The sequence below is a fragment of the Argiope bruennichi genome, chromosome 3 (genome assembly GCF_947563725.1).
Source record: "Argiope bruennichi chromosome 3, qqArgBrue1.1, whole genome shotgun sequence".
NCBI classification, from domain to species: domain Eukaryota; kingdom Metazoa; phylum Arthropoda; class Arachnida; order Araneae; family Araneidae; genus Argiope; species Argiope bruennichi.
Genome location: NC_079153.1, coordinates 111,963,086 through 112,072,193, shown reverse-complemented (window position 1 = coordinate 112,072,193; position 109,108 = coordinate 111,963,086). Strand labels below are relative to the sequence as shown.

The following is a 109,108-nucleotide window of genomic DNA, read 5'->3' as shown; positions in this document are numbered from 1 at the left end:
ACGACTTATCTTTGAAAAAGGATAACAATCTATTTGACCATGATTATTTTTTTCTGTTCCTCTGAATTTGGTATTCTTTAGAAAAATTGTGATTAAATGTGATTACTGGTCATATATCGAAATTAATATCGTATCACTTCTCACTGCATTCTTCGAAATGATAGACACATATTTGACCCTTTCAATACTTTTTAATTAATTGCTGACTTGAAAAGTGAGTCGTTATGTGATCAAAAAGTAATATTTGTCATCGAAATGGGCGAAAATGAAGGAGAATATTTAATTTTGGACAAAAAAAAAACAATAAAAAAACAGCATCCAGAATTGAATTCTTTCTCATGGTCAAAGTTAATTTTTTTTTATGTACACAAAATGCGATAATCCCTTTGAGTTACACTTTTCACTTGATCCAATAAATGCACAAGTGAACCTTCACCTTAGAAATGGCAATTAATTACTTTGTAATTTATAAGTTTACATTTGCAATGAAAAATCGGAACATTATGAACCATTAAGGCGACGAAATTATGAGTTTCTATTCAGGTTATTAATCCAATCTAAAACAAATGTTTCTCATGTCACATTTACCAATCCTTTATGTACCCTTAGGTAAGTTTGGTTGTAAGCTCATTATATAACGTAACTTTTGTGATATCTCATGTGGGATGTTCGGATATCTTTAATCGTGCGTTGAATCGGAAATCTTATTAACGATGGCCTTAGAGAATGTGTTGTTTATCGAAAAACATTCGATTAGATTGGGGAGATACGAAGCAGATTAAAAGTTCAACGGCTGAAAAGGGCAGAGCCTTATTTCCCAATGCCTTTTAAATATCGATCTTGGAAATCTTTTAATAAAAGTTATTTTCCAGCCACATTTTTGTATCAAATACAGAATGAGCAGATTTTGTCACTTTTGGGGGCCAACTTATTCTTCCGTAGAGCTGATATTTATTTTCTTAATTTCATTTTTAGTCTGCCATGCATAACTTGATTTCAAAGTTTTCTTAACAAAGTAAATTTAAACTTATAAAGTAACTTTAATTTACGAGTTTATTAGATATATTACCTAAATATCATTAGTATCCTGGAGGTCTTTGTTTACAGATTTCACTGAAAAAATTGATGGAACAAAAAAAAAAGAAAAAAGAAAAAAGAAAGAAAGTAAAATCCATTAGCTTCAGTTCCCAATGCGGGAGAGAAGCACACCCTTAATTATTTGTAATTTCAGAAACTCATATCGAAGTGCATATTCCCACCATCCAAAATATGTATGTCTTAGATATGATAGGTTTAACGCCTATATGTATCAGATGCAATAGTTCTAAATCTAACGCCTAAGTCTAATATTTTAGATCTACCCTACACAACATAAACGCATGTATTTGCTTTTATTTTTAATAGAGATTACTGATAAGAATTCAAAATAAATTTTTTAGAAAAGAAAGAGATTGTGACGTAAGGATGAATAACTTCATAATACAAAATTAAAAAGATTGATCTAATTTAAATGATATATAACTATTAAAAGCATAAAGAACTCATTTTTAAATGCAGTATACAACAAACCAAAAATCCATATATTTTATAAGGATGTGAGAAACTATTTTAAAAGCAAAAATTTCTTCATGTGTGTGTGAAATTTTTCATTTTACTTTCATTGATTGTATCTAAATTTAAGCACGAATGGAGAAAAGGAATTTATCTTATATTACACTTAATACCTCGATATTTGCTAAGATATACCTTGCAAAACCGCATTACACATACGTTCGCGTGCTTAGGTACATTCTATTAGAGTTTTACTATGGGTCTTTATGATTTAAAGAAAGTTAATTACTGCTAGTTTGAAAGATGTAGAGTATTTCTATTTTGAGTTCATAATTTTAAGTCACTCTTATTTTCTGGTGCTAAGTCTACGAATACTGTTTCCATTAGCCTTGCTTTGGAAAGATTAGGAATTATTCCAAAAGAGGTTTTACACACTTTTCTCACTTGCGTCGTATTAAGAATTTGTTTCATAATGTCTAATATAAACTGGTGGAAGTAAAAATGTTTTAAATTAATTAAACTATATAAAAAGCATAACATATTTTGTTGAGGCCTAAGTTTTTCTTGTTTCCACATATTCTTGCCAAAACAACAAATATAAATCCAAAATCTTTTTTTAAATTTTTTGTTACCATAAATATTTCAGAAACAATCAATGTTTTTAGTTAATCCTCTGCAAACAATTTTTTAACAAAACAAATTTTAATTAAAAAACACTTTTACTGAAAGCTCGGAAAATTTTACATTTATACAGCATTGCATTAAGAAAGATATTGTTGTGAGTAAAAAGTGCAGAAAAGGAAGAAGAATGACGGAAAGATGTCAGCAGGACAGATTTACAAGAACAAGCAAGCAAGCAGTTTTTTAAAACTTGGTTTCACTTGCTTTACTATTATACTTATTAGACAGTTTACGACTTAGTAGGAAATTCTAAATAAATATTAATTCAATCTTTCTCGATTGGAATTTACATAAAACAAATTATAATTTAAAATCTCTAAAGATATTTAATAAATATTACATTGCTCTTAAATATGCAAAATTTATACACAGTATAGCTGCAATATTTGATAAAAATGCACATGATAGAATTTTTTAAATACTTTTCCTGTAATTACAATCGGAATAATTATAAAAAACGTTAACTGTTTTCACGACAATCAAATACGCTAATTAAGTAAATTTAAGACCATTTCAATCTTTGTAATTTTTTTCTGAATAACCATTAAGTAACAATAATTATACTTTCATAATGATAAATCAAAATCAATCGTTTTTACTTTAGTAATTTAATTTCATTTAAACAGATGCAAAGTGCTGCACATAGTTAAGAGCATTAAGAGATTTCACCTTCTTCGATTACCGATCATAGTATTAAATTTGAGTGAATGGTATGCAACTTTAAGCAGTACTTACCGAAGCTAAGCTCGTCCGCAGGACCAAGCAAAATAATTAAGTATAATGATAGAGAAAATTACTCTGACCGCTTATGTTAATGAATGAGTAATGGAGAAAAAGCAAATGGTACCTTATGTAATGCAGAATGAAAACGCCGGTAATGTTGCTATGATTATGTTTCTAACAAATTGATAGCAAGTTCAACAGAAAAATTATTTCCCTGTCCTTCCTTATATGATCAACGAATGTATTTCATATTTCTGGAATTATTTTTAATAATTTCAAATATTTTTAAATATATATATAAATATATAATTATATAATATATATTTATCTAAATATATACGCTATAAATTTGTTACCCAATATAAAGTATATAATAAAGACGTTATAAAAAAATAGAAATTTTGATAAATCGTAATCTGAATTTTAATAAATCATTCATTTTTAAGATTATATCAGTGTCTCTATCAATACAATACGAAAGGAGTGAGACAGGCAGAGTATATTTGATAAATAGTCGTTACACAAAACTGGACACCTGTATCATATTCTGAACGTAATCGGTTTAAGGAAAGTTTGTATACATGTTGGTCCTATGCTTGGGATAAAAATAATAAAAAATGCAAAGAATAAAATGTGTGAAATTTGATACGTGATTAAATCCGAATTTCACACTGCGTCAAAGTTTGGACGAAATCCGTCAAAGGAATATTGTTTGTTAGTGGTACCTTCTGGACAAATTTTAGAGTCCTGGGCTAGACTAACTTGGCGTCCATTAGGATCTTAGCTAGAAATGTGAGTCCTATTTCTCATCAGAAATCCCAAATAAATAAAAAAAACAAGAAGTAAAAAAAGTATTTCTTCTATTGTATTAAATTTATTTACTATATACATACAATAATATACTTACATTTGAACTCGACACTTTATATTACATTTACCATTTTTTATTTTTTATTTAATTAATACAAAAATAACCATTTTAATTTATAGAATAAAAATATAATTTAAATTAATTAATTAAATATGTATATTATACAAATATTAAATTAAAAATAAATACTGTGCACTTTATGAAACACTTTTACAATTATTTATTTAATGGATGTTAATGCGCTCATTGTAATTTATAAATTTGTGATGTAAATTCATCAAAATTTTGCTTTAGTTTGTAACATGTCATATTCTAAGTTCAAATTATTTAAAACATTTTACTTGGAATGTCTTAAAGGGGACAAAATTTTTTTAGTTAAAAATTTTAATAAAAGTAGAACACATTTTTAGACCCTTTGGGTTCAATAATGTCCCTTTTATTGCATTTCTTTGGAGGAAATGGCCTGTTCGAGATCAACGTACAAAATTAGAAGAATGAGTTTTTTAATATGATCTTTAACAGACCAATCATAAATTTTATTAAATTTTCAACAAAATTGATCATTTATGAGTGTTTTTCAAAATATACACTCGTTTCAATTCATTGAAACGAAATAAACCATATCGGGGGAAATAAACCATAACCATATCGAAAAATGTGAAATGATGAAAATAAACCATATCGGGGGAATTATAATAAAGTAAGGTAATAATTTAATGTTCGTGATTATCTTAACAAATTTTTAAATACAAATTTGGGATAGACAATAAAGTCACATTATTTTATTAGTTTTACAACTTACGTTTGCGTTTTGTGTTTCAGTAAATGGTTGATGTTTCATTGCAGCAGTAGAACTTATTGTTGAGAATTTTGCAGAAGTATTTTGAAAAAAAAATTCGAAAATTTAGAAAAACAACTAAATTGGTGTTATTAAAATAACAATTTTTAAAAAGTTTAAAATGGTGAAAAGTCAATTTTTGCAACAATATTTTCCATATAATATATTATATATTATTATATGGAGTTACCACGGAAAAATGCGAAAATCTTGTTTAATTTTAAATTAATTAAAATTTCGAAGTCTTTTACAGCTGTACATTCCTTCTCTAAAAAGAATAAAGCAACAAAATTTGATCTCTCTCTCTCTTTCTTACATACATATGCACGCACACTCACCACTTACCCTTATTAATACAGATAGAGATACGGGCAAAAAATTGTCAAAACAAGAGACATATTTATATGTGCATACTTATTACTCCATATATCTTTTCTATTAACATACAAAAAATAACAGATACAACTTTTCATGTGAACAACTAAATCAAATAATAGAGCGTATTGGAAAGGCATAAATATTAATTAAAAATTATTAACTTTTTAACTTCATGATAATCATCTAAGTTTGGCATCGGCTAATTAGATTAATGCTTTCGAAAAATTACTTTTTTATTCTCGACGTTTATCGCATTTAGATAAAAATTCGACAATATATAGACTAAATTTTACATTTTTTTTTGTTAAATAGTTTTCAAATTTCAACATTTTTATCTAAATGTTAAAATAAAGAGAAAACAAAATCTCAAAGATATATCTTAAAAATAGAAATTTGGCGGATGAAGAAAAATATTATTATTTTTTTCTTTATTTGTTGGAATATGAGTTCTAGATAGTCATTTTTAATGCCCGCAATTAGCTTATTTGCATATTTTCTTCATTAGCAGTTAATTTAGAAACTACACACGTAGCGATAATGATAGGTGAATAAAATATTTTATAGAAAGATAAAAGATTTCCATAATGTTAAAAAAATGTTTGATTTCACCACAGATTAATTCCTTGGGAATAAGATATTTTTTTGTATTACTGGTACAATTTGTCAACAATTATTATTTCATACAAAGGAAAAATATTTGCTGTTACAACGCACGTACTTCCACCTTAAAGAAAAAAGTATGCAGATTTTTTTTTTATTCTTTCATTCCTTTTATGGCTTGATTTGAAATATATATTTAACAGTAATTGAAATAGGAAACATTTTTATGCGAAATAAACAGTTTCTAACCCAAGTGGGTTCTTCTGTGCACCAACCCGTTTCATTCCCATCAGGACAATCTATTGATGATGTAGCTGTTTCTTCCATGTTCTAACAAATAGGTTTGTTAAATTTTATTCAAATCAATCAAAGATAGGATCTATTGCATGAAAACAAAAAAGATCAGAAGTCCGGATTTGAAGAAACACTCTCGAAATTCCGAATTCAAATTAAAAGACATTGATGGTCCAAATATTTAAACCATAAATAAATGACACATTATAGAAAATAATCAAATGTAATTAAATATTTAAAAATTTAGTTTTTGAAGAATTCTCCTTCCCAAATTTTATTATACATAGAATAGAATAGGATCGATCTAATACGAATTGCTTAAAAATTGCAAAATAATTAAAAATGATTAATGTTTTAAATCTCTTTATGCTTAAAAATACTTTATTGCTATAATTAATGTTTCATTTTTTATTTTACATTTTGAAAATGTAAGGTATTTAAGAATTTTGTAAGAAATTTAAAACATTTCTATTTTCTTGAACATATATGCTAGAGAAAGAATCCTGAAAAAAGATTAAAAAATTAGATCTAGTTTTCTAATCGTTTTTTTTTTTTTTGCTTCTACTTTATGCTTGTCTTTAGAAGTTTTATTTTTAGAAATTTAGTTTAAGAATGACTTATTTTTCTACCTTATTTTCATTAGAAGAGGAAATAATTTGTGGTCACCGATAGTTTGAAACAGAATTTACGCCTACTGCCCAAATAAATTTTAAAACATAATATAAGAGAGACACCCACTCAGGAATTTCATACTCAAATTAATGAAAAAATATTAAGGACTCGACCAAAGACATCTTTCTTTCTTTTTTAATAAAATTGATTAATATTCAATTTTGTAAAAAAGTAATTATTTAGTTAATTTTTTTAGAATTTCTAAAGACAAAATATACTCGAGTCATCTAGTTTTCTAATCTTTTTGTAAATTCTTTCTGCTGCATAAGTTAATAAATTTAAACTGAACACAAACTTCGCTGGCTTGTCATATTTAAATGTTTTCCAGATAAGGACTGATATTTTTTTTAAATAGAGACAAAGCCAATTCAATTTACTGTCATAACAATAAGTAACAACTGTGATAGTCATTTGCATTAGTTTTGTAGAGGATTCATGTGTGAGGTCATGATTTTTTTCTTGTACCCAAATTTCACCGATTGATAGCGTTCGAGGAACAAAAATTTCCAATCACTGAAAAATATTGGAAATAACCAGACAATGGTTTCGAAATGTTCACCCTCTACAACAATATGCCAGCATACTGTGGCGAAATTCATAAAGAATTTAAAGAACTGTTTCTCATGTGGATAATTGAATTGCTGATTATTTGAGGATTTGCACCAACTCCACTCGTCGTAGAAATTTCTTTGATGTATTGTATTTTTTACGTGGCCACATAAGAAGAAATCGCTTAGATTAATACCCAGTGAATACGTTGGCCTATTGATTCTCTTACTGATGAAGGACGGGCAGTACTATGCAATAATGTAATAATCAAAATATTTCTTCAGGGCAGTGCAAACGTGTCCATCCTATAAAGCTACGTAGTACCTTGTTCTTACAAAATATTCGAAGGAAATAATTGAAGGAATGGTTGATGGCCACTAATTCATCCTAGATTTTAACATGCCGATTTGACATAACAATGCTAGATACAGCTGCTCATACTGGAATTTTTTTATAAAGAAATATTCTATGAGCATTATGTTCTCTAACAATCTTCTAATGACTTATGATTTTTACAGATGAAGCGCCATTCTAATAATCATTTTTGGAAACCTAATCTTTGAAAATAGATTACTATTATAACTATTGAGTAGTTAGTAGTCTTCAGGACAGTGCAAACATGTCCAACTTATAAGGTTACGCAGCACCTTCTGCTTACAAAATATTCGAAGGAAATAATTAAAGAAATGGTTAATGACCACTAATTCATACTAGATTTTAAATACCGATTTGATTTAACAATCATAGATACAACTGCTCATATTGGAATTTTTTACATAAAGAGTGATGCAATATTATTTTATGTACATTATGTCTTCCAACAATCTTGTTCTCCATTAGCTAATGGTTTTTACAGCTGAAGTGCCATTCCAAAAATCGTTTTTAGAAATCCAAACTTCAGAAGTAGATTACAATTACAACTAATGAATAGTTAAATAAAAGAAAATTAACTCAGGACAAATTATCATAAATAATTGAAGAGTATTTCATCTTTAATGAAGGAAAGAGAAAGAATGTATTTTGTTGGTATGAAATGTAATTCCTTTATTCAAATGGAAAAAATTACTTTTCGGATTATTTTAATGTGAAAAACATGAGTCATATTTTCCCTTTTCATCACCTAATTTAAACACAATGAATTTTTATTGTGATATATAATAGCAATATTAAACCATTTAGTAGGTCAGTTATTACTCTTTTGTAAAAACACATAGTTAAAGGCGTAGACAAATTAAAGAAATCTAGCGCGAAAATTTCGGTTGAATTTCCTGATACGAGTTTACCGTTTTGTGTGAGCTACAAGAAGAAGCAACAGAAATTTTATACAATTTCTTATTTTTAATTTCTTTTCCTGAATGAAATATGGCCGTCTTCATTAAATATTAAATATATTTTGAATAGGTAAGAAAATCGAAACATTTAAGGAAAATGAAGAAGGAAATGGATCATTATAAAAATGAAGCACAAGTTTTGATTAACTAGAGGCTTAACTAGAGATCCTGATTTTGAAATAATTTAGTAATTTTAATCCAGTTACTTTTTGACATTTTATTTTAAGAATCTAAACAGGAAATAAGACTCATTTCTTGTTTATATTCCCATAGTAGAGAATTTGTTTTAATTATACTACTTTTGGTTGTTAAGTTTAGAAGAAAGGATCTATTAGTATAATTAGGTTTAGCAAAATATGTTATATGCAATATTAATGAAATATGATTAAGGTCCGACTTTCAATCTAAGCATGACTTTCAGGAAATTATTATATTTAGTATAAAACAAGTATCCTATCCCAACTTTACGACAAAAAAATAATAAGCGATGAAATAAGGACTTTAAAAAAAATTATATTTACTAATTCACTGGGTATTAAGTTCATCAATCAGTATAATTACAATTTTTTTTTTTTTTTTTGCATTCTTAATGGAACATGCTATGAATTTTAAATTCCAATGAAGCTATTTTAATCTCTATGAATTACTTAATTTTACTTCAGAATAATTCTAAGAATCTTTTCGGAATTATAGTAAGTAGCTGTATATGAAAAAGTGAATATATTTTAAATGTCAGTACGGCGATTTTAATATAAATAAATTTTTAATACATTTCATTACAAAATATATTCCAATAATCCTTTCAAATTAATATAAATTTATTTTTAAAAAGCATTTAATGTGTAATGTTTAAGAAACATGCCTTAATTGAAGAGAAAATTCTATCTATATATCAAAATAAAAATTTCATACATATAACTTTATATTTTTTACACTTTAACTTTTATATCATTTGAAAGGATACGGCATATTAAATGAAATAAATTTATAGATAGATTTCAATATAATATTCAAAAGGACCAATATTAGCTTAAAAATGTTAAAAATTTCAAGCAGTTTCAGATATTTTCCATACCTCTCTTTCTGATAAAATATAGATAGAAATTTTGATAGAAAATAATAATTTTCATAGCAACTTTCGAAGATTAAATGCTTAATTTCAGAACTAAAAAAACCTCATTAGATCTAAATCTAAAATATTTTATAATATCTTAAAATAAAGGATAAACCCTTCATATTCCAATCACAGTGTACGATTAATTAAAACCGTATCAGCATCATCGTGGATTCACCTATTTAATATATCTTTAGGAATAAGTTTTATAGAAAAATAGCTCGCATTTAAACGAAATCATAAGCTAATTTGGGAACATATTTTTTGGAAATTTGATGTAAATACATATTCAAGATCGTAGAAAGATTATTATTTCACCAGTCTTAATTGATTTCAAGATGATAAATCTTTTACTCGATAATAGAAGGTTATCACGTTCGCATTTCCTGAGTGAATAATTAAAAGAGATGTAGGAAGAATGTTAATTAACTTGGTCGTCGATAGCCAACCAATATTACTAAGGCAATAGTCACATGACTGAGATATAGGCATTTTCCAGCCGCTAATTTTCCTAATTTATTTCCGGAAGAGTTTATGGAGTCTCAATAATTACCACCTGATGGTTTTGGCATAATATTTTTAACCAGTGAATCCATCTACATATTTAATATGAAAAATGAAAATAATAATTGGGTTATTGAAGTCTTGGAGCATGAGATAAATGAAAAAAAAATTTGGTTCATTGCTTCATGCGTTTTAGAAACTAAAAAATTTTGATATTAAATGATTCAGCCCTGATTAAGGGATATATTATGAAACGAATTAAATAGTATCTCATAAAGAATTATCTCTTTTTATAATTTTTAATTCATAAAATGAATTCAGAATTACAAAATATCTTACGTGAACTAAGAAATATCTAAAAAACTGAATGAGAAATATCTAATAAAGTGATAAAAAAAGATTAATATCTAATAAAACGAATAAGAAGCTATAAAACATCTCATAAAGGGAAGAAAGAGATATAAAATATCTCATAAAATGAATTATGAGCTGTCTTAGAAAGTGAAGTAAAAAAATGTCTCTGAAGGGGAATAAAAAGATATAAAATATCTCACAAGATGAAGTAAGAAAGTACAAAAATAAAAAAGATATAAAATATCCCACAAGGGGAAGTAGGAACTATTTATGAAAGGAAATAAAATCAAACAGCAATAGATTAATTCCGAAAAACAGAATTTCACAATTCGAAAATGGAATTCTTTTTTTTTTTCATGATATTTTTGTAGAATTTGAAGTTGAATGAGTAAAAAAAAAAATGTATAATTTGAAGTGGGTGCTTAATTGCATAATTTCGTTAAAAAAAGAATTTCATCTAAATTATAAACAAAACATTAGAACAATATCTCAATATAAAATATACAGACAATATTCGATACTATGTTCATATCATAACCACACTCATTTCCAAAAATCATTTCTGTTATTTTTAAAATTTATATAACAAATTAATCCGAAACTCTAATTAAATTTATTATGTTTGATAAATAAGAAAAAAAAATTATGATTGTAAAAATTATGAAAAAAAAATACATTCTTAAAAATATGAGCCTGAAAGTTTTTAAAAATTTTATCTCTAAGCGCATAAAACAAATTCTATATCTAATGTTTCATACATTGAATATATGAATGGTATTGCACTTTTTTCATTTCCTTCATAGATTTATCAAAGCAATCATACGGTTGAATCGAAAAACGGTTGAGCTGAACATCTTTCCAATTCATATATTTAACTTTTTCCGCAATTAATTTCATGTTAAGATTAAATCCACATTGAGATTGCATTTTCCCACTCATGCCATTCTATTACTTTGAAACTCAAACTACCACAGAATCTGAATTGAGAATTCGAGGAAATTAATAATGTTTGACAAAAAACTGTAATTTAAATTCAAATTTGAGTTTTTTGAAAAAATACATTTCGTTTATTGTATATATATAACATATAATGTATCTAGTTTTTTTTATTATTTTAATGAATAAGTACTAGATTTTAATAATTTTTGTATGTTTTTTTCTAATTTTACTAGAGCAATAAACATCATAATCAAAAATTGCTCATTTGAAAGTCTTTTAAGTTCTTACTTTTCCTCTTTTAAACAATTCATTTCACTTTCCGCTGAAAACTCTCATTGTGACCACACTTTTCCGCCCGATTCCTTTAATTTCATCAATTTTTGAGCTTAAAACCACAGTGGTTATCCCGCATTTAAAGTTACTTCCAAAACTGACAGGTGTGTGATGGAAAGAGAAGGGATGGGGAACAACGGTCCATCCTGGTTGTTCCGTATTTCTGGGAAGAAACCACCTTGCGGGCTGGGTGCGGCCGAGCGGAACAATTATTGATAACCCATTGATTAAGAGCGCACGAGGCGGTGGCTGACCCGTCCACAAAAATAAGAGCTTGAAGGTGGATAAAAAAAAGCAAAAGAAAAATGCTTGTGGAAACTGTATACCACTGACTTGGCTTTGATTTTTTAATTTTTATTTGGTTAGTTAGGGTGGTGGTTTGTCGAATGGATTCATTTAAATAAATACGTTGTTGATTTGTTGTTTATTGTGTTATTTGGAGCAGTGGGTATATAAAGACTTACCGTTGCCGTCACTTTCACACTCAGTTTTCGAGCACTGTTTGCATTGTGATATCAAGCGTAGTTCGGGAATTATTCCAGCCATGATCGCTAAGGTACGTTTGGGATTTTCGAACGGATATCTCTGATATATGCAGCTTCGATGCAAGATATTCTAAGCAGAAACTTTTCTAAGAAATTTTAGTTATTTTTTGATTTTATCGTCTACAGAAATTTCAATTTTCATTAGCAGAGATTTTGAGATTTTATCTCTGCTCGCTAAGTTACTCAAAAGGATTTAAGCTTAAAACGATTAGTTTTTGAATAATTTTTTTCACCTAGCCTTTTTTGTTAATGTTTGCAATAATTAATCTGATTTCATTGATATCTCCGCAAATTTAAAGAATTAATCAAAAGATATTTTTATTAAGTCAAATCTCAAGTCAAGAGAAGTTAAATCCAATCCTGAGTTTCAAGAAATTAAGAATAACTATTGTATCAAAATTTGAGACAAAAGCTTCGCACATAAATATTTTAAATGGATTTTTATGATAATTTGCGGAAACTTAATAAAAATATAAAATTTGAATTTTCTTAAGATATTAAATCTTTTCTCACAAAATCTCCTTAAAATCTTGTTCCAAACTAAAATTTAACGATTTTCAGGTAAATAATTGTAATAAATGTAGTAAATAAAAAAAAATACAGTGAACATAGAATTTTTCTCATCTAAATATTAAAATCAAAATTGTTTAATTTAATTTAATTTATTAAGTGTTAATCATTTGTTGGCGCCTTTATAGTTAGATAAGCAAAATTTACAGAAATTAGATAAACGCGAAAAATATTTCGATATAATTAACTGTATATATATTTATTAAAAGTAAAATCATATCAAATTTTGGCAACCAGCTCTATTTAGACATAATAACTAGACAATAAATCGGTAATATTTTTCTGAATATTAAGCAAATTTACAAAGGGATTATACTAAATCTAATAAAAACGTTTTTCAACTGTAGATAAAGTATGTAATGTTATAATTTTTGCTTACAATAATAATTTTTTGATCTTGGATGTACAGGTTCTTCTCGTCGCAGCTCTTGCTGCTGTATCCCTCGCCCAACATTATGGAGCCCCAGCTCCTTCCTATGGTGGACCAGCTTATGAAGAGCATTACCCAGTGAGTGAACTTCTCTTTATTCTTTATTACTTGCCTGGATTTTAACTGAGGAATAATTAGAAGCCAATATGATATATTTGGAAAATTATATAGAAATCATTGAACATTCTCACAGAGAAGAAAAATATTTAATAAAATTTGATTAAATACATTACGTAAATAATAAAATTTGATTAAATATCACATGGTTTGCTTTCTTAATATTGATTACTGCAAATTTGTAAATAGCAGTATGAATAATTAGTTAAATTTCTGTCCATAAAGTTCATACCTTAAACAAAAGTTAATAGCTTCTGAAAACAAAAGAAAAAAACTCTGTAGGAGTTCTCTCTTAATACTCAAGGAAACTTTTCATATGTAAAATATCCATTAGTATAATTTACAAAAAAGAATTTTTAATATTGTATTTTATTAGTCTTGAATAGTTTATTGGCCGAATTCGAACACCAAAAATGCAAAGCTTGTAGAAGATTCACAGAAATTAAGCATTTGCGCTTTTTTTTGGAAATATTTGAAAAAAAATTTTTAATTTATAAATTTGCCTTTTTTTGATTTATTGTAAAAATATATAATCCTTTATTTTAAAAAAATAGAATATGATATAAAATAATGTTGATTTTAAGTTAATAAGATCTAAATGAAGTATCCTAAAATTAAAGTATACTTTCTTTAAAAATGATGATAAATCATTTTTTGGATGAATACAACTCTTTTATAATCTCTTTCAGCCCCAGCCTTATGAATTCGGATATGAGACCAACGATGACTACGGAACCACCACCTTCCGAAAGGAATCTGGAGATGGTCACGGACGAGTTCAAGGCAGCTACGGATACAAGGTAAGGTGACCCTTTTCCTCGAAGAGTCAAACATCGGTTGTCTTAAAGCATGGTATTCTATTTTTTGATTTGCAGTCTCGTAACTTTTAATTTTCTTTCGCCAGGATGACAAAGGTATCGAACGAGTTGTAGAATACGTCGCTGACGAACACGGATACCGAGCTGAAATCAAGACCAACGAGCCAGGAACCGAAAGCCAGAACCCCGCTGATGTCATCCTCCACGCCAACCCCATCGTCGTCGATGAGCCCCGACACTATGCCGCCCCTGCACCCGCCTACTCTGCTCCCCGACCCCACTACCAGGCTCCCAGCTACGCCGCCCCTGCACCTGCCTACCCCAGATACTAAACAAATATAATTCTACTCTCACTCTCACTCTAAACTTTCTCTGTAAGTTCATTTCATTTTGCGATAAATTATTTAATTGAACTGTTTCCCAGACAGAGTTTTACTAAGACACAATTTGTTAGAATTGTATTCAGTAAAAATTATATCAGACAACATACAGTTATCTTCGAAATATCTTTATAAAAATCATCAAACATATTGGAATTGCGTCTTGTAAGAATTTTCTTAAGACCTCTCACTGACATGAATCTAACGTAAGATGAATTTAAAGCAGCTACCACTAAGAATTATTATAGAACTTTAAATTTTCTGTTCTTTATGCATTTTTTGTCTTATTTTTTCAATTATTTAATCAACAATTTTTTGAGTAGAATTTTATTTCCTCGTCTTTGAAGTCAAAATTTCCCTACCTAACCAAAATTGTTCGAAAACTTGAAAAATTGCTTCTTAAAAGTTCATAATAATCAAAATACCAAAATTAATGAAAAATAGGAATCGGAATTATCAAATTTGTAACAACTGTGTAAATTCTATTCTCATAGAATTCTATTCTTTTTATTACTTATAATCTCTGCGAAACTTCTGTTCATTGGAACTTTCACACTCTCTTCAGTAAAATCTGATCTAGCTTTTGTTGAAATTGAATCATATTTTTCATTAGTTGCGTTAAATTGGCCGAAGTTATATTAAATTACATACCTTGTGCAGATTAGAACTAGAAATGAGACTATGTAAAATTGAAAAAAAAAAAGCATTCTCTTGTAATATTTATGAAATTTTTCTTTTCCTTTCAAATCAAATTTTAAATAAACAAAATATTTATATTAAAATATAATGCAATTAAACAATTGTAACAGTCTATTACTATCAAAAATACTGAAATAATCAAAATTTCGAAATTCTAACCTAACAAAAAAATTAATGAAAAATCGGTTACGAAATTCCAATTTGATAGGTACAGAACAAATAAAGCTAAATAAAAGGGTATAAAAAGAATGGAAGAATACAATTTTCTCCTGATTATAGCTGTATAATTTATAAGTGGGAATTCAATGAAAAATTTAGTATAGAAAAAATCAGAAGTGAACCTTAAGACATAGTAATAAAGAAGGAAAAAAATTGAAAATGTTAAAAAGAAACTACAGTAATTAAATAAAATTTACATAAAATATCATTGCCTTTTGATTTAAAACTAGAATCAGAAGTGTTAAATCGGCAAGGTGTTCAATTTTTGCATTCTAAATAATAAATTAATAAAAATTTAAGCTTTGATTTCTGAAAAAGAAAGTGTTAGAGCTCTTAAACTTAAAATTATATGAAAAATATGATAGTAATTAATTTTCAAATGTTCTTTTAATGCTTATATTGGATATTTATATATTTTTCTTGCTTACAATTTTCACGGCTAAAAGAGTTTTGATACTACAAAACTAAATTAATTTTTTTAAAATTTTACAGAAATAAATTATTTTTGAAAGAGTTGAATGAATCTTGAATATATTTTCGAATATTCAAATATATTTTTATTTGAAAGGTTCTTAATAAGCAATTAGTTGAGTAATTAATAACAAATAAATTTAAATCAAGCATAAAAATATAGAAAAATGGAGTCAAATAAGAAAAGAGGGTTCAATAAAATTTGTTGAATAATATTTAATTTATTTGTCCATGTGAATTCTCAAATTCGAAGCTTATTTACTGGATATTGCAAGAAATTATAAATCGAATACAGCAATACGTCTGTTAGCTTATTTAAATATCATTCATTGCAAAATAATATTAACTTATATTTACTCATCAATTTTATGCATTTAGCTGAAGAAAACAAAGCTATCTAATATGGTTTAAAATATCATATTTACTCATGAGTATTCCTTTCTCTTACAGATTTCTTCAGTGACATGGTCTCTTCCGATTTCTGATATTTCCACTGCCTGACTGTAGTCTCCAAAGAAGCAATAGCAAAGCTTGCAGTCTCTTTTCAAACATATGTACCTGTGTCTCTTTCACGAGACCCTTCTCCCTTACCTGTTGTGTATAGAGCTTCCTCCAACAAGCTGTCTGTTCATATTCAAATCCTCTGTTTGCTTGTTATTTAATTTGTTATATTTATTGAGTGTTTGTTGTAGATTTAGCATTTGTTATGTTTGAGCAGGAATAAATTTTTTTTTCACTGAGAATTTATTTGTTCATTTTGAGTTTAAATTGAGTTAAAGGATCGAAAGTTTGAAATGCTTGTCGTAACAAAATTTGAATTAGTTACCGAATTAAAACTACATTTTGTTATGTCTAAACTATTAATGAAATGATTTAATTCTACCGCTTCTGCTAATTAATTGAATGTAGTGTTAGATTTTGTTTCTTTAGCAGCTCAGCTTATTTAAAACACTGAATAGATAAAAATAAATTTCCATTTTGTTAGCCTAAAATGGAGGAATTTTAACACTTACCTTGTGCAGTTCATCTCCACTATCGCATCTATAAGCTTTGACATTTTATTTACTTATAGATCCGGATTATCAATATGTTGGCCCTTTTTTTTAAGGATTGTCATAGATGCAACTTAATTTAACTTGCCAAATGAAAATTCAGATTCTTAAGTTGAAGTCCCATTTATTTTAAAAGTTGCTGCACAACGAAGAGTCATCAAGAACTCAAGCAAGAATATAATTCGTTTGTTAGAGTTCTTTTTTTATTTAAAAATGTTGCCAACAAACTTAACCTAAAAATATATAAAATGTAAGAAAAATAAATATTTTAATAATTATGTGAAATATAGCACGTGCTGCAATTCAAAAATTACAAATTTATATTTTATTTCTGATTAAAGACATTCAACGCAAACCGTCAATGGTGGATTGATTAAAAGTTAAGCTAAGTTATTTGAAACATTTGGAAAAAATCATTTAGAAAACGAAAAAGAAGTTATTCCTTTTTTATTTGCATAGTCATCTTTCTTTGAAAATAATATTTTGCTGCCAAAATGAGCAAAAAAAAAAAAAAAAAAAAAAAAAAAAAGAGATAAAATTGTTATAGATAATTGATTTTAAGAAAAACGATCTGAATTAATTCCACTAGGAACAAGACAAATATAAATTGATTCTCAAAGAACTGTAACAGATGCTAAATATATTATTGTCATTAATTAAAAAAATATTTTAAATATTATATTTATGTATTTTCAAGATTTGTTGCTTTTGAAAATGTACTTTCATTATTTCTGGGATGACCTTCCAGACATGTATAGTTACATTTATAAACAACTTGCATAGCTATTATTTTTAAGATTCTCTATTTATAAAATGCTGCTTCAAATTATTTCATTCGTATTTTGATGTTCCTAATGATTTCAGAGGAATGTATTTCAGATCAATGCGGATTTTAAAAAATTCCTAATCAAACGGAATGATGATTTAAAAAAGATGGTCTCTGGAATTAAAAAAAAGTGAGAAAAAAAACATATTTTCTTTAATTGATACAACTTAATTATTAAAATGCTTTATGATACGGGCTATATATTTTTTAACAAATATATTTTTTAATAGTTTGAAATTGAGGTATTAGCCCTTATGAGGAAATGCGGATAAGTATTTAAGGATTTAAATTTGGATGCACTTATATAATTAAGAACCAATTACAAAATTATCTTAAAACCAAAAAAAAAAAAAAAAATCAAACACAACATTTCTCCAAAATAAGTCATAGTGTTAGGAAGCCTTTCATAGAATTAAATTGAACTGGGCGAACTTAACACAATAAACTACAACTACCCACACTTCAATACAATTTTTAATAGTGAATCCGAAATTCATAAAACTGTGATCCATTCCTATGATGAGACTTTGAATTGTTCTACATCTATTTTTTTTTGTATCTCTTTTATTTTTTTAAATATTTTTTGCAACGTTTTTTATTGGTACAAAAGGAATTCTAAAGTTTATTTAATTAGATTAAAAATTATTGCCTTTAAATTCCCTTGTCATGTTAAAAATTTCAATTAATAAAAAAATTAAATAAGATTTTCTGTGATAAAATCCTAAAATAATATAGCACAAAAAATATTTCTTACACCACAAAAAAATTTCAAAAAATTAGCTTTTTAGCTGTCTAAATTTTATTTCTACACAATTCGTCACTCTAATTTTAATAGATTTTTTTTCAAAATTACTCTTATACACAATATAACAACGGCAACATTGTAATGTTTCGAAGTTCCATGGCACAAACACATTATAACAAGCGCATCCGCATCATAATTTGTAATAGGAATTTGTAATTTGTAGATTTGAGGAAAGAATTAAATTAAATTGAGATAGTTTAGACGAACGCATAAAGCTATAACGTCGGGATTCATAGACTTTTTTCATCAAATTTAATATTAAAATAATATAAAAACTATTTATGGTGAAAGAATGGATTTAATGGAATAATGTTGAAGGATGGGTTTACCGGAATTATGTTCCTTACTATTAAAGACTGAATTCACCAATTTTAAATATTTTTAAGATTGAAAAATATTCAGAAATTTCTCGCGTTTAGCAAATTATAGCTGTCTAGATTCGAAGCAGGAATAATTTTGAATGAATTTCAATACTCCAGATTGGAAATGTAACAAAATGTTTTTTTTTTTGAAAAATAGCAATAAACAAGAATATCTGTTACTGAAACGCATTAGAATTCTTTAAAATATTAAAATAAAAGTTTAAAATCATTTGAGTGACATTTATATCAAGAACATCTATTGATTTAATTTATTTTCATGTTTTAAATTAATGAAAAATTAATTTTTATAATGTTTTATTCATTAAAACTTTTTTTATATATTTCTGTATTTGTGAACAAAATTTGAAGAACTGCTATAACGAATATTAATAAATTATAGAAGTAATCAACTGACAATCGTTTTTAAAAATCTCTTGATTCAAATCTTTTTCTAATTTTAATTAAAAACATTTCAGACTATAAAAACCTTTTGCATATTATATATTCACATAGAAATATTTTTTTCATTTAAAATATTAAACATGTATCTATTTTACACCAGAACAAAGTCAGCTATATCAGCTAGTGTTTACATATCTTTTATCATGAATCTTATTCGCAAGAATATCAATAACTTCAATACTGTTCAGCTGCAATGGTGTTCGGTTTGTGGTTTATTCTTAATAAATGCTTTTTGCGCCTGTTATTATCATGCTGCATTAGTAAGTAAGCCACAAATAAGATATATTTTTCTTGACGTTTTTATATTCAATATTGATAATACTTTTAAATGTACAAATATTTCCGTATTTAACTCGAATAATTTTAAACTTAACATTGCAGAAATAGTCGGCAGGTGGCGTTGTAAGCTCATTGTCCTAGAGCTACTAAAGCCGGCAAGTATATACTTTGGAGAATGAGAATATGAACCTAGGAGCGATTTCTTTGTAATTTTAATTATATAAAAATTAAGTGAAATTTGGCCATTTTATATGATAGTTACAAAAATATTACAAAATAAAAATAATTTTTAAGCGGTCCTAAAATTACAAAAAAAAAAAAAAATCATTTTTTTTCAGTGATATTTGTTTTTTGCCACTTAAATATTTCCTATATTAAATTAATTAAAAATATTTTCTAAAGAATGTATTCTATTAGAAGGAATTCTGAAAGAATATTAAATCTAACACAAATTATAAAACACAAGAATTCTAAGAGAATATCTAAGCTATTGATAAAAGTCACTATTAAAACTGCAAATGTTTTTTTATTTTTATTTTACGTCCCAAATTACTATCGATATTAATACGAAAATAATTAAACTTTCAAAACAGTGAAATTGAATTCCTGAGCGTAACATAGATCATGATTATCAAAGCAGATTTAGAGAAAGTAAGAAATATACTTACTTAATTCTGAGAAAAAGTAAAAGTTTAAAATTTATATTTAAAATATACTATTAAAATGAAGAAAAATGCCTCATTTTATAATATTTTAGGTTAAAAATTAGGTAAAATTTTAGAAATAGCAGAGTTATCCACTTTATACGAATTTTAAAAGAGGTAACAGAAAATAAGGATAATTAATAGTGAAATGAGAAGAACTGCGCAAGGCTTATGATTTATATATCTATCAAAATTTGGAACTTAAAAATATTTTGTTGAAAAAGCTATTAAGACCAAGATACATAAAATATTTAATTGAAAGTTTTAGTGACTATTAATTCAGGCGAACTCATAAAAGCACATTTTAAAGTACATAATTTTTACAAAACCTCCCAAAATATTTAACTTTCTAAAATTTTAGCGTTTAATAAATCGTTTTCATTCCTTTATAAAATGTGTAAAGAAAATCACAGAAATAAGTTTACAAAGGATTTTTTAAATAACGATCCGTTACAATAAGCAGAAATCAAGGTGAATAATTTTTAAAAAAATAAATATATAAGCATTGGTTTCAATATTTTTTTAATATTTAATAAAGCATGTCATAAAAATATAAAACATAATGATGTAAAAAAATTAAAAAATATAAGGAAATAAAACATATAAGGATTAAAAACTTTTTTTTTGTCTTGGGACTAATTAAGCCAAATTTTTGCGCAGTAGCATCTGAGGGTAAAGAGCCCTGAGCACCAAAGAGCAGAAGTCTGACTTCTAGCTCAAATGAAGATAGCACACACACACTCGCTTGTACAACCCCTTTTTACAGGGGGGCTCATTCACGCACCTCACAAAGGAAGAGAACAATCATGCCCGAACTGAGACTCGAACCCAGAGCGCCCAGATCACGGGGAGGATGCGCTACCCCTATGCCCGGACGCCTGCCGATTAAATACTATAAAACATATGATAATTAAAAAAATATAAAACGTATAATAATTAAAATCACTAAAACTTATTTTTAAGCTGTTTTTAAATTTGTTTTTATATTTTGTTTAAAATGGTTTTATAATTGCAAAAAAGCATTTTGTGACGTTTTCTTTCATTTGAAAATTTCATTGAAATTTTATGCATCGTGTATTTCCATTGGAATGCGTTATTTTATTATTTTCAGAACTTAATTATCAGTTAATAGAATAATTTTGCTAAGTTTTGATTTCATGCAAGAGTCACTATTTCAAAAAGTGCATTTTTAAAAAAATGTTTTTATTAAATTTATTTACTTTTTCAGATGCGATAAATATTAAAAATGAATAACAATAATAGTAAATTTGCTTCAAATGTAAAACTTGAAAACTTCGCAGTAATATTTACCTTCTCACAACGCCAAAGTTTTCTAATAAAAATTAACTGTTCTTAAAATCCTACAAAAATTTTGTACACAATTTGCGAATGCCAAATTTTACATTTTTAAAATTAGGTGTAATTTTATATTTCTACAGCAATATTTTTCAGAAGACAGAAATATAAATTATTTAATGGCCTTACTAGTTTAAAGAAAACAAAGAGAAAATATCTAGAAAGTGGAATTTAAAATTCCTGTAATAACTGATTACAGCTAATAAATGAATAATATTCTGTGTAGTTAAAAATCTTACAAAATCTTAATTGATAGAAAGGAAACTCTTTTAAAACTTAGAAGTAACAATAACTGCATAACGCTTGAGTAATAAAGCAGCAAAAAAAGAAGAAAAAAACAGTTTTGGGTATCGACTTTATTTATAAATCTAATTTAAATTTTCTTTCATCTTTATTTTAAAGCAAAATCGAAGTAAAAATCTAAATTCGATTCTTTTGAATGGTGGGATATGAAAAATTAAGATGTATCGTAGCATGAAGCTATCAGGTTAAGAATTTTAATTACATTATTAAATTAATTTCTAAACTAGTTTAAATTATTTATAAATAATTTTTTGTCAACCAAGATACAGTTTTTTCTTATTATGTAAAATTGATAAATGTTATGCTATGGTCCTCCTGTTTACTTTATTTATTTTCAAATTCGGAATAAATAGTAGAAAAAAGATGAATAATTCGAATTAAGGTCAAAGTAAATTACAACATATACACGCATATAAAATCCCCGAATAGTAAAGCGTTTAGTATTTCGAGTTAATCTTACTTAATCTAACTATCCCGAGATCTAAAAATAGATGTTTTCTAACTAGACTTATCTAAGCTTATTTATAAGGTCAAACTGAAAAAAGTTCTTTTAACATAAAAGACGAGAATACTGATGAGATGGGTCTCATAAGAATAACTTAGAAGAACAAATGCACTGAAATTGAATAAACAAAAGAGAAGCATAACTTTAGATTGTTACTTAACATTTTGAAATGGGTGATGTATAAAGATACTTATAGTTCTTTTTCTCTGTAGAATTCTATTTTTGTTTCAAATTAGGATACTGAATGCAAAATAAAAACATTAAAAATAACAGTAATGGATGAGAAAGAACAATGTACAGCGTATTAGGAAATAAACCTTAAACATAGGTATTTATCGATTGTCAAGTAATCCGCAAAAAAATGTTATGATTTTATCCGATATATTTATAGCTTTACTCGATGAAATGTGCTGTAGGTTTTAGGCAAATTTTAACAAATTCATTTAAGAAATGTTATGAAATATAATGTTAAGGAAATGAATGAATATATAATGTTAATTAATGTTACCATATTTATCAACATTTCAAAAAAAAAAAAAATAAAAATAAAAAAAAAAAAATACTAGATTTGATTTATTTAAAATTTCAGGACTCGGAAAGGTTAAAATTTTATCAGCATTAGAAGTTTTAAGTCTGAAAAACTGAAAGTAGGAGAGAATCATATAAATTAATAAAGCAACTAAATATCGATGAATTTTTATTATACAAATTATAGAAACATGTAAAAAAAACTGTTCAATATTTCACAGAAATATATACAAAAGACAGGAAATAAATCTGCGCAAATGTTATAGAGTAAATTCTAATTGTTAATCAGAAAAACAATATCGTGAACAATAGAATACAATTAAAAATAAAAATTGAAATTTTAACTTGTAAGTTTACAGAAAAATAATATGAAATATGAAATATCTACGGCAAGTAATTTATCAAATGAATTAACTGATTATGAAGGACTCTAGAGAAGGAATAAGCTTTTAATCACATGCATTTTCCAAAACGAGAAATTTGCAAAAAATATACAAAAAAAAAAAAAACCCATCGGTTTTTTATATTCTGGAAGAACATTCGTTTCAGCTTTAAATAAAAAAAACGTAATGAATGTCTAAATAATTGAATAAAATAGTAAATTAAAAAAATATGCGTAATTGCTAAATATGAAACAAAGATCATGATGTGATTATCTGTAAATTAATCTGGAGTTAGAGAAAGTGTGCATTTGGGTATGCTATAATGTTCATCACAGCATACACATAATGTCCCCGGGATTATCTTTTGCTCTTCAGAATACATTAACTTCAAACAAGCATCATGGATGTTCAAATTATTATTGTTTTATGAAGGCCTCAACAATTATACAAGTACTTTTACTTCTTTTCAAAACTCGATTATACAATATTTAATGCTGAAAATTAGAGATTAGAAAAAAAAATTATGAACAACCAAGAAAAGTAACAAAATATTGTACCATATACCCAGAAATAAACTCCACTTTAAAAGTTACAAAATGTTGATTACTTTTACTTCACATTGCTTGAATGAACTTATAAAAACTTCATGTTTGATCAAATAAAGAGCTCACTTAAATTAATAAGAAATTAACATGGTAATGTTTATAAATTGGAGTCATAGGACTTAGATTCCAAATTTAGAATAGTTATTTATTGGATAATAAGTGTTCAAAAAGAAAGACTTTTTAAAATTTTAATGATATTTTAAATTAAATATTAATTGGAATGCTGACATTTGTTTATAATAGCTCTGAAATTATTTTTATATTAATTTAAAATTAAAAAATTAGCGACGTAATGCTACCGATTTTATGTTTATGTATTTTTTTTTGTAATTATAATAATTTTTTTGAAAATTTACTATGCAACGACTGATGCAATAAATTTTTACCATTCATTCGGTGTTATTAGAATAATAAAAAAGTCAATAAAAATTCTCAGAAATCTATTTTATTCAGGAGTTTGCTTATGTATTGCACCCTTTAATTAGACGAATTAAAATTAAAGTGGTCTAAAATAGTTTAATGTTAAGTTTAAAATAGTAACAAATGCAAAAATTATGTAAAATTTCTATATTTAATTTGAATTTAACAGGTCCTAAAATGCTCCAATAGATCCCATTACAGCATCCTTTTTCTTGAATAATAAATTAATATTCGCAATTTATCATTTTCTATTGAATACAGAAAATGTAAATCTCTCAATTTCAACATGTTGTTAAAAAAATTAGTAAATTTATATTTTAAAAATATTTACTTTTCAAGATTTACTTACTCTCTTTTGTTCAAATTTCATCGAAACATCTGCCATTTGCATTCTTTTTATAAAATTAATCTTTGAATTTTACAATTTTAATCTTTGAACAAACAATGGCGAAAAATACGTTAAATACGCAGACGATAAAATGAGTCGATATAATTCCATGCCACGAACTAGAATTTCAAACTTTTTTTTTTTTTTGGTTTTTCTGAACCGAGAAATTGTGAATTAGAATTTTTTTAAAATTATAAATAACGCCTACGGATTATTATAAAAATTCTAACTTGTTATGGAAATCCACCAATTGTTCCTCAAATTTCAATAATTTTAATAAATTATTAATTTATTAAATATTATTATTAATTTATTAAATATTTTTAATAAATTATTAAAAATTTTTAAAAATATTTTTTTCATTGTTTAATTACAGCGTTTAAACACATGTATGGTGCGACGGTTTTTCATCTTTTTTCTGGTTTGTTTTGTTTTTGTGGCTATATATCATTTGTGTGTATGTTATCATTGCTATAATTCAGATTAAAGTTTTTAAAAATAAAATTAATACAGATAAATCAAGCTTTAAATATTATCGTGCTATGATTTTTTGGAAATAAGACAGAATTATTTTTTAAAAATGTTCTCGCTTTAAACGAATAAATAACTCAGAAATAAATTTAAATACTGAGAAAATAACACTTTTTCTTTTCAATAATTTTATTTAAATAAAGATGCATTAATAATCTCTCATTTTTTACATCGAATTTTAATCTGTTGTCTTTCCATTTGTGAGACTCCTAATGTGTAAAAAGTTTATTTACCTTTCGTTCTGTTCAGAGGCAATTGTTGAAATTTAAGAATTGCGCAATTTAAATTCAAACTTTAGAATATTAGCATTTTTTCAGTGTATCAATTTGTTTTCTAATATACATTTTTGAATTTAAGACTTAAACTCTTCAATAATCTAATACGATTTTCAATTAAATGTTTTTAATCTTCATCATAAATTTTCATCATCTGTGTACGCTTCATAAAGAATGGGGAAAAGGGGACTGTCGTAAAGAGTGAGATGACAGTTAGGGATTTTTCCGCTGCGAAAAAATTTTGAGATGATGAAGAACAATTTGAGACAAACAAAAGTAATTTAAAGTTATACTTATTATATTTAAATTTGAAGAATTTTTAACAGCCTAATAGAATTTGTTTCGATAGTTTTTAATTGCGGGTTATACCAGAAAGAAATTTTAAAATTTGATATTATTTTGTATGCACCAATTTTGGATTGTAAGTTATAGTTTAAGAACATTTCATATCGAATATTGTGTTCCTATTTAAATGTATAACGGCATACCTACAGCTAAAAGTAAGAGAATAAATTTATAATTTTTTTCATCTTGGATATTCTAGTTGCGTGAATTTTTATAAATTTATTACGCAATATAGAAAATGTATCTGAAAAGTTAATTTATAGCTTACATTTTTAATTAAATATAGCTATTAAAATAATTATATATTTCTTGCAAAAAAAGTTTAATTATCGAATTTAAAACTTCCATTTGAAAAAACAAAAATGAACAATATAATGAAGAATCAAATGTTACAGCACAATCACAATTAGTACATTATATGAACAATCACCACCACATATATAATTATGACGTACGTATTGAATGACATCACTGATTGATTATTTTTTTTAAATTTACTATATAGATTTTAGAAAAATAGTTAAATAAAAATTGCACATGATATGTAATAAAACTTATCACTTTTTAATTTTATCAAAACTATCATTTTAATTTTTTTATTTGTGAAAAGAAATTTTTATGTATTATTTTCAATAAAAAAAGCGTGTATTTAAGTGAGAACAATTAACACTGCACAAGATAAAAATACTTATTACACTATTTATGATTTTGATTTAAAAAAAATATAATATTGAATAAAAGAATTTATAAAAATTATTAACTTATTACATTTCCGATTTCAGGTTAATAAGATTTTAAAAAGAACATTTTAATTAAACAAGTGCAATGATAAAAAATTATAAAAAGTTATAAAAAAATTATATTTTATTAATTTTATAACTTTAATTCATATATAATGTTAATGTTTAATTCATATATAATGTTATATAATGTCATATTGAAAATGTAAATAAATTCTTGCGACATAGATTTAATGTGGAATTTATTAAAATCGTTCTTTCAAAAAATGTCATAGAGTAAAATTCGCGCAAATTTCGAAAGCTGAAACAATGTCTGAAAGATGGCCGGACTATCTAAGTAATTTTAAAGACAGCTGTGACCTCTTTTTCCCCCTGCAGAATCAAGTAGGGTCATAATTGAGGCCCTTCCTGTCAAATAGTGCCATTTTCTTTTAGAAGCGGAAAGCAAGGTCTCTCATAAGTAGGTCACTTTCACATTCTTCCATACGAACATCAAAGAAATAAGGGTGGACTATCCGATGACAAAAAAAGTAAACTTCACTTTCAAAACTTTGCTACTAATTTTAAATAAAAAAGCTCTGTATAAACAAAATTAGAATATTACATTATCTTTGACATGTAAGATGAGTTACACCCATTTTTGTTATCAGTCTAACACTAGCAGAATATGAAGAATAAAATTCATAACTAGTTCATTCCAAATAAAGAATAATAATAATAAAAAGTTGCCATCCATTACTTACACAAATATGAGAAACAGTTCCTTGTTCCGTAAAAACTCAGTAGACTTTACTCACTAACCATTTTGCTATTTTTCGACATCACTTATTGAGTTCAACTATTCTACAAAAATCTGCATCGCTTGACATCCATTATATTGTTGCTATAATCAGATTCGAATGAAAAGAGTTTAAAACTATTTTTGCCAAACGATTCTTTTTGTTTGACGTCATAAAGAATTATTTTCTTCTCCATCGTGAAAAGGTTTTCATGACTTAAGAATCCTATTCATAAAATTCGTGCTGTGAAAAACTTAAACCATTTTCTTATTATTTTATAATGTTAATGCTTCTTTAATAGGATAAAGATCGGTTATCTAATCTGATTGTCTGCGAGGCGAAAAAACTTTAATTAGACAATGCATCTGGAAATTAAATGGGATGTTTTGTATAATAAAATATTGAAAAGGAAATATGTTAGTGGAATTAAGTTCTTAGATGTCATATATGAGTTTAAATTAGCTTAAATGGCTTATATTTTTTCATTTCTATATCAAAAAAGAACTTGGCCATCGAATTTAAATTAATTAATTGATTTTAACTAATATAATTTAATTATTAATTCATTTATTAAATGGTAATGATAGTTGTTTTAAAATCTTTAAATATTATTTTGTTACACAAATTACTCAAGTGTCCGAAATTTCAAAACTCTAACTATGTTAGAAAAAAATTCCAAAAAAAATCCACTTTTTTAAGCATTCAATAAGTAGAGTTAAATATGGATATTTATAGATATTACATAAAAGGACTTTTAAAACGATTTTATCTCTTTTATTTCCTTATATTCTTGCACATTAAGATATTTTTAGTTTAAGTTTAGGTAAAAAGAACCGAGAAATATAATTTTCCTTCGACCAGTTGAGTTCAAATTTCTAGAATTTTTACGTAAAGATAATAGCTAAAATTCACCTATCTTCCTCGGTTCATTTTTAGTTATATTGTTCAGATGCGCATGAAAAGGCACATCAACAGGTAATCAACCTACAAACGGATTCGATCCAAAATTTGATACATAATTACTCCCCCATCACCGAGGGCAGATTTGAGCAGGAGAAATTTCCGGTGCGGTGGTTGGTATGGAAATGGTGTCTCACCGGGTATAGAAATGGTGTATGTGGTGAGAGGGTGTCGTGTATCTCCTATTGAGATGTGCCTCCTACTGGAAGGGATGTACAGTTGCCGGTAATAGCCTTTCGGATAAAATCATAATTCCCGCCTGTGATGTGACGGCTTTCTGATGATTCAAAATTTCCGTGTGCCTTTTGGTGGGTAATTTGTAATAAATAATTACAAATAAACTAGTAATAATGCCAAATTTTATTAATCTAGCTTGCCACGTTTCAAAATTATCAAGTTCAAATGCACCCGACTTAGTTCCTTTTGACGGATTGTCTCAAAAATTTGAATAGAAATTTACAATTATGGTGTAAAAACACGCCTAACCCATTTCATCCACCTAGATTGATGCATCTTCAAGATATTATTATGTACAGATGTTCAGTATAGTATGTCGTCAGATGTAGTCATTTCCAAAAATGGTTCTTTCGGTTTCTCTAAGACAACCGAAGCTTGGAGATTAATCAAAATCTCATCAAATTTTTTTCTCTGTGTATTTCATATTCGTGGGAAAGAAATCCCTGTTGAGCTTCGAAATTTTTTAGGTTAACGAAACATCTGTGTTTCTCCATTAATTTTTGTCAAACAGGATTGCCTTAAAAGGAGTCCGGAAGAAATTTCGGTTTGCACGTTACAAAATATGTCTCTTGTTTTCTTAGAGGGCAAAAATTCACGCTTTGTTAATTTCGAGCGAGTAGGATGAGAAAGTCACGAGCCTTCTTTTCTTGAAGTTTTCACAATAGCAGGAGGTGCAATTATTGTTTCCTCTGTAGCGCATATTCAAAGCAAAAAGAGCTGATTCCATATTTTGTTTTTTCTTCAAAGATTGTGAATACAATGTTGATTAGTAAACTCAGAATTTAGTGAAAGTATTAAATGAAATATCGTTTAGATTTTTGGACTTTAGAATAAAAATCTTCTGTGCATGTGTCAAAAGGATAAATATAAAGAAATGTTTCTTTTTAAGTTTTATTGATTTTACAGACCAAAATCAAGTCAAAAGATTATGCTAATCTTTAAAACATTTTATGTATTTATTGAACTTCTTATAATGCAAAATTTAAAAAAAAATGATGGTTGTGGATTTATGAATTCAGATGAAGTGCTTTACTACTTATAAATATAGTTAAATGATGTTTAGGTTACATGAGAGGCTGTTATATTTTTCTAATCAAAATTCTCTTTGAGTTTCAATTTGGAATTTTAGATTCCGATACTTTCCGTTATGTAGGTGTTATACGTTTTCTTCAAGTAAGTGTCAATATTACTGTTTTTATACGAATGCGTTGTACGTCTAATAAAAAGATTTATATCGAAGCTTTTTGAATCCTACAATTTGGTCTCCGAGTACTTTAGTAGATTCGGATTTAGCACGTTTTAAAACATAACTTTGAACCTGTACCAAACGATACAGTTTTAAAGCCATAGAAAATCCTTTTTAAAACAATTTTTCACATTTTTTTTTGTTTCTTCATTATGCACAAAGTTTTAAAGTTATGAGTTTTATGTTTCTTCATTTGTGTACAAAAAGTTCATTTTGAAAAAAAAAAATCTTTTAAAATAACTTGTAAAAATAATGCACATAGAATATCGACATAATGAACTTCTTAATTGCTTAAAATTATTGCAAGTTATAAGCATGAAAAATACAAAAGTCTACGCAAATTCAGTTTATAAATATACTAATCTTAATTTTATGAATTAATTTATCTGTTACTGATATATTCTAACTTGTCATGGGACAATGCTTAAGAAAAATGAACGGACCTGCGTTTACTAGTGTATTCATCAAATATACATACTCCAAAATTGCATTGAAATTCGAACAAAAATCAAACTTTAAAATAGCGCTTCTGAACCTTTGACCTTTAGAAAGTAAACTCACAATATCGGTTAAAATATTTTTTTTTAATTTTCTCTTACACGAAGGATATACAAATAAAAAATATTGAAATCGTCAGAACATTCGAATATTATTTACACGTTTCAGACCTTTCTGAGTAAAAGAAAGAACACGCATTTTTGAATTATGCCTTGTCTTTTGGTGAACAATAAAATCGCTTCAAACTCGATAGATGATATCTAGTACATGGTTTGAAAATCTCCTAATTTGATTACACCAAAATTATAAATTCCATCAAATTTTAAACAAAATAAATTAAGAGAAGTCTGGCCTTAGGGCTGTCCAAATGTACGTTAACATGATAACTACAAATTGACGAGAGCTAGATGGATAAATGTTGGTATACAGTTTAACATCTAGAATGTAGATATCCAGCAAATTTTGAGTGAAACCTGTCAAAGGGTAGACTTTTTGTGGATTCTTATTTTCTCATGCTTGTAAACACGATAACTCAAAAACGTAATGACTTACATATATGAAATTCGGTATATGATTTTATGTCGATAATTGTAGTTTTGGGTCAAATTTTGGTGTCAGATGGTCGGAAAAAGACATCCAAAATACGCATTCGATATTATCTTCCTTATGTATTAATTGCATCTCATTCTTTAATGGTCAAACATCGCATACTAAAATCGGCGCCCTTGCATAAGGGTAGCGCATCTTCCCTACTATCCGCGGGTCCCAGATTCGAATCCCGTTTCGGGCATGGTTGTTATTTATCTGTGTTCTATTTGTGAATGTGCTCCCCTGTAAAAAGGGATTGTGCAAGCGAATGTGTGAGTTTCATCTTCATATGAGCTAGAAGTCAGATCTCTGCCCTCGGGTGCTCAGGGGTCTTTACTTTCAGAAGCTACTGCACTCCATTTCCGTGGTAACGAGGACACTACATCGTCGCATTCTACTAAGATCTTTTGTATCCATTGTTCATCATACAGTCAAAAATACAAAAGTACATTCATTACAGAGTCTGCCAGAAAGTCCCCCTCCTGCTATTTTTTAACCCCCTCTGATTTTTTTTAAACTTAGGAATTTTAAATAATTAACCTTTTAAATATCATATATTTCGCTTAAATGAAAGGAATGGAAAAAAAATGTGAAAGGCCTTTTTACTGAAAATTTTAGTATTTAAATATGGAAAAAAATACCGAGCTTCAAAATTAGAAATCTTACTGATATCAGAATGTTTTTAGGTTGGCATCTTTTTAAAATTTGTGTGATGCAATCGAACCCGTTGCGTATAAAATGTAATGCCCTATGGGGCAGATTTTTAGATCTGCATTTAAAACATTTGACGGTCTCTTACTTCCTGGATAACAACTGCTCTCTAAGACAGGTATCTTGAAAATTTTAATTAGTTAAAACTGATGAAAATTTTAGACGTAAAAAATTAGAATAAAAGGAGGAAATGGAATTGTGTGTGTTTATGTGTTTGATGAATGAGTGTTAATTTAAAACCAAACAATCTACATGAATGAATTTTTTTATTATAGTGTTGACGTCTAAATACTTGACGCGTATCAAATTGTGGATGAAATCTGTCGTAAAGAAGTCTATTTTTTTCTGATCTATATGGATACGATAAATAAAAAATTCAACAAGATAGATGTATGATCTGGCTCACGGTTTTATCACCAGAATCTGTTACAGATTTTTGATCAAAATTACATTGACTTTCTTTTCGTGTATCTATTTCTATGTATGTGAAGGCTAGAATTTTAATTTGTGATCTTTACCCCAGTATGCAAATCACCTTGCAGTTTCAGACCCCTGAATCAGCAGGAAATAGTGCTATTTCGAAATGCATACTCCATTCACAACACTATAGGTCAAAGCTAAACATAAAAAATGTTAGATTGGAGCAGAACATGAAAAAATTCCAAATGAGATTCCTCCTGCTAGTTTATTAAGGAAACACACACACACGTGTGTAACATTATTTTGTTTGCAGCAGAAGGCAGGTTTGAAGACATAGACGAGACGTTGTATTTTTAATTCTCTTTAATATCCATCTCGGGAAAGCGATTTTTTACAAGCGGACTCAGCGCAGCACAAAAGCAGAAGTAAGAAAAAAGCGCGAAACAAATGATCATTAGTCTTATATAACATAGGATTTCTGGCCACGTGCCAATGGAATACATGTTTTGACCTCTGATAAGGGCAAATAAAGTATCACTTTCATTTGATACGTAATACTGATGGCGCATTAGTTTTTCAAAAGACTGAATTAAACCGAAAGTGGAATTGGATCACGAAATAAGAGAATATTTTTAGGATGAAGTTACTATGGTCTTCAAAATAAAAATAAAATCTTGGAAATTAATTAAATTGAAATTAGAATTAAAATATCGTTACACACACACACACATATATAAATATGTTTTCTTTCTTGTTATTTAGTTCAAAAATCATTATTTTTATATTTTCAGTAAAGACGAAGTTTTAAGCTACACAATTAATAATAAATAGTTAACATGAATATCATAATATTCCTTTGAAGATAGCATAAACTAATCCGGAATCATTTAATGCTTTTATTACGATATATTTCTGGTAATCTTCTTCTAAAGTGAGTTGTTACTTGTGCTTCGTACAAAACATTTGGAGAATTTTCTTATCTTATAAAAACCCGAAGAAAGTGCGAGTGTTGTAATAAATTCGAAGCTCTATCTCAAGAAGAGGAAGTAATCCGGAAGATTTAAGACTTGCGGAAGATCGCTGAGTTCAAAGATCTTAAATTTCGAAACTCAGCCACTGTGTTACGGAAAACCTTCTTGTTAAAGCCCATTGACCTGAACAGAAATCCATTTATCTTTCATTTTGAAACATTTGATAGCAATATTTTTATTTTAAAATATTAATTAATTTTTTGTGCCTATTTATTGAAAATTTTTCAAAATTATAGTATTCTGTGGACTTTACACTCAATTATATGATTATATATTTTTTATTAACTTATGTGGAGAAACCAAAAACATATTTTCGAATCAAAAATTAAAATAATTAATTTACTAAATTTTCTAAACATAGTTAAAACATAAGTCATATGTTTTGGCATTTGGGTATTGTGTGTTATTATGTTAAAAAAATAATGCAAGTGAATATATATCTATAGAATATCATATATTTACGTTTAAATGTAAAATTTATTCTATAGATACAAAGTAATTAAAAACAATTGCATCGATTAGAAATGTTTATAACTTCCTAGAAAACAATGATAGGAAGAGAAAAAATTCACCATAATATAGGTGGAATCTTGATGTACCGAGGAATAACTGGCCTATCTCAAAGAATGTAAGATTATAGAAAGTCAGAAAATAGGATATTTTAAGAATATTTAAATAGGATATTTAATAGGATAGAAAGATATTTTTATTTGTGTGTGTAGTAAGTGCTATATGTATTTTTTTGTGGCCACAAGGACAGAACTCCAACGGCAGTTTATTTCGTCTGAAACTGAGAAGCATACTCCCAGTTACTGATAAGCGTTTGGTGTATTGCCTCCTTTCCAAGCATTTATGTGCAGCTGGAAAGGAATTAAAGACACTCTTAAAGGTTTGTAATTCTGTTTCTCTGTGTAATTAGTCTCAAAGTAAGAATGAGAGATTTACTTATACTTTTAATGCATGCTGAACGAAAGTCAAGTTAATGATCTCAACCTTGGCGACAAAAATGGAGGTTCTGGAAACTGCAAGAATTATAGCGATGCAATTATTAACAGTCGAGATTCGATGATTCTTCTAGAAAATTCCATATCTTGTTGAGAGACTTTAAAAGGACGAAATGCTTATAAGAAAATTGAATTATCTCTTTGGAATATTTGTCACAGATTCTCTATTTGTTGAAGCCGAACACTATTGTTCTTTTCTTTTCTTTTATTCAATTAAAAAAAATGTTTTTTGAGTGTATGTTATTGATTCTTGCAAATTGTTATTGCTGTATTTGTGCAGGGTTCGATTGTATTTTGATATCTTTATTAGGTGTGTTCGAAACAAGCTATAATAATTTGTAATCTGATTTTCTGCTTTGAATGACCCTGTAGAAGATTAAAAATCGGAGGAGCAAGATACGATGAGATAACATCATCCGGTCATCCAAAACTGAAAACAATCAGTATCGTAATGAAGAAAACCTTTGCTATTTATTAATAGTGTAAAATCTTGACATTACAACCCTGATCAACCGAATTAAAGGAGAGAAAAGACATTTCGGAAAAGGATTTTTAGATAAACTATGAATAACTATTACTATTTTGTATCTACTATAGTAAGTAATTTGAAAAGTGTTGCATATAAAGCAAATTCAAAACTCTTTGTAGCCATACTCATTGTTATTAAAATGAAAATTACATTTTTAGAATGATGATAAGAATATCAATATTTATTGAAAATAATTGATAGCATATGAATTATTCTTTTGAAAAACGAACTATTCATATATTCATTTTAGTTATTTTGTAATTTTAAGAGACTAATTGCGCAGTACAGTGAGTTTTTAAACTTACAATGCCAGAAGCATTTCGAATAATCTAGATTTCAGTTAACCCAAGTTTGACTAATCAGGATTTCACAACCAATTCAACCAGTTATGTTGTTTCTTATGGCATTTGCCACGAACAAGCCCGCTGTTTCGAAGACAGCCGATTTAAGCCTAAGTGGGAGCGCCTCTTGTTTTTATCGTAGAGCCAACTTGGGCCAAGAGTACGACTTGACTACTCACGCATCACTCCTTCGCTTGCACAACCCCTTTTTACAGGAGGGCACATTCACCCATCTCACAAATAGAACAGGAAGAACAACCATGCCCAAATCGGGACTCGAACCCGGGGCGTCCAGATCACGGGGAAGATGCGCTACCCCTATGCCACGACGCCGGCCATCCAGTTCTAACTATAGCATATTGCTTAATTTCTTCGTGTCTTAAGAATTTGATCAAAAATTTTACAAAAATGCAGTCACCTGCATCTTTTGCAGAAAAAAAAAAAAAAAAAAAAAAAAAAAACCGAGTAGTCCATATAATGCAAAGTTTCCATAAATTTTAATAACAAAACAAAATCCTCGTTTAGTTAAAAAAAAAGGATATTTATGTAACGAAACTATTATAGTTATTATTATTAGAAGCATAATGAAGGAACAGTGGTAACAATTATGAGATATACCAGAGACAAACAAGATATAAAAAGATGAAAGAAAAGGTCATTGATTATTACCTTCTACCATAGGCGATTTCTAGGCGAAAATGAATATGTAAATATGCATCCACTCAAAGGATATGTCGAGCATAGGCGAAAAATATATAAGCATATCTTTTTATAATCATTGAATATCAAATTCGATACTGCTGTATCTAACGAATTGTTACAATTCGAAAAAATTCATACACATTAATAGAAAATTCGAATACAGTATTGCAGCAGCATTTCCTCATAGTAGTGATTGAGCAATTTCATAGTACTATCGATAGCCATTCCTGCTTGAAGTGGTAAGATATTTACAGATATGACCTTACTTAGCTTGCATATTTCTATCTAGTAATGCAATTTAATTGTTGTATTTAAGTATATTCAATTAAACAGGATGCATTATTTATCCACCAGGAACTGAAAATTATGCTCAAGATGCTTCGAACTGCATTTTAGGTTCTTTGGGTGGAATTTAATTTGTTTGAAATAAACGTATCATCTAATCCGAAGAAGAACCTGTGCCAAAGGCGCTTTTTTTTAAACAAAGGTAGTTTCTACACGTTGAGGATGGCTGGAAGATGTTTGACAGCACAATAATTTCTGGGAATATGATCAGTGTCATTAAAGTGACAACTTAAATGAATGAGTGAATTAATTAAAGAAATCAGCATCATTAATGAGCAATAATAACAATTTTCCAAATATTGTTACAACTAATTCTCTCCCCCCCCCCCCTCCAATTTCTTTAAATAAATTTAAAGACTAGCGAAAAATATTTTGTCAAGTTTTTAATAAAAAAATTTTTTTTATATACTTTGAACCAATGAAATGATTTTCCGGAAACTTCCTAGTAAAAGTCTTTTTTCCTCTCCCTCCCTGATTCATCATAAAAATTGTAGATCTTTTGCAAGACCGCGAATTTCACGTTTTTTATTTTCGTTATGCCGTACACGAGTCTTTTATGCTTCATAGTGTACTGATGAATTTGCCGATTTGAGGGATGTCTCACGGAATTCTTGAACTCAAAGGTTCTTAACCTCCGAACTGAACAAGTGATATGGGTATTAACATGGCATTGAGATTACTTATTAAGTCCTGATGAAGACCGAATATATATTTTGGACATGATTTTTTTTTCTATCTTTTGAATTATAATTTGAAAAAGAAATGCAATTTTAACAATAAGATAACATATCAAATTTTTTTATTATCTAAACAATTGCATTCTTGAGCTATTGTATTTACATGTATGTGAAACTACAGACCAACTGAGTTTCAATTTTTAGATGCATATAATTGAAAATATGATAAGGATCTACATTTTAAATCAAAAACTGCTTCCCAAACTTTAGCTCTCCAAGCCGTCGCACTTTTTAACTACCCCTTTTAAATGCTTACGATATTACATATCAATAAACGAATCCATTTCTTTTGAAATTTTAATCTTAAATGTGGCACTGATTTGAATCTTAGTTGTAAAATTTAATTAAAAAAATGACTTAATAAAATATTTCATGTTATCTAGACTGATAATACAAAATGTTTTGTTGTTATCATATTCCCCTATACTCAAACAGCCAGACAGACAGATTCATTGCTAAACAATTTTGTTCAAAATTTGACAGATATTTAGAAATTTGGTGTAAAGGATACTGTGGCGAATTGTTATGAGCGAGGATAGAACCTAGGACCTTCTGGTTCGCAGCCGAGTAACATGACCACACTACAAAAGCAATTGCTCCTGCAGCGTCGCTATTAACTGGCTTATAAGCTTTCACCACACTGCTATAAAATGTCATTCATCGTTGTTGTTGAAATATAGTGTACATCGACAGACATAATTACAAAAATATGTTATTCTGACTCAAGGAAATCTTAAAAAGCTGTGATTCATCAAAATCCCAACGTCAATTTTTTGACGATTACGAAACTTTCTTTTTGTGTATTTCGCATATGAGAATGTAAAAAATTGATCAACGTCAATAATCCCTTCACAATACAATAATATATCTTAATCACAATACAATAATATCTTAAAGAAGCTCTATGAACCGAAAATTAACATTTCTGAAAAAAAAAAGCTTGGATTAATGAAGACTTTAATCCCTCTTCATATTCTTGCAGATTGTGAGAAGATATATACGTTTAAGATCTTGTCGTGACCCACCAAAATTAACTATCAGGAATTCCAAAATTGTGAGTAGCAACCTAGTTTGAAATTACTGTTTCAAGGTATGTTTGTGCTACATTATGATAGGCATAATATTTTGCCATGTAGAACATATTCGTCCTTATTATTAGTAAAAATTCTGAATGAAAACTGATGTAAAAAATATCTCATGCATCTTCACCCGAAAGCGCATAATAAACTCCATATATAAAAAAAAATTCATATATTTCTCTATTTTTGCGAAGAATATTTTGTAGTATAATGAAGAAAATGTACTTATGAAACTAAAATTGATTAAATATGCAGATTTATGTATATTTTATCTAGATTTATTGCATTGAATCTCTTCCTTTCTTAATTGGAAATGCACTTAATTTATTTAGAACAATGTTAAAAATAAGCTTGACGTATGCCTGCATATTATTGGGATTTTCTTGCATTTGATCCAAGGGCTATTTTATTAGTGTTTTTTTTAATAGCATCTTTTAGTACTACTATAGTCTTGGTTAAAAATATAACAATTGCGGGCTATTTTTACCTTCGTAAGCTAAATGCATTTTAATCTGCTGTAACTGGCATTATTAGTTGAGTTACGTGATAAGATTCATATGACTATCGTGATGAAATCCCCCATAAAGAAATAGTTAAGCGACTCCAGATGACTTATTCATGATTCACATTAGAGAATCGCTTACTTTCTGGGGCTAAACAAGGCTGAGGCTTTCTTAGGCATGCCAAATATTGAATTTAAATGCACAAAATAGGAATTCCGTGTAATAACGATAAAGGAATTTGACCTCAAAGAATTCCTTTTCGTTTAGAAAAAGAGAAAAAGCCGGTTAATGGTATAATTTGAGAAAACCTGAAAGCTTTACGAAACCGTTACGTTAAGCTTAGATTTTTTTTTCTGGTTTCATTTGTAAGATGTTCTTATATGGATTTGTATGATTATATTACTCTGCCGTGCAGTTTTGTTTAAATAATTATTTTTACACAAAACTTGATACATTTTCTATAAAAATAATATTCGTTCATGGAATAACATATAATTATTATGAAGTCAAAAGAGACAATATAGAAAGAAAAACAAAAGAATAAGATTTAGCGTGTTAATGTTATTTCAAAATGTCAACTCTATAACAGAAAAAAATCAATATATATATATAGAAAAGAAGAGAAAGATAGTATCCTATATTGTATATTGTGGAGACATTGATACACGTGATTTTTTTCTGTTACGATGTGATTAGGGATTGCAATACCGGACCAAAATTTCAATACCGGTATTCGGTATTTTTTAACTCCTAATACCGGGATACCGGTTTTAATACCGGTATTAGAAATTTTAGAAAAAGAAAGAAAACACAGGTGTTTCTTTGTTTTATTTGCCAGTTTTGTTAGAGATTGTAAATATCACAAAAAATAATTTGTAACTTATAAAATATAACAGTATATAATCACAAAAAAGTAAAGGAACATCTTATTTATTTAAATCACAAAAAAGGTGATCTTAAAAAACATAATGCATCAATTGTACTGTCATTAAGCCTGAAAAGTAATTTTATGTAAAAATTACCAGCTGTCGAAAGCGCTCTTTCGACGTTAGCTAGTGGTACTGTTAGCAATGCGCGATATATTTTTTTCAAGTATTTACCTCTAAATCCCTCATCTTCAAATAAATCGATTTCTCGTCGGATGGTCTTGGATATAGCTGATTTCTGTATTGTATTTTGGTTCGTTGAATTTTTTTTTATTTTTATTTATCGCTAATTCTAATTTTTGTTCAAAGGACAATTCCTTTTCACTATCGAAAGTAGTGACATCATAATCTTCGATAATTGAACCGAATTCTGAATGTTAATAGGTTTGTGGATAAAAAGTGTTAAGTTCACTCTAAACTTAATCAGATTTGAATTGGTTATTTTCTTTTCTTCTTTTTCATTTTCATTTTTTAAAATCATTATAATTATTTAAATACCATAAGACATTTTCTATTTCGGTATGCCTTTCTTCTGTGAAATTTTTCAATGTAATATATAATTCTTTAGATAGTGATGTGTGCTGTTCTTTCAGTGACTGCAGCATGAAATTTATTGTTGCATTAGCTGTTAATAAATTAGAATCTCTCCGACATAATGCTTCAATTGTCAGTTTTATTAAAAGTAGAGCTCATATAGTTCTGGATATTAAGTCGAATACACTATCTGAAAAATTAAGTTACAGGTTTAAGTCGATAATTGCTTTTTGGATTGGATTTCTCAGTTTCAAAAATCGTTCCATCATTAGGAGTAAACTGTTCCAACGTGTTTTAGAATCTAATATTAACATATATTCTGTTTTATTTTCAGTTAGTATATATTTTAGTAATATATCTTTTTATATAGGGAACGTTTAAATATCTTAAAAATTTTTCGAACTTTATAAATTATAGGAAGTAATTCTTGATAGGTTAATATTTCACCCTCATTAGCAATATCTTCTTCAACAATTACATTGTCACTATCTTCATTGTCAATATCACTCTCACTCTTACTCTCTTCAAAGTTGGAATCCGAAGTTTCTATAGCCACAGTATTTGGATTCTTCTGTTCTTTATTGTTTTGATATAATACATCTATTACTCCTAATTGAATTCCATGTGCATAGCACAACTGCTGATTTGCACCAATCAACTTTCCAACTTTTTTTATAATTGTTGCTCCATCAGTCGTTATGGATACAATATCTTCTTTCAGGGATAATCCATATTTCGCTAATTTAGATTTAAGCAATTAATTAAGCCATTAATTAGCTAATTAATTTCGACCGTTAGGGAGACATAAAAACAAAAACGCATGCTATATTGCTATGTTCGGAATACCTGAACATATAGTGGAGACAATTTTAAAAATTTCTCGTAAATACCGAAAAACCGGTATTTAAACTTGTGAATACCGGTATTACAAAATTGTACAAATGGCTCAATATACCGGTATTCGGTATCCCGGTATACCGGTATTGCAATCCCTAGATGTGACGTTTTAAAAAGCAAAAAGAACGCATTAACTCTTTTATTCGATGATTCACTTTTACCAGGATATCAAATCGGCAAGAAATCAACAACTTTTATCAATTTTCTGTGATAATTTAAATTATTAAACTATTTTATAGTTAAACAGAATTTTAATATATACTACTTTTAAGGTAACTGCAATGATCTATGAAATAAAATATAATTAATTAGATTTTGTAATTAAAAATTTATGAATTATATTAATTGCATCTATGCAGAATAATATATTAATTATGGTTGCAGGTTAAATATAAAAATATATTTGTATTTAAATAATTTTTTTTTCTTTTTTATAATTGATTGCTCTTATAAACTTATTTTAAAGAAATTTTTATATTCGCCTTTAGCCATCAGCTAGTTCTCCAGGAATATTGGGTTTATTTAATTCTAGTTAAATCTTTAAACATAACTTCATGACTCCGTTGAATTGACAGACATTTAAACCTTTAACAGTCTTATATAGTTTGCTTCATCGCGTACATGAACTTTTCTAATGGAGACTACTCCCACGACTTCACAGCGCTATTTATTAAAAACGTATATGTGTGATTCACATATCTTCTAAATTTCGAGATGTTCTAATTTCATTTATTTATTCGTTTTGTGAATTACAAGATATTGAACTTAACAGAACCTCTTCCTCAGGTAATAAGGAAAATCACGTGATTAAATATTTGGTGAAACAATCAAAATAGTTTGAATTTCAGGGCAAAAATGTAATCAATTGTTGGAAATAAAGCAAAAAAAATATTTTTAAAACTGCCGAAATTCAAGGAAAATTTGCACGACTATTCAATCGGTATCATTAAAAAAAAATTTGATTTTGGAACAGCGTAAAATTTGTTTTTCAGCAATAATATTCTCAAAAATTGCGGAAAAATGACAAAATTTCGCTTAATTGTTAATTGATTAAAATTTTAATTGGAATTTCAAATAATCTTTCCGAAGTACAATTATTATGAATAGAGACCGAGATAGAGATTTTGACATTTGCTTGCTACACGCGTTGAGTTCGAATTTCTCTCATTCATCTTTCATAAGATTTTTTTTTTGTGCTTTGAAAAAATATCCTTGGGAAGTGAACCAATTTAACAGAGCTAGGATAGGATGTGACTTATGAGCAGCAAATATATGAATTTCTCAATATTACTAAGTATCAAATCTTGTCAAACAAACAACAAGTGTCAAACATTTACTTACAACGCTATATGACCTTTTGCTAATGGTTATGAAATACATAATGTCAAAAAGGACCTTCGAATTCGTAATTTTAGCCTGAAGATACCCTAGTAGCTCCTTTTAATTGATAATCGAATGTTTACGTTTTCTTTTTCGGGTCAAAGAGAACGCAAAACCCACATGGAAGTGATAGAAACTCTGTGATATAGCATCATTCACCAACTTTTTTTTTACTCACACTTGCGGCAGTTTGTTTTTCAGATCACTTAAGGCGGTGGTTCGGTCATTGCAATGAGATAGATGTTGAAAGCAGTGGAAAAAAAGTCGTTATATATCGAAAGTGCATTCCGCAAGAGCATACGTTCAAATACTTGTGATTAATTAGGGTGGTGCGTGAACTTGGTAAGTTTAACTCGTTATATAACATTTTTTGCCACTTCTATTGATTGTCCGATTCTTGGGTATATAAACGCTTATCCCTTCCATCGAACCACATTCGTCTTCAGCTTTGATTAGTGTCGTATTCCAACAGAAGCTCTTACCATGATCGCTAAGGTAGGTTTTGATATGTTGCTTGCACATTTTCAGTCGTCTGATTATTACATTCAGCAGTTGAAACCTAAATTTCATTTCTGCTAAAAAACTTTTTCACAATTATTCCTTCTAAAGCAATCGAATCCTATCGGTTTACTATCTTGGAACGAACTTTAATATTTCGTGTTCTTCATTATTCTGTGCTGAGAATAGAATTCTTAGTCCTTAATAAATAATAATCAATGAACTGCTAATACTATTAATATATAAATACCAAACCTAATATTTTGTAAAGGCACTTGGTCTTTGGAAATGTTATAGCTCAAAAGTAAAGTATAGCTTTAAAGATAAATTTTTTGCAGTAAATGATAATTAATAAACGTATTAGATTTCGGAATATAAAAACTCAAAAAGTAGTTTTTTCTTTAAACATTAAACTCGTAAGAGAAGTTGTGTAGTAGGAGTTAAAAATTGTCCTGGTGCGAAACCTTTAGGATCTTTTTTATTAAGTGATAATCAATAAGCTGACAAATTTCTTAACTTGGTGAAAAACAGCTTATAAGTTTCTAGAAAATAGTTTTTCTTTCAAAAAAGTACTTCATAGCAAATATTATATCACATATTACATAACATGACTAAATTATATCATGATATTATGACATTACTCTGAAATGACAATTTCTACCGTTGGTTGTAAAAGATCACCAATAAATTATTAATAACTTAAACTTACAAATTCATACAATTCCTAGGTTTTATTTCAAATTCAAAGAACGTCTGAAGATAATTATCTTAATTAATTAATGAATCATTGTTAATTTAAAGTAGGTGATTGAGTTAAAGAGTCGATTTTTTTGTAAAATTATGAAAATTTATAAATTTAATATTTTTAATATTTGAACAGGTTTCTTTATAAAACCATAAGAATTTCGTTTCCATTTTTTTTGCGAAGTTACATTGATTTTTATATTTGCATTTACATTCGTTTTAATGATATTTTACATATTTAGATGTGATTTTTTCAAATTCTAATTTTTGATAGAATTTTCTAACAAAAAAAAAACATTATAAATTAAAATATAATGCATATTTTTGTTCGACTTTAGCATAATAATTCCTTATTATGATTTTCAGTTCTTGAAGTAAAGAATAAGCAATCTATTCATTTAGAAATATTTTATAGTTGTTTTAGTGCTACAAAATGTAAAAAAAAAAAAATTGAAAATTTTATATTAATTTTTAAGTCGGATCCCAATATTTAAAGAAAGGATAGAAAAATTGTGAAGTTTTCAGTTGAGGGCACTATATAATATATTTCTTAAGCTATTTGTAAAATTTTAAGCAAATCATTTGATAAGCCTTTAAACTAGAAGATTTTTGTTTTATACTTATGTCTTTATAGACAAAAAATGCTTTTTTTCATTTTTAAAAACTTTTGTCCCTTAACTGGTAAGTTTCAGTTTCCTACATGTATTTTTAATCTTTTTTCATTCAAATATCCATAAATAGAACTATTTTGAAACGTTTTTCAAAAAATTCATCCCGAACATGGTCATATACCTTAATTTGATTTTAATATTTCGAGATATTTATGCAGCGCTTTATCTGAAATTCGATTTTGAATTCTATAAATAAATTCTAATTATATTATTTCTTTCTATAGGTTCTCCTTGTTGCAGCTCTCGCTGCTGTTTCCCTCGCACTTCCCTACGGAGCCCATGTTGCTGAGGAAGAAAAACACGAAGTGAGTGTGCATCAGATTTTATATGCTGTACTCTTCTTTTTTTTTTTTATCATGAAATGTTTTTAAGCTAGCATGTTTTCTATGAATTGGGTCATGCAAAAATCGATCAGATTGCTTTACAAGATTGGTCTAGTGGAATTATCAATGTTGGCACGAGGTTAATTTTAGAGTAATAGATATCCTCTAAGAATTAAGAAAAGATTGCGCAAAATTTTAATTTTAAATTAATAAGAAACTAATAAAAAAATTAAAGATTTTTCTCATTTTAGGGTACATTAGTGTACAAAAGTCATTTTTACGGCCCTTTAAAATTTAAAAAATTAGTCTCTTGGTGGTAATTTTATTTTGCATAATTGCTTATTAATTAAATTTAAATACAAATTGTAAAACATTTTTACTGTTGCCATGCAGCTCATACTAATTTCATAGTTTAATCAAATATCTTATTCCCTTGCTTTTGGCTCTTAGGTATCGATTAGCATTCATATGCATTACAATTGAGTAGACTACAAACGATAAAAAAAAATTTCTAAAAAAAAAAGAAAAAAAAAATGCAGGGAAAAAAATGAACTTAAAAAAAATTCTTTAAAAATTCATAAAATATTTGGTTTTGATACATATTAGATGAATATTAATAAATTAGGTTTATTATATTTAAACCTAATCTGTCCATAATATTGACACAAATGGCTGTTTCAAAAATCTTGCAAATTTAAAACACACTATAGTCGTAGTAAATAAATCAAAATTTCATTTGAAATACACATAATTGAAGTGTCGTTTTTCATTGTTTTAGCCATTAACAATTTTTTCTGAAAGAAATAATCAGTTGCAGGAAGGACATAACTAATGTTTTTATATTTATTTTTGAAAATTTCTAAACTAAATCTGAGAAAATTATTTTTAGTTTCATGCTGTTTATTAAATTCAAAATTTTTCGAAAACTTATGAGTAAATATATCAACCACAACCAAAATTTTACTTTTATTTCTTCTAGAGGGATAAAAAAAAAATCTCTAAAGAAAAAATAGGAAAATTATGCGGATATTTTCATTTAATTAGGTTATATGAGTAATATTATTTATTAAGATGAAAATTAATTATTCAATTTTAATCTATGATTTCAGGGTGTTTTAAAATTAACTCAGTTGTCATTATCTAATCGGATAACAAATTAAGATACAATGAATTATCGAAAAACGCAGATCAGGCTATTAAAAAGGACAAGGATTAGACACACATAGCCACCTATATTTTCTGTTCATACGCTAATTTAATCTTTGAATAGAAATGTCGCACATGCATCTTGCGCAGTTATGATATAACAATATTGATATCGAAGCTACTTTAACCACCAGTGATTTAACCCGAAAAAGATGAAGTATGTATGAAATATGCTATCTTAAATATATTTGCAATGACTATACTCAACTTAATTATTTAGACTTTGCGAATGTTACTTCGACACCTGATATAAGTCCGATATCATAATTAAATTACCGTCACATAGAGCTGTTCTTATACATAATGTATTTTCTGTATATTATAATATATTAGCATTCTAATTTTTCCTACAGCCCATTCCCTACGAATTTGGCTACGAAACCAATGACGACAAAGGCACCACCACCTTCAGAAAGGAAAAAAGCGATGGAAAGAAAGTAGAAGGAACTTTCGGATACAAAGTAAGCACATTATTTCTTTCAGTAATGGGGAAAGATAAGATGTTCTTTATTTAATTTCTATTTCAACAAAATTTATTCTACTTGAACAAACTAATTTGTACTTTATCAAAGCTGATTCTACTTGAACGAACAGACTAATTTCTGTTTTAACAAAACTGATTCTACTTGAACAAGGTGATTAATTTTTATTTTAATAACATTGATTCTACTTGAACAAACAGACTAATTTCTGTTTTAACAAAACTGATTCTACTTGAACAACCTGACTAGTTTCTACTCTAACAAAACTGACTCTACTTGAAAAACTGACTAATTCCTACTTTAACAAAATTAATTATCAACTAGATTTTTTTTTCTTTAATAGTATCTCTTATATTTCACATGATTACTTCCTTTTTTGATCTCATAATTTTTTACCTTACAACAGGATGACAAAGGTATCGAACGAGTTGTAGAATACATCGCCGACGAGCACGGTTACAGAGCCCAGATTAAGACCAACGAGCCCGGAACCGAGAGCCAGAACCCCGCCGATGTCATCCTCGATGCCAAACCAATTGTTGTAGAAGAGCCCAAGGCTGCCGCAGCACCCCAACCCCAATATGAAGCCCCCCGTCACTCCACCACTCATGAACACAAATATGAAGCCCACAGATATGAAATCCCTGCACCAAGATACGAAGCCCCCAAATACGAAATCCCTGCACCAAGATACGAAGCCCCCAAATATGAAATCCCTGCACCAAGATACGAAGCTCCCAAATATGAAATCCCTGAACCAAAATACGAAGCTCGACGATACGAAGCTCCTAAATATGAAGTTCCTGAACCAAAATACGAAGCTCCAAAGTACGAAGCTCCAAAATACGAGGTTCCAAAATACGAAGCTCCAAAGTACGAAGCTCCAAAGTACGAAGCTCCAAAATACGAGGTTCCAAAATACGAAGCTCCAAAGTACGAAGCTCCAAAATACGAGGTTCCAAAATACGAAGCTCCAAGATATGAAGCTCCTCATCATCCCAGATACTATTAAATTCCAATCACTAGGATTTAATCGACTTGTTTTAGTAAGTTTTCTTACTGCGTTTCTTTTAAATTTTAAATACTGTTTAGATTAAGGATTGGTAATAAATCAAAATAGCTTTTAAAAATGGTTATTTTCTAACATGCTGGCAGAAAAGAAGGGGACTTCTTTCCTCCCTTTTTTTAATTAAATGGAAGACTTGTGTTAATTAAAGACTAGTTGCAGGATCAAATTTCCTTTTCTCCAGCCTTTTCTTACGGAGTATTATCATAAGACAGGAAAAAAAAATTATCTACAGGAAGATTAGAAGTCAGACAAATTAGCCCTATGAAGATGAATGAAATTCAAATCTTCAAACTATATTGTATCTATATTTTTCTGTAAAAATTATTTTACCGAATGATAAGTATGGTCACGTATTGTTTTAAATTTTTCATTTATAGAAAATTATCACTTTTTTCAAAATTCTGAAGTTTTGCTTTATTCTTCTGGTCCATGTTAAATTGTTATGTTTTTCTAAATCGTGCATTTATTGAAGGTTTATTTTAGATGAGACGGTAAAAAGGAAAATATGAACCTCTCTACATTACTTCCCAAATTTTTCTTTTGCACTTTTTTGTGTAAAATAAATGAAATAAGAAAATATTCTTTCGGAGTTTTTTTTTTTAAGTGAAAGAAAATAGAAGATATATTCATAAGAAGTTCCTGGAAACTTGAGAAAAAATAGAATATATACCTATAAGAAGTTCTTCTTTGTCAATTTTTTTTCAAGAAGGACCAATTATTTTGTAATTAAGTAATTATTAATTGAAGAATACTATCTAGGAAACATGATGAAAATTGCCTTACTTTTCAACAAAACGATTTAACACTAGATTTTTGCCGAAATACATTTAGATGATTTACATTGTTTTGAAACATTTTAATTTCTTTATTCGGAGGATTTCAGCTGGTAGTATTTGGGAGATTAAAGAGGCCCTTTTTTTACTTCAATGGTTAAATTGTCAATATTAAATCAATTTATTTATAAATCAATATACTGAAATTAACTTCCGAGAAACGCCTGTAACGGCATTTTTAAATCGTTAAATTTATAATTGTATTGCAATTCCAAAAATTATACATTATGGCTGTTCTAAATTTCATTTGGAGACGAATAATTTCTTAGAAATAATTTTTAAAATAATCTGTTAATATGATTAAAAAAAATCTAGTAAAGTGAATAAAAGTTCTAGAAATATTTTTGTATTCACCTAAAATGAAGTGATTGTATTTATATACAAAATGAGATTATGAATGCGGGATGTCATCTCATTTAATTTTAGAAGATTCTAAATATTCAACATTTGAGATAATATTCTGATGTATTTTTAATGATGTTTTTTTTCCCTTAGATAATGTATTATCAATGTCGAATCAGTTTAATTATTAACAAGGTAACTGAACAAACGCTTATTATATAATTATATTCTTTTTCAAAAGATGTATCCTATAACATGTTATTTATTTCATCTCGACATTTGTAGTTTGATAGAAATATTTGCTAATATATGATCACTTTTCCTTGGACTCACTGAATCAGAGACATCAGAAATGTTAGCTATGTTAATGTTTAGCTTTTGAAAGCAGAAATTGATATTTTTGATGATCTATTAATGACAGTTTATTTGTTTTCCAGGTACCTGAATTTGTATATGCTTGACCTTGGATATTCAACCCTTTACTTCAGCTGAAAGGGTTGAAATTTTTGTTAAATCACGTGCAGGCCTGCATCGTTCTTCTGTTTCCCATATGGTGTCCAGCGTTTTGTCCTTGTGAAGATTCTTCTACTGCCATGTTGACGCTTTATTTATTTTTATGTTTTATGTGCCCGCTCATCGTCCTTGTTACACTTGTGCTGAAATAAATCTATTTTCTAAGGAAATTTGGGTTTCATTTTTTTTCAATTAGTGAAAAAGACACACTTTAGTAATTAAAGAGATATAGCAAAACAATTAATTCAAAGCACTTTTTTATGAACTAAATTTGTAATATTCTTCTGCAAATAAACTAAAATGGATCTAGTTCATCTAGATAATAATCCTAAAAGTTGTTTAGAAAGCATCTGCCGAATTTGTAATAATAATATGAAAATATATAAGAATAATGTTGCCTTTTCTACTAGAAAAAAAGTATTTAAAATTTATTCGTTGCATTAACTTTTGAGGAATAAATAATTCCCATGCTTATCATGAGATTGAAACTGCCTCACTAGGTTGAATTGAACTGCTTCACTAGATTTCAAAAACTTTGTTTTAAAAATCATTTGCCCATCTGGCAATTTGCTGAAATAAATATCTTTTCTATGTAAATCTGCTTTTATCAGTTAATTTTTGAATTTGGGAAAAAAGCGAGAGTGGTTACCTTAAAACTTTCTCGCATACTCTCTAATAAAGGTGTTCTCCCACAGAAAGTCTTGCATGGCATTAGCTTACAATAGTTACGAAATATAAATCTTTGGCGAGAATTTAGTATATCTATTGGATCTATCGTGGGATTCTTGGCGAGTGTTTTGGCAACTGATGCCTGGCATGCAGTTAAAAGTATCTGAAAGTCGAATTTGTGATTCAGATACGTTTTTCCCAATCGATTGAAACAAAATTTGATACAAAGCTACACTTGTAGTCACAAAATGCAATGCTGAATTTAATAAACTTAACACATTGCGTTTTTGAGTTAATCATATCTATATGTTTCTGAAAATATAGAAAACAGACAGTCAATTCCTCATTGGATATGGATTAAAATTTGATAGGTGGCTATCTACACTGTAGATTTTAAATTCTGTGTTCCGAATTTTATCCATGTAGCTCTCTTTATTTTGTAGTTATCACGCGAAATTAAATTCTAACAGCCGGACAGACAGACTTCCGCTGAGGGTATCTTGCTCAAAAAATTTGGCAGAAATCTACAAATTTGTTATAAAGATCTTATACCAAATTTCATAAAGCGTTTTTGAGTTGTCTTAGTCACAGACAGACAGACATTTTCTAAAAATGTGTTTTTCAAACTCAGGGAGTTTAAAAACGTGAGATCCGGCAAAATCTCGCGTTCAAATTTTTTGGCGATTATATTACTTTCTCTACACTACATATACGACAAAGTACAAAGGAAGCCGTAACAATTAACAGATATAAATCGAATCATTTCAATGTTTGTTCCTTCAAAGGGATTTTGAAATATTCTTCTGGAAATAAACTATAATCGATCTAAAATCATGAGAAATTAAAATGAAAAATATACGATTTAAATTGTATCCATTAATTTAGATCAACATTGACATAATTGGAAACAAATTGCGAAATGTAATAATAATAATTATTATTATTATTACTTAAATCTAAAACAAAGAAATTTTAACTCTTATTTCGAGATATTGTCTCGTTTTAATAGTATTTTATACTTGATTCGTGGACATTACATTTGTCTGGTTTGATTGCGCCAGTCTTTATTATTGTTCCATTATGCAATTTCCAGAAATAATGCCATTCTAAAATCATTATTATGCTAAAAAAGCTTCAAATTGTTCAGCCTAATTAAGTTGCAGAGTGGCGGAATTTTATTCATTCGATTGTGAAGGTACAATTTCTTTTAGTTGGTTTAAATTATATTCAGCCTCAATAAATTCTGATCCAATCGATGAATATCATTTTGTCTTCGAAGGATTAAATTTTAGATTTGGATGCTACATCAATAGAAATATACAAAATAATAAGGAAAGTTCTTCAAAAATGTTTCAACCAGTCAAGCTGATCTAATGAGCGTGATTGAAAAAGCAAAGAAAGAAATGAAAAAGAATTGAGACATTAGAAGAATGCAAAACTGCAACGAGTTGAGAATTCTACAGATATGATGTTGTTGTGTTGCTCGCTGTTACGAAGATAGCGATTTTAAGCCGCTGGGGGAGCGTCTCTTGTTTTTATAGTAGCGCCATCTAGGGCTAAGAGAACGACTTAGAGATACACACGTCACAACCCTTTTTACTGGGTGGAATTCATTAGAGCATTCCATTCACTCATCCACAACGTAATTTAGACCTGAATAAGAGAACGATCACCCCTGATCCAATACCCCCAGTGGTATTACTCTCGGCATGAAGGACTTTGTGACCACGACAGACTTATACGCGCGTCAGTCACCAAGCACGCGGGGTTCGAACTGGCAACCTAAGGGACGCGAATTCAACGCTCTACCAACCAGGTTATCCCGGCCATCTTCAGCCGATATTAACAAAGTATAAATAAAATGTTTTAGATCTATCAAATGCGTAAAAAGGCGCTTGCTGATTGCACTAATTTTTTTAAATTTCCAAATTAAAGTAATATGCGATGCATACTCGACAAATTAAACCATCTTGACTAAAATATTTTTCTACGATAATATGTTCTGAAAGTACAGCAAATAAAGCTAACAGTTTAGAATAATTTTTGATTAATTAAAAATATAATTGAAATATTAAAAAGCCCTTTTTTTTAAATACGCAATACTCAAAAGGTAACTATAAATGGAACAAAATTTATAAGGAAATTAGTGACGTTAGGTTCAATTGTTCTATGCATTCCAAGTAAAGTTTTTCTTCTTTTTTTAAAAAAAATTGACGCTTAGTTTACGTAAAATATGCCGTTTCAAAAATACCGTCTTGTTAAAAAATAAGTTTCGTTTTCAAAATGGGATTAAACATTTAATTCTCATGTTGTTATATAAAAGTTAAAACTTCTTATCGCATCTGAAGTATTGTTATTTTTTTTAAAACTTGGCGTCTTCTTAAGTTTTTGTTCTTATCTTCACCATTTTTGTCAATCAAATTTGAAAAGTTATCTCTAGAAACAATTAATACATTGAAACATTGGGCATAAGTGATTACCTGATTGTTAATTCGTGAAGGTACTCCTCTCTAGGTTAAGAACCAGTATCGGAAGATTCCGTTTTATTTCCTTAGAGAAAGAATTAATTGCTGTGTTGATAGAAAAGTCAGAGGGACACGTTTCTGGGTGACAGAACATACATTTTTGATAGATGTCATAGACAACGTCATAGATAATTTGATAGATGTCATAATAAATAGCAAGTGATTTAAATAAGAGAGGAACTGCTTTCAAGGATAAGAAATCTGTTTAAATTATATTTTGTATGCTGCTTTTTAACTTAATTTGCTTCATAATTGAAAAATTAATGGAATTTTATAATTAATTTTTCGCTCACTTTCTTTATGGACTAGAGTCAAGATTTTACACAATTGTGTATTCTCAATGATAATAACATATTTTGATGTTTTCAGAATTTAAGTACAAATTAACCGATTCATTTAGTTAAAATTTGATTCTGTACACCTGACGCTACTTGAGAACAAAATTAAGAATTTTTTTTTAAATATTTCATAATATTCACAATAATGAGCTATAAATTAAAGACTGTGAAGTTGTTGTTGTTTCTTATGGCACTTGCCATGTACAAGCCCGCTGTTACGAAGACACCGATTTTAAGCCGGACGGGGAGCGTCTCTTGTTACAGCGATTTTAAGCCGGATGGGGAGTAGTAGCCGGATGGGGATTTATAGTAGCGTAATCTAGCGCCATAGAACGACTTAACTACACACACGTCACAACCCTTTTTTGCGGGCTTCAGTCACGCATTTCATTCACTCATCCACAGATCGTAATTTAGACCTGAATCAGAGAACGATCACCCCTGATCCAGTAACCACAATGGTATCACTCTCGACATGGAGGACGTTGTGACCACGACAGATTTATACGCACGTCAGCCACCAAGCACGAGGGGAGTCTTCGGCCAGCGGGGTACGAACCCACAACTTAAGGGACGTGAATCTAACGCTCTACCAACTAGGCCATCCAGGCCTACAAACTGCGGAGAAACGAAAAAAAAAAAATCATTTTCCAAAAAAAAATTAACAAATAAAAATCTATCTTTAAAAATACATTTTTATTAGTATACTAAAATCTTTTTTTTTTTTTATTATTATTATTTGTAATTTTTTTTTAGACTGTGAAGTAAAAAATATTACAAATAATAAAAAAAAAAATAGATTTTAGTATACTAATAAAAGTGTATTTTTAAAGATGGATTTTTTTTTAATTTGTTAAATTTGTTCTAAAAATGTTTTTTTTTCCCTTTTTTTTTCATTTCTGATTTAACCTCTTCTTTTCTGTTTATTTAATACTGTCGTGGCCAACTTCAGCTCTATGGGCGCATATCATTCGGAAAGATCTGGATGTACAAAATATTGGCAGTAAAAGCACTGCAGCGGTTTGATGTATAAAGTCTGATAGTAAGATATTTGTATTCAATTTCAATTGTTGCTCTGTTTTAATGATTTGTAAAAGTCAAATGTGAGTGTTAAAGGCTTCGTATTCAGGAAGTTGGCAGTTCCTTCATATAATAAGTAATAAAGGATTTAATTCCTTAATCTTGAGATTCTTTATTAATCACTTCCAATGATCCATTTTTATTAATTTTCCGGCGGGTATGGTTTCTTTGAAGAAATCTGGGAGCTTCATGTGGATTAACAGATATTGAAATAATCGAGAATGTTAAAGTGGTTTTTGGTGTTGTAGGTGAGATTGCTTATTCTCCAATTACAGTTCGCGGGGTGGTTTAAACTTCACATTTGATCAACGATTCACTTGTACAATAAAAAAGTGAAGAAACACTATAAAAAAGTTTTTTTGTTCGTTAAATATCGATCTTTAATAAGAAATGTAAAATACGGACTTCGATTTGAAATTTTAGCGTAGTTTTACTTCCACTGAATGGGTGTTTTTTTTCTTTGTTAATTATGTAACATTGTTAGAAATTCAGGCTCGAAGGCGGCACTGGTAAACGATTCTTAAATGAGAGAAATAAGTAACCGGCTTTGAATATTGGCAGACTTGGTGTTTTGCTATTAACTGTGACCTATGTGCCGAAGGCTTTTTTTTTTTTTTTTTTTTTTTTGAGACTGTGGTCACCCATGATGTTTAGCTCAAAGAAGTGGTCTTTTTGTTTAATCCATAAATTGCCATTTAACTGCCGATTAGTAATTGGAAAGTACAATGTACTACTTATTTAAAAAAAAACTGCCAAGCTAACATATTTATTAATAAAAGCCAGGAGCAAAAGCAGCTGCAGCAGCTTCTTATGGAAAGGCTCTTCGCTTGCCGTTAATGAAGGAAGGCGAGACATAAATGGTACAAAACTAAGAGGAGGGCAGTGATCAATGGCGGATTTAGGCATTTTGAGGCTTAAGAAGAGCGCATTGCGAGCCCCCGCCTTTTTTAATCATATCAACATATAATGGGAAATGAAATTAATCTGGAAATTACGTGAGAAAATCAAGAAATTAATAAGATTATTTAAAAATTAACTTTAATTGCTAATTAATTATTTTCTTACCTATAAGTAGCAACGTTTCATTGTTATAATAAATTATAACGAAATAATAACTTCAAACTTATTAGCGTTAAAACTTCAAACAGAATAACATTAAAAGTTATATTTTACAAGATCTATCAAGAAGAAAATAACTTAGCTAAATGAACAATTAATACTCCATTATATTATAAATATGAATTTTTACTTCAATTTACTTAATAAAAACTTCGTTAATCCAATGTAACATTGTAGTTCTAATATTCTATAATTCACAAAAGATCTTTCTTTTATATACTATTTCTGTATTGGACATTAAAGCTAAAAAGATATTTGTTAATATGATATTCGATTTTTAAATTATTTATATTTATACCATATGATGCCGATATGAGAGCATATCTAATATACAGCCTTGAAAAATAAAATATTCTACTCTATAATTATTCTGAATTTGAGCATTTGAATAAAATTACAGAGCAATCAATGATACCCCATATTCCGCATATTCGATTATAGCTGCGAAATTCGCCTCTGTCAATTAGGACAACGTTACTAAATGTTAAATTTAAAATTAATTAATTAAGAATCTTACCTTTTTAAATACTCTTCAACGATTTAAAAGTTCAAGATACGGCTACTCCATCTTATTGAAAAGTTTAACATTTTTGAAGAATAGAATTCTTCCGGTCATAGATGCATATCAAAGAGATTCGCAACCAACAAAAATTGAAACCGCCATTTTTTCATATTTTCCTTATCCATCTGCCAATTTCCACTTTATTTTTCAACAGCATTCTATAACTATATGTTGGCACAATCGGACAGACGATTTCGTTTCCAGCTCTGTCGTGATTTGTCTAATACTTTGTTCGACTTTGACATCTGCTCTTTAAAACAAAACAAAGAAAATGATGCAAGAATAAATAAACAAAAAAAGTGAATTGGACTGCGTGCATCCATACCATATCCTAACCAAACAGATTTTTTTCCTCTGCACTATATTTTTCTGATGAGGGAAGATGTGTAATTTCTGATTTGTATACATCCATCAGTAGTGGCACTTTTCAAAATGCAATTTTGTTATTCCTTTCTATACCGAAAAATATTGAACTGTGAGCATATGTTTTAATCAAGTAAACTATAGATTAAAAAACAAAAGTCTAAGCAGTAGATGATTTTGTTATCGAAAGGATGAATCTTCAGCGTTATAGTAGCTGATTTACAGTGGCATCCAGTCTTATCCAATGAAATTGCAGAGACGTACTCAATTGATTCGGATCATTTACATCTAGAAGAAAAAGAAAAATTAGAAATTCTATATGAATGAAGCCATGTAGATGATATAGTTTTAGCGATCTTTGTTTTTGATTATTTGATTAGATTTTCAATAAATGTTCTGTCACATATTTAAAACTTTCAAACATGATTTTCAAAAAAAAAAAAAAATATTGTATTGATAACTGCAAAACATAAAAGGGTTTCATAACAAGTTACTTCGTTCTCATATATAGCTTTCTTCAGCTTTGAAAGATATTTTATAATAAATTATGCACTTTAAAATTAAACAAGATGATTTTATTTTAATTTTTTATATTAGATTAAACTACTATTTCATTTCATTTAAATTTACGTTCCATTACAGGTTACACGATATGTACTTAATTTTAATTCATGGTCATGGGGGTTTTACAAATTACGATTCTATAAAGAAAAAAGGCCTTTGACCTTTTATAATTAACGCGGAAGAGACCAGTGACGAATTTAGACATTTTGCCAATCCAGTCAATACATGTTATGCGATCCCCCTCTTTATAATTAGTGATTTCAGTATCACATTTTTACCTTACTCATCCTGTAAATAATTTAATTTTTCTATTTTAGTAATTAAATTAAAATATGATGTTTTCATATACTTATAGAATGGATAGAATGATGTTTACAAACATAGTAAAAATTTTGAAAAATCAACAGTAATTATTATTTAACGATTTCCTTGCTCACAATTATATCTTAAGGAAATTATCAGATTATTATAAAATATAAAAGAATAATAAATTTCAAATAAATATAAATACAAATTATTTTATGGGTCTGTTAAGTATAAAATAAAAAAAATCAATGAATAAATAATATTCCAATCTCTACTAAAAATAAAGAAGATTGCGTATGCGTGCATACACATTTTATAGAACAGATTATTAATTTTAGAGATACCGAATGATGCACAGATATACTTCGGAGAGCGGGAAAGTGTACTTCTCGTGTGATCTGGTTGTGATTTTAATTTTAATCTTCATCGATAAAAAGCTAAAGGAAATTTTGACGTATTCTCACCATAACAATCGAAATTTTTATAGCACAAAAATTAATTTTAAAATTACAAAAAAAATTATCTTTCCAATGATACCTGTAAATAATTTTTAATTAACGGTCAACAGAACATAATTTTTTCATTTATTTTTAATTAATTTTTCAAAACATTTTATTTTAATTTTACCTCAATATATTTCATCGTCATCATGATATTCAAATCATTTTTATTTATGATACAAATACTTCATTTTTAAAAATTTTTCCCTTCAATTATTGAAGATAATTGAAGTTGAAGAAGGTACAATTACAAATGAGATCTGCCACTCCGACCTACCAAATGCTTTCAGGGTGATTTGAATGTTCCGTACGCAATGAATCGGTCACTGAGATGGTCGCAAAATAGCTTCCAATATTGTAGGCTCATATGTCCATTCCTTAGTTAAGAGGTAGGATCCTTTATTTGAACAGAGTAAAGAATTGGCCCTAAATTATTTTTGTGTCCTGTAAGGAAGGAAGAACTCATGCATAATTAACTTACATTGCAACTCCTCATCTCCATACCTAAGGTGCTATCCCGCCTTATATGATTGATGATTTAAGTAAGAAGATACAGCTGAATAGGTTTCTGAACAAATTTTTATGTTTTGACAAAAATGTGAAATTTTATTGTATTTACAATTAAAGCTTAACTTCATGAGTAAGCGAAAATGGAAACGTGTTAAAGTACTCCCATTTTAAACATTGCTGCTATTTCCAGTTATATAATAGAATGTTTAAAATGTATTACTGCTTTTAAAGCTTGAAAATTAGTTTTTATTGTAGTATTATTCAGTTTTAATGAATCAGAGAAATTTTCATTGAACCAACTTCTGAAATGTGCAGAATATATGAATAATTATTTTTTTAAATTCTTATGCTTTTAATAAATGCGTTGAGTTTCAATAAAAATCTGTTGCAGTAATTTTATCCCTTTCGCTTCAGTTTGAAAATCAAATTTTAAGTGAGATGACGGAAATTTCATGTATCAGTAGCGTATTGTGGATAAATGGCTCATGGAACAAAATATAATTTTTTATTCCTATCGTTATAAGAAGAATTCCAAAGGTAAACTGTGCTCGGGGTATGATAATATACTATCGCATTATGAAATTTGTTTCAGAAAATAACATAGACACACTATTATTTTCTCTCTATGCTCTCCCTTTAAAGACAGGCATTCAGAGTATCTATAGCTCCTTTGTATTCCCTCCATTACTAAACTACTAGAAGAGTGTAAAATTCAGTTAGAAGGAAGACAAGATAATTAAAGTACCTCGGAATTGTAAAGAAATGCCCCTGAGACCGGATATCAAATGGAACAAAATTCCGGAATATTGGCCACTAACTCCATTGCCTACTTTTTCAACCTACTGCTTCAACTATAATATACTTTTCAAATTTTTTTTTTGTTATTGTTTCATAAAATTGATCAATAGAGAGAAAGAATAGACAGAAAATAATGATCTCTTACACAAAAATAAAATCTGTCGATTAAATAGGTGCTAATTTTTATCAATATTATATAATACCCAACTATATAAATTATAAACAGAGATGATATTGGCTATAGTGAAAAAAGTATAATTTTAGTATATTAGCTATAGGTTTTTTAAAATTCAAAATGAAACATAAAACTGAATCAAGGGTTATAAGGCATTTAGTCACTCAAATACTCTATTTTAATCAAATGCTCTTAACATTTAAAAGTTACGTTTAAATAAAAATTTTCTTGGCAAGATAGTTTGCTGATATAGAAATATTTTCTAGAACCGAATTTTTTTTTAAAGTCCATTTATTGGATTTGATTTTCTCTAGTGCATCTTGTATCTTTGGTTTTCATTTTTAAAAAATAAACAAGAAATAATGATCTCTTCCATAATAATAAAATCATTCTATTAAATGGTCGTTAATTTTTAACAATATTATACTATACCCAATTATATAAACTATAGATATTTCATGTATTGAAAGCAAGCTTTGAAACACACACCAAAAAAATTAAACCAATCAATCATATCAGTATATGGATTTCTTATGGATTAGCATATTGAATTCTCATTATGCCTAAAGAGCAAATGCTGTACACTTTCTCGCACAAACCTTTAACTGCAATGATATCTTGCTATTTAAGAAGTACTAATAAACGAGATGTCAATAATGACCTTCGAATTCATAATCTTTCCCTAAAGGAACCCTAAAAGCTATCATTTATTAAAAAATCATGTTTACCTTTGCTTTTTTGCGTGGTCGTTGAGAAAGTAAACTGCACAAGAAAATAACAGAAACTCTGCGAAATCGCATAATTCACCAACTCAGTTTTTTTAATTCACACTTGAGATAGTTTTTTAGATCACATTAGGCGGTGACTCGGTCAATGCAAAATGTTGCTGCAAGGGGAAAAAAACGCGAATGAATCGAAAAGTACCTTCCATAAGATAGATGTAAGTTCAAATTCTTGTGATCAATTAAAGTGGTACATGAACTTCAATCGTTATATAAGCTTCATTAAGAGTCCGATTCTTGGGTATATAAACGTTCATCATTTCAATCGAAGACATACTTGTCCTCAGATCTGATTTGCGGTATACTCCATCAGAAATTAACCATGATCGCAAAGGTAAGTTTTCCTGATTGTCTATAAACTTTCAGCCGTTTGGTGGAGCCGATCTTTAAGTTATCATAAACTTAAAGGTTTCTAGAATCTTTTTAAGCTTATTCTGTCTTCTGCAATTGAATTTCATAGTTAAAAAACTTTTTTTACGAATTTGAAGAAATTTTGTCCATGTATTTCGTGTCATGGATTCTAAAGAATTTGTTCAGGTGTTAGTTAGCAAGTTACTAATGACTTAAAAGAAAAATTTTAAAAATTAGTTTTTACTTTAAACATTCAAAATTTCAAATATATAAATATTTTATGAGATATATTTTTATATTTTGGTCCTATGAGAGAAAAGTCTAGAGTGCCGTGCTTTATTAACATTAATGCAGATTGCTAAACAGAATTTCATAGATTTTAAATTATTTTTAAAATCTATGAAATCTACGAGGGTTAAAATTCTTTTTCTTTATTACAATTAAGCATGAAGTTCTATGAAATATTAATAAAATATTTATTCAATATAAAATTTTTTAAACTTCATCAGAGATATAAAAAAATAGCGAATGATTATTCGAAAATTTTTTGAATGTAGTTGGATTGAGGCCATAGAATGAAAATATTGAATTTCTTACTTAAGTTATATAAATCCTAATATAAATGTAATATGAAATTAATCGTGCTGAATTACAAAATAAAAGAGATTTTTAAATATATAGAGATATATATTTATATTTTTACATTAAATAGAGAATAAATAGATTTTTGGAATAAATAATTATTCTACAAAACAGGAAAATAATTTAAAGGGTAAGAGTGAAAAAATAAAATTTTCTTGGTATCTTTTTCAAAGGAAAATAAATAGATAATGATTAATGATATATTGACAGAAAAATAACATTTATATATGTGTGTGAACTGCTTACATTTTTAAATGTTTCTAAACTACAGATTGTTAAGTTTTACACCTTGATTTGAAATAGGTCTCAGCGGAGTGCAGTGGCTTTAGAAATATTTCTACATAGCTTTTTTTATACTTATAAATTAATGTTCTACTTATAAATTAATTGAATTTAAAGTTTTCGATGCTTGTAAAAATTAAGAAATTCATTTAACTTCAGAAATATTAAAATATTATTTAAAACTGAATTTTTATCTGAAGAGAAATATTTAATGTTTTCTTATTATTTATTTTCGAATTTGGAATTTGCAAATAAATAAATAAATAAAATGGAGATAAGGAAATATTATTTTCTATAAACACTCATGGCAAGCGGAAAAATGTAAGATTCTTTGTTTCAGAGTATAATTTGGAGAAAAAAAAGAAAAGAAATACTGAAAAAATAGATTTAAAAATTGTTTAAATAAATTATTTAACAAATTCTAATTTTGTATAACGCTTAGATTTCAAGATTTTTCTAATGCCGCAAATTTGAAATTATTTTGAATTATTTGTACTGATTTTAATTGCACTAATGTATAACATATATTTTCTGCAGGTTCTTCTTCTTGCAGCTCTCGCTGCTGTATCTCTCGCACTTCCCTACCAAGCACCCATTGCTAAGGAAGAAAAACACGAAGTGAGCATCATTTCTTTATCCACTTTTATTTAATTTGACTCGCTTTGTAATTTGCAAAAAATATTTCCGTAATAAATTTTTCACTCATTCTTGATATATTAATACTTTCCAATTTTGTTTACTTGTGTATTTTCTATGACAATACCTTTTTGTACTATTTTTAGAAGACCTACGCAATATTTGCAGAAGTTTTAATTATCATATAATTATTAATTAAATTAATTCCTGATATAGAGTAACGGCACTACACTGTAATGAATTTGAAATACTACAGATCACATGATTAAAAGTAAGAATAAATAAAATAAAAAATTCTGTTGTTTAGTATAATAATAAAAGTTTTTTAAAGCATTTTTGACTATTTTTTAATTAAAATGAATTAGTTAAACACTGGTTGAATGATCAAAATTTTTAAACTGAAACCCTTTTATCTTCAAGTCAAATGAAAAGAAAAAGAATTAATTTTAGTAATTTGTTATTATTCAGTTATATAAGAATGACTTGAATAAATTAAATAATTTGCCATTTTAAATATTTGAAGAAATGGCTTTCGTATTATTTACCTTCAAGGCTATCTATAACTTTAATTATTAAGAAAGGTGCCATTTTTTATAACTGAAGACATAGACTCTCAATCTTTATTTCTTCACTACCCTTTCATAAGGCTTTTTTTAATTTTTAGTTTCATTTAATAACAAATATCCCCCCCCCCCAAAAAAAAAAGAAACAGATTCTTCCATTCAAATAAGTTTTTATTAATAATGTTAAGAGCTTAGGTAAAAGTCAAATTATTCATTTGAATATTTGTAAAATTTATTTCTTGCTTCTGCATTTTATTCTATTTTTATTATAATATTAGTCTCAATAAATAAAAATAACATTAAAATAATTTCATATTAACTTATAATTCCTAACCTTCAACTAGAAGAATCTTCAATGTTCGTCCTATTCTTTTTGTATGGCTATTATTTGGAGACAGCAGATATCAATAAATCTGATTACTTTATTTTTCAAATCAAAACATATTATAAACATCGCGGAATCAGCAAAACTACTGAAAAAAAGACGAATCTATTTGCATTGACAAGAGATTAGTTTGTGAACACTCACACACAAAAAAGAAAATTTCTTTGAAGAAAAAAAATATTTTTATATAGATACTGATTCATTTATCATTTCGCCAATGGCTGTTTGAATTAGCGGCATAGTAAATCTGTAAACAAAATTAAATAATCTGAAATTTCATTTCAAATTTTTTTTTCTTTAGCCCATCGATTTTCATCAATTTAGCCATAAACATTTTTTTTCTGAATAAATTAATCAGTTGTGATACTAATGGAACATAATGATGATTATATATTATTTTCTCTGAATTTTAAATTAATATTTTAAAATCAAATACCAGAAAAAATTTTTAAATTTTATTTATCGCAAAAAAAATGAAATATTGTTTATTTATCGCAAAAAATAAGAAATATTCTCTAAAATAATTTTTAAGTATAATTAATATTATTCCAAATAGAAATATTGCTTTTATTTTGCACAGATTTATCATACTTTTATTTTCAAAATATTAGCAGCATTACTTTTAAAGATTTTCTATAATGATCTCCTTTTGATTTCACAACGGAAATGATGCAGTTCCCCCAATATTATCACATGATTTTTATCTTATTGTATTTTTTATTTGTATTTATAAAGTTAACTGGATTATAAAGGATATGAAGGATAAGGATATAAAGGATATATTTTCTCTAGTTTATTAGTTATTTATGTGTGCTGATTTCAAGAACATTAACTTTTTCCGATATCATCATAAATGTGTCTTCACACAGATGATTTTGATATCTTTTTCTTTGTAGTAGCATACATTATCTTTTCTAATTTCCCTTGCAGCCCATCCCCTACGAATTCGGCTACGAGACTAACGATGACAAAGGCACCACCACCTTCAGAAAGGAAAAGAGCGATGGCAAAAAGGTGGAAGGAAGCTACGGATACAAGGTAAGCACCCCGTTCCATTCGGGAGTATGTAGCGAATTGAATTGAGCGAGGATAGAACCTGCGACCTTGTGGTTCGCAGCCGAGTAACATGACCACAATACAAAAACAACTGCTCGTGGAGCGAAGCTGTTAACTGGCTTATAAGCTTTCACTACAAATTTTAAAGGATATGACATTACTCGCTGGATTACTCTCTTCAGGCGTTTTATGTTTGAAGAAAATGTGACTAGCGTTCTTTTGAATGTCATATAATCGTGTCTGAAACTGAAAAGTATTCCTGTTTTATTAGTGAACATAATGCATATACCTTTAAAATTTAGTTGTTACTTCATCAAAATTTATTCATTATTTCCTCATTGGCAATTTCGGATTAATAAATGTGAAGTGGCAATTTTGGGAGAAGAACTCATTACAGCAAAATAATTGATAAAAGATTTAAAGCATAATAATTACAATAAAAATATGGATTGTAATCGTTATGTCATTGATTCTTCCGTTAATATACAACTAACCACCCAAATGCAGAATTTTCAATTGTTATTTTTATTCGAGGCTTGCAAAGAATACCACTTTAAAATGAATCAAATTGATATTTAAAAGCAACTGAACACTTTACATACATATCAGCGTAATTGTAATGCAATGTTGTGTAGAAAGGGATAAAACTATAATCTGTTCATATTACTGTATATAAAAAAAAACAAGAACTGATTTCCAAAACACGTAAATCATAGAAGACTTTCCGAAAAGTTAAGAAAAGTGAATTTCAATCCGGATTCTTTTTTATTACTAGGATGATTCATTCTTCTTTTAAAATCTCAATTATTAACTTCATTTCCCAATCTCGTAACTTTTTTTCTTTCTTTTCCTATTCACAGAATGACAAAGGTATCGAACGAGTTGTAGAATACGTCGCCGACGAGCACGGTTACAAAGCCCAGATCAAAACCAACGAGCCTGGAACTGACAGCCAGAACCCCGCCGACGTCATCTTCGATGCTAAACCCATTGTTATTGAAGAGCCCAAAGCTGCCGCAGCACCCAAACCCCAATACGAAGCTGTCCAATCCTCCTCTACCCACGAACACAAATACGAAGCCCGCAGATATGAAATCCCTGCACCAAGATACGAAGCCCCTAAATATGAAATCCCAGAACCAAAATATGAAGCTCGACGATACGAAGCCCCTAAATATGAAGTTCCTGAGCCAAAATACCAAGCCCCTAAATATGAAATTCCCGAGCCAAAATACGAAGTTCCACGATACGGAGCCCGCCACCAATCAAGACATTATTAGATTCCTATTTCTGTGGTTTTTCTGACGTATTTAAGTAAGTTTTTTTCTATATTTTTGCAAAAATTAGCTAATTTTATGGATAGTTAATATTTCCTTATAAATGAATATTTTGGGAGAAAAAGAAATTTCTTATCCAAGGATTTTTTTTTTAATACAGTCGAAGATAACACTTGTATTACTTAATGAACACTTTAGTGTTATCTTTCGATTTTTCTTTTCTTTAATAATCCATATACCCATTTTTCTCCTATGGCCACAAAACATAGGGAAGAAAATCTTTCTAGAGTGCAATTAAAAAAAAAAAAGGAGAGAAATTCGTTCTTCAGACAGATTGAAATTCAGAACTTTTCTTAATTCACATCTATATCTATCTAAGAAAAAGTCATGTAAAAAAAGACACGCTAGTATTTTTCCATGAAATTTTTAGTTAGTTATTTTAAATATTTTTCACAGAGAACAAATTCTTTCTTTTCATATAGTTCTTAAATCCTTTCGAACTTTGTTGGTTTATGTAGAAACTTGAGTTTACCAAAATCGGAGAATTTATTTATGGTTTCTTTCTTGAAGGTTGGCTAAGAAAAATAAAACTTCTACGACTTTTTTCACTTCATGTCTCAGAATTCATTATTACGCAAGTTGCGCGATGAAATTACATAAATAAATATGTAGCATAGTGTTTAAAATGCTTTCGAATTTATGACTGAAGACATAGGAAATGTGGCTATAACTTTTCCCTTTATTTATTTTTTATTATTTGCTAAAGTTATCATTAATTACTGACCACAAATCATTATCCCAAATATTTTATAAATTCTTTATTGTCTATTTAAAAATTATAATTCAGGAAATAAGATAGAAGTTTCACACCATTTTAAAGTTTAAAAATTAAGCTTTTCAGGCGAGCTTCTTTGATCGTTAAGCTTTTTAAAGTGATATCAATTTTATTCTCATCGTTTTTTAAAAGTTTTATTTAATTTTTTTCAAAGTATTTTTAAATACTATTTTTTATCATTTTAATTACTGGATTCATATTACGCTGATATTAACGATGATATTACGATGATATTAAATGTATATTTTTAAACATGTTCTCGCTATTGTATAATTTTGAATACATTTTAACAATTATTTAAAGATGAAAGAATCAAGCCTAAAACATTATCAAGCTATGTTTTTTCGGTCAAAGATTTGAATCTTCTTAAAAATTTTTTAAAGACTTCGATTGCTCATTTATTATGATCTGATTGTTTACCAAAACGTATCAAATTTGAAATAAAATTCTTCTGACAGGAATAGGTAGCTTATTTTATCGAAACGAATTGCTACTTTTCGTGACAGGAAAAGGTTTTGTCTTTTAATGATAGGTTATCAAATTCAACTTAATTAAAATGGGAACAAAGCAATGAAAACAAATTAAATGATACTGACAGCATTCAAAATACCCAAGAAATAAATTATATTTCGATTTTAACCCTTTCTTGGGTAGTGGGAAGTATGCTTCCCACCAAATTAATCAATCTTTGTATGGAATTATGTAGTTTTACGTAAGTTCTGACAAATTTTTCAATCAGACGGAAACTTAGATGTTTCATTTTCTTATCTCACACAAAATGGCGTATCTTGATTTGTTACTTAATTATTAATTAACCAAATTAATTAATTAATCAAAAGAAATCTATCTAATAAGCTAAATGAGTCACTTTTCTTCAGCCAATCACAATGTAAAAATATTTTTTTCTAGATGTCATGACTAGAAAAAAAAGCCCTTTAAAGGGTTAAAAGAAATTTCCTCTAACTTGTTATTTATTTTATTTTGAAGTCTGTAGCTTGATAAAAAAATAATATTTTGCCAACATGCGATCACCTTTCCGTGGATCAAAGAGATAACAGGAATTAAAAATATCTCCTAATTAAATCTAGAAGCTTCAAAGAATGTTAGACATCGAAGGCAAAACAACATTTATGTTGATCAGTTAATAACATGTGATTTATTTTCCAGGTATCTGAATCTGTATCAGTCTGTCCTTGCATCTTGACCCATGTTCTTCAGTTGATTGAAGAAGCTAGCCGGTTGTTTCCGACTGTCCCCTTCATTATCAATTGAAATATTGGTCAAATCACGTGCAGGCCTGCATCGTTCTTCTGTTTCCCATGTGCTGTCCAGCGTTTTGTCCTTGTGAAGATTCTTCTACTGCCATGTTGACGCTTTATTTATTTTTATGTTTTATGTGCCCGCTCATCGTCCTTGTTACACTTGTGCTGAAATAAATCTATTTTCTACGGAAATCTGTTCTTTTTAGTTTAATTGTTTAAAATTAAGAAAAAAGACACGTTTTAACAATTAAAGGGCTCTCTCTTAAATTATATCAATTCAATGCACGTTTTTTTTATGAGGTGATATTTTATTATATTCTTCTGGAAAATAAACTAAAATGGATCTAGTTCATCTTGATCATTATTCCAAAAACTTGTTAGGAAATGTTTTTATGATATTTGTTCTATCAGCTTGAAGAGTCATCCCTATAAAAGAACAACGATATTTTTCTTATCAGCAACAATGCATTTATAATTCTTAGCCTGCATTAATTTTTGTACAATAATTAATAAAAAATGACCTGTGTCATGATGATGAAATAATTTTCTTCACTAGGTCAAGTGTTTAAAATTCTCTGTTTTAATATAGCTGGTATCTGATCAAAGTTAAATGCTTCATATCTTTCATAATATGCATCCCAGCTCGAAGTGAAATATTTAAAATTAAAACTAATGTTTTCTTAATGGAAGAACTATCACTACCTCAAAATTTTTTCGTCCATCAGCTTATATAAACATTAAAAACTTTCTTTAAAAATGTGCCTACAAATTGAACAATTATTTTAGAAAAAATTAAACTGTCCCTTGCTTGAGTTCAGTAATTAATGAATTTTTCAAATCAAGCCGTTCCTTTTTTCTAACTCACAGATTACAGAAATAACAATTGTTATGGAAAAATTAAAATGAGAGTATCAAAAAATTATATTTAAGATGTACCATTTAAAATTGTTACATTCAATTTAAATTAGTATTAAAAATATTAAAATTTTTCAATAAATCTTTTTACTTTTAATATAAATCTGGAAAAGGGAATTTCTTTGAATCGTTATAATGTACAACATATTGTTTTCAAATTAATGTGATACGACAATGTATTTGAACAATGTTACCATTGATTTTTAAAACGTGCTGCAACTTTTGAGGTTCTCAAATTCGATATTAGTAATGAGCTTTATTAAATATGAGTCAGATCTCTTTTCTTACTAAATCTATGTTCCATATTATGCTTTGTACTTGATTTTCTGTGAAAAGCATATAATGAAAACAGTCATTAAACATAACAACTCGAAAGAAAAAACTGGAGGTTTTTGTAAAAATTTTTAATTAACAATTAAAAACGTGACTTCACTTACAACAGACATTTTCAACATACAACAAACAAACTTTCGAATTCATCCAAATATATTAGGACAAAGTATTCAATTTCTAGAAGCATGCTTTTTTTTCTCAATTAAAAATTTTACTGAAAATATTTTGAAAGCCCTGAGATTTGCCTTCCCAGAGGAGTATATTCCGTACCCTTAGGGGATGCTTGTGCGTAACTTGAAGGAACTTGCCAACTACCCTGTTGGGGTTGGCTTTCTAAAGAATAGTATGGCTGTGAAGGGATGACTTGAGGAGCAAGGGTTTGAACCTGAGTTGTTGAAGATACTGCTCCATTTTGCAGAGCAACAGGTTGCTGGTTTTGAGGTATGTAAAACTGGTCAAGAGGGATGGCAACTACCTGATGATTAGCAGGTATTAATTGTGGCTGAGCTTGTGAAGACACATACTGAGTTGCTGGAGCTTGAGCATTGAGGACCTCAAACTGCTGTCTACCATCTGTGACTGCTGAAAACTGCTGGGAGTAATGGAGTTGTTGAGGTGTAGAAATGTATTCAGAAGATGGTGTAGTGGGAATTTCTCTTGGTTGGTTAAGCTGGACGGAATTCAGTTGGACATTCTTATTCAATCGAAGGATATCACTTTGTCGTTGAGGGAAAAGATGGTGCTGACTTCTAAGTGAAGATGGATGGGACAAAACTTCGGAATATTGGTTGGCAATTTCGGCATTTACTTTTTCAGCAACCAAGTTCTTCTTTTCTTCAGCAGTAACGTCTGGTGAATACCTGATAGCAGCCACATTTTCTCCATTCTTCTTTGCAATTTGTACGTGCTGGTTGGAAGTATCGGCGTAGAATTCGACTCCGGCGGAGTTTGTTCTGTCGATTCCAGGTTCATTTGTTCTTATCTTTGCTCTGTACCCGTCCTTATCGGCTACATATTCTACAATTCTTTCGATTCCATGCATGTCCTTGTAACCATAGCGACCTTCCACTTTTCCAGATCCATCCTTGGATTCTTTTCTGAACAGCAGAGTTCCATTCTGATCACGAGAGTCGTATTCGAAGTTGTATGGAATTGATGGGTTCTGTAAAGGATTGAGATAATTAAACATGTTAATATAATAACGCACAATGTTTGTACGACATTTATGCTGCAAATATTAAAACCGGCAACAAAGCAGGCATTTGGATTTAGAACTAACAATTTGGATTCGGAATTATTGCTATCAAATTCTTAGGTAGTAAGTGATAATTAAATATTATTTCTAATTTTTTGTTCATTTCACCTAAAATTAAAAACTGCTCTTTAATTACTTTTGAAGTTAAATGTTATTTGTAAATATAATAGAATTTGAAAAATTTTATTAAAAGTATACCTTAAACAGAAAGCTATCCAACATGATAAAATAAATTATGGCTTTATTGACAATAACGAAAGAAAAATTCAGGATGAAACATTTAAAGCATCAGTTAATGATTTGAGTTTCATAGAGATGGAATATATTATTGTAAAATTTGCTAAACATTTTTTTAAAAATGCATTAAAAATAGACAATTTTTTGGTATCATTGAGAAGATAATTTATTAAATTTTAAGACGATATAAAAACATTTTGGTGATGTAATATTTTAGGAAGTTATAGTAAAAGATGCAAAAATTTCATTTAAATTTATTTTCGAAAAAAAGAAAATGCTCCGTGTTACATTATTTTTGATTTTTAAAGTATACTTGCGCCAAATTTGATGAGTCTAGGTTTAGCAATTTGCTTTGCAGATTTGTTGTTGCCTACCCCCCTTAGATTGAACTCCAATTCAAACCAAGTAAGAGATCAGGGAAAGAGGGGTGTAATAGCTTCTGAGGGTAAGGACCCCTGAGCACCCGAGGGCAGAAGTCTGACTTATGAAATTGGCTTATTATGAAATTGACTCATATGATATTATGAAATTGGCTCATATGAAATTGACACTCACATTCGCGCTTGCACAACCCCTTTTTACAGTGGGGTTGTTTCACACACCTCACACAGAGAGAACAGGATAGAGAATAACCATGCCCAAACCAGGACTCGAACCCGGGACGCCCAGATCACAGGGAAGACGCACTTCAATAACATGCATATACATCTTTATTATTAGAATAGATTTATCATTTCTGCTTTGTTATCAATTAATTTAAATCTGATTTTAAGAATTAATCGATAAATATAAAGGTCGTGAAATAATTAGTTGTGAAATTTGTTTTGTTCTGCTGAAAAAGCATATGAAGCAAAATTTTATACCGTAGATTCTTGCAAATCCTCTTCATTTAAAACCATTCGAGTTGAATCCTGCAAAACCGCGCAGTTGCAGACGGTTGAGATGATAGCGAACAAAAGTACCTGAAACACACAAAAAAAAAATACAGTTTATTTATGAAAGAAAGATTTAACTTACTATTTTTTTTAAAAAAAGAACTAGCATGGGATGAATTAAAGCTGAAAAAAATTGGCCATGAGGAAGTTTTGTAAACAAAAATTTAAAATAAAAATATACATTTGAATAAAATTTTAGAGAAAACATTTTGATATTTAAAGACAGCATTTTGAAATTAAAATGATTTTTATTTGAACTATAAACGAAAAATAAATACAGCACTTAGAATTTATAAAAGGAGTAAATTACAAAAAAATGGCATCCATTTAAAATTTTTATTTTGTTTAAATTGGAAAAATTGGTTATATTTATTATATTATCTAATAAACACATTTATTAATATTAAAAATATTAAATGTATAATAAATGTATGTGACATAATTTGTAATTCCTATTTTAAAAAACTTTCGGAAGATTTAGAATATTTTTTATCAATTATTATTTTATTTCAGCAATTTAAAATGGAAATGCAAAAAATCTATGTCATTTAATTGTTTTTTCACTTTGCAAACAGTCAAGAACACAAAAGTCGTTTCTAATAGTATATTCTCAGTGAAGAGCTTAAAACAAAATAAATTTCCATTAAACTTAATATTTTTTAACAATTAAATTCTACACTGAGAGACTCAGTAATAAAACTTTTAACAGAACCATTATTTTATTTTTATTTTTGAGAACAATTCAAAGATTCTGCAAACATTTTTACAATGCAATTATTATTGCTGAATCTTTAAGTTAAAATTTTGATAAAGAGATATTATTGACTTAAAAGACATTAAAATTTAAGGAATGTGTAAGATAATGGACAGATCTTGATTTTAGATGTTAGAACTACAAATCGAATAAAAATATCGTGTTTCTTTCCTCTGAAATCAACTTTGCATTGAAGTGACATTTATTAAATATTCTTGAATTCATATAAAAGAAATTTCATAACTGATGGATATTAAATAAAAACAATTTTAAAATAGTAATAAAAAAACTTGTAATTAATTAGATTTTCACTTCCTCAATTAAAAATCTTACTGATGGTCCTTTTTTGTCTTTCGATTTCACCTTAAGCGGCAGAGGCCATACTTACCTTATCAATCATTTTTAAAAAGCCAAGGAAAAACTTTCCAAAAATCTTCTGAACTGATTGATCGGATCGAATCGATTGATCTTTGAAAAGAATGAAGCCTTATTTATACTTAAAAGGAAAACCCGACAGTCAAAAAGAAATAGGGCTTGCCCCCGAATTGAGTAACACAGAGAATTTTACTTCGTGGTATCAAATTGCAGATGAGTTTTCCTATCTCCTCCAAAATTCATGTCCTCAAGCAAGATTTGACAAACTGATGATATCCTTCGAATTGTATCAATTCAATTTTGTGGGGAAGGTAAGCGATTTCTTCTCGCTCGGCGACACCCCCTCCCCCCTTGACCAATCAATGTCAGCTATGAGGTCAATGACGATCGTAGCTCAGAGGAAGATGAAACCATTTTGATGAGAAATCGAATCTTTTACCCGCCCAAAATCGATGGTCGTTCGATTTTTCGTATAAGAAATTTGGAACAGAATTTTGTAATTTGTGGAACATTAATCTCATTTTGTTTTCTGAAACTCCATTGTTAAGCCAGTTCAACCGAATGGTGTGGACACTTGATACTCTTGTGAATATACAATTTCTTTTTTTTCGAAATCTCTCATTTTTTACTTCCTGCTTGATACAGCATTCGTATTTTTTTTTTCTCCCTTCAAAAATGCAAAAAAAAAAAGTTAGTCGGGTATTTTTACCCATTAAGTTTGGTTTAATTTAGTTCAATCTAGTTGTATTAAAGCTCCATTTGGAAGAAACGATTTTTTTTTATTAAAATAGAATTAATAAATAAATGTTTAAAAATAGCCGTGATTTCTTTTCCCTGAATACATAAAATTCTTTTATAATTTTAAAGAAAGTAAAAAGAAGCATTGCTGTAATCTCTCATATTAACAAATTCTCATTTGTCCCTTTTTTCTAAAAGAAAAGTATCGCAATTATCAAAAAGGAGAAAAAATCAATCACGAGATTTTGATAATTTCTTGCTTTTTAGATCTCTCTTTTTGAAAAACAAATTTGGAATTGTGTCTGTCTTTGAACACGATAACAATAAAACTCAATGAGCCGGACATGTAAATTCGATTTACTGTCTTTACTCAAAAATTGAAGATTTTTATCAAATTTTGAAAGAAATCTGATATAATGAAATATATCTCTCTATTCGTTCGTGTACATTTAAATTCGATGACGCAAAACTCACAATCAAGATGATAAATAATTTTCTTAGTGGTGTATCACTTCTCACGATAAATTCTTTTTACATTTATTTCAAGCATTTCAAATGCTTGTTGTTATACCACCGAGATCAATGATGTTGTCTGAGACTTGTAATGCTGTTATTAATTCAATTATTATGTTATAAAACTATTATAAATTTCTCTTTAATTGAGATTGAGTATTGCACTTTATTTGGTGCATCCTTTTTTTAAATTTAATTCACTGATAAGAAATAAGTATTTTGTATTGGTTCCAAAAGGATCCACTTTTACCGAAGAATGTTATAGCAATACCAAAAGAATTCAAAGAACGTTTTAGTTTAATAAAATACCACTGATCATAATTCTTTTAAGGGTTATCAAGATATATTTCTTTTTGGCAAAGATGACAAGTGTTTTTTTTTGTTAGAAATTAGCAGGTACAATTCTAAGCACTACCTGAGATTATGAACTTTGCATTAAACAAAATGAACAATGATCATCTGGCTGAATGAAAATGTAATTGAAAATTGTTTTGAGATTGCAATTTGTCTGGACGTCATCCTGACTGTTGATAAACTATTGACTAAAGAACTGGATAATGAATAATCATCAATGACTATAAACATCGTTATGTTTCTCTTATGTTCTGTCCTATTTAATATTTATATTTTTATTCATTTTTTTTTTTACCTTTCTATTCATTCTTTCTTTTTTATTTATTCTTATTTATTTTTCCTATTTTTTTACTCCAATGGACCTAAGTATAAATGAACCAGCTTTTTCTGTTTGATGGCTTACCCTTTTCTTTGGTACTTTCCTATCGAATGAGTTGCTTCTCGATTATACATCGTGTCTTCTTTGACTTCAACTTGGACAAGATTTGAATCTGTAGCGGCCACTCTTTCAATTTGAGACAACATGTTACGTTATAAAAATGAATTGTTTCTGCACGCCTTGTTTATACGCCCCCCTTAAAGTATTTAAATGACATTTTCTGTCACTTTGTATAATGGAAATTTTAATATTTTAATGGATATTAAAATATTAAAAATAAAATATTAAAATATAATAAATAATGTTAATATTTAAAATGGATTAATTTTAATATTTATAATAATAATTTTAATATTTATAATAAATATTAAATTATTCATTTTAAATTATTAAATTATTATATTATTCTAATTAAATAATATAATAATTAGAATTATTTCATTATTTATAATAAAAACATTAAAATATAATAAATAATTTTCATATTTATAATGGAAATTAAAATATTTAAATGACTTCTGTACGACCCCCCCCCCCTTAAAGTTTTTAAAAGACATTTTCTGTCACTCTGTATTATGGAAATTTTTACGAATTCCTTACCAAATTAAATAATTCCTTTGTTTCTTTTCTTAAATTTGCATTCTTCAGTTGTGCTCCAAATTGATTTAATCAGAATACAATGGGGAGAAGGGATGATAAAAAGTGTTTTTGGTATATTTTTAATTAAGTGAAAATTTATTTTTCAATTCTAAAACACAATAATATTACGATAGACGAAAATTTGATGATTGTTTGATATTTTCAAAAGAAATTTTTTTTTCGCAGATGATTGTTCATTTAAATGATCTTAAAGATTGTCATTTCATTGGAGATATCACGCTGTGTTTCTATGAAAGTATCATACGGAAGTTGCAGAATATTTCTACCAATTTCATGTTTCAAACATTTATTATAAATATTTTAAATTTGCTCCAGAAATTTTTTATATAACATTTTTATATACATATATTTTTTTACAAATTCTATATTTCTGACTCATTTCTAAAATTGCATTACAATTTTTTTTACAGGATAATGAGAAAAAAAAAACCCTTGAAAGCTGAGTGTTTACGTTTAGCATATAATTTCATCTTCAATTTTCTGGTATTATTATTCGTGTAATATAACATTCATAAACGAAATATTATTTTCAAGAATTCTCCCCCCCAAAAAATCAATTATTAAAATGCTCATTGAAAAAACCCAGTTTCGGTTAATCATAACTTAAGCTGTTTTATAATATATTTAGTGGATGTTAAAGAATTCTTTAACATTTTAATTTAAAATATTAAAGAACAACTTGATTATTTTAATTATTTAAATTAATTATGATTAATTATTTAATTATCTAATTCCAATCTATTTTGATAAAAAAAATTCCATCGGCTACGAATATATTTTTTAACAGTTAAAAATTTTTCGCATTCCTGTGTTAGAAACTTTCTACCGGAAGTTCATTCTACTGGAAGTAATTTGCTACCTAAGAAAAGTAGTTCGAGGTGAACCAGTAACGCCTACGCTTATCTCTGTGGAGTCGTAGTATATTTGAATGATTGATAGGATAAACCATAACACATCAATTCAGTCTAAAGGGATTCATTATCGAAGTTTCTGGATCAAACTAGAAGTGGGAGGAGTAATTTAACCAGCTAACTATTTTAGACGAGCATACTCTTCATGGAAAAAATACATTTTGCATTATGACGAGTTCATTCGTCAGGAGTAATAAGTAGTACGAATTTGTAGTTTGAATTACAATTTTACTAAACACTCAAACATATTCGTACATTTCAAGATGTTTAAAATGTTTTGAGGCCAAGTTGAAATCAAAGGAATAAATAAAAGATTATTAATAATTATTATAAAAAAACCCGCATATAATAAGAATTGTTTTTCTTAAATGTATCTCATGTATTGTATTAGTCAGCCAATTTTTTATATCTCTTTTCGTTCATATACAAAAAATGTATGTTAGTTTAAGTAAATAAATAAATGTGATTATTGAAATAAAAATAAAATAAAAATCATTTCATTACAACATAATTTCATATTACATATACTCTGTGTTTGACGAGTACACTCGTCATCGCTAAATATTTTGTGACACAATTTAAATACGCATTTTCCGAAGAGGTCGAAACAGTTAACTGGCTACACGAATGTATAGAAAAATATTTAAGATGATAATTCCCTCAAAAAATGTATTCTAATGAAAAAAGAATTAAAATTATTCATCCACTGTAAAATTTAGTATTTGAAAAAAAAATCAATATTATCTCTAATAACTGTTAATTTTTTATAACAAGAGATGGAATTTGAAAATTCTAAATTTCACAAAAAAGGATTCAGAAATATATCATCTTTAGATATCGACTTAAAAATTATATATTTCTGAATCTGATATGTTAGAACAAAGATACTGTGTAATTCAAATAATCAGATTCAATATTTAGACAAGGCTTGTTTAATGAGCACTATCATGGCTGAAGTCTGATGTTAGGACCACCTATCTAATTAGATGACTTACTCTTTGTTCATTCTTACTTATAGTAGAGAAGGAGTCATCTAATTAGAGTGATAGTTCGGTTTCGTTAAAAAGCAGGTGATGTTTGAATGTGTTAACGGGCAAAACGTGTTGCGTGTGATAGTTTGAACGTGTTAATGGTTCGTTCAAAAAATTATATTCGTTAACAAAATTGCACCTTAATAAATAATCTATTTGCTGAAGATTTTTATGGATTTTTAATTCAGTCGATCAGATAATCCAAAAAATTGATTTAAAAATTATATGATTTCTTAATCTGTCTATTAATTTGATAAATGATAATGCCCTTCTTTTATTAGCTTTTCTATAGTGAGCACTGTTCTTGACACTCTGTTCTTGTTAGGTTTTGTAATATTAGTTTTTTTTCAATAATGTTTATTTTTGTAGAAAAGTATAGATTATTTTTTATGAAATTTTTGTAAATTAAAACTTAAAAATAATTGAATGGGAATGTCAGTTAAATCTGATTTAAAAATTTCATTTGAAATACAAAAATTCTAAGAATCTGTGGTCGCGAATTTTCTTTTCCTTGGAAAATATAAATGCAATGTTTTAGCATATTACATTATAATACACATTTGTGGTACACTTTTTTTTAGATTTATTTATTGCTGCTTCTAACAATAGACGTAAAGTCGACGGCGATTAACTTAGAACGGCCTGTCCAGTAAAATTCTGAGATCTTTATGGGTGAACTATTGCGAAAAATGCAATTCATTGTTTAAAAATGCAACCTTTTGACAGCCAACTGCATTACCCAACACGATGATCTCAAAAGTTTATGAATGGGCTCAAGAAAAGTGCTTTAAGAATGCAGACAACTAGTTTGGAAATTTTTATTTTTTCAAATGTATATATTTTCATTGTTTGTTTGAATTAAAGTTCAACGAAGAATCTGCTGCATTCAGAACACAACCTCACCAAATGAATTTAAACAAAAAAGGTGACGCTTTAAGTTTAAAATAAAAACGAATGCTAAGTTTTTTACTTTGTTCTGAATGAATGAGATTAATATTTATGTCATTGCCAGAAAGGCTATGGCTAGAATTCGCAAACGATATCGACAGAATAAAACAGAAGAGAAAAGACCATGGAGTTTTGAAATGCTTTCTGAGATTATATCAACAATAAACAACGGGATTATAGAACAACACAACTCAATGAAATATCATGTAATAATAATTTGAAAATATTGTTCTAGCACGCTTTATTACATCATAATCTGATAAATATTATGTTGTAAGTGTTGATATCAAACAAGCAATGAAATGAATCCAAATTCAAGTCTTCTAAATAATTTTTTGTAAAATAATAAATATTTTTCAAAAATATTTTTTTGTAAAATTTACATATTACATATTTATATAACAAATATTTAAATTCTACATTTATTTTTTTAAAAAAAAATCAGAAAACGATATATTTAGCAGACGATTTCATACATATTGAAAAGCAATAAATAAGCAGACGATCAATCTAAATTTGAAAAAGAAATTAGAAAAATGCATATTATAGGAAAATATTTTTGCTTCTTAATCAATTGATGTTACTGATAAAAATGAATATTGATATATCACTAATACTAAGTATTATAAAAAAAATTAATTAAATTAGTAATACTAATATAAATTATCTTCGTCTACGGATATAAATGAATTTTTTTAGACACGGATATTCAAATACAACAGAAAGGTTTGTAGTGTTTATAATAATTTTAATATAAAAAGAAAATTTTTAGCCATTTGTTGTCAGATACAAATTTGCATATTTAACTGAAAGTTGATATAATATTAGGGATTAAAATAACGTGATTAATTACTTAGAAAATACACAAAAAATCTATATTATATCAAATAAATAACAGAAAGAGAATGAATAGAAATGGTATTTAATAATTAAATAAATTAAAAAATTTCAACAGTTCTCTTTAACAGACAAATGATTCTTTTAATTTCATTTCCTCTCAATTCAATTCGTAGACACTGAAATCCAAAATATTAATATTAATAAAATTTGGAATAAAAGTTCAGTTGAAATTATTAATTAGAAAGAAAATATATTGCTTTTTAATAACTGTAAGGACTGCTTCAGACCTTATGACTATTTTTTAATTATTATTACTAATTACATTTACTACTAATAATTTTTTAATTATTATTAGTTAACATGAATTTACACATCAGAAATTTTAATTTTTACGCTTTTAGGAGCAAAGAAACGTAAAATTTATTTAAATTTTATTCTAAATGTCAGATTTTATATATAATATTTTCAAAGCTATAAGAATAGAAAGGAGAAAAAAATAGATATCATGCTTATGCAAATACAGTATAAATAGTTATTGAATTTAAAAACGGAATGATTTCTTAACAAGGTATTTATAAATTTCTTAGAAATAAAGCTATATAAGCAAGAAGTTATTATTTACAGCAAAAGAAAAAAAAATGTTTTCTGGAAAGAAAAATCACTAAATTAAAAAAAAAAAATGAAAAATTCTGTTTTTTAAAAGGACGTTAGCATAATGTGTTTTTGAATTTATTGACACTGATGAAATAAAGTGAAAATATAACACCAATAAAATATGTGTAATATTAAATAGGTTATTATAATATGTAAACTATATAGAATGCAATAAATGGTATTTAATCTATAACATACTCATTTTCTGCGGTGTTAGAGCCTTGCATTTTTTAAAACATGCCTATTAAATAGTATTTTATATTGCAATACTACTTAATATTGCTAGGTCATTTAGACAATATTAGGGACGAAATTACATATGCTTTGACAACACCTTTTAATACTAACCGATAGCTCCCGGAGTGAGATCACGGATGAATACAGAATTCTTTAATTATTTTTCTGTGTTTTTTTGTTTGTAGTAGAGATATGAACAGCTCAATATAGGTAATTTAACTTGATACAGTAATTTTTCCTCTTGTATTAGAGGTACACTAGAGATAATAGAGATACACTAGCTTTATATTTTCGAAGCTTACAAGTTAATCGAACGATTTAGTTCAATATTAATTTCACACACATGGGTTCACCTGGATATGGATTTGAGAAAATCTTTACAGCAAGATTCTATAGCATTCTTAATAAAGACTAAAAAGTAGAAAATAATTAAAATTAAAAACGTTCATCTTCATAGCACATTTATAACAATATATTTTTGAGCATTGTTTTTATTATATTTATTCATTTCTTTATTGAATTACATTCGATAAATTAGTTAATCTGCCTCTACTAGCTATCTGGGCTTCCCGTCTCAAGATTTTAGTATGCCCCAGGCTGAAAAACAGAGAATCAGGTCATTTTAGTGGAATTTAATTAATAACCGTTAAAATCAATTGTTTTTTTATGTCAAACATTGATCACGGATTCTAGAAATATTTTCATAAATGCAGATTTTACAGCTGTAATTCTACATTTTTTCCAATATTTTTATTTAATTTTTCTTCAATGCACCGGTTCTTATTGTTTTACGGACAAGATCTCCCAACAAATGATGTGTAAGGTCACATGAAGGCTGAAAATCGAGTATTCAATCCTTTTTCATTCGTCACCCGGGAAAGAAGAAGCTAAAAGCTTTTATTTAGATAATATCAAAAGCTAGCTGACTTTTCCAGGGTCGTACTCATTTAAAATGGCTCTTCTTTCTTCTTAGCATAATTGAAAAAGGAAGCTATTATTCATCGATAAAGACTACGGAAAAAAGCAGTTCTTATACTAGGAAAAGCTTAAAATTAATTAGATCGTATGCTTTTGTACCCATTTTGGTCAGTTTTCGTAATGGTTCAAGAATATTTAATGACGTTAATTAATGGAGCGTGCTTCATCAGAGTCTATGAAGATTGATTTATACAGTATGTTTCAAAATGTAGATAACAACCTTCATTTAGGGTAAATCAGACATTAATAAATAAGGTATTATAGAAAAATGTGGACTCTATGAGGTGTTTTGCAAATTACTAGTTTAGAGTAACGATATATAAATTGAAAATAACAATTACTCATTACGGCGAAACAATTGTGTGCCATACGCTGCTAGTTTTAAAACATAAATACATCAGACATCTTTACATATTTTAAAAACAAACTACATATATATATTGTATATTTCAGGCGAAGCAAGGTTCCCTTTTTTTCTCTTATTTTTTTTCTTTCTTTTTCGTAATATAAAAATATATTTGATATAGAACTTGGTATTGTTGGCAATTCCATTAAAAAACTAATATTTTTAAGAAAACTATTTTTTTTTTATTTTAATACCCTCGCGCTGCATCTCCGTAGGAAATTTCCGTTTATTTGAACTAAAATTAGCTTTGAATAATTTTTAAAAATTCAACATAAAACACATATTCTTACTGTTTAACATGAATTTTTATTATAAAATTTATGTAACTTCTTCTAAAGTTAAGACACCTGAAAAATTTAAATCTGAAAGGAACACTGTTTTGAAATAAAAGAGTGGTTAAAAATGTTACTGCTCTAAATCCTTTAAATTTTCACTTTGTTTATCAACAAATTTTATAATGTTATATAAACAGCATATAAGTATAAAAAAATTAATATTTTGTTCCTTTTTTGTTAATTTCAAAATTATGATCCCTTTAAAAGTAATAAACGTGGCGAGAGGGACACTTCAGGGGGTTCTTTGACTAGGATATATATACATATATATAATGTTTTTGTAACACGAATTTATTAGAAGGCCAATTCACAATGCATAGCAAAAATATAAAAAAAAATTCTTATGTTGCATTGCAGATACATACTTCATAGGAGATATTAACAACAAATGTTCGGAATATAAAAAAAATAAATGTCCAGAAAGTATGCTGTTCTAAGTTATACAGCTTCGTATATTTTTATTCATATTCGTATTGTTGTGCTATTGTTAATTTTTATTCCATTTACTCTGTGTTCTATTTATTATCTGGTGTATCACATTCCTTACCTCAATGGCGAAAAATCACCAGCAACTTTCGCTCTTTGCATTTGTGCCCTCATATGTTACTGTAAAAATGACTTATTTCTGCATGTAGTACCGAAGTGAGCTATTGACATTTTAGAGACACTGTATGTTTTTTGATTTGAATGAATCTCACGAGGACAATACCAAATATGTGATTTAAAACGTTCCGGTTTTGTGATTAGTTCTCGCTTCCTTGGTGGGTATAGTAATAGTATGGAATCAAGCTGCCTCTATCATAGCCGATTATGGTCGTTAGAACTTGCACATAGTTTTCTCCTTAGCGTTATCGTGACGATTATCACTCAAATCAACTTGTATGCGTTACTACAATTGGGATTTAAGTGAGATGACTCATATAAGTTTGTATTAATTGAATATTGAAGGTAATTCAAAATATTTGAGATGAAAATCAGGGGAATAATATGAGATATTAAAAATTAATTCTAAATTTTTAAAAATCAATCCTCATTTAATGCAGCATTTAGCTTTTAAAAATACGCCATGGCTGATTTGCATGATCTTGAGATTTGACTCATAAAATTTTGTGCGTGATTCCACAACACATGTGAGTAAATGAATAAAAAAGTTGTTGAGAGAAAAAGAATAATAATAAGAAAATTATCACTTTAAAGCTTTTATGAATAACTTATCATATTTTTAACTGAATTTAATAACAAAATTCGCTTATTTACAAAGAACAACTTTTTTTTTCAACATCTAGATGACACATATATACAAAAACTATTAAAAATACATAATACAAATGGAGAAATATTAGAACTCTGTAAGAACACAAAAAGAACAACATCTTCAGGCTCAATAGTAGTTATTAATACTTAACAAACATGAAAAAACACAGATATAAAAAGAAAACATATTAGTTTTAAGAAACACCTGCTAGAAATATATCTGAGACGTTTTCCGAAAATTTTAGAACAGGAAACAAATAATCTGTTCTAAATTATTTTTTATACGGAATTCTAAATAATCGATCGCTACCTTAATTCTTTAAAGAGCCATTTTTTTCTAGTCATATTATGTTAAAATATTTTAGGCTTGAAATTAGAATAAGAAAAGGGATTCATTTACCTTATTAGATAAATTTAATTTGATTAATTAATTCATTTGGTTAATTAATAATTAAGTATCAAATCAAGACACATCATTTTGTGTAAAATAAAGAACTAAAGCATCTAAGTTTCTGTCTTTCTAAAACAATTTGTCAGAACTTATGCCAACCTACATAAATTCATACAAAGATTGATAAATTTGGTGGGAAGCATACTTCCCACGGCCCTAGAAAGGCTTAAACTAAGATAGGGTTGGAAATTAAAGATTGGGATATGGTGGGAGCCGCATACAAAAATTTTGGAATCATGAAAATTTCAATTGAACTGTCTTTTTAAAAATATTTTTCGACATTTGCATTCAAAAACAATTTGATTTAATTCAGTTGTATTTAATGTACTTTTTGAAGCAACGCAACAGCTATTTTGTGTCAGACCTCATAACATTACAGTGAACCGAGGTCAAATTATAAGGGCGGACTTGAGCAGAAACCTCCTTATGCCTAAAAAGATCTCTCTTGTTTTAAACTGGGTTTACATAAGGCAGTATTATCAATACAGTAAGATCGTGTACGTGCAGAAAGAAGATTTCGCAAGCGCTGAAATTTTGGGCAAAAGCATTTGATAAAGCAATCTTTTCACATGCGCGATGTTATTAGGTCGCGGTGGCCTGGTGGTAAGGTCTCGGTTTCGGAACCGGAGGGTTTCAGGTTCGAATTATTTTCGAAGCTCAGGTTCGTCGTCCTCGTCATCTGACCGCGGTTCAAAATGACGAGGTCTGTCTCAAAATAGCCCTAGTGTTGCTTCAAACGGGACGTTAATATAACTAAACTAAAGCGCGATGTTATTATATTGACAATATTGGCTAAATGTAAACCTTACTTAGTATTTCGATTCAACAGCTGTAGAATGTTAGCCTCAGTAATGACAATATTTGAGAGAATTAGGTTCCTAAGATAGGTTTCGAAACAGAAACTTTACAATCAATTTATCTATTTTATTGAAAAAATTTACAGTTAAAAAAATAATCCATAATTTAACGATTTCATTAAATTAAAATAAACCTTTGATTTGTCATTCATTTATCATTTATTAACAATTTTATTATTTATCAATTTCATACATATTACAAGAAATTTTCAATCTTCGAATATTTTCTTTGAGTTTTAATTAATTAAAATTTATTTATTTTTATCATAGTAATATTTATTCATCGAAAAATTTTTCCAACTCAAAATGAGTCTATGAATGAAAAAAGTTAAAGTCTTCCATTTATAATAATCCGTTTCCCTAACATTTGAGGTTACCTGAATACAAATATCACATTACAGTGAAGAAAGATATTAAATGCCTTAAAAAAATTTTCATCGAAGGATTTAATGACGAAAATTGGACATCCCGCCCTTTTAAGAGTTGGCGTACACGCTATTTATTGGAGTGTGTTACGAGAAACTGAGAGTATACATTGCATGCTATTACATTCACAGAGAAAGTCCCATTTCTGTGGCAAGCAGAGCTGAAAAGCTGAATTAAAAAACTGAATTATATTCGTTTATAATCGCTTTTAGCTTGAACAGATGATTGATTTTATTACACTACACAACAAAAAATAAAATTACTTTAGGTCCCATTTTTTTATGAATTCTTTTCAACAATAGTATTTTTTCAAAAGTTTGTTTTTTATAAAAAAAAAAAAGTAAAGTTCTTGGATTATTCTTTGACACTCAATAATGGAATTTTTAACATAACACACTGAATACCCGAATAATCGATAAAAATGTGTTAATGATCGATTAAAAATATAATCGATTGACAAAGTGTATTTTTAAATAAAAATGTTCTTGTTTATGTTATTTCTAATCATTAGTCACTCTTATTAAACAAGATTTTTAATGTCCTATATGGATTTCCATTACAGAATAATAATTTTGCTATATTGATCTGAAAATCTGTTTCTGAGGTTATATTTCTCGATGGCTAATGTTCTAACATTTCGTCGTTGCTGTTTGTAGAAACCAGATTCAAAGGGACATCCGAAAATTTTTGCGCGTTTTTCGAAGAATAAAAAAATGCTTAAAGCCTGGTTTTCTTTGTTATATCATATCAAATACAATTAAAACAGAAGTCCCGCCGAAACTTTCTCGCGTACTCCATAGTAAAAGTATTATTCTCGTGCCGGCGTCCTGGCATAGGGGTAGCGCATCTTCCCCATGATCTGGGCGTCCCGAGTTCGAGTCCCGGTTTGGGCATGGTTGTTCTTCTTGTTCTATCTGAGATGTGTGAATGTGCCCTCCTGTAGAAAGAGGTTGTGCAAGCGAATGAAAGATGCGTGAGTAGTCAAGTCGTACTCTTGACCTAAGTTGGCTCTACGATAAAAACAAGAGGCGCTCCCCCTTAAGCTTAAATCGGCTGTCTTCGAACAGCGGGCTTGTCCGTGGCAAGTGCAATAAGAAACAACAACATTATTCTCGTATTCGCAGAAAGTTCGTGAGCCTAGAATAAGACCGTGAAAGCCATGAGTGTTTAAATTGTATTTTGAGCATTTTGTGTTTTGTAGTAAAGAGAAGAAACCATAATATCCATTTTAAATGACCTTTTGCTCTCAAATGAATTCATAATCAGGCACTGAACTACAATTTTAATTGCAAGATCACAGACAAAAAAATATTTCTCTTAGGACGTTGAATCTTTCAGTTATCGCGGTTAATGCATGTATACTCAAACAAATAGACAAACTTCCTATAAATGGAATTGATTTTAAAATTTGATGGAAATTTGCAAATTATGTGCAAAGGTTGCTTATTAAATATTTTCTGTCTAGTTCAAAGCATTTTAGAATAATCGTATTCACTGCCGGACAGACAAACTTATGTATACCGGACTCTGGGAGGTTTGAAATATGGAAATTCTTCAAAAAATGAAGCCCGAATTTTTTTACTTTAATACTTTTTAATAAATACACTTCAGTGCCTTGCATAGGGGTAGCGCATCTTCCCCGTGATCTGGGCGTCCCGGGTTCGAATCCTGGTTCGGGCATGGTTGTTTCTCATTCTGTGTTCTATCTGTGAGGTGTGTGAATGTGCCCCCCTGTAAAAAGAGGTTGTGCAAGCGAATGTGTGAGTTTCATCTTCATATGAGCTAGAAGTCAGACGTCTGCCCTCGGGTGCTCAGGGGTCTTTACCCTCAGAAGCTACTGCACCCCCTTTCCGTGGTAACGAGGGCTCGACATCATCAATACACTTCTGCCTTTTGACAGTAAATTTTCAAAGATAGCCTTTTATTAATAATTTATGAATTTGTTCACTCGCACCAATTTAAGCCTTCTTGTGTTTTTAAAACTAGTTTCACTGCTTACTTTTTTATAAATAACAATGACAAATTAGTAAATGTACCATAAAAATATATTTATAGAAATTTTTGTTGAAATTTCTACTTTATAGAGGGAAATATTCGGCAAAATAAAAAATAAATATCTTAAAATTATTGCCAAAATAAAAGAACGCGCATTTTGGTAGAAACGTAACTTAAATATCAACTAAACATAAAACTCTTAGTAGTCATAATTTTACCTATCAACTGAACATAAATGTAGCTTAAGCAAAATACATAACATCTAGTGTAAATCACATTTCCTTTTGAATTTTTCAATTAAAACTGGCAGAATAATCAATGAATTCGCATCTGGTTTTGTAAAAAAAGAAGTGATTATCAATTATTTGACCTTGCGAATACCTGAGCTGCTTAATTCTAAGAATTGAAATTGTAAAGCTCTTGCAAAACTTAGCCTGATAATTAATATTTCAGAATTTTTTTTGTTTTTGTTTTGAATTTGTTTGGTTATCCCTTCCTTCATATCAAAATTCATGATTAAAATTTTTCAACTTGCTTGATTTTCAAGAAGGACATTATTTGTCTTTGCTTTTAAAAAATATACTATAATCTATGGGAAATTGGGAAATTCACTTATATGTTTTTCAATTTATTATAAATTAATTTTTTAGCACATTTAATTTTTCATGACTTAAGGTATCCATCTACGTTAAAACCCGTTTTTGATTTTTTTTTAAAAAAAAAAGCTCAATTTTTAAAAATTGTTTTATCTGAAAGCCTGTTTTTTTTACATTCTCATAGTCGTTTCTATTTTAAATCAACTATAATTGGAAATGAAAGAAATTTTAATAGAATAATAACTGAAAATGGAGCAGTGAACAATATTATAAATAAACTTTTCCATTATTTTTGCAAGGTTATTTAAAAATTATTATTCTTTCCTATTTCAATTCTTTTACCATGTACCAGATATTATTTTGGAATGTTTTCAGTATTAATTTTTTTGTTTTTGATGGCTTTAATATAAATTTAGATAATTCTGAATCACTATAGCATCTTGATAGCATGATCATAAATTATTGATCATGCAGTAATTTATGACATGAAAAGCCTTTAAAGCGTATCGATAAATGTTAATTGGTAATAGTATCTCCAGATAATTTAACAAACATTTTTAAATTAAAAAATTGAAATATCAAAATCTACTTATACCATTTGCATAGCGGATTCTAATACATACTCAATAGAAAATACTTTTGTCTATCTCATTAAAATTAAAATAAGAAAAAAAATTGAAACACATTTTATTCCATTTTTTTAACTATTTAATTTGTTTTTAATAGTTTTCTTTCCGAAAATTTTCATTTTTCGAAACACGATTACAATAAAACTATTAAAAAATATCAGTCTGAAGTTTCACATATATTCAATTTTTAATACTGCCCAGTGTATAAATGAAAACATAAGATGAATGATGAGCAATTAAAAAGTTATGCACATTTTAAAGTTTGACAAAAAAAAATCAAAATTCAAAAAAAAAAAAAAAACAATAATTTCACTCTAAAATTTTTGTAATTCTCAAAAATTCCGAAGTATTCTTATACTTTTGCTTCAGTCTATCAATGATTTATATGCTAAAGGAACTGATATTTCCTTCATTTATTTTTAAATGAGAGTATTTGAAAAAAAAATCCAATTTAGGGCAAAAATTTCTGTTACCACTTATATTTAAAAATAATTTATTTGTAAGCAATTTTTATATGATATGTTTTCTGTATAAATGTTACTTAAAAATAGAAAAATTTTATACAAATATAATTCAAATAAAATTATTAAATATAAATATAATTCAAATAAAATTATTAAATATAAATATAATTCAAATATAATTATTAAAAAAATTCCTCTGACATAGTCAGATACTTCAAATATTAGTATTTTTATGCACATAAAATTTTTGATAGAAAGTTTTCAGACAATAAAAGTAACCTAAATTACACAAGAGTGCCAAAAGAATTCACAAAACTTATTTGTCAAGAATTTGGAAGAATTCATGAAAATTATTTCCACAAATTTATTTGGTTCGTTTAATATTTTAAAAATTAATTCTTTTAAATTTGGGATGAATCTTTAAATTTAATCATTTTCTTAATTCTCGAAGATTTATATAGATTTATAATCACATAAGTATATATGAAATTTTCTAATTTTCTTTTCCACATTTTAAACATTTCAAGATATACTTGAGAAATTTTGCCTACTTTTAGGTTGGAATTCAATATTTTTAGGCTGCAAAGAAAATTATCACACTTTTAATAAATAATTAGTACTTCAAAATTATTTACTACCCATTTATACTTAAATTCCAGTCAAGTTAATCATTTTTCATTGGAATTGTTTCCAAGGATACATTTCTAAAGCTTTAAGCAAGTGAATTTCAGAATATGAGCTCTGCTAGAATTTTCTGAACATTTAATGTTCTGAATTTTGTTATCTGTTTAATCTGCCTTGGCCTCTTACCCTGAAGACTTGCTGTATGTTTTATGTTCTTTGTTGATTTACGTCCTAGATACCATCATCTGCAAAATTTATTGCACAAAATTGCCAATCATCCGTACCTTATAATTATATCCCTTAGTGAAATTTCTCACCATCTGTAATTAAACGCCGCAAGGTTAACCAGATGAACATCGTTAATTACTCCCTGTGGGGGTACTTAAGAAAAGTGAAATCAAAGCGGCATAAATCGAGGAAGACATGCAATTTTTTGGCCCTTAGGCCCGAGATTTTAGGGTTACCACGCCTTCTTCCGCACTTTTTTGACCTTCAGCAGCACAATAATGACCTGGAGATCTTGGGTAATCCTTCGACAAACCAGACCCCAGGTGGACGATAAAAAAGAAAGGGAAAACCGTTAAATTTTCCAGTCGACCAGACACCTGTGGTAAGAAAATACCGCGATGTCATCATCTTGACCTATTAAACCCGGACAAAAATGCTCTAGCAAAGACAAAAAAAAAGAAATTATTACTGCCGAATTCGCCCTCAGGTGGTGACGACAAGATTTCGAAACACACCGAACCAAAAAGCTCAGAGAGTTCGTATCAATAAAAAAATCCCACGCCCTTACCACCTAAACCAGCCAGTTTCCTTTTCAAAAAAACCAAAAGAAGAGCCGACTGCTAATGACAATAAAAGAATCAAAAGAGAGAAGAAGAGAATAGAGAATAAAAATAAAATAAAAAATAAAAGTTAAAAATGAAAAACGCAACAAAACAAATGATCGTCTGGTAAGCAGACGACGGAAAGTGGGGTAGCCTCCACACACTAGTTTTCAAGAACAGGGTTCCATCTGACCTACTGTTTAGCCGGATGGACAGGCTTCTGCCCCCAACTTTTTGTTTTCCCCTTGCTTCAGAAATCCATATATAAAGAACACTCACTTTCATTCCAGACATTCGCAGAGCACCAAACAATCTTGGAAGCTTGTGGTCCACTCTCCTCTCGAGAATTCATCATGTACTTTAAGGTAAGGAAGATGTTCTCTTGTTTTCCCCATTTTTTCTCCGGAAGAGTTTTCGATTCTTTTCCCGAAGAGTCAATTAGGGCTTCATCGTCTAGAGACATGATGAATTGTGTTAGAACAATGAATTGAAAAATGAATCTAACTGCTTCAGCAATCAATAGTGAAATTTTAATTAAATAAGTAAATTTAGAGTCTTCTGGTAGCAGTTGTAATTGTACTTTCTAATATAATATTTGCTCGCCATTGTTTTTTGTCTTTATAGTAGATATTTTAAGCTAAAAAAGATTGTCGAAATCTTGTTACTGACCATTTATATTTTTAAGTAATTCTGTCAAAATTTTAATTCAAAATATTGATTCAGTGTGTTTTAAATACCTTGCAAATGAGAAGTTTATTTATTTGAGTCAAATATTTTTTTAAATAAAGCTTGTATTTTCTGTCTTGTACAAGTGACAAAAAACGAGGAGTATATCCCTTTTTACAGAGAGTATTTGAGGACTTTCAAAACCTAAGAAATAAGCTCATTTGCATGAATAATATAGTAAATCACAAACTACGAGTCGAATAAAATGAATAAGTGACTCAAAAGTCTTTGAAAATATTACAGACTTCTAAAATACTCCAAAAATTTCATCAGTAGTTTTTTAAAGTCAAATAAGAAATTATAGTATGTTTTTTAAATAGTTAAAGCTTCATTTTTTCTAATGAAGCGAATAACTGATTTTCCATTTTCATTAATCTATCGTATTTTTAAGCTACTTGTGCATTTTTTTATATTTCACATTTTTCTTTGCATATATGTTGAGCTTGAACACTTTTAATGATTATTTTCCATTACATTTTAATGTGGATAATTTATCTCTTCATCAATGATTTTTTTATAAAATCACATTTAAAATGTTAGCTGAAATTGAACTGAAATTATAAAGGAAGCATGAAAACTCTTTGCCAGCTTTCTTCAGGAAAATTAAAAATTAATTAAAATTTAAGTGTAGAGAATCATTCAGTTTTTACGCCACAGTTTTTATCCGGAAAATAATCGTTCAAAAACAACTAATGCAAAAAGAATTTGAGCATATTTATAAAATGTTACTTTCCTATTTTTAAATTTCGTGCTTTCAAAACTTAATTTTAACCTTAGTAATTTATCATACAGAAATATTTATAAAATAGTGGAGATATCCTTAATTTCTTATTCAAACCTTATGTGCACTTTAAAGTTCAAGCAAAACTTTCTATCGAATAAAAATGCAGTTTTAATTTCAAGAAAGTTTAGATAGACTTTTTTCTTTGTCATAAAAAGTATCTAATCAATCCAGTTTAAGTCAAATATCTTGAATATTTCCAAAGACGTAAGGAACTTAAATTTTAAATTGATATTTCGTTTTAAATTTTATATTTTGAGTGAAAGTACATTAAAAAACAAATATGAAATAACTGTCAACAAATATGAAATAACTTTCAAACAAATATGAATAACTATCATCAATTCAAATGAAATATTTCAAAAATAAATTCATTCAAAAAATTTCACATTTAAAATTTGAGAAGTAAAAATATGTTTATAAATAATATTCTACAATATAATGATGTGCTAAATCAGCTACATTGTAAATTATTTTTAAGATAAAACTCAAAAAAATGCTATTTATGTATTTTCTTAAAAATATAAAGCACTCGGTTCAATGAAATGATTTATTGAAGCTCACGTTGTTTTTCTTTTTCATGGGACAAAACAAATGACATTCAACTTTCAACTCTGTTATTATTATGTTGATAAGATTTAAATCAGGAAACATCACCGGCGTTTTCCATGTTCCTCACACAAAACAAACAGGTTTCTCACGTGCTTTGAATTTTCATTCTTCGCTTTTCAATTTCGTCAGTGACATTTCTAACTTACGCTCAGCGATATATCGCAGGATTAATGAGTTTTCCGTATTTTGATCTAAAAAGAATTTGAAATATTTTGATTTATCACCTGTTTAAGGAAAATTTTGTTTTATCCTAGTTTGTGCTATAAATATTCGTTTTTGCATTTGTTGAATCGATATCTCTTAAATTTGTGACTTATTTTTAGTAATACTAAATTTAAACACGTTCGATAAAATCATAAGTCAAATGTATTTGTTTTCTAGAGAACAAAATGTGGTTTATGAAAACTGTAATAACTGCTTATCAAAAAAATTTTGCATACAAGTAAATAGATACAAGCATATGGATGAATTTCATTTTCAATCTCAGCTTTAAAAAAACTATATTTAATATTTATTTTAAAGAAAAAATTCAAAATTTCTTTCAAATTTCAAATTTGTGTTTGTGTATTAAGTATAACTTTAACTTTTTATTCTATTGCTTAAATGTTTACTTATTTCTGTTACTTTAATATGTGCTTAAAAATTTTAAACTTGAACGTGAGCTGAGTAGTTAAGTTTCTCTATTGTCTTTAAGTGAAATAATAAACTTAAAGATAATTGGGATTTAAGAGTAACTGAATTTAATTTCATCTGCATTGACGAATTCTGTTATGAACTGAAAATCCAAAATTCAGAGCAGATATTCCAAATAATTTCATTCAGAAAAAAGATGGAATAACACTACAAATAATTCCAAAATTAACTATATAACTGAATTCTAATTTTAAGACAATTTTTAAAAAATTAGCTCACTTATAACCTTCCTGCAATTTTATAGCATACAAAAAATAAACAATATTTTTTTTTCTGAAAAATGAATTCAATCTTATTTCGCTTCATTTATTTATTGAACACATTTAAATCGATTCATTTTTTCCTATGTCATTTTCAACTTAATTATTTCAAATTAAGCTACGATTATTGACATAAAAACAAAATCATGGAGAATAAAACCGTCATAATTTGCTATTAATATCTTCAACATAAGAAATATTAATACATGAAATGGTTAATATATTATGTAAAACCTTTCATTCAAGCAAAGAGTGCTAGAACTAAAAAAAAAAAAAAAAAGAAAAGAAAAGAAGCTCATTGTTTTCTTCGTTATAGGCAATCCGGCATTCGAGAGATTTATTATAGTATGGTAAATTAACTGAAAATTTCATTTCCTTTTCAGTAATTAGTTAAATCAACCTTTAAGAAGTTGCCACCTGTCAGCACTTCCCACTTTAAATTGATAAATCGCTTTGCAGTGAATTAAATTAAGAATGGGCGTTCTTGAATGTCAATATCACTTTGCAATTCATTATGCAAAATGGAAAAAAATACTGTATAACTTAGCTATATAAAAGCACATTTTTTTTCTAGTTTTTAATAGGAAAAATTGAAATAAAAAATTATCTATCTTGCTTTTTGGCTAATGATCCACTGTTTAAACTCCCGTGATTTAATGCAGCATATATTTAAAAAAGTGGTGAATTCGGAAATTTACTATGTTTGTTTTTTATCTAAAGCATAAAAGATTGTTCAATGCATAAACTCTGTGGATCTTCAAATATGATTAAATGGAACTTTTTAAAGATAATTCATCAATACTTTTGCATCGCATATTATAAAAAATTATAATATCTTCTTATATTATTCTTTAAATTATCCAAAATATATATTTATAAATTGCTCATTCTTACAGATTGTACTAAAAGTCATTTGATATGTTTTATATATATTTTTTATTCTCGAAATTCTTATAGAATATTTTTGTACTATCATTATAAAAGCACTATTTACTCTGCAACACAATTCCCCTTTCTTCTCCACAGAAATATACCTTTCTAAGATTTGTTTTCAGCAAAATATATTTACTGCATTATTAAAAGTTAAAGCAATTCGTATTATTCAATAGCAAGATAAAATAGAGAAAAATTATATAAAAAATAACTTTATAGGGTTACATTTGGAAAAAACAGTAATTCAAAATTATCGTTTGCCAAAACAAAGAGACCATTGAATGAACAAACAAAACTTAAATTTTAAAATTATTTTTAAAAAATCTCATTAATAAGATTTTTCTAAAATCAATATATTTTTACCTTCTTTGTTTCAATAAAATCATAAGAAATTTCTCATGAAAACGCATTTAACTTTCAATAAATACTGACAAAAATCTAGATTTAAAAAATTCAGATGATTCTACATCACTTAGTGTGTCGTGCTGCCATCTTTGGAGCTATTGCATTATCTGGCTCTTATAATGCTTTTTAAAAAGAGTAATTAAATGATTTTGCTTAAAAATTGTTTTAATATATTAATAATATTCATATATTAGATTTTAAATTATTCAGATATAATAATAGATATAAATAATGTGTAAATCAGATAAAAAAATATTCAGGTATAAAAAATTTAAAGCATTAAAAATATTCGAATAATATATTTCTTGATTGAAAATGTTTAATTCGAACGCAAATACTATATTTTAGTCAAAGAATTTTATATGTATAAAAAATACTGCTAAAGCAAAAATAATTACACATAATATTTTTAATATATTTTCAGAATTTCAAAACCAAAGGAACAGATTGGAAACTTCATAATATTATAAATATATTTATTAAAGAGTATTTAAGTAAATCCATAACATTACTTCCAATTAACTGTTGTTAAATCCTTTAAATTTTGTATAAATTTGCATAGTTAATTTCGAAAAAGAATTTTATTTTATTTTCGAAATTTGGAATAGCATAATTTTCGTGCTCGCTTCATGCACTGATGACGATTAAGCGAGGAAAATTACCAAAAGGAAGAAATTAAATCAAAATGGTCATGAGAATCATTGCCATTCGTTTATTCTTCAGATATTAAGTTTAATATCACATAAAATTTCAATTATTCAAAGTTCCCGATTCCTTGACTGGACACCTCTTTTGGTTCAACTCATAAATGAGTGCAATGTAGGCCTCTTAATAAGCATTGGCCAAGGGCCGTAATATATCTAAATCTGCCATTGAATGTATTGAAAACAAGAAACATCAAAGAACCTTTTTATGTTCTTAAATGTTGAAATTTTTCCGCTTTTTAAATGTTTAACAAGAAATATTTTATGAATTTAATTTATAAAGACTGTTTCTTTCAGGTCGCTGTTCTTTTTGCTGTGATTGCTGCCTCCGTGGCACAGTATGCTGCTCCAAGTTACGCAAAGCCTGATGAAATCAAGGTAGGTGCCTATAATTAATCGTTTTGTTCTAACATTAAAACAATCAATCTATAAAAATTATTTTCACAACTCTTTTGAACAACACTGCAAAATGAGCGATATTTCGCCCATCACTTAAGAATTTCTAACAAAGAAAATGATGATTAAAGGGGAAAATATTTTCTTAAAAAATCAAAAGGAGGACTAGAGATTTCGAATATTTAAAAATTAAAAATTCGACACAACTATTACTTTCATGCATATAAAGGTTTGCAATATTTTTACATTTTAAGAAAGAATGTCGTGTTTGAATTAATGAACTGATTGGTAGTTATCTAAAATTAGATGCATTTTCAGTATTTTATCGTTTATATAATACTTAATAAGAGAGAAGTGCGCAAATATCATAAAATCTGATAATTAATATAAAGCATTAAATAAAATCAGCAGTAATATTTTATTTGATATAAATATGGTGATAAATTGTGAAAACTTACAAAAATTTAATGTCTGATAAATCTGAAGTAGCTCGTAGCTCCTTTAATCCCAGATCTAATCTTTACAGTAATCTTTAAAGGATATCCGTACTTTAGAAAAGGAATTCTAGAGTAGCGAATCGTTAATAAACAATGTTTTTCAAGCACCTTGAAAAATCAAAATTTTAAAGTCAGGAATTGTTTAAATACAGTAATCTATTCAGAAAAAAGTTGTTTGAAAAAAATATTTATTCATTACTGAAATTGTTAATACAGTTTGTTGTAAAATCACATGGAAAAATATAAAATTTGTCAGTTAAAATAGATAAATCCTTTTAGACAGATAACGCTGAAAAGGAGCCTTTTTTGGCGAAAATATGGAAACATTCATTTAATTGAACATTCAAAATTCTAGCAATTTTCTTTACCAGGTTGTTTGAATTTTGTTTCTGTATTCACTCTTTTTTTTAACCTGCATTAATTACTACATTTGAATAATTATTTTAATGCTCTTTATATTTTAAAAAACTGCTTTCTCTAATTTTAAATATTAGTAAAACGTCTTGACCAAAAACCTCATAATTCAAAATACAACGCCTGCTTTCTGTTCAAATTTCATAAAAATTGCTCAATATTTAATATAATTTCTAAACTACTGAATAAGTCATCTATTCCTTTAAAAAGATTTTAGAATCGTTTTAATGCTTCATAATATGAGAAAAAAATGGAAATTTTATGTTATTTATCAGTGAACAATATCTAAAAAGTGAATTGGATTACCTAGTTCCTAAAGTAAGAAATAAACTGTAAAATAGATTTCTTATCCTATCTGTAAAATTAAAAATTGATAAACCTTTAAAATAGATTTTTTTATTTATTTTATACCTGTTTTTAGAAGAAAATAAACTTTCAGTTTTCGAAATATCTCTGGCTTTTAATTCATATTTTTGTTTTATGTGTACTTTCCTAATATATTTTAAGCAAATGTTCAAAAAAAAAATATTTTATTACACTTTTCAAAAAAAAAAAAACTATTCCCTGCCTTAGCCACATACGTTAATTGCATAAACCTTTAGATGACATTAATTCAGAACTTCATATTCTTAAATTTATTGATTCTACCAAAAGGAATCCAACTATTGTACCGCTTTTTTTTATATATAAGAAAGCTCTTTGTAGGACAAAGTTTTGCATAAAAATCTGCATAAAACTTAGGGAAAAAGGCATTTTGGTATAAGAATGAAGAAACGTATTTTTCTATGAAGCATATTTTGCGAATGATCTTCTGGAAACGGTCTCAGATGCCAAATTATTTTTAAATTCAGTCACTGTCAAATAGGTATTCATTTCATAGTTTTGTTATTAGATGAAAATGTGAATTTCCTTTGCAGTACCCACCCCAGCCTTACCAGTTCGGGTACGACAGCAACGACGAGTACGGTAACACCGCCTACCGAAAGGAAAGCGGCGACTCCAACGGCCGAGTCCAGGGAAGCTACGGATACAAGGATGCCCAGGGAATCGAAAGAGTCGTCGAGTACGTCGCTGATGAGCACGGGTACAGAGCTCAGGTGACCATTGATGCGATTCTATTCTCTAGCGCTAAAATAATGAGTAAAAAAAGAATGTCACAGAAATAGAATTTACAAATAATAATTGAAATCTATTTTGATGCACCTTTTCACATAGTCGTGGATACCTACAATATATAGCAAATCGCTAAATCAAGAAGGCTGACAAGTTAAATATTATTGGGAGTAGAGTTGCTAAAAGAACTACTTCACTTATTTGTTCGGAATGCCATACAAGCGACAAACAAAGTATATATTAAACCAGATTTCAATCCAAGGATAATCCATTCATATTCCCTGATAAACGAGTAGAAATGTTCTATCTCTTGAATTTTATATTTACCATTATCATATAGATGAAAAGTTTAGTTTGGTTTAGTTTTAGTTATATTAACGTCCCGTTTAAAGCAACATTAGGGCTGTTTTGGGACGGACCTCGTAATTTTGAACCTCGGTCAGATGACGAGGACGACACCTGAGCAGGCATATAAATGAAAAAGAGCCGAGCATGTAATTTTGAACCTATTTGAATATAAAATCTGACGCAGTTCGGTAATTTTCGTGTATTATTCATCCATTTATCTAATTGCTTTTTCAAGTTATTTATATTCACATAAAAATAGACAAATCAACAAAAGGCAAGCCAGCTTATGAATTTTTTGATGATGATTGAAAGGCAATCAGCTGAAATTTGATGATGTTTAACTACTCTAGTGATAAAATGACATGTCCAGTTTTAAGTAACTCGAAGAGAGTTTCATCTTCATATGCTTTTAGATGCATAAACAGACATTTTGTAAAAAGATTTCGTTCAACGTTTGATACAGATTTAGTTTTATTGTAGAGACGCAGTTTTTTTGGTCTAATTTTGCGTTATTATTGCATAAAGACAGATGGACAAATTTAATTCTGTTTTCCATTTTATTCTAAAATACAAATTCAGTAAAATGTGCAGGTCAAAATTTTTGACTATTATAATTCTTTCGCTTTATGCATTTCCTATTTGAGAATATTAAAATTGAAATATATGTAGATATATAATGATTAAGTACAGAAATTGTTTGTAAGAATTATATAATTACTGGATTAATGTATGCACAAAATGCCTTTTATTCACTTATAATTCTATTGCTATTCATTTATTTACAAATCAATTAAATTTGACATTTAACAGAAATCATGTAAATCATGTAACGAGAAATCATGTGAAATTTAAAGAACAACTTCCAATGAAGTGTCAATTATCCATCCTTTAAATAACAAGATTTAGTTAATTGTATATGATAAATATAAAATAAAAATTTGTTCTAAATGGCTATTACTAATAAATATCTAAAAAAATCTATCAGCTTTTGGAAAGCAAAACAAATTAATCTATAAACGGCAAAAGCATAAGCAACGATTTCATGCAGTCTTCATACTACTCATTACAGTTATAGTTCAATAAGCTGAAAAATATTAAGCTTCTTTAAGAATTTTCAAACAATATAAATAGATAAGCATTTTAAAGTTAAAATAAATAGTGTTATAAATCCCTTATCACACTAATATCCACATAAATACATCATTTAAATGCTTGCATAAAAACAATTGAGAATTTCAGTCATTAGTCCTCGTGCAAACTGAAAAGGAAGACTCGATATTTTTCGGCATTCTATTTATACTGCATTTTAACTGACTGAATGAATAATGTCCCATTTTTACGGTTGTTTCAGGTGAAAACTAATGAACCAGGAACCGAAAACAAGAGCCCTGCCGACATCGAATTGTATGCCAACCCCATTGCCGTCAACTGGGTACCCCAACCCCAGAGGTACCAGGCTGCTCCAGCTGGTGGGGCCGCTGCTGCTTACAAGCCCCAGTACTAGGAATTAGGATATCAAATTTCATCGTCTTCTTCTCTCGTCTAAGGTAAAATAATAATAATTAAAAAAAAATCAAATATTTTTTTTCATAAGATATATTCGTATCTTAATTCATATATCGTATCGCTTAACTTCATTCAGAAGTTTATTGTGCGTGATATGAAAGTCGACAGTTAAAATTTGATTTTATTCAGTGTTTATCAGATTTCTTTGAAATTTTTCGTGATGTAATTAGCAAATAAGGTCGCAGAAAGAAAATGCACGCTGAGTGTATAGACTTCAAGACTACACATATAACGAATATCCATCCAATATTATACCTTGCCTTAAATGGTAGGAAGCTTTATAATCTTTTGCAATTGCTACATTTAATAATACTAATTTATTTAACGGTCTCCAACGCCAATTAAGTAGTTTTATAACTTATTTCCTTATAAGGTTTTAAAGATTGTGTAAATGAAAAATGAACAAATTTTAATCTTTTCTAAAGCTCTGTTAAAATCTTCAATTATAATCATAAAATTTATAACTCTTTGCCAAATCTAGAATATTACCATTTGAATTTAATCAGCAATTTCAGGGGAAAAAATTCACCGTAAAACTGAAACGCTCACAACTTTCATCAAGGTGTGGCCGCTCTTTGCTTGCTGTAAAAAAGAAATGAAAACGTTAAGTTAGTCACTTATGAAAAAGAATCATATTTAAAGATATGGTTAAAAGCCAAAAAAGAAAATTTGCCTTTTATGTCTTAGAGAAAACAATTTCTGGCGTCTTTTAGTTCAGTTATAACCTAATCTAAATTTGTATTCTAATCAGTTTAAAGAAATACATCTAATTACTCCTTTTGCTCATTTAATAATGCCTTCATTGAACTCTCATTAATGAATACTAAAATATATTGTTTAAATTTAGTCAGAATATGCATACTATAATTTCAGAATATAATGGCATTATTAAAATTATTGCATTTAAAGCCTATGCAATTAAACCAGAATACTTATTTGAATAAACTGAAACTAGCAAAATTCATAGAATTTTTTCAAAAGAAGTACAAAATTTGCACGAACTAAACTTCTCAAAATAAGCTTCAAATAAAAAAATATACATTAGGATTTCAAATTTATTTCTCGCAATTGTCACTTTATACCTATATATAATATAATTGCTAGAATCCTTCAGGTTCAGCTTTAATCTCAAACAAATGTATCAGGTTGACTAATAAAAACATGCAAATGCTTGCTAAATATAATAAACTATTTTAGGAAACATTTAATACTCGTTTCCTAGAATAGTTTTTAATTGTTACTTTTCTGATTCTCACGTCTTATGCGTGTTTTTTTTTCCCTGCAGCGCACTCTTGTTTGCCATGATGACATTCTGTGTATTCTTTTGCCACCCACTGAAATTCCTGAATCTTGCGAATAGTAGTGCCAGGTGCAAAGTAATAAACGTGGATGTTTTTTTATGGCGAATTCTTCCACATTCCTGAATCTATTGTCAGATTCCATGCTGTCGAAGCTCTTTTCTGTCATTCCTACGAAATACCTGTAAAATATTTTTTTCTTTCATTCCGACAAAAAACCTGTAAAATATTTTTTTTACCTGTATAAAAATTTAGTTTTGTAATAAATTTCTTTCGACTCGTTAACTTGATGTGTTCATTGAGTTAATCACTTTATAATCAAACATGGTTAATTTTTTATTTTATAAATACCTTTTGCGAAGAATAAGCTTAACCGACAGCTTTTGGAAATATTTTCTTACAATTGCTTCTTAATCATTATATAAACAACCTAAAAATTCTTAAAAATATTAAATATTGAAAAATAAATTTCATAACACTTCAAACCTATATTTAACATTGTTTTTAATAAGTGGTTATATTCTAGTGGAATAAAATTTGTTTTGATTATTTGAGAGGTCTTTCTTGGACAGAAAAATTAAAGATGAACATCAGCCTTGTTTCTTAATCTTCGAGAAAAAGTTCCGTAGAATTTTGGAAATTAACAATTTATATCCTGCAAGTTGCACGACTTCTTGAGCTAAACAGACCGACTTCCAATAGTGAAGTAACAAGGAAAGTAAAATCTGACATCTTGGTTCAGCTGCTATTCGCGAGTTTAAAAATCGATCACATCGAGCTGAACATTGACATTCCACATCTTTTAAACAACTCGTCTTCATTTTCTATGAGCGGTTTTGCATCATTATTTCAAACGATTATAATACATTCAAAATAATTTCCTTTATAATTACCGCAATTAAGGAAATTCACAAGACAGTCGCTTATGGCATAGCTTTTGAATTGCCAGGAAAAGTTTAAAAATACTGATAAAAATGTAATTTTTTTTTAGGTTTTCAAGTATTAAAGATGTTTTATATTTAAGTAGGAGAAATAAATTCATTATAAATTTGCTAAGTATGCAATTTCTTACAAGATATATATTTTATCGGCATCCTTTCTTTGAATACTACTTATTAGTTCATAATTTAAAAGTATTTGGAGCGTGAAGAAATTCAAAGAACCAACTACTTAGCTCCCAAGAACTAGTCCCATTTCACTCTTTTTTGTTCCCTATGATATATCTCATGATTTTTATATACGTCATCACTGGGCGTCTGCTCTTTATCAACTTTCACTTTGGGGTTAATAAACTGCAATGAGTTTTCTTCAATCACTGAATCGATTTCGAAGACTTATTTCATACGAAAGCTCATACATCATTAATAGCACGTTCTTCACCTTCCACTTAAACTGAAAATGTAAGACAATGACAAGACAGCTATCTTCATTGAACAGAACATTTTTTTTAAAGAAATGTCGCTACAAGGTTCACCGGTTACAACCATCTTATCCTTTTCGAAAACTCGTATGAAAACTCATCGACTTGAAAACATTATCAATGGTCTCCTGTAGTGTGGAGAGGGGGAGGCACTCCAATTTCCAGAATAAAAAATTATATTGGGGAAGGGAGCTACCGATTTATCCAGATACAGTGAATGCATCCATTTAGAAAATATGGATCATCAATATGCATGAATCCTAGCTACGCCATTAATGGTCGTTACTCTCTCCGTCTCGAAGGGACAAATAAAATTGAGCGAGTCTTCAAACCGATTGAACCAGTTCAGTCACTCAATTTCACTAAAGAATAGCTGACGAGTTATTTGTTGCCCAATAATGCTATAACATTCATTTAAAAGTTAGTATTTTAACATGCAATTAAAGGTCTATCTTAAGTACTAGTTAATTTCACTTCCCATTATCTTTAGAACAGAATCTATTAGTGACGGGTCTGAATAAGTGTTGAAGAAATGATTCATTAGTAAATGTTGCCAGGGGACATGTTTATTTCGCTGGGAAGGGCAAAAAGTTGCATAATGCCACCTACATAAATTGAGTTCAAATACGATTTGTAATAACTTGAAAATTTACAACGGGAATTTAAACATGAAAGTACAATTAAAAAATTTAGTTGCCGATTTTTATTTTCCCAAAAATTGCCCTTACCTTCTAATCATTCAACAGGAACGTTTTTTGTTCTAGAGACTCCAAAATTGGGAGGATGCAAAGCTGTCTTGGGAAAATATATTGAAGATAATATCGAAAGCTTGGTTGTACTTTAACACAGCTGATAAGTGGACTTTAATAAACTTCAAGAAACAAGATAGACGATTTGCTTACTCGCAAGAAACGTTAGACAGAAGTTATCGTCTTTAATCTCGCATGAAATTAAACTTGGTTGTTAAAATTCACTTAAAATGTTAAAGTCTCGTTGGCTATTTAAAATTAGTCTTGCAGAAGACTTGCAAAATTTTATTCTTTTAAGCAGTACGAGGAGAAAATGAATGAAATTCGACCTTTTCTCGACATGGTTATTGATCATTTTCGCCAGTATGATGGCACGCGTCATTTTGGAAGTATCAGTTGAGCCGTTTCATTCCTTTCCCAAGACTCCTTAGTAACGAAAACTTACCATTCAACCTAACCCTTGAAAGTACAACTTTGAAGGAAAAAATTTACTTCCCGAGTTCAGGGATAAACTATCGTTATCTAAAAAAAGTTATGCCGCCAGCTTGTCAGATTTTACATTTGGTTAACTGAAATCGAGTTTAATTCCAAGCATTTCTTTCATCAATTGAATTTCTAATGGTTATACAAGATACATTACTGCTTCTAGAAAATACGAAAAGAATGGCAATGAAAAATTGATATTGAACAAATAAAGACACCCAAGTTACGAAGAAACCAATTTATTATAACTTAAAGATATTTTAGTTTACATCAAAGTTTTTTTTCGTTCACACCAACAAAAGCATGGAACATTCTAGTTATTTCCTTGAACTTCTATGAAATACAAGTAAAATTAAAGTATTACGTTCTTTTACAATCGATTACATACAAAGAATGACAAAGTTTAAAAGTGACAATATAGAATCGTCCACAGGTTGAATTATTTAGCAAAATAGACCATTTTTTAGCAGGAAAATTCCATTTTAATAAATCACGCCGTATACTAGTTATTTCAAATCATGAACGAAAGACATACGACATGGCTGGAATTTAACTTTTTATCAGCAAGACTATTCCACTTCAAATTTACCACGTTCGTATTTTCGATACAATCAAACTTTTATAGTGGATTCAGAGTCCATATCAAAGGTAACAACGGTAAATTTGATAAATATTAATGAAACTGCTTTCAGTATGGATAAACTTAAAGGAAATTTGCGAAGGATTCGCAGAAAATTGACCACAATTGGATTTATATAAACTTGAGAGCACAAAGTGGTAATCACTTATAACATTGCTTATTAAATAGTAAATTCAAACAGATTAACAGTACACAAGATGGCAGTTTAATAGAAAGTGGCTATTTGTAAATGAAAAGCCAACTATCTTTCCAACAGGTACACCATGCAGGATTTAAACGTTAAGTTCAAATGTTGTATTAATCAAAGCCTTACAAATCGTACGATTTGAATACATTAGCATTATTCAAGAATGATAGCTTAAGTTTCTTTTATCTAGATTTACGCAGGATATTTAGCTACGGGGAGACACTTGGATATTAAAAATCAGTTTGAGATGCGCTTTTAAGTCTTCATTGCACAACAATTTAAGTGATTATCTTTCCCATTAAATTCAAACCGTTTTTCAAATAAAATGAAAAATTTTAGCCACTTGGGTTCAATGGAATTTCGTTTGCAACATTCATTGAACAAATATACAGTGGAAATAAAGCCATTAAAGTCATTCCTTTTGAGAAAGTAGTAAATTCCTGTGCTAAGATACATAGAATACTTTTATTGTAAGAAGTATTGCTTGAGAATAATGTTTATGCTTAGTTTTTTTTAGGCAATATAAACTCGTTCAAATCGATTGGCAAGTTTAAAGATGAAACATTAGCATTCAAGAATAGAGCTACGATTCTAGATCTCTCGTTCAAGACGTCCAATTATATTAAAAATACTCATACTCCGATTAAAAATTTATGCTAAACAAATTACATTAGTTTATAACCTTATTTTGAAAACAAGTATGCTCAAAGTTATAAAAATAACTAAAAATCTTAATACGATTTAATTACTGAAAGGCTGGATGATGTCTTGTGTAAAAAATTCTCATTTGCCCTATCAGTTTTATTGCTTTAACAGATTTACTATGGCAAAAGATTTCTCAAGCGGATTAAATTCAAAGCTTTGCTAAGTTAAACTTTTAATTACCGGTTAATTAAGAGAAGACATGGAAATTTCCCCCAACAAATTTAAACGGGATTACATCGGAAGTTAGATTAATTTTATTATATGCAAGGAAAAACGTACCTCGATTTGAAGGGATTCGTTTTAATTCAATTTTGCATGAATGCAACCGACTGAACACTGAACAGTCGCGTTTAAATTTGAATTAAAATCGAGTTCATGGCGGACAGTTGTCTTCAAAGTATCGGTATGCTTATTACGATTAGACGATCACGCTTGGAGTAGAGAGCACTAGAAGATGAAAGCCATTTGGAAAAGTTTACCTAGATTAAAATGCAATACATACAAAGCCGTCATTTAGTTTCAACTTAAACCCGAGTCGCAAGATGTGTTGGAATAGAGATTTCTTTATCCACCAAAATTGAGGCTATTTTAAAATTAAAACCGAACTCGTATTTTAAGGGGAGTTTTGCTTTTTTAAAAAACGACGTTTCATTAGAAAGGCGGTTTCATATCTCTAAAAAGGATTACCTATAAATTTACAACAGCGAATGCTTCCTAGTTTTATATGCATGTTTATTCTGAATTCAAGACGCCAACAAAACTATACAATTTTCCATAGCACTATTCTTAAATTACCAACTCAACTTCGGGTGCAATTAGGAACTCTTAAACCGATACTGCTGAATTCTTTAAATGATAATCATTAGACAAATACCGTAGATGGTTTTGGAAGTTATTCGCCGTTTTCGTCCTCAAAATTAAGCCGCTTTCCTTTTCAATGACGGGTTTTCTAATTCTAAGGCATTTCGACTTCGATGGTGATCAGGCATCGACTTCAAAAATGCCGTCAGGAATTTAGAAGACTGCCAGGTGACTGGCTAGCACAGCCACTGACAGTTTTCCTTCACGAGATGAAGTTCTAGAATAGGTAAGAGTCAAAAGAACATTAAATGCTAAACGAATTCTACAAGGATAATACACAAGAATTTTATATCATTTATCGAGATTCTCACAAATGGGGGAATGCTTTGTTAGCGTCTTTCGAATTTGTAACCAACATCGAAGCCAAAAATTTACAAAACCATTTCCGAAGTTTAAAGTCAATAGGTGATTTCCTGCATTAACTTAAATTTAGAGAATTGCATTGGTTTTACTTGGTAAAAGACGTAAAAACTATGCATGCGTAAGCGTTTATTTTAGTTCCACTACAAAATAACTAAACCGAATTAAGTACGTTTACCTCATTAAACTCATTTTGTTCGAATATATTTTAAACTCAATAGAAATCTAAAATACTCTAGTTTCACTGAAGGTGATCTCGCTAAACTAGGGATGATTGAAATGTTAATTTTAATAACTTTTTGTAATAGAAATTGTTACATTAAGCGACATGCATTAATTGGAGTGTACACATTTGGAAATTAAAAAGTTATATTGTGAACAAAGTTCGAAAAATCTATCGGCTTGAGGTTAAGCTACAAACGAAATATACTTAACTTAACGAGAAATTAATCGATCAACGAAATGTGTTCATATAATTTGTATTACGGCAGAAAAAATAGAATTCCTGCAAACCTATGCGGAAATTCTTAATTATACCTTAAGAAAAAAATTTGTTTGAGGGTTCTATATCGTTAATATTAACCAGACAAGTTCCGCCATTGAAGAACTATCAAAACTAGTAGAAATTCGAATGCTGTGTAAAGACACGGCGTGCTAAAACCATTAAATATCAAGAAAGAATTGCCAAAATAAGTTGCATCGACATTAAAATTAGTGATATTAAGGAATTTCATATTTTCAAGTTAAATACGATATATTCCTAAATATTTTTAAATTATTACAAGCGTCTGCTGAAACTACCGATTCCAACAATTCCTTTTGTATGAAGCGTTTTGATCCGATGTTGGCCAGGCACCATGATCAAAATGCTCCGATTGAAAAAGCAGAAGGCGGTCCGTTAGCTTGCCGGCTTAGCTACAGCCCACCTTTAGCTAGAAGGGGAAAAATGATTAAACTTGCAGAATCCTAACAATTTAAGGTCGGGTGCTTAACAATAGTCATGGGACTAAAGATGCCAAGATAAAATTTGTCACGGAAACGGTTTCTAAGTATAGAAATCAATAAATTGAAATAACGGACTTGTCTGGTTAACACATTTTAAATGGGTAAAGGTTAGTTTAAAAAATTGAGTTCTTTAAGAATTAACGGATCAGACAATTTCACAATAATTATGGTTTAATAATTAACTACAGAATTTAACTACTCATTGGAGGAGGCAATTTAATAAAATGACTAGGCAATTAAAAACTTTGAAACTAGTAACATCACATTTCAGCAATTTTAAGCGGTACTAAAATTACATTTTGAACAAAAGGGGTAAGATTTCTTGGAGATTAAGTTAGATTGTGAAGAATATTTAAATGATATCCGTTTATTCACTGCGATACAAATGAATTCTGACGGTTTTAAATACCTCACATTAATCGTATCGTTACTTTGTGATCGGCAGTATTAAACAAGGCTAACCGACCGTTTTTAATTACATGGATTTAATTCAACCGGTAATTATTTCAGTTGGACCGATTTTAAATTAACCAAATTTTGCTGGCATTTTCGGTTTGTATTAAATTTCAAAGTTTACATTCCTTTATCTGGCAATTTTTAAATGGATCCAGAATTCAAGAACTCTTCGAAAGACTGCATACATTCGAGTTTAGTTTGATGTTCGAGACTTCTTTTGCCATGAATATAAGACGGAAACGCTTGTAGAATTGAACGATTTATCCTAACTACGATTAATGAATGCTTTGAAGTTTTAATTTTAATCAATGAAGCATTTCAATTCATATAATTGACTTTTAGTATATTAAATATTTAATTGCTTAAATGATGCTAACTTAATTTAGAATTACTCACCATTAATTTTCACGCGATCTAATTTATACACCATCCAGCCTGAATAAGAGCACACTAATCTTAATATTCAATTAGATTTAATACAGTAAATACTACAATTACCAAGAAATCCATCTCTGCTCGTTCTAAGCTCTTGGACAACCTGAAATTTGTTATAAGATAAAGCAAATACAGCCATTACAATACAATATTGTGGACGAAGCATCTCAGCCGCCGTCCTTGAAGATATTCGTAACAGTTTCAAACCATGTTGGAAGCTTACAGATTAAAATATTGCACTAAGTTACTTTTAGTATTTAAAATAGCAAGGGAACTTCAAAGATTCAATTATTCAAGTTTTGCGATACTTCTTATCCTTAAGTCACAGAATTTAAAAGAATCTGTATAAGGAATTTGTATGCCAGCGATGCTAATTGATCATTCTAGTTCGAACTTTCATTCGAAGTTTTCCTTCAAATTAAATGTTAAAGTTCTCCATCGGAAAATTATAAAAGTTTAATTCGAGTAGGATACAAGAAACATTCCGCAAGATTTTAAACCCAGCATTTGACCGAAATTTTAGATTCAAATGAAATGGACAATTGCAAGAACTTGAAATTAAAGATGGCAACTAAAAATGGGCCAGTTACAGCCGATTGACTTAAAAATTTAATTCGTGCATCATTCTAAATTGAAATAGGGGTTTTTTCAGGGCAATTATGCTCGATTCCAGTAACGACCGTTAATCTCATACTTAAATATTTAGATGAATCGAGCAATTTGACAGTCCCTTGGGAAAATTAAAGAAAGCAAGATGTAGAAAAGGTGATATAGAAAAGGGAAGGCATGGTAATCACTTAACTAGACATCTCATTGAATATAGTTATTCCAGCTGAAATTTTAGTTCAGAAATTCTGAAGTATCTTCGGCTTACAAACTTTCACAAGGAGATGCATATTGAAAATATCGTAGCTTTTCTTTCAAGGAGTTCTCTCAAGTCTGCCGAGTTTAAATCGAAGTTTAACAAAATTGGTTCTAAATCGAACACTTGCTATTTGAACTACATAGAGTATTTAATGAAATGACGAATGCGTTATAATTTGAACTTGCATTATACAATGATACTATGAGGAAATTTGATAACTATTTCAGAAAATGTCAGTCTGAGAAAACGCCGTAATTTAAGATTTATATGGAATGGCTCATCCGTCGATAAAAATTCTATTGTCAGATTTCGCGAATTTCTCTAAAAAACCGTGAAGTGTTATTTAAGGCGATTTGCAAATGCAGTACTATTAACCTAGGGGTTGAAACTAAATACCTGTACCTTGCATTTTAAAGAATGCACACGATACAAGTTTAATATTCACTACAGAACATGTAAATTTCTTGAGATACGCTTAAAGTCACGTTAATGTTTATCTTTCTGCATTTAAGAAAAATTTCAAATTAAGTTAGCATATAGCATTCGTAAGTGTCTAAGTCTGCCCTCAACACCCCGACTGCCGTTACCAATATTTGAAGTATAAGTTGTCCTTGACTGGTTCAAACCTTTCTCCCACATCATACCAACATTCAAGACAATTGTTTTCCTTTTTTTTTTACACATCATACAATTTAATGATCACTCGCTGCACTTCCCATATTCAAAATCGCTAACCCAATTCGTTAACACGTTAAATACCGATTCCCTGGGGACCGATACTTTCCATGTAGACCGCCGGTCCCAAACAGCCTAGACGGAAAGTAAACAGGGACCAGCATATTAACGTGCTATCCTCCATTCCAACCTACCCATTCCCAAGACTTATTCGATCATTGCAGCCATCCATAATGAACCAGTTAAGAACAATTTCTACTTTTAATATTGGTATCCTAACTATAGACAAGACTCAAATTCTTGGAATATTCATCCAAATCCTACGCTTGGTGTACTTTAAGTTTGCTTCTCTTGAAAGAATTTCGATTCTAGAGCTGTTTAACAATGTTTGTTTTAACGATCCAGGTTAAACATTGCCGAGGTATTACGATAGTATTTTTATTTAAGATGTTGCGATTTTAAATTTAGTGCTTTGTCAATCTGAAGGATTACTGTACTAGTTTCTATCCAAGCTAATTTGACAGATTACTTAAGAATTCTTTGAGGTAAAACTTGGTATTAAAAACCAAGATTCTTAAAGTCATCGTATAATCAAATTTTAATTGAAACAGGAAATTACCTAAAGAGAATTGTTGGAAGCTTTTATTTTATGCGTATGAATACAGTACACTAACCGCCCGGTAAATTACAACTGAATCGGCGACGCATCGAGCAAGTGTTAAACAGGGGATTTTATAGATTTATATATTTAATGTACTTAACCGATAAATATTAGTAACATTTTCACGAGAGGTTTGATATAGTTTTTACGAGATGGACTACGATTGTAGCTTCCCATAGTTATTAAACTGAGGTTTGACATATCACTAGCTTCTCACCAATTCGAGTTCAAGAAAAAGTTCCGAAGCTATGATGTCCATTTCATTTGAAGCGATTCAAAATTAAAGGCATACATAAAATTTGAATTGAGAATTAAGATTATGAATTCGAGAGTACTACTACTAGATACAATGAAGTTCCCCTGCAAAGTTGTATATAGATTTCTAGCG

The 109,108-nt window shown here is 28.4% G+C and overlaps 5 protein-coding genes across 6 annotated transcripts; 4 read left to right on the top strand and 1 right to left on the bottom strand.

Annotated features, from left to right (window-relative positions):
- Nucleotides 1-12,225: 12,225 nt before the first annotated feature.
- Nucleotides 12,226-16,738, top strand: LOC129963836 (cuticle protein 10.9-like). The gene is made up of 5 exons (XM_056078413.1): nt 12,226-12,288; nt 13,257-13,355; nt 14,084-14,194; nt 14,299-14,586; nt 16,432-16,738. Exons 1-4 carry the CDS (start codon nt 12,277-12,279, stop codon nt 14,542-14,544), a joined length of 468 nt encoding a protein of 155 aa, XP_055934388.1. The 5' UTR covers nt 12,226-12,276; the 3' UTR covers nt 14,545-14,586; nt 16,432-16,738.
- A 26,042-nt stretch (nt 16,739-42,780) lies between these two features.
- LOC129962934 (uncharacterized) lies at nt 42,781-49,089 on the top strand. Its single transcript, XM_056076937.1, has 5 exons — nt 42,781-42,792; nt 44,435-44,515; nt 46,093-46,200; nt 46,628-47,267; nt 48,903-49,089. Exons 1-4 carry the CDS (start codon nt 42,781-42,783, stop codon nt 47,231-47,233), a joined length of 807 nt encoding a protein of 268 aa, XP_055932912.1. The 3' UTR covers nt 47,234-47,267; nt 48,903-49,089.
- A 10,502-nt stretch (nt 49,090-59,591) lies between these two features.
- LOC129962933 (cuticle protein 16.8-like) lies at nt 59,592-64,464 on the top strand. The gene is made up of 4 exons (XM_056076936.1): nt 59,592-59,603; nt 61,082-61,162; nt 63,059-63,166; nt 64,045-64,464. Exons 1-4 carry the CDS (start codon nt 59,592-59,594, stop codon nt 64,462-64,464), a joined length of 621 nt encoding a protein of 206 aa, XP_055932911.1.
- Nucleotides 64,465-67,906: 3,442 nt separating this feature from the next.
- LOC129963543 (uncharacterized) lies at nt 67,907-88,856 on the bottom strand. 2 transcript variants are annotated; one of them, XM_056077986.1, is made up of 3 exons: nt 88,752-88,856; nt 70,162-70,260; nt 67,907-68,968 (listed from the first exon to the last, which is right to left on the bottom strand). In XM_056077986.1, the coding sequence occupies exons 1-3, from the start codon at nt 88,764-88,766 to the stop codon at nt 68,018-68,020; spliced, it is 1,065 nt and encodes a 354-aa protein (XP_055933961.1). In that variant the 5' UTR covers nt 88,767-88,856; the 3' UTR covers nt 67,907-68,017. The 2 variants fall into 2 exon arrangements, with proteins under 2 accessions (XP_055933961.1, XP_055933962.1); XM_056077987.1 differs by lacking the exon at nt 88,752-88,856 and adding an exon at nt 71,376-71,441.
- LOC129963544 (cuticle protein 10.9-like) lies at nt 88,680-99,503 on the top strand. The gene is made up of 5 exons (XM_056077988.1): nt 88,680-88,837; nt 93,884-93,964; nt 95,811-95,990; nt 97,706-97,901; nt 99,206-99,503. Exons 1-4 carry the CDS (start codon nt 88,826-88,828, stop codon nt 97,856-97,858), a joined length of 426 nt encoding a protein of 141 aa, XP_055933963.1. The 5' UTR covers nt 88,680-88,825; the 3' UTR covers nt 97,859-97,901; nt 99,206-99,503.
- The last annotated feature ends 9,605 nt before the right edge of the window (nt 99,504-109,108 follow it).

Excerpts from the sequence above, each read along its gene's own strand:
- LOC129963836 (XM_056078413.1), top strand. Across the intron at positions 13,356-14,083 it reads CTTATGAAGAGCATTACCCA|CCCCAGCCTTATGAATTCGG; the intron begins GTGAGTGAACTT and ends AATCTCTTTCAG. Across the intron at positions 14,195-14,298 it reads AAGGCAGCTACGGATACAAG|GATGACAAAGGTATCGAACG; the intron begins GTAAGGTGACCC and ends TTCTTTCGCCAG.
- LOC129962934 (XM_056076937.1), top strand. Across the intron at positions 44,516-46,092 it reads CTGAGGAAGAAAAACACGAA|CCCATTCCCTACGAATTTGG; the intron begins GTGAGTGTGCAT and ends TTTTTCCTACAG. Across the intron at positions 46,201-46,627 it reads AAGGAACTTTCGGATACAAA|GATGACAAAGGTATCGAACG; the intron begins GTAAGCACATTA and ends ACCTTACAACAG.
- LOC129962933 (XM_056076936.1), top strand. Across the intron at positions 61,163-63,058 it reads CTAAGGAAGAAAAACACGAA|CCCATCCCCTACGAATTCGG; the intron begins GTGAGCATCATT and ends TTTCCCTTGCAG. Across the intron at positions 63,167-64,044 it reads AAGGAAGCTACGGATACAAG|AATGACAAAGGTATCGAACG; the intron begins GTAAGCACCCCG and ends TCCTATTCACAG.
- LOC129963543 (XM_056077986.1), bottom strand. Across the intron at positions 68,969-70,161 it reads AGGATTTGCAAGAATCTACG|AACCCATCAATTCCATACAA; the intron begins GTATAAAATTTT and ends AATCCTTTACAG.
- LOC129963544 (XM_056077988.1), top strand. Across the intron at positions 93,965-95,810 it reads CAAAGCCTGATGAAATCAAG|TACCCACCCCAGCCTTACCA; the intron begins GTAGGTGCCTAT and ends TTTCCTTTGCAG. Across the intron at positions 95,991-97,705 it reads AGCACGGGTACAGAGCTCAG|GTGAAAACTAATGAACCAGG; the intron begins GTGACCATTGAT and ends CGGTTGTTTCAG.